General features: G+C 35.3%; 8 protein-coding genes and 1 pseudogene across 11 annotated transcripts; 6 read left to right on the top strand and 3 right to left on the bottom strand.

Annotated features, from left to right (window-relative positions):
• Window positions 1–7,723: 7,723 nt before the first annotated feature.
• On the top strand, window positions 7,724–13,074 carry LOC110789496 (uncharacterized). 2 transcript variants are annotated; one of them, XM_021994176.2, is made up of 6 exons: window positions 7,724–7,945; window positions 8,085–8,217; window positions 10,021–10,114; window positions 10,645–10,844; window positions 12,497–12,623; window positions 12,765–13,074. In XM_021994176.2, exons 1-5 carry the CDS (start codon window positions 7,886–7,888, stop codon window positions 12,610–12,612), a joined length of 603 nt encoding a protein of 200 aa, XP_021849868.1. In that variant the 5' UTR covers window positions 7,724–7,885; the 3' UTR covers window positions 12,613–12,623; window positions 12,765–13,074. The 2 variants fall into 2 exon arrangements, with proteins under 2 accessions (XP_021849868.1, XP_021849866.1); XM_021994174.2 differs by having other exon boundaries at window positions 7,726–7,945; window positions 8,055–8,217.
• Window positions 13,075–24,657: 11,583 nt separating this feature from the next.
• On the top strand, window positions 24,658–48,259 carry LOC110789494 (histone deacetylase 15). Of its 2 annotated transcripts, none has more exons than XM_021994171.2 (18): window positions 24,658–24,848; window positions 26,755–26,949; window positions 27,089–27,265; window positions 27,444–27,558; window positions 33,652–33,728; window positions 36,034–36,109; window positions 36,772–36,836; window positions 38,521–38,576; window positions 39,687–39,810; window positions 39,891–40,016; window positions 40,125–40,175; window positions 40,637–40,705; window positions 42,950–43,058; window positions 44,517–44,596; window positions 44,704–44,786; window positions 44,877–44,922; window positions 47,478–47,649; window positions 47,845–48,259. In XM_021994171.2, exons 2-18 carry the CDS (start codon window positions 26,797–26,799, stop codon window positions 47,958–47,960), a joined length of 1,695 nt encoding a protein of 564 aa, XP_021849863.2. In that variant the 5' UTR covers window positions 24,658–24,848; window positions 26,755–26,796; the 3' UTR covers window positions 47,961–48,259. The 2 variants fall into 2 exon arrangements, with proteins under 2 accessions (XP_021849863.2, XP_021849864.2); XM_021994172.2 differs by having other exon boundaries at window positions 24,674–24,848; window positions 26,741–26,949.
• A 923-nt stretch (window positions 48,260–49,182) lies between these two features.
• Window positions 49,183–58,194, bottom strand: LOC110789493 (uncharacterized). Its single transcript, XM_021994170.2, has 5 exons — window positions 57,830–58,194; window positions 56,003–57,722; window positions 55,718–55,910; window positions 49,544–49,850; window positions 49,183–49,440 (listed from the first exon to the last, which is right to left on the bottom strand). Exons 2-4 carry the CDS (start codon window positions 57,607–57,609, stop codon window positions 49,704–49,706), a joined length of 1,947 nt encoding a protein of 648 aa, XP_021849862.1. The 5' UTR covers window positions 57,610–57,722; window positions 57,830–58,194; the 3' UTR covers window positions 49,183–49,440; window positions 49,544–49,703.
• A 4,175-nt stretch (window positions 58,195–62,369) lies between these two features.
• Window positions 62,370–66,172, top strand: LOC110789492 (leucoanthocyanidin reductase). Its single transcript, XM_021994169.2, has 5 exons — window positions 62,370–62,692; window positions 63,762–63,902; window positions 64,477–64,714; window positions 65,395–65,598; window positions 65,698–66,172. Exons 1-5 carry the CDS (start codon window positions 62,477–62,479, stop codon window positions 65,970–65,972), a joined length of 1,074 nt encoding a protein of 357 aa, XP_021849861.1. The 5' UTR covers window positions 62,370–62,476; the 3' UTR covers window positions 65,973–66,172.
• Window positions 66,143–79,523, bottom strand: LOC110789491 (uncharacterized). 2 transcript variants are annotated; one of them, XM_021994167.2, is made up of 14 exons: window positions 79,119–79,523; window positions 76,467–76,557; window positions 76,265–76,349; window positions 75,571–75,655; window positions 73,854–73,923; window positions 73,266–73,335; window positions 68,956–69,001; window positions 68,330–68,579; window positions 68,013–68,218; window positions 67,841–67,915; window positions 67,064–67,133; window positions 66,875–66,955; window positions 66,525–66,604; window positions 66,143–66,433 (listed from the first exon to the last, which is right to left on the bottom strand). In XM_021994167.2, exons 1-14 carry the CDS (start codon window positions 79,253–79,255, stop codon window positions 66,355–66,357), a joined length of 1,425 nt encoding a protein of 474 aa, XP_021849859.1. In that variant the 5' UTR covers window positions 79,256–79,523; the 3' UTR covers window positions 66,143–66,354. The 2 variants fall into 2 exon arrangements, with proteins under 2 accessions (XP_021849859.1, XP_021849860.1); XM_021994168.2 differs by lacking the exon at window positions 66,143–66,433 and having other exon boundaries at window positions 66,525–66,636; window positions 79,119–79,516.
• Window positions 79,524–87,481: 7,958 nt separating this feature from the next.
• On the top strand, window positions 87,482–94,478 carry LOC130461325 (glycine-rich protein 23-like). Its single transcript, XM_056829377.1, has 3 exons — window positions 87,482–87,542; window positions 87,957–88,120; window positions 93,990–94,478. Exons 1-3 carry the CDS (start codon window positions 87,482–87,484, stop codon window positions 94,476–94,478), a joined length of 714 nt encoding a protein of 237 aa, XP_056685355.1.
• Window positions 94,479–96,361: 1,883 nt separating this feature from the next.
• On the top strand, window positions 96,362–100,830 carry LOC110789490 (disease resistance protein RGA2-like; annotated as a pseudogene).
• Window positions 100,831–102,038: 1,208 nt separating this feature from the next.
• LOC110789489 (DNA mismatch repair protein MSH2) lies at window positions 102,039–111,633 on the bottom strand. Its single transcript, XM_021994165.2, has 13 exons — window positions 111,401–111,633; window positions 111,213–111,262; window positions 111,086–111,118; window positions 108,744–109,817; window positions 107,932–108,486; window positions 107,746–107,856; window positions 107,574–107,663; window positions 107,405–107,476; window positions 106,702–106,812; window positions 105,700–105,826; window positions 103,737–103,939; window positions 103,329–103,481; window positions 102,039–102,606 (listed from the first exon to the last, which is right to left on the bottom strand). Exons 1-13 carry the CDS (start codon window positions 111,453–111,455, stop codon window positions 102,406–102,408), a joined length of 2,835 nt encoding a protein of 944 aa, XP_021849857.2. The 5' UTR covers window positions 111,456–111,633; the 3' UTR covers window positions 102,039–102,405.
• A 15,219-nt stretch (window positions 111,634–126,852) lies between these two features.
• LOC110789474 (transcription factor CYCLOIDEA) lies at window positions 126,853–129,468 on the top strand. The gene is made up of 3 exons (XM_021994141.2): window positions 126,853–127,241; window positions 127,466–128,610; window positions 128,973–129,468. Exon 2 carries the CDS (start codon window positions 127,597–127,599, stop codon window positions 128,572–128,574), a length of 978 nt encoding a protein of 325 aa, XP_021849833.1. The 5' UTR covers window positions 126,853–127,241; window positions 127,466–127,596; the 3' UTR covers window positions 128,575–128,610; window positions 128,973–129,468.
• The last annotated feature ends 14,711 nt before the right edge of the window (window positions 129,469–144,179 follow it).

Raw genomic sequence — 144,179 nt, 5'->3', positions numbered from 1 at the left:
TGGGGAGCCCCTGTATTGTTTGTGAAGAAAAAGGACGGAACTTTGAGGTTATGCATAGACTATAGGGAGTTAAACAAGATTACCATTAAGAATAAGTATCCTTTACCCCGTATTGATGATTTGTTTGACCAACTTCGAGGTGCAAAAGTGTTTTCTAAGATTGATTTGAGGTCAGGTTACCATCAACTTCGAATTAAACCTGAGGATATTCCAAAGACAGCCTTTAGAACTAGATATGGTCACTATGAGTTTGTTGTGATGCCTTTTGGGTTAACCAATGCGCCAGCTGTATTTATGGATTTGATGAACCGTATTTTTAAACCATACCTTGATAAGTTTGTGGTTGTTTTCATTGATGATATTTTGGTATATTCTAAGAGTAATGAGGAACACAAGGAGCATCTGAGAAAAGTGTTAGATATGTTGATCGAAAACCAGTTATATGCGAAATTATCGAAATGTGAATTCTGGCTTAAGGAAATATCATTTTTAGGTCATATTATCTCTGAGAAAGGTGTATCTGTTGATCCCGAGAAAATAAAAGCAATTGTGGAATGGCCTAGACCAACTAATGTACCCGAAGTACGGAGTTTTATGGGTTTAGCTGGATACTATCGAAGATTTGTTCAAGATTTCTCTAAGGTTGCCTTACCCATAACCCGATTAGTTAGAAAGAATACCAAATTCGTGTGGAATGATGATTGTGAATGTGCATTTCAAGAACTTAAGAAACGTCTCACCACTGCCCCTATTCTTACCCTTCCATCTGGAACTGACGGATTTGTGATTTATAGTGATGCTTCTAAGAATGGGTTAGGATGTGTCTTAATGCAAAACGGAAAAGTTATAGCTTATGCTTCACGCCAACTCAAAGTCCATGAACAAAACTACCCTACCCATGACCTCGAACTTGCAGCTGTTGTTTTCGCCCTTAAGATTTGGAGACATTATTTGTATGGAGTTTCGTGTCAAATTTTCACTGACCATAAAAGCCTTAAGTACATTTTCACCCAAAAAGAACTCAACATGAGACAACGTAGGTGGTTAGAACTTCTTAAAGATTACGATCTTGATATTCAATATCATCCCGGAAAGGCTAACGTTGTTGCAGATGCATTAAGTCGAAAGTCTCACTTAAATTCTATCCTAACTTTCTCCCGAGTCAACCAAGATGATCTACGAAAGATGGAAATTGAGTTTACCAAAGGAGATGCTTGCTTGAATGTGTTAGTAATGAAACCAACTTTGATTGATGAGATTAAGGAAGCGCAATGTAAGGACTTGCAATTAGAAAGAATAAGGAGTGAAGTGGAAAACGGGAAGTCACCTGGTTTTGTCATTCAAGAAGATGGCACGTTAAGGTTTCAGGGAAGATTATGTGTGCCTAATGATGAAAAGTTGAAGAAGAGAATTTTAGAAGAAGCTCATAGTTCACCATACTCGATTCACCCTGGAGGAAATAAGATGTATAAGGATTTAAGGCAAGTGTATTGGTGGAGCAACATGAAGCAGGAAGTGGCAGAGTATGTGGCTAAATGTTTGACATGTCAGAGAATCAAGATCGAGCATCAAAGACCAGCAGGTTTGTTGCAACCTCTGGATGTGCCAGAATGGAAATGGGATTCAGTTTCAATGGATTTTATCATAGGATTACCAAGATCAACCAAGGGAATGAATGCTATTTGGGTCATTGTTGATCGATTAACAAAGTCAGCGCATTTCTTAGCCATGAAGAACAATTCGAGTTTAGATCAACTGGCTGAACTATATGTGAATACTATTGTGAGATTGCATGGGGTGCCTAGTTCGATTATTTCTGATCGTGATACGAGATATCAATCCACCTATTGGAAAGAATTGCAGAAAGCTCTTGGAACAAAGCTCAACTTCAGTACTGCATTTCACCCAACGACTGATGGGCAAACAGAACGCACTAACCAAATTGTTGAGGATATGTTGAGAGCATGTGTTTTAGATTTTCAAGGAACTTGGGAAAAGTTCCTACCTATGGTTGAATTTTCGTACAACAACAGTTATCAGGCCACCATTGGTATGGCACCGTATGAAGCTCTTTATGGAAGGAGATGTCGAACACCGTTGTGCTGGAGTGATATTGATGAAGCACGTGTTATAGGACCTGAATTGATTCAAGAAACTACTGACAAGATTCGTTTGATCCAATCAAGAATGAAGGCAGCACAAAGTAGGCAAAAGAGTTATGCAGACCAACGAAGAAGACCATTAGAATTTGAAGTTGGAGATCACGTGTTCTTGAAAATTTCGCCAACGAAAGGAATAATGAGATTTGGTCAAACAGGAAAATTGAGCCCAAGATACATCGGGCCATATGAGATATTAGAAAGAGTAGGAGCAGTAGCATATCGGCTAGCTTTACCAACCGACTTGGAAAAGGTGCATAATGTGTTCCACGTGTCGATGTTAAGAAAATATGTTCCTGATCCTAGTCATGTGATTACGCACGAACCCTTGTTATTGCGTAACGATCTTACATATGAGGAAAAACCAATTGAAATTCTTGAACGAAGAGAAAAGAGACTTAGAAGCAAAGTAATTCCAATGGTTAAAGTCTTGTGGGCCAATCACTTGACATCTGAAGCTACATGGGAAGTCGAAGCACAAATGAGATCGAAATATCCCCAGTTATTCGTTTAGAAACAATAAGATGTATGAATTTTAAATACGTTATTCCGATTATGCTATAATGTTATTCCCGCCATGTTTGTATAACGAATAGAACGATTAAGTATGACATGTATGATTTCTAAGAATGGCAAGTTCAACTGAGCTCCAGTTTCGAGGACGAAACTTTTTCTAAGGGGGTAAGAGTGTAATACCCCGAATTTTTAAAACTCGATTAATTATGCTTAAGTATTTTTATCATTTTAAATCCTAAATTCAAACTTTATTTTAATTAACGAAGTTTTATTTCGCTTGAATTTTTAATTTTTATAATTTAAATTCCATATTCACAAGCTTAATCTTAATATTTTCGAATTCTAAATAATTTCGAAACGTTCTTATCTTTATTCGAAAACTAAACCTATTTTACAAAAGTTTTATTTCACAATTTATTTATTTTTTTTTTTCAGATTATACTAATCTCGTATTTTCGAGAATAATTACGTTTTAAATATTTCGTACGTTTTCGTTAACGACTTATTCGGAAAATAAATTCAATTACTTGCACTTTATAAAATTATTTTCAGAAATTAATTTAGCCAAATCATTATTTTTATTTTAGTTAATAGTAATTAAATTCTGAAAATTAGCTCAAAATTACGAAATTACCCTTATTAACACCTAAATGAAACAAGTCAGTTTCTCTTTTCTCTTCTTCTTCCTCACGCCATTTTGGCCATGGAGTCAAACTACTTTCTACTTGTCATCACCCTAATTCATCTCAATATGACTCATCACCTATATGACACTAATCCAAATTTACAAGCCTTATTCATCAAAGCTACTTGCAAATCTGTAAACCTAAAACTAGAATAGCCAATATGAATCACCAATTTCCTTGCTCAACCTCTTACACTTGGCACTGCAAACAAGCTGATTTGTGGCATCAATGGAGCACTCAAGCAACTATAAATAGATGTTCAATCATCCCCAAATGCAACCCAAATCAGATTAACATTTTCAATTTAAATTTTGATTTTTAAATTTCTAATTTACCCCCTAAAACCACCACCACCACCACTCTTGCCACCGACTGCCACCACCACTTACCGCCACCACCACCGCCTTATTTCTCCGGCGACTGCAAACAGCCCAGAACCACCACATCTCCCTTCGTCGTCCTCCACCTTCGCGCCCAGCCCCTGCCTCCTCCTTCTTTGCGCCCATCTCCCTCTCCTCCACGCGGCCACCACCACCCACCCAGCGTGCCCCGACCACCTCGCCGCCTGCAACCACCATAACTAGCGTGCCGCGCCGACCAGGCCGACACCTCTTCCTCCTTCTTCCGTTTCCTTCGTCGTTCCTCACCCCTGCTTTGCGTGAGTTCCAGGAACCAAGTTCCTGTTTTGGAACTTTGTTTTATTCTACAATTTAAGTAAGCCCAATTCTTTCTTGGCCCAACTCTCTAAGTTGTTTGCCTATTCTAATATTGCTAATATGTTTTATTTAATAGGCTTTACTTACTTATTCAAGTAAAAATTTATATGTTTTACTCATTTATTCTACAATTGTTATTTTATGATAATAAAATTGGTTACAATTCTAGATTTAGAAATTAATAAAAAATATGTGTTCACTTAAAACTTGAATTTAAATATACGATTATTTCATATTTGCAAACTAATAATATTAATTTTATAATATTTATAGTTTGAATATTAATTCGATAAATTAATCTTTTGAAAGAATTCGGACTCGGAGCTCAGAAAGAACGAACCAAGGATAAAGCTTAACGTAGCACGGAATTGAGGTAACGGCTATTGCTAGTACCCGCAATTCCCTTATAAATGCGTTTATGAAAATACAATGTTATGATTTATTTATGAATTGAATGCTTTGACATGTTTTATGAATTGCGGGAAATGAAATGTGATTTGATTGAATTATTTATTATAATATGATTGATTGAAATTCTTATAAAACGATCTTTATAAGAAACCATGAATGAAATGATGTCTCTATGATGCCAGGAAAGAAATGATATTTTATGGATCCCAGGATCTAAATGATGTTTTATCATGATCTCATGATCTAAAGGAATTATGTTACTTCTACTGAAGTAAATAGGCTAAAATGTAAAATTAAACAAAACATGATAAATGAAAGTGAAATTCCTAGTCCGTTTGGCAGTATATGTTCACAGGTTACGATTCTCGGTCATGCATGTACCCATGGGGCATCCGCCCATTGAGCCAAGGCTCTCATGTTTTCGGGCCAAGGCCCCATGTTTATGGACAGCGGTCCATTGTGGAAGACGTTCCACCATGTCATACTTGCCACGACTAGCATGTGCACCCTAAAGTTGAATTAAATAAAGGACTTTATAAAATGTTTTACATTATTCTATTCTCCCTGTGTTATTAAATAAAATGAATTGAAATGAATTTACGTTGCTAGAATAGTTCGTTACTGAGTCTTCGGCTCACCGTTATTTTGTTTTCTGTTTTAGGTACCGCTGGGAACGATGGGAACGAGTAGTGGCGAGGAATTTCACCTGAATAATATTCACTTAGTCTATGCTTAATGTTTTAATAGTTTAATTAAAGACTTGTAGTAAGTTATGCACTTTATTTTGGTAATATTAAAGATTATTATATTAATTTTTGGGATTTAATATCTTATGATTGATGGTTGCCTTGTAATTCCCAAGAGGGAGTTACGGCAGGTGATGCCCTGACCAATTAGGTTAATTCCGCTGCTAATTATGCTGTAATAATGTAATTAGAGGTCGGGGCGTTACATCTTATGTTAGTTAACATATGTTCATTATAAGTCATGTGATCACATGCACCAGAATCCACAATCCACAAGCAATCATCAAGCATTTCATTCACAGAACAGTTGAGGGAATGAGATATTATACCTGCATAGTTTTCATAGGAACAAGCCATTCCATTGCTGGTGTTGTTCTGTGACTGCTTGCCTTTCATGGCCTTCATAACCTCCTGACAAATAGCATTCAGCATTTCATTGCTGACTGTTGCATTTTCAGCTCCAGTATCATCCAGAGGACAGTCTGCAAAGTCAATGTTAGTATGAGCATTTGCAGCAATTCTGCTACCTTGTGAACTGTTTCCCTTGGAAGCTTTGATTGTATTGTACCAATCAGGATATCCAATGATCTTGAAACACTGGTCAACAGTATGACCCTTCCCTTTGCAATGTGTACACTGCCTGTTCATTTTATCTTTCTTCAGATCTTTCCAATCTTTCTTCCCTTGTGTTGATCCAACACTTCTGTAAGCCTGTGCAGCCATTGCACTGCTATTCATAGCATTGATTTCCACTGCAGCATGACACACTTCTTTCTGTTTTTCAATCTGTTGAGTAATAGAAAATACTCTGTTTATGCTAGGTAGTGGATCAATTGACAGAACATTAGTCACAATGTTTTCAAATCCACCATTCAAACCAAGCAGGAATTTCATCATCTTGTCTTCTTCTTCAAATTCAGCTACCTTCTTCATGAAGTTACAGCTGCATTGTAACAAAGCACCACAAGAACAGGTAGGAAACGCCCTCAAATTCTGCATTTCATCCCAAAGTTTCTTCAGTTTTCCATAATAACTGACAATAGTCATGTTTTGCTGAGTCAAATTCTCAATCTCCTTTTTCAGCTGATAGATCAATGGTCCATTGGATTGACCAAATCTTTCAGTCAATCCTCTCCATAATTCCACAGCAGTGTCAATGTATCCAAAATCATCAGCTAAATCATGATTCATTGAGCTTAAAATCCAGCTAATTACCATAAAATCAGCACGCTTCCATTTTAAGTAATCCTTATGATTAATTGCAGGTTTAGATATCTCACCATTGATGAAACCCTCCTTGTTCTTAGCAATTAAGGCTCGTTTAACATTTCTGCTCCAACGCACAAAATTTGTACCAGAAAATACTATAGCAACTAATGCAGAAGTCGGATTATCAGAATTTGCAATGAAGTAAGGATCAAGATTATCACCATTACCTCCTTGATTCATGTTGTTGTTTTGAGTGTGTGATTGATTTCCTTCTGAATTCTCAAACGCCATCACAATCTTAGGTAATCAATCAATCTGATTTTATAAATTTGCGCAAGAAAATTTCGCAATCGAAGAAATTTCCGCAACAAATTTTCAGACAAGATGATCGAAAACAGATCTTAATCTGTTAATAGTATGAGAAAAACTCAAGATCAAACAACCTCAATCTCTTACCAGAGATTAAGCTCTGATACCATATAGAAACTAAGCGTGAGTGTGAAGCTATTTTTGGAGAGAATTATCAGTTTTTATTAACTGAATCTCATGAAATGAAGAAAGAGGAAAGCAGCAGCTTAAATACTACAATACTACAAGCTTAGCCTAACAACTTGCTGACTAGGACTAACTAACTTGTAACAACCTTTGTAGAAAAAAATAAATAAATAATCATAAATAATCAGCTCCTATAGTTAGCAAAGATTTCTGTTTCTTTCTTAAGGAATACATAGTACTTCGTATTACGGTGTACTTCATAACCATATGCCTTTATCAAATATTTTCGAAATGAAAGCATAACTATAGCATGGTTCTAGATCACTGCACAATTTGCTCCCTTCTCTTAAGAAATATGGTTACAAAGATCTTCAAAATAAATAGGAGTACTCCGTAACAAATACTGAACAAAAGGTCTTGCGCGCACAAGGTGTACAATAACTTTATCGTACACCAAAATAACTTTTACTTAGTTTTTTATAACTTTTATTAGGTTTTGGTTAACTTTTATATTATGAAATTTGTTTTGATAGATTAACATTTTAAAAGGTTAAATGATAAATTTTTATACATTATTAATGATTTTGCATAATTTTTTTTATTAAAATGAAAAAAGTTTATCAAGAAAAAATAGATAACTTTTATATATATAAGGGTAATTTTAATATATTTTGAGTCAACTTTTACTTTGGTGTATAATATTTATTGTATACCCCCTTATAAATAAGAATTTGTGAATACTGAATACCCTGTGAAGTGTGAACAAAAGCAAATTATCGTTTTATATTAAGGGACCGAGCACGATAGAAACTCGAGAATGTTTGCGACCTGCTCGTAGTTTAACTGTTTATGGGAGTGAGTATCCAATTCTGCACATTTTCACGGGGTTAGCCGTTAGTCGCCAACATAATTCGCGGGAACTTCGAGAGAGAGAGCAGCGCGCGCAAATGGACGACACAGGGACGATCCTCTTCCAAATTTCGACTCTCAAAGACATGCTTGATAAGGTAATCCAATTCCAATTCCCCTCTTTGATTTCCGCGTCATCTGAATTACTCAATTTCATATACCTAGGGTTTTCATGATCCAAAATTGAGTAGATGACATTTTTTATAGGTTAACGATGAAATCGAAACGAACATTCAGATTACAAGAGAAATCGAATCGGAAATCGTTAAAATTGAGGAGATTGAGACTGCGTTGGATGCTAGAGAATCTGAGCTCATGAAGTTGATTTATTTGTCTCAGTATGAACTAAGTGGTTTCATTGCTGTTACAGGTAATACTTTTGATTTTGAGATTATGTTATTTTCTTTTTTATCATGTTTTCTTTAAATATAGCTGTAATTTTTTCTTTCGTTTTAATACCTTAGAAATGATTTTATATAAAACCGGCGCTAAAGCTCTTCGAGCTTTTGAGCTTAAGCGAAGCTTTTGGAAAACTGTAGAATATAATTCGCTTATTCAACATTATAAGTATATACAATCGACTTCAGTTGAAGAATGCCGGAAATTATACTTTGTAGTAAATATGATTGGTTTTCGTGAAAAAGAAAGATCAGTAAAAGAATGTCTGGATTGGTGGTTCGGAAGTATTATGTAATTACAGAATTGATTAAAAAGGGATTAATTTTGTAATGTGAATTCAACCCGTCTAGAGTCCATTATTGGAAGACACTGGTGTCGCGTTGGTGTGACTTTGAAGTGATAGGGGTTGATAACGAAGGAAGATGGGCTGGGAGGAGATAGAGAGAAGATGTAGAGGTTAAGGGGTTGCACAAGGGGAAGCAAGAGAAGAAAGGAAAACATAGAAGGATCGGAAGAGAAAGGGGGCGTGGAAGTAAAGGCCCAACTTAGCCGCTTACAAGAGTTTGTAATAGAACAGTGAGTGGGTAAGTGGGTGAAGAATGGGTATTTGTGAGTTTTTGTGAGATGAGCAGGAAGTTACTCGCTTAAAAGATTGACACCTTTGTTTTAATGTTGCTAAACTTGATTATTAGTGGAGATTGGTAGTCCCTGCTCAACGGTTAGCCCAAAGAGAGATGTATTGTACGATGGAGGGGTGCCTAACATTGTTCTCCTTCCATTACGCTTGTGTGTTGCCAAAAGTTTAGATCATTCCTTTTGTTATTATGACATGCAAGAGAACTAGTGTCAAGGCTTTTTCCCTTAGACATATTCTGTCAATAATATGAACCTCTTACATATCACCGACTTCATTTATTGAGTGATCGTTTGATTGCACTTGGGAAGTTACGCTTCCCATTATTTTCAATTCCCTTGTACTTTCACTTCTTAGGAATTGAGCATAGGAACTAGGAAGTTAGACTTCCCATGGGAAGTTCGACTTACCTAAGGGGCTAGGTAAGCAACTTCCCCCATTTGTGGGAGGATGTGGTTCCACTTCCAATGCTCATGTTAAACAAACAACCTCCTCAGTTTTTACTTCCTAGGAAATTAGACTTCCCATGAAGTAGAATCTCAACTAACCAACCACTTATTATATCCTTGTTTTTTGTATTAGTTTCACCCGTGCTATGTTTTTTTAATTTTGCAAGCCTTTTGTGGTAGATGGAAAAGCAATTAGGGAAAAGTAGTAAATGAAGTGTTTCTGGTTCTCAGTAGAAAGCACAATGAACTATGAAAGGGACTTAACCAAATTGACTGGTGATTAGTGACATAGGGGAAAGGTCTAGTTTCCTATGATGAGTTGTGTTGGAGATGAGCTTGTATATCTAATAACAAAAATTGCAGGCAATGCGTGTGCTAGATATTCGTCACTAAACGCTATTATCTTTAATATTGTTGTTTCTTTTTATCTACCCAAGAAAAACCTGCAAACAGGGATCTCATTTACCCTAATAAAATTCAATGTGGAGTAACAGAACTTGTGACATGTTGCACACTGTGATTTCTATTTAGGGTTTTCCTCCTGTAAATTCTTTTCCACGGATGATTTATTTTTATTTTTAATGTTAAACATGTTATTTCTCTCATGTTAAATCTGTATTATCAATAGCCGGATACTTCACTCCTGTACACAAGATTTTTCTATCAACATTACGCTTTTGTTTATTCATAGTTAACTCAAGAAAGTCAGTAGCAGCTTTGACAGAAGAGATTAATCATCAAAGGAGGAAAAAAGCTGACCTACTTGAGAGATTGAACAAGAAGCGGTACTCTTCGAAGCTGTTAATATCATTTCAATGTTCCTTTTTAATTGCATACAAGAAAATAATGGTTTTCAGAGAACAATTTAAACAGTTCCAGGGAAACTCCATACAAATTGCTGATGCAGTTTATATATTTTCCCATTCTTCATACACAAGGTCTTAATGCTTGAATATGAGTATCTTATTCAATATTTTGGCCACAACTATGTGCCTGCTGTCTGAGTTTAAACTCTTAAGCTTGAATCACCAGAAATTAGGTAAATAGTTTTTAACTGTAAGTTGGCAGTTAGGTCTACTCTTAACTGTTTAGCTTCAAACTTCAAAGGCACCCTTATAGGAGCAGTACATAGTGATCATAGATTTGGCTTCCATCTTTGTGACAGTGAATGAATAGGAAACAACTTCTTGTCCTTTGTTTTAGATTATAAAGAGGTATATTTGCAACATAATCAAATCCCTCATATAATGTCAAATCCCTAAAATTTGCTTCCAGCCACAGTCTTCATGAGATTAATCCTTGAATTTCTGGATAGGGAAATTTTTTCCACGGCATGCATTGAATTCCAAAAGAATATTGAAAGTGAAGAATGCAACAGAGTCAGGTCAATGTTGTTGGAGAAAGAATCTCTTGAGGATGAGATCCAAAAGCTTGACCGGATAGATACCAAATTCAGAATTCCAATGACAGCAGTTTCGGACGAGATTCTTGAAGATCTTCACAGTTCTAACTCTGGTAATATTATTCCTCTTTATTCGGCATTTAAAATTCTTACAATAATTGTTTGCTTATCTTGTTAGGCTGTTGCTAATAAAAACCTCAAATACTTCAATCTCTTGCCTGTATACTTGATTTCTTGTGACGTTCCATCAATTGATCATTGCTTGGTGATCTATTTTAGCCATTTCATTGAACAACTTCTACTTCTGGTCACGTTTCTCCTAGCGGCAGCAGGATAAGAGGAATCTAATTATTATAAGTTTGTTGCTCAATGTAGGGAGGCTCTTTGTTTTGATTCTCCCTATGCCAAAATTATATCACTCACCACTTTCCAAGTAAATAGAAGCAGTGCAGTTTGTTGAGACATTTAATTTTGAAACTTGAAACTGCATAAATGGATGCTACTGAAATTGCAAAGTGTATTGGAATTTTTATTATCTCTGTTGAAAATGGATGCTACTGAAATTGCAAAGTGTATTGGAAAAATTTCTTTTAGTCATTATACGCAGATCATAGTTGCTGGTCAATACTGAAGTTCACTGAGTTTTGGTCAATTTATTTTGGGCTGACTTTATTCATCTTTGATAACAGCGTGTTAATAGATCTTGTTATGTTGATTTCTCTGTTCATCTAATTTAACTGATGTTTGTACTACCAATTTGTTATATTTCAAATATGCTATAGCCTGTCAAGAATGCATAATATCAAGTTTCCTTTCTTTTTTTCAGTGTGGCAGTTGGTTGTCATTCTTGCTGTCTAGGATAAACTATTTTCAATCGTGTGGGGACATCTTTCTACTTAGCAGCAGCCTAAAGAATCATGCTTATATGCAAACCCGGTCATTAACATGTACCTACACTTGTGACTTGTGAAAGTAGCCTAGGAGTTACATTTAAAGCTGATTAGATGTTGCTGCTTTTGCTGAGGGTTTCACATGCAGTCGCTTGTGAATGATGAAGCTCTCAGTCAGCTTAATCCACCTGACTACTGGTAGTTATTTATAAATTCAAACTCAGAGTCACCAAACTCTTGATTTCTTAGCTGACATTTTCCACGTATTATCTCTTCTGTTTGCGGCTGCCTTGTTTATGTGGGAATTTGGAAGTTTGGAATTAGTTGATCTAGATCATTAAAATAGGAAATGTTATTTAGGTAACAATTTATTAGCAAGCATATACTGCAGCTATAGAGATTTGGACCTAAAGATTGTTTACCTATGTGGCTATGTCAGAGAACCTAGCTGGTTGACTAGAGGTAGGACTGATATATGAACACTTCTTGTTGAGGTTCTTGCATGCTGCTCGATTGAAAAATCGACCTTATATATGCATGGGAAAATCTAAGAGGTAGTTGGATTTATTTTTTCTAACATCAATTTTCTGAAGGATCCTTTATCATAATTGAATTATGAATTTCTACTCATAGGAACAATGAGTTTCTAGTAAACTAGCTTGTGAATTATCTCAATCTCTTCTCTCCTATTTGCACCTTTTTGCCTGCCATCTCCTAGTGAAGGATTTGTAGTCACCATTTTACATGTGCTGGTGTTTGTGTCCAAGATGTCAAGTGTGAGAACTTTGATTCTTACACACTTTCTGTAAACATACTGGATTATTGGCATATTGCTTCCGTTGACATAATGACACTGCAAATTATTCCAATTACAGCCCTAGCAATGGAGATACAGGAAAGACAGGCGGAGCATGAGAGATTGCTGAAAGAAATTGAGCAATTTAAGTCTGTACTGCTTTCCACCATTTCTGACGTTGACGATCCATGGTGATTGTTGTAAAGGTTAGTTACGAGTTTAGTGGCGGCTGTCTCTATTTACAGCAATCCACTTAAGACCCATAGTTTATACTTCTAAAATTGCTGTTGTTAGTATGAAATATGTACAGATGATTTGATGACACTCTACTTGCATGTTCTATACAGGTACTATATTGCAGTAGATGCCAGTTAAAGATGCCTCGAAACAATATCTACAGACAAATCATCCCTTGACTGTTGAAAGTAAATGACCAAATAAAGGCTTATTAGGTTGGCTATATTCCTCTCAAACAACTTGTTAGTTGCTAACATAAGAACAATTTTTCTTAGTATAAGAAGAAAGCAGTTGTTATCTTAGAAAATGCTACTGAATTAGCTGCATTGCTTTTGTAGCGATGATTGTATAAAAATGTTGTTGTACTTGCTACGTTTTCTCAAGTCATTAATACAAAGCAAAATATAACAGTTCTGGTTAGCAAGCTGTGTCATGGGCACTAACTACACAAGCTCCACAAACATGAGCACTAACATCAATGACATATGTCTTATTTCGTGGTGGAACAAACAGGTCTGTAGAGAAGAATGATTAGCTTCTTTGCAGCAGGTTCCTGAAATAAAACACCAGTAATAAGAATAAAAAACTCTCCTCTCACAGTCTCACTCTTAAGAGGTTTGCTTTGGTGGCTGGTGGCAAAACTTTAGTAGATTGGTCCACTTTGCAACCCGTGTCTTCAATAGGCTTATTAAACAACATTAAAGTTATTTTGGGTGCAAGCTACAAAGGACTAGTCTATAAGGTTTCTTGGAAATTATCAGAAACTGTTTTTAGGATAAGGTTATCAAAATCGGGATTCTACTTTGAATTGGAAGGGAGTTTTAAAATCGAATACCCGTTAAATGTAATTAGTAAAACACATTAACTTTATTAATTGTAAATTTTGACTCCTATAAATACTAAAATACATTAACTCGTTAATTGTAAATTTTGACTTTACCCTCGAGTTTATTTTTTTGTAAGACAATTGCAATTGAATTCGAATACCCGTAACCCAAAACCGAACAAAAATTTCCAAGTAATCAGTTAAGCGACTAAATGACTTTATGGATACGCTTTAGGGTCTGGAGATGGTGACCTAAAACTAACGATTAATAGAAATAAATCGTGGTCGGTTAACCAAACCGGATTTTGCACACCCCTAGTTTCAACACTATGCAATGAGTTGGAGAAACCGAAAAATATGGGCATTTTTTTTTTTTACAATGTACTCCGTAATTTTTTTATATATACTTTAATTTTTTATTCAAATTTTTTATTCGGTCAGTTCGGTTACATGTTTTTCGGGACGGTTACTCACATATTTGGTTCGGGGTTTTCGAAAAATGCAAAAAGAAAGACCCTAATCCTAATATTCCGGTTTAGTTATTCAGATGCTTTTGCAGAACCCTACTCATCACCCTCTCTACCACTTTGTTATACCCCCACATCATTTTTTTCCCATGAGGAACTTTAGTGAAAATAATAATCCAATCCAAAATAACCAGGTACTCGTTTTTAGCAGGTCGGGTCATGGACGGACTATCAACTAGCTGTCAAAGCAGCTACTCACCTCTCTCCCTACCCCTTTCTACACCTCTATATCATATCATCTTTTTCATGAGGAACTTTAGTGAGAAAACCCAATCATGCGACACTCTCTCTATCCGCTTTCTTACTCCTCCATGTCATCATCTTATTTTTCATGAGCAACTTTAGTGAAAATAACCCCATTCTAAAATATGCAGGTATTTATTTTTAACGGGTCGGATCATAATCTGATAGTCTAATAGGAACACGCACAAGAGGGGGGGGGGTGAATTGTATTCGGAACTAGAGTGAGTTCCTTTGCTTTTAAGGTAATATAAGGAACTGAAAAAGACAGAAAAGAATGTTGCTCAATTTGAGGAAACTTCTTGACACTAATCAAGAAGAGAAAACCTCAAAACCCTTTTATATTAAAATAATTCCTCGATTACAATAATATAACAACTTGAGTTCCACTCAAACTCAAGTATCTCACAGTAATCTACTCTGATTACTCTCTATTCTTTTTCTCTCTTTCTCGACTTTAACTCAAAAGCCTTTACAAGATTACTCAATCTCTACTCACTCAGATTACAATTTGTTTTGAAAACTCTAGTTAATAATAAAGCTCTTTTGATATTTGTGGAACTTAGGAACTTGAATATTGCTAGGACAAAAATCAACTTAATAAACTCTTTTGAAAGCGTTTTGATAGATAAGAAAGTAGATAGAATATTTGTGTAATTTTACCAGAAGGAAAACGACTCTTTATATAGAGATAATCCTTAGGGTTAGTTCCCTTCAAATCTCAACTGCCCACACTCCTACATACTTGGTCTCCACGATCCATGACTTGTGGATCAAGGGAAGACCACTTCTCTTAAAACGGTTTTTAGAGAAAATCGTGGTTTAGACTTTGTCAACCACTAAAAGATTTGTGAAAATATTTATTGAAATTAAATCAGATATTTAGGAGAAGTTTTAGGGAAAATAAAACTGTTTTAACAAGAGGGATAAAAACAGATTTTATTAAAGAAAATAAAACGACACTTTATTTATGTAATTTTTCCTTAAAACTTGCTGTTAAATAATTTGATAAAATCTTAATAAATATTTAATTAAACATCCTAGTTCCACAATGTATCTTAATAGCTATTATTATTTTACACAGAAATTCTAAGAGTATTTAACTACCTAGGTTCGTGTTTTGCTCTTTTACTGGAGCTACAACTCAGCAGCTGCAATGGTTCCTTCTCTGGAACAGGTGAGTTCCTCTAAAGAAACAGAGGAACTCATCACATGAAAACTTCATCCTTCTTTGCTTTGTTGTTCCTCTGTTGTGTGTTAGCTTGGAGTTCCTAGCTTTGCGCATTCCACCTCAGGAACATCAGCAGCCATCTCAAGTTCCTCTCTGGAACAGAAACACTTTACTTGTAGACACACCAGAAACTTAAATCAGGAAGTTTGCTATTTGTCATCAACCAAAATCAGGGTCAACAATATTCCCCCTTTTTGGTGATGACAACATCCGCAAACTTTTTACCATAAGAGATTAAATCACATAGAGTTGATGAAGTGTGGATAATAACAAAAAGAATAAAAATAAAATAAAATATAATTTTACCCTTACAGTTACCCTTACAGTAGATAGTACATGAAGAATCCGAGTGTCAAACCAAGTTTGATCTCCTTAAGAAGTTTGCTCAGTGATCTTCCCCCTGTTGACATTAACAAAAAGAGCAATTCAGATACATATATTCCAAACACAGTGCCCTACGATCAACGTTTGGCAAGTCAAGCTAGCCTCAAAGTATTGTACCTGCTTACACAACATAATAATCCGAGAAGCAACAACCATATAAACAGCAATATGTAGATTTTCAACCAAGCAAGTTTGAAAAATTTAAGCAAAAAGGGAGGATTCCCATTGTTTAGTTATACAAAACCAAAAAAAAATTGTTCCATAACAGCATTTAATATAAAAGATATGAAGGGTTGTTTAGGCTTGGTTAGGAGAATCTGAGGCAGCTGTTTCTTCCACCACAACTTCCTCAAAGGATTCAAGGTTGTTGATTTTCTGCAGAATCTCAGTGCGAGTAGTGTTGGCTTGATCAGCATATTGTATGAGGTTGGTTTGGAGTGTTTGAACTGAATTTACCAAGGCATTCAATTGAGTCTGCATCTGTTGAACTCGAAGATTAGATCCCTCCTGTAGTGCATTTAAGCGCATCACTGAATCCTGGAGCTCCTGAAATTTTGCAGCAGAGATAGGTGGTGTTCCAAACCCAGAGGAACCAGCAAAACCAGCAAATCCACCTGGAACCTTAGCAGAAACAGCCTGAGGAGCAGGAATGGTTCCAGTTCCTTTGGGGAAAGAAACAGACGCAGGCTTCTTAGGAACTGGTGATTTTGTCATAAGAACCTTTGGTAGTTCCTTTTTCTCCTGTGGAACTGGTGTAGTTCCTGTGTCCTCTTCCTCTTCTTCCTCCTCACAGGTGATATCCATATAGACAAGAGGAGCAGGAACTTTGCGAGGTCTAGTGGCAATTCTCATGCTTTTCATGTGACCTCTCTTAGGAACACTCCTAGTTTTCAAACACACAGTTTCTTCCAAAATAGGAACTTCATACTCATTCTCCTCTTTACCCTGGAAACACAGCACCTTGTCCACCACAACCAACTTCAGATTTTTAAGGAATTTCTCTTGGATAATTTGAGCAGGGGTTAAGGGAAGAGAAGCATAGGAACCTAAATCAACTGCGAAGTTATTGAATATGGCAGTGAGTAAGGAACCATACCCTATTTTGAATTTTCCAGAAATACAATGGGCTAGGTGTTTGATCATGATGGCCGGAAAATTAATTGGGATATCAAATTCGAGATAATATATTAAGCATGCATCATAGAAAGTGACATCATCTCGTTTTTGAGTCCTAGGAACTACCCCTCTCCACACAAGATTGAAAAGTAATTTATGTAGAGGTGAAAGAAGATTGTGGTTTGTGATGGACGATTCTTTGAGATTTCCCCCTATGTTAGCCACAATTTGATTGCTATCAACTTCATTGATTGTTATGGTGGTTTTCTTTTTCACATATTCCTCAAAACCCTCATTGGGCACACCAAACAGATTTGACAGATAATTTGCATCAAAAGAGACTGGAGTTCTATTGACTATACTCGAAACAACCCCATCTTTGCACTCAAAATTTTTACAGAATTCAATAACAGCTAAGGGATAGATTGGTAGTCTTGCATGTGTATCAAATAGACTTACCCATTGTTGGTGATCAAGAATTCCAACTAACTGTTCCAATTTTTCCGATTTGCACCACACATAATTGATCGCAAATCCACCAGTGAGACCCTTTGCCAGTTCCTCTGGCTTCTCTGTTTCCCCCTGAGTTTCAGCCTCCTGTTCCTCAGACTTGTCGATTTTTTGCCTCTTGGTTCTTGAGGAGGATCGACGGCCAGGTGGTGGAGTGGGACTCTGGGTTTCCATTGGTTGGTCGGTCCACTCGCCGTAGGTGAGAGCGAGTACAGGGGGTGGTTGAATTTGGAGTGGTGATGGTGATTTGGTTGGTGATTGAGCGGGTGAGGTTTCCATCGGAATCGGAGAGTTAGGGTTTCTTTTTCTTTTGAGTTGGAGAAGTTTGATGGTGTGATTTGAGGTGCTCATGGTTTTAGGCGTTTTATAGGTGTAGGGAATTTAAGAGGTTAAGTGGGAAAAACCGTGTGGAAGATGAAGGAATTTGAGAAAGGGGAATGGATGGAAGGTGAAGAGTTTCTTTTATATTGCTGATTTGTTTTGGAACGAAAAAATAGGATTTTGTTTATTTAAAAAATTTTAAATCGTAACAACTTTTAATTTAAAAAAAATTAATAAAAATTGCTTGGTTAATTTTCTAATATTTACTGATTTATTAGGGAGTTGCTTACCTGGCTTAAGTGTTGAGTGAGTCGATCTTTTACGATGGTAAGCTTCAACTGTGTTTGCACACGAAAATTGTGTTTGAAATAATCAGTATCATACACCATTGTTGTTGTCTTCGTCTTCAGAGGAACTTCACTTTTGCATTTATCTTATTTTGATCATTCCGAGTTCCATCCTCATTTTCTCATGTTTCTCCCTGTTTAAGGGCTTAGTCAAAATATCAGCAATTTGATAATCAGTTTGACAAAAATCTAATTTAATTAAACCTTTCTCAACATTGTCTTTAAGGAAGTGGTGTCTAATGTGAATGTGTTTGACCCGGGAATGATGAACCGGATCTTTTGAAATACAGATAGCGCTAGTGTTATCACAAAATATAGGAACACAATCATAGATAATACCAAAATCTCTTAACTGTTGTTTTATCCATAGAATTTGTGAGCAACAAGCTGCAGCAGCTACATACTCAGCTTCAGCTGTGGATAGAGCAACAGTGTTCTGTTTCTTGGAACCCCAAGAAACCATGCATGGACCTAGGAACTGTACCATACCTGATGTGCTTTTTCTATTTACTAGGTCACCTGCATAATCAGCATCAGCATATCCTTTTAGCTCGAATGATCCACTTCTTGGATAGAATAGGCACAGATCATCAGTTCCTTTGAGATATCTAAGTATTCTTTTTACAGCAGTTAAGTGAGACTCCTTTGGATTGGATTGGAATCTTGCACATAGTCCTACACTAAAAGAAATGTCAGGTCTACTAGCAGTTAAGTATAAGAGTGATCCAATCATACCTCTATACTTCGTTTGATTTACACTTTTCCCATTAGGATCTGTGTCTAATCTGGTGGCAGTTCCCATGGGAGTGTGATTTACTTTTGCAGAATCTAGCTCATATTTCTTTAGGAGTTCCTTCACATATTTTTGCTGGTGGATCATGATTCCTTCTTCTGTTTGTTTGATTTGTAGACCAAGGAAAAAGTTGAGTTTCCCCATCATGCTCATTTCAAATTCACTGCTCATTAGATTTGCAAATTCCTTGCACAGATTTTCATTAGTTGCCCCAAATAATATATCATCTACATAAATTTTAACAACTAATAAGTCAGTTCCTTTTGATTTTAGAAACAAAGTTTTATCTATTCTACCTCTTTTAAAATTATTTTCTAAAAGGAACTTTGAAAGTCTTTCATACCAAGACCTAGGAGCTTGTTTTAGTCCATAGAGTGCTTTGTCTAATTTGTATATGTGGTTTGGAAATTCAGGATTTTCAAATCCAGGGGGTTGTTCCACATATACATCTTCTTCTAGGAACCCATTTAAAAAGGCACACTTAACATCCATTTGATAAAGTTTAAAACCCATAAATGCAGCAAAGGCAATTAAAATTCTAATGGCTTCTAGTCTAGCAACAGGAGCAAAGGTTTCTTCGAAGTCAATACCTTCTTGTTGATTATAACCTTTAACAACTAACCTTGCCTTGTTCCTTATGATTGTTGCATGTTCATCCTTTTTGTTCCGGAACACCCATTTCAGTCCTATCACCTTTTGATGTTTTGGCTTGGGTTCCATGTGCCATACCTTGTTTCTTTTGAATTCATTCAGCTCTTCTTGCATAGCAATTATCCAGTCAGCATCTTCCAAGGCTTCATTGTGGTTCCTTGGTTCAATCATGGAGAGGAATGCATGAGTTGCACAGAAGTTCCTTAGTTGGGATCTCGTCTGAGTTCCTTTTCTAATATCACTCATAATGAGTTCTATTGGATGGGAACTCTGATGCTTCCAAGGTTTGGGTTGAAATTGTGCAACTGGTGTTGTAGTAGCTCCTTCTGTTCCTTCTGTGATCTCAGTTCCTTGTTGTGAGCCATAGAGTTCCTCGGGTTCAGATGATGTTTCTGGTTCTTCTGGAACTGGACCTTCTGGTTGTTCCTCTTGAATTGGAACTTGTTGATTCTGTTGAATTGTTTCTTTAGCTGTTTGTTTGATTGAGTGAACCTCTTCATCATTATCTGAGATACGGGACAAACCAATTTCGAAACTTTCTTGTTCCTGTGCTGCATCAAATTTGTTAGATTCATCAAAAATTATGTGAACACTTTCTTCTACACACATTGTCCTTTTATTATATACTCTGAGGCTTTGCTATTTAAGGCATAACCTAGGAACACTGCTTCATCACTTCTTTCATCAAACTTTCCCAAGTTTCTTTTGCCATTGTTGTGAACAAAGCATTTACAACCAAAAGCTCTAAAATAAGAGATGTTGGGTTTTGTACCTTTTAGTAGCTCATAGGGAGTTTTGTTTAGGATAGCTCGAATCATAACTCTATTTATAATATAACAAGCTGTGTTAACTGCTTCAGCCCAGAAGTTCCTAGGTAAGGAACTGGCTATTAACATGGTTCTTGCCATGTCTTCTAAGGTTCTATTTTTCCTCTCAACAACTCCATTTTGTTGTGGAGTTCTGGGAGCTGAGAAATTGTGGTCCATACCTTGTTCCTTGCAGTATTCATCGAATTTGTAGTTTTCAAATTCTGTTCCATGATCAGATCTAATGTGGATCAGTTGATGACCTGTAGTTTTCTGGATTTTCTTTGAAAATGCAACAAACTCATCAAACGTTTCGTCTTTGCTTGTTAGAAATATGACCCAAGTAAAATGGGAGTAATCATCAACAATAACCAAAACATATTTCTTCCCACTTCTGCTTTGAATTCTCATTGGGCCACACAAGTCCATATGGATGAGTTCCAAAGGTTTTGTGGTGCTTACCAATTTCTTAGGCTTAAAGGAACTTCGGACATGCTTGCCTTTTGCACATGCATCACACACTTTATCATTTAGAAACTTGATTGAGGGGAGTCCTCGAACTAGTTCCTTTGATCTTAGTTTGTCAAGCAGTGAGAAACTAGCATGTCCAAACCTCCGGTGCCATAGTAGGGAATCTTCTTCAAAGGCACTGAGGCAGGTTAAATTGTTCCTGGGAACTGTACTGAGATCCACAGAATATGTGTTCCCTTTACGAGTTCCTTCCAAGATAACCTTCCCAGTGTGATTATTAATGATTTGACAATTTTCAGAAGTAAACCTTACAGAGTTTCCTTTGTCACAAAATTGTGAAATACTTAGTAGACTGTGCATTAAACCCTCGACTAAAAATACATTTTCAATTGCATAGGAACTTGACCTTCCGACTTTTCCAATTCCGACAATTTCTCCTTTCATGTTGTCTCCAAAGGTCACAGTTCCTCCATTGTAGGCTTCTAGTGAGAGGAATTTTGATTTGTCTCCTGTCATGTGTTTGGAACACCCGCTGTCGAGATACCACGAGCTGTTCCTCTTCACTAGAACCTGTAAAGAAATCAAAGATTAGTTACAGGAACTCGGGTTTCCTCGAGTTCCTTTTCAACTACAATGTCTGACTTCTTAACCCACTTTTTCTTTACATAATCTATGTTTCTTTGATCTAGTTCCTTCATTTTAGAGCATTCAGTGCTTACATGATTTCCACTGCCACACGAGAAACAGACTTTTACACTAGGGAGTTCCACATACTTTTTCTTATGACTGGTTTTGTGATTGTAACCTAGACCTTCTGTTCTCTTGGATTGAGCATTCTCAATCCACTTGGGGGGAACTTTAGGTGGATGTTTCTGTGCCCTAGCCATGGCCAATTCCCTCTCTAGTTTCTCTTTCTGTTCCTTTGTGGTTATCAGATCTTTGTTTAACCTTTCTAAGTCGATGTTGAACACTCCCATGTTAATCTCCAGGGACTTTGTGGGATCTAAACTTAGGTTAAACATCTTATATTGACTGAGTTGCACTTGTAGAAGTATGTTCTCATTTCTAATTTTCTCAAAAGACTCATTAATGGAGGTATTTCTATCTAGCAACTCAAAGAACCTGCCTTGAACATCAGATCTAATGTTGTTCAAGTAATTTATGTGATCTTTACTGAGTTCCAAGGCTCTATCACTTTGTGCTTTTAAAATACTTAGCTTTTTATAATCATCTAGAGTTTCTAGCAATAGTTCAATTAGTTTTGACTTTGAGAGACACTGAAGAGTGGAGGAACTTACTTCTTCTGATGGAACTTGTTCAGTTCCTTCTGTTCTTGCCATAAGGCAAAGATTTGCAGTTTCTTCATTTGGCTGTTCCTCATCATCTTCTGAATCAGTTTCTTCGCCCCATGCAGCTATCATAGCCTTTTTGAAGTTAGGCTTGTTGAAGGTGGATTTATTGTACCGTTCCTTGACCTGTTCCTTTCCTTTTCTTTTGTCGTTTTCCCACTGAGGGCACTCACGAATTTGGTGATCAGTTTCTCCACATTTGAAGCAACCTTGCTCAGTTTTGGAACTGACAGTTTTCCTTGCAAAGTTCCTTCCTTTCTGGTTGCCAGGTTTGAAGTTCCTGTAGAGTTTTCTCATTCTTCTGACCAGCATAGCAGCCTCCTCTTCATCTGGTTCAGAATCATCAAGTTCCTCAGCTTTTAGAGCAAGCCCTCGGTTTCTGGAGCTCTCAGGAACAACAGCTCCAAGGTGCAGTTCATGAGTCATCAAGGAACCCGCAAGTTGTTCAATGTTGAATTTTGTGAAATCCTTGGTCTCAAACAGTGCTGTGACCTTTGTTCTCCAACGATCATCTTGAGGCATGCTCCTTAGGATTTTTCTCACTTGTTCATCTGTGGGAATGATTCTACCAAGGGAAACTAATTCATTTGTTATGTTAGTAAAACGAGTAAACATCTCTCGAATAGTTTCTTTTGGAAGCATTTCAAATCTCTCATATTTACACATTAACAGATCAATTTTGGAACGTTTAACTTCGTTAGTTCCTTCGTGGGTTACTTGTAGTAATTCCCAAATTTGTTTAGCGTTCTTGCACCCCATGACCCTATTGTGTTCATGGGGTCCAAGTCCACAATGCAAGATTTCAACTGCCATAGCATTCATCTCATATTTATCAAAATCTTCTTTAGAGAATTCAGACATTGGTTTAGGAACTACCTCGTTTTCTGCATTGGTTTTTGTTACCTCGAAGTCTCCAACTTCAATCACACGCCATACTTGGTAATTTTCTGCTTTGATGAATATCTCCATTCTGTTCTTCCAGTATGAGTAGAATTTGCCGTTGAACATAGGTGGCCTTTGCGTGGAGTAGCCTTCTTCCAGTTTCTCTTGTGTATTCATACTATCAGGAACTAGACTCAAACAGGGTTTCCTGTGTTTTTATTGAGTACTGGCTCTGATACCAATTGATAGTCTAATAGGAACACGCACAAGAGGGGGGGGGGTGAATTGTATTCAGAACTAGAGTGAGTTCCTTTGCTTTTAAGGTAATATAAGGAACTGAAAAAGACAGAAAAGAATGTTGCTCAATTTGAGGAAACTTCTTAACACTAATCAAGAAGAGAAAACCTCAAAACCCTTTTATATTAAAATAATTCCTCGATTACAATAATATAACAACTTGAGTTCCACTCAAACTCAAGTATCTCACAGTAATCTACTCTGATTACTCTCTATTCTTTTTCTCTCTTTCTCGACTTTAACTCAAAAGCCTTTACAAGATTACTCAATCTCTACTCACTCAGATTACAATTTGTTTTGAAAACTCTAGTTAATAATAAAGCTCTTTTGATATTTGTGGAACTTAGGAACTTGAATATTGCTAGGACACAAATCAACTTAATAAACTCTTTTGAAAGCGTTTTGATAGATAAGAAAGTAGATAGAATATTTGTGTAATTTTACGAGAAGGAAAACGACTCTTTATATAGAGATAATCCTTAGGGTTAGTTCCCTTCAAATCTCAACTGCCCACACTCCTACATACTTGGTCTCCACGATCCATGACTTGTGGATCAAGGGAAGACCACTTCTCTTAAAACGGTTTTTAGAGAAAATCGTGGTTTAGACTTTGTCAACCACTAAAAGATTTGTGAAAATATTTATTGAAATTAAATCAGATATTTAGGAGAAGTTTTAGGGAAAATAAAACTGTTTTAACAAGAGGGATAAAAACAGATTTTATTAAAGAAAATAAAACGACACTTTATTTATGTAATTTTTCCTTAAAACTTGCTGTTAAATAATTTGATAAAATCTTAATAAATATTTAATTAAACATCCTAGTTCCACAATGTATCTTAATAGCTATTATTATTTTACACAGAAATTCTAAGAGTATTTAACTACCTAGGTTCGTGTTTTGCTCTTTTACTGGAGCTACAACTCAGCAGCTGCAATGGTTCCTTCTCTGGAACAGGTGAGTTCCTCTAAAGAAACAGAGGAACTCATCACATGAAAACTTCATCCTTCTTTGCTTTGTTGTTCCTCTGTTGTGTGTTAGCTTGGAGTTCCTAGCTTTGCGCATTCCACCTCAGGAACATCAGCAGCCATCTCAAGTTCCTCTCTGGAACAGAAACACTTTACTTGTAGACACACCAGAAACTTAAATCAGGAAGTTTGCTATTTGTCATCAACCAAAATCAGGGTCAACATAATCTTACTTTCAACTATCAGTCAAAGAATACCCGACATTCAGATACCCGGTTACGAATATCCCTAGTTTGGTCACACAGGCCAGGCCAGGCCACGTCTTAAATCACGGTCGTGTACTAGTGTACTGTGGCGAATACAAGGCTGTATCAGACGCTAAATTTCGGCCGGCGTATCAGACGCTGTGCAAAACTAGATTTTTTTCACCCTTTTCATTTCCCCCCCAAAAGAACCTCCGCTTCAACTTCTCCAGTAAGTCCACTCCCTTTCTTCTCTTTCTCTCTCCTCTTTTGCTTACTTTGGATTATCTGTTCTTGCTTAATCTCGATTTTTTACTGATTTTTGCATGTAATTTTAAACTCCAATAATTTTGTGCCCCAGCAGTACATTAATTGTTTGAAGTTTTTAAATATTGACGATTTGTTTTCATTTTAGTTTCACATTTTTATGAATACTTGATTTCAATTTCTTATCTTATGAATCTAGATTTTTTAGAGATAATATAGTCAAAGTGATTTTGATTTACTTGCTGATTGAAATTCGATTAATTGTTGCTATTTTCAGAATTTCTGCTGAAAATAAGTGGAAAATAAAATCTGAAAGTGATAATCTGTTTTTTTTTTTTTTTTCATTCGATATTTTGCATCTAGAATAAATTTTCCTTGAAAAAATTACTTCTTTATAGTATAAGCAGTGATAAAACCAGAAATTGTACCTTATGTGGCATTTTGTTCATCTGTTTCATGTATTTTGTTTCACTTGGCTATAATGAAAGCAAAATAGCGAGCGTCGGAGCTTGTTGAAATAAGCCAATATTATCATATAATTTATTTTCTTTTGGTGCGAAATATTGTCATATAAATGATCAAGGTTGTGTTGTCATATTGTCCAAACTCCAACTTGTCAAAATCCAATCCGACACGAATTTACAAATAAGTTCTTTGCAAGTAGTACTCGAGCGATTTCCGACAACAATGCTAAAAGATGCAAAAGATACCAAAATATACCCCATATTATGTTCATTCCCATATTACGTCCACGTCAGCAAGACTTAGTAAAAAGGAAATTTTTCCCGGTTCGATGTCGAACCGCCAGGTCTGCCAACTCAAATGGAAGTTCTGTTTTGGAGTAAACCGCCATCTATGTTGGCGGTTATGTTGTGCGGTACACTTCACACCAGCCTGCTTCCAGAAGCGTGTCTTTGAGAACACGAATTGCGAAGATGTTGACGATGAAGAAGGAAGTTTCGGAGGTGGCGCAAAAGATGAACTTGTCGTTCCAAAAAGGGTTTTCGCCAAGACAATCACGCGAGAACAGAGCTTGCGAGTGGGGTCAATGGGCGTAAGTTTAGAGACGGCGGATATTTGCGTAGGGAGGTTTTCGATTTTGGGCGGAGATCAAGTTCATCTCAAGAAGGTGGGTGGTTTCTTGGGAAGGTGTTGATGGTGAAACCGAGAAGAAGGAGAGAAAGTGATGGCTTATGCTTCATATAAGCTATGGGTTTTCTTTTTAAAATAAAAATAAAATTGCTTTTTCTTGTTTGAAATAATTAGGAGTATTGGTTTGCAAATTGCAGGAGAAAGTTTCTGGAAATGCCAACTAAAGTAGCGGTTAAAATTTTTAAACCGCTATTTCACTTGGCGGTTTCCTGCTGACGGATAAAAAAAAAGTTAGATCGGGTTGCTTGCTTATGTGGACGGTAGTATGGGAATAAACATAGCATGGGGCATATTTTGAGAATTTTCGCATCTTCTAACATTATTTCCGGAAATCGCTCGTAGTACTCCGTAATTATGTTATTTGTATAATTTCCCCAACACTTACAAAAGGTAATTGTTTTTTCCGGACATCCTAAAGAAAAATATGACCTTTATTTATGGGCTGAGGTACAATGTAAGGTACTATATAATGAGATAAAGTTGGTGTATTCTATTATAACATTAATATAGACTTGGTATGTACAGATGAGTTGTAAGAATTTTGCAAGTGTGCCTTACAATTGCAGCGAAGTCAAATAGTATATGCTATCTCAAGTAATTTATTATGTATCGTTATCTTGCGCTGGATAAGTTAATGAAGTTTAAGGGTTTCAACTTTTTAAATCTGTAGATTTGCAACACTTCTTCATTTTGGTTGTTAACTAGGTCAAAGTGAGCAGGGTGCTGGTGGCCTGGTGGGGGTGGTAGAATCCGAATGCAAGATGGTCTCGGAGACTGTTGAGTTGGTTCGTTCTGTGAATGGTAAGGCGAAAGCTATAGGTCAAAATGGAGCAGATAGAGTCGCAGATGAAGAACTTAATGGAAGACATAGAAATCTGGAGGTGGCGAGTGTCTGTTCTCGTTCTGATGGAAAGGTCATTTTTCCTATTGAAGGCACTTCTCATATTGAATATTGTTTAACTTTTTAATCTTTGTGGTTTTTGTTTTGCAATAAGTTATAAGTGCAGCTACAGACCTTTGAAAAGCTGTTCCTTGGTTATGTTTTTTTTATAGAAAAAGTCAAATCACCGTAGGGAGTTGACTATGGAAGATATCTGTAACAATCTGGACGACTTGGAAGATGATGAAGATGATCTTGATTGGGAGCCTTTTCTGGAGTGCCTGACATTTGGAAGGTGGTCTTGCACCAACTGCACAATGCTTAACCCTGACAGTATCATCTTTTGCGAGGTATGAATGCTTTTGAAGCTTCTTTGTTGTGGTTATTTTGTTAGTGTAGAAACTTGGATTACCTTGATAGTGAATAAGAAAGGTCTATCTCTTTATTGTTGTTTCCCTTAAATATTTTCCTTTGATAAGTTCAGTTGTTGTACATGCTTACACTTTCCCCTCCCCTTCTATGCTTCAGACATGCAAGGAGCACAAGGAATCTGGAATCCTTAAGCATGGATTTTTCGGTTCACCTGCTTCACAAGGGGCTGCTCTTACTCCAGTTGAGTTAGAAGTAATAGAAAGATACACAGGTGTGAATCTGTTGTTATTTTCTTTTGCTATGGTCTCGAGACATACATCAATAAAGTGGAATTACTGTCGGAAGTGGTATAATTATACTTTTGCTATATTTTTCGTCTTAAACTGTTTAGACATCCTGGAAAGAAAATAAAAGCAAGAGCAACAAAATTGAATATGATATGGATTCTTGAATCTTGTCTACGTCTGATATACTTGACAGCTTTTGATGTACATTTACCAAATAATTTTGCGCATGTTTTAGGTATATTTTTGGTCTTTCGTGAGTGATAAGTATCTGTCAATGTCATCTGAACTTGAGTTGAATATATCAAATTTCATGCATCTCCAACTTGAACTTTTTGAGAAGTAAACGCCAATTTTGTAGGTACCATCTACAATATTGATTCTGATAGGGAATGGGAAATTATCATATTAACTGGACTTACGTTGATTCATAAAACTCGAGTGTTTAGAGAGTTGTCTTGGAAACATGAAGTACTTTGGAAACAAAATAGAAATATTAGGATGAAGAATAAAAATCTATATGTTGATGCCTTCTGAAGGAAGAATAGGTGAAGAAACACTTCATTTGGTCCACAACCTAGGATTTTGTACTTGGAAGTAGGCTTCTTAGATTGGAGTATAATTTACATCATTCCTTCTTGAAAACAGGGGTTTTTCCTTAGCAGCCAGAGAAGAAAAACCCACTACTTTAACTTAGCAGAGGAGAACAAGAAACTCAAAATCACGCTCCTTGGCTTCAAAGGAATAGCAAAAGGGGCTTGCCTGTGCTTCATTTAGGATAGAGTTTATTTTGGGCTACTAAAGAACTTCATGGGTATACTCCCACGGCGTATATAAGTCTCTGAGAAAATTCATGGATATCCAACTTTCTCTTATCTTGTAAAGCATATATCAACGTGAAGGTACCACGTTCCACTAGGATCAATCATGATTTGCACAACTTGGTTCTACCTGATTAAGTTAAGAAATAGGGGTAGAAACTGGAAAAATTAGATACGTACCTTGCTCATTTCCTCTATTTGCACGGTCAGCGATTTTACGGAACTACTAACTTCGTAAATATCGTAAATTCTTAATCGTCTAGGAGCATATACTGAGCTCTGTCTTATGGTCCTCTTTTCACCATGGTTAGGAGTTATGGCAATGAAAGGGGAAATCGCTTGAGTGTGTCTTCTTGTTTCAGAACGTGTGAGGATGGTGCACAAGATTTAAGTGGAATGGTTATGAGTTATGACAATCAGAGGGAAATGGTTTGGGTGTCTCCTTTGTTCGTTATTTAAAAAGTTGGTTTTTCCTGTGTGCTTTTAGCAAAAGATATTGCATGATAAACTGGATTTAAACTATGCTACTCAAGTTTGTGGTCAGCTAAGGTGATGATAAGCCTCTGTTCCTGGGCTCATCTGATTGAATCCTCTTTTGTAACTTATGAAATTCCTGAAGCTAGACAAAAATAGTCATATTGCTTTTTGGGGAAAGACTGGGTTGAGCTTTCTCTCTGCATGATATTTGGTGAGATGAACGACCCTTGAACGCTAATTGCCTACCTTTGTTTAGGGTGGCACCCCTCAAAGGGCTATAGTTTGGGACTTATCCTTCAATCGTTGAATGATTGAGTAGGAAGCAATTAGGTATTTATCTTAATTTTCTTTCTAAGGTTATTATTGAACCTGATGACTGATGAGTGCAGTTCTATGGTTTGGCTGCAAGGTGCAAGATGTGCTTGTATTTCAAAATGCTTGAAGGTGCTCTTAACTTTAACTACTCATCTGAAATTATTTAGTGGTCTTAGGCTCCTCCAGTCATCCTAAGAGTTTTTCTTTGAGTGGGAAGCTAGAAGTAGAAGCTTTATGCATCAAATGAAGGATTTCAGCCTTGCTAGTAGTTGTAGTCTTTCCGCCCTTTCCAAAACTTTGCTTTATTCAGTCGTTTGCAAACTTTGATGAATTGCACCTTTTTCAGCTTTTCCTTTGGTTGTAGAGCCTGAGTTTTTGATGGGTAAAGTGGAAGTTTTTCTTATAGCTTGGAAAAGGAGATCAAAGAATGAGGTGATAGACTTGTGGAAAGCTAATTGTGTGGGCTATATGATGGTACACTGTGCACTTGGAAGTAGAAAAGACGACAGATTTTTGAAGGTAGAGTCTTCACCCCCTCCCCCCAACGTCTACACTATACATTTTGAGGATCTTGTACAATTGTAATTAAGTCATTGATTTTCAAAAGGCCATTTTGTAACGACTTTTTATGGTTTCCAAAAAAAAAACGAACGGGGCCTTGCTGTTTTGTTTATTTTGAAATTGACAAGGGAAGCGAGTAGACATGAAGTGAAGTCACCATCAAACCACTCAAACATGTAAATAACCAAAGGTGTGCTCTACAGCCTCTACTTGATGACTAAAGAACAGGTTTATGCCGTAGGGATTGATCTTGTGCATGGTTTAAGAAGAGGATGGAAGACTAAGTTTGTTTCTTAGATATTTTTGTTGGAGTGCGATCAGCATAGCTAACTTTGTAGAATTGTCTGATGACTCTGATGTCATCAATTACTTCAAGCCGTAATCCTGAAAGGATGTGGTTGGCTATTGTTTTCAATCCTGTACTAAAAAAGAACTGACCGAATCGGCTAATTTTTTCAGATTTACAATTTAGAGATCCAATATCCAATATCCTTAGAGATCTACAAACTGAGCTGTAAGGGGTTCTCTTCATCTTAAAGGGTCGAAGACACGTTTTTTAGGATCGCGAAGTTTTGTTTACACGCTTAGTGCGAAGTTTTTGATAAGGTACAAGAACCTTTAGAATCTCTCACGCAGAACTTGTTAAGTGGGCCTCACTTTAATGAGGCGCACTGAGGTGCACCCAAGATGCGCCTAGGAGTAGCAGGACTCTTATCACCTTAGTGCGACTTGATCTTTTTATTAATTGATATTAACCACTTCGTTATTTCTGAAAGGTGGAACTCATCTAACAAAGGGGTTTCATCTTATTTGTTTCCTATGAATTTTTATTTCATAAAAATATGCATATGATTCTTTTATTTGTCTTTTTTGCGAACACCTACATTTCTTTCTTTCAATATGTTCATTTACTTGTGAAATGACAAGTAAGAGATTTAATTGAGAATATTCACGCTATAAATACTAATTTGAATATTTAGGATATAGTCTTCATATCATCATCCTAGTTTTAAAAGGCACGCGGTGCACCAAGGTGCTTCAGAGTCTAGGCGCAAGGTGAAGGCGGCGCTTTTCGTACGCAAGGCGCACAATTGTTTTAATTTTTTGTGGTACTTATATTTTGAAAAAATATATCAAATAGTATTACTCGTTGTCACAACGAGGTAAAATACTAAAATAGTACAACAACAACAACAAAGCCTTAGTCCCAAAATGATTTGGGGTCGGCTAACATGAATCGTCGTAGGAGATCGTCATTGTCACCAATCAAACAGAAAGGAGCAGGAAGTAAAAAGAAAAAAGCAAGAAAGAGAAGGTGGAATTAATGAAAGTAAGATAAAAGAAAAATGTATATATATTATAGAAGAAATATTGTAAGAGATAATAAAAAATAAGTAAAGTAGTAAAATAAGTAAGTAAAGTAATAAAATACTAAAATAGTAATTACAGGAAAATTAAAAGCCTTTTGAGAAAAAAACCAAACAAAAAGGGGACTAAGGAAGATTCGAATAACTCTCTAGTCATTGGCTCTTCATTTAGATTCTCAAAAGAAGTGCGACATACCTTACATAAAACAGTTACTTTAAAACAGAGAAAAGAGGAGTTTACATGACCTGCCGCTGAAAAAGACAAGGAAAAAATGAAAACATTTGGGGGTTTCTCTCTCCTCTTTTCAATATAGTAAATTCTAACTTTTAGGAAGCCATTAAAATCACGTGGTTTTAGCTTTCTTTTTAAAAAAAAAAAACATATTACTTGTGAACAATTGGAGTCTTATACCATAAGGCGATGTGCCTTGAGCCTGGGAAAAGACGCAAAGGCGCGCGCCGTTTAGAGGGTTTCTAAGCCTGTCATGGCGCATCTCATGGCTATAATGATGATGTTGGTGTGATAGGCGCGCTTTTTAAAACTAAGATCATGATGGTCGTTATTTTTTTTTAATTCTACTTCTGATCATTTATGTTTCTTTATGTTATCCGATTTCTGTGCTATAAATGTAATAGAACTTGCACTTTGTCCAAAGCTTGGTATCATTTTGTTCAACAAGTATCATCATATGTATGTGAGCTGATAATTTAAGCTATGAACTGAATAATGCCTATTAAAAATCTAAGGAGTCGTTCGATATTGTTGCATGATTCCTGTTATCCGTTTTTTTCTTCTTAAAAATGAAAACAAAACGTGTCAGGAAAAGTCGTAAGAACCAATTTTTGTTCTGTTTTGACAAACTCAAGCGGAATAGAGGAAACCACTTTCAGTTATTTTCTGATTGTCATTTTGGTTTCTTACATCTGAATGTCGAATGACCATTCTTCTCGCCCAAATTTTGATCTTCTCTCTGCCAACTGAATTCAATGACCACTATCACCTTCCTCTACTATGTTACCGGTGTTGCCACTTCAAGACCAAACTCTCCTACCTTATTTTTCTTTTGTTTCTACCTCCCATGGAAGATGAGCATAAATTGCACCCAAAATACAGTAAAATTCAAGGATTGTCCTGGTATTGAGACAACGGAGAATGTGTATGAAGTAGCAGATTTGGATCCACTGGTAAATTTTATTTTGTAAATTTACGGGAGGATGCACAAGCTCTTGCAAAGTACAATGTCAATATAGCTTTTTAAGGGTAAATGAGAGATTAAAAATTGTTTGGGTTATTATATGGTGTTGCCTTGGTGGGTTATTTGTTCATTGGAGTTATGGAGAACACAACGAATTAAAAGATAAGAAAAGGTTGAAGTCGGATATGAAGAAAAGTAATTGGGAAGAGAATTCGAAAATGTATATGAAGAAAATTTTACATGGCGGAATATTTAAAGATAGATGATTCATCAGAGAATGGAAGGCAGAAATTAGGTGAAAGAAGGGAAATGGTAGATGTTGATTGTGGTTGAATGATACATGTTTCCCAAGTTGTAGAGACAAATGGCAAGTGGGTTTAATTTTTCAACATGTAAAGCTACAGATATTAGTATTTAGTGCTGTAGTTTTTTCTACTATGTATTACTTCCTTCAACCCTTAAAGTTTGCCCTATTGTTACCTGATTTGCTAGTATGAGACTAGGTATGAGTATGCCATTCGCTACCTAATTTGCTAAATTAGATCAAAATTGTACCATTTTCATGTTATAATTCGCTTTTTCGGTTTGCGGTTCGTAGGGTGATTAGAGAATTAGGTAACACTGGTTTGCCCCAGTTTCCTTTTTGGTTGTCCCTTTAAGTACGAGCCATACCATAAATGGCCATAGGGGACCACTACTTTACTCTTACATACACTACTTTGGTCCCACCAATTTTCTCTCATCAACCCAACCTAACTAAAACTAAATGAAGTGATCTTACTTTTATGGGGATTGGGGAAAACAAAAGGGCATGGAGGGAGTCTGAAAATTCCTCAAAACGAAGCTGAAATCAGTTTCCTGTTCGAAATAATTAAAAACTGAAAACATAATGATACCGTACAAGCCCTAAGAAGAGCAACCTTGACAAGTAAATTTATTCAATATTCTTCCCTTAGATCTTTCTACAAACGAGAAGTTCAGAAATTATCTCCAATGTGTTAAATGTGGTGCTAATCACAGCTTGCATCTTTATTGTATTGGTAGGAGTTTTATCTCAAAAATTACTTGTTGCTAAAAAAAAATATGTTTGGACTAGGATTTATGTTCCTAGCTCTGCACCAAATTGACGGTCTTGCGAGGCCCTTTTTTGGGTACATGTCGAAGAACTATTACTGCTTTTCTATATTGCTCAAAATGGCTCGTACTCTTGTTTTCTTGTACGCTGTAGCTGAATCCTTTTGTTACATTAATTGGTTGGTTAATCGGCTTGAGCATCATGTATTTTAGGATGTAGTTTTACTGTTCTTCGAAATCATGATAATATTTGTGTTTGAATTCCTCAGAATCAGTCCCTGATGTTGCAGCTGCTAGGTGCTCCACTGCAATAGGTTTTGATGAGAGAATGTTATTGCACTCAGAAGTATGGTTTTTCCCCTGATTATCACACTCTTTCTATCTTTTGATTACTAGTTCTGTATTATTTAATACATTTAGAGCATGGTAACTGATATGTGTAGTTCAGACTTTATGTTTGGACGTGCAAGTTCAATAGCTGGCTCAGCGAGTGAATGATGACATTGCAGTACTTGGGCTGTCTAGGCCTGGGTATTGCCATATGCTTGTTGCCATTGTCATAGCTTTGTGCGTTTTTTTAGTGTTATGTGGTGAAATATACTGCCTGTAGTTTTCTTTGAAATTCATTATCAACTCACTGAAAATAAAATTATAATACCTGCTATAGTTATCTAACTCCTACCTTTTTTATATTAGAAAATCAAAATAGATAACTAGTGTATGTTAACATTGTTAAGGAAAGGCTATGGTATTCTGTGTATGGCCATCTTGTGGATGTTCTCGTTAGGGTAATTATGTAGTCTTTCACAACAAAGATTTCTCGCAAAGTTTATTTCCAGAACAGAGTAGTTTTCTTGAGATCAGTTGGATTCATGCCTTTGTGGCTATTGGGGAATGTCTTTTTTCTGATATTGAATGTTGAGCACTTGAGCGTGGATTGTGGTATTTGTTACTGGTTTTCTCTTTGATGTAAATTTCTTTTCTTATAATTGAATATTTTTTTTCCCTCCATACAGAAATAGTATCGGGTGTTTCTCAAATTTATATTCTCCAATTTTTTTCAAGATTGATACTTTCTCTTTTTCAATATTATCCGGTGTCTGCAGAGGTTCTAGAGAAAAATTATACACATTAGATTCTGACGGGAAGTAGTTTGTCGGTTTCTAAGAGGTTGGTGTTTGGAAGAGAGTCTTCCTGGGTGGCGGGATTGCATTGTATATTTTTATATTCTTGTGTAACATTGTGCTATATTAACTCTCTTTTTTATCTGTCATGAATAAGGAAGAGTGATGAGAAACTTTTGTGTTTTGGTCTGGTGAGTGGATCATCTGCTGAAGTGAGATCTGATTTGGCAGCCCAAAGTAGAGGGAGGCTTTGTTATTGGGAGGATGGTCATTTGTGTTCAACTGTACTTCCTTTGTTGGACAATGCTTGTGGTGTAATCCTTAGCAACTAAAGCCCTTTTAGTATCACAATGTCAGGAGTAAATATGGATTTAAAGATGGACTGTGTCAAATGTTTGGGATGCCCTTAAGGCTACAGCTGCAATACTTACATGTCTGTAGAAATTGATGTCTTACATGTCCTCTGCTTTATTCCCCCTGGTCTAGTTTTGAGATAGTATAGGATTTGCTGGTATATCAAACTTCAGGAAGATGTTTGGAGAGAGGACCAGTTTATCTGCTACCATTTTCATCGTCTTTTCTTCGATTTTCGTCCTTGATGCTTCTGTAGCTGCATCATTTATTTCTTTATTTGCTTTTTGGTGTTTAGCCTTGCCACCAGGATACCCCCGTTTTCTAGCTGCCAATTTCAAGTTTTCAACTGGAAGACTTTAATGGATGTTAGCTTGAATAGGATTAGTGCTATGCTCTGAAAGCAGAGGCTTAAGTTGGCCATCTCGCTGGGTACATATATTTGCTTTGCTGTGCCAACAGAGAACCTTGCTTGCATATCTTCCTTCATTTTCAGGTGGCTAAATTGTTTTCCATTTTTGGTGAGTTACGGGTCCCCCCACCCCCTTTTCCTCTTTGTATAGGGAGTTGTTTAAAATGAGTGGGGGGAATGACAGAAATTAAGTGTGCGCATCAATTAGAACGGAATTCATGTTTCTTCTCAGGGGCCATTCTTTCATGCGTTGACTTTTGGGATAGAGTTACTTATTCAGCTTCTTGAGCTAGAGTGAGTGAGTGACGGTGCATTTGAGAGTTGTTCGATTTTGGAGACAGAGGAAATGGGATTATCTGTAATTTTTGTTTTGATTAAGGACCCTTGTCATCCCGCATTGTAGACTAATTTTACATCATACATATATTTTTTAAATTATTTCTTTATGAATGAAACAAAAGTTTCATCATCGTTCTTTTCCATACCACAAGTGCATATGTGGCCTTTTGAGGGTGAACCCAACTCAACCCCACCATTAAGGATAAATACCTCACAAGGATTGCCAAAGCCGACATGGAAGGAGGTGGTCAGGGACTCAGGAAACCCTTCCTCTAAGAAAAAGCTACAGCTTGCTTGCTTTACTTGTTTTAAAGAAAGCAAACTGTGTTTTAAAGGATGCATAATAGTAATTCTTTGAATTTCTTATATTTTTTTTGGGTTTTTCCTTGACAATTGATCTTAATTGGTGGTTTATATGGGAATAGGTTGAAAAGAAGATGTATAGTCATCCAGAAAGACCTGATCGTCTACGAGCAATTGCTGCTAGCCTGTCTACAGCAGGTATGACCAAATTGCTCTCATCTCTCAATTATTTTTGGTTTTGATATGTATTGTGGTGAAATAAAAATCAAGAAGATATTTTTTCTGTAAGTTCCACTAGTTAAAGCGACAGCTGTAATGAAAGTCCGCTGGTAATCAATGAAAGGGTTGTTCAGTCAAGAACACTTGAAAGTAAATCAAGCAAAAGCTTAACTCAATGACAACCTTAGGCCTATATTTTTATGTATTTTACCTAAAGTTCTCTTGTTCAGTTGATCCCTACTCTTACATAAAAGAGAGAACTAAATAAGAAAATAAATTGAGAATAACGAAAGGATTTATTTATTAACTAAAATAACCTTATACGGAGTAATAAACATAGAATCTATTTAAAGGTCCAAGCGCCCAACTTTAAGAGTCCAACTTCAAAACAAGTCCAATAATAAATTAATAAATAAAGATAATAATAATAATAATAAAAGCTTCACTATAAAACCCCTATTTTAAGAGCAAGGTAAAACCAAGTTCCTAAATTCGTAAATAAGGCCGTAAATATAGTCATTAGGAGTCTAGATCTGCATCAGGTTATGTCTTCTTTTCTCAGCTTTTACTTTTGATGAATGTTAGTACCTGTTACACTGTTACTTACAGTCCACGATATTGGATAATTTTGGTTTCCGTAGGAATCTTTCCTGGAAAATGTCGTCCTATCACTGCAAGAGAAATAACTAAAGAAGAACTGTTGAAGGTAATGATCTACTTATGATTTATTGTTGATTTGTTGTAGTTCTGTAATTGCTTTAATTAGTGCATGCTTCATTTACTGGTCAACGTTTTTGTTCCAGAATTTGTGCCAGTAATGGTATACTAATATCATGTGCACTGTGGAAGTGTGCACATGTTTAAATCACTGGTTTTATCGAGATCTTCTTTGAGTGGTCTTGGAAAGATAAAGTTGTTCCGTACAACATTTGGGATAGGGTATTGAAAGGACTATCTTCCTTGAAATTGTGAGAAAAATAGGGAATCAAAGGGCATCCTGAAAGAACACGTCTATATGAAAGTATGAATAGAATAAATTTCCCAAGCAAAAGGCAGGCCTGGTATAATATTCGTACTTTGCCTTTATTTTCAGTCTGGTTATTCTTCGGGAGTTGGTTGAGGGCTAATACCTGTACTAGCATGTTTTTAACTTCTTCACATGATTTATTTATGTCAGTGGCAACTAATAATCATCCGAATATGTTTGAGCTATTCAGAGCCAAAAAACAGGTCGATCTTAATTGCTCTCATGAGAATTTTGATTACAGTTAAAAACAACTTTATTTTATCTGATTAACTTGCCATGTAAACTGATTTAGGGTAAAAGATGGATCATATCCCCAAAGCTCCTTTTTTCTAGTTGGGAACTATTATACTTGAATTTGGAAAGGGTGACATTATTATTTGATCGCTCATTTGGGTTACTTGGGGTTCCAAAAATTGGTCTCTGAGTAGTGTATTGACCTGAAATGATGTGAATAGTCTGAAAGATGGATGACGCTATGTCGCTATGACAGTGGATTAAATTACTGTGAGTCAACACTTTGATGCAAAGAGTTCTATTAATGTTTAGCTATAGATTGATGGGGCAGGCTCTCTTTTGTGTGTTAAAGTGCTTTCTTTTTCGGGGGTGAGGGTAAGGTGATTTTTTTCCATTCTGAAGTACGTGTTTCTTTTTAATACCCCCTCTGTCCTCAAATAAACCTTTTGTATATTATTTTGGTCAATCCACAAATAAATGTTCTGTTACCTTAATCAGAAAATTTTACCCACCTAATTCATGTGATGTGGCTTCCGCTAACTCTCTTCATATCCCAGGTGATGTGCCTCTCACTAACTCTCTCCCTCTCCATTGATTTTTTACCTTAATTTTTTCTCTATACATCATAAAAGCCTATACAGCCCTACTATTTACATTAAATATGCGTGCCCAAACCTAACAGAAAGTTGATTTTGGGATGGAGGGAGTAATAATCAATCCGTTTCCTTTTTTAGTTGACAAAAGTGGTCCATTTTCTTCTATAGTTGATTGAATATGTTGACTAGTTTTGGTGTCAGTTTACTGATTAGGCGACTCCTGATAGTCCAAAATCCTTTTGAGTGGTATGTGGCCTTGTGGGAACAAAATAACCAAATGGCCTTGTAGATGCATGCCGTGTATACTGTATAGTTGTATCCATACCCATGTTTGATTCTTTTTCCTAAATCCGATGTAAGATAGTGAGAGGCACATCACATGAATTAGGTGCTTCTAAATTTGGGTTCTTACATATTTTTCCTTTCAAGGGTGCATAACCGTTGGTTACGATTAGCCAAAACAAATTGCATTCTTAGAGGGCCATCTTTTCTTTCCTATCATTGAAGTGTTGCTGCATGATGTGCATCACCAGGTACATTCTATGGAGCATGTTGAAGCTGTTGAACTCACTGAAAAAATGCTTTCTAGGTCTACTTCTGTCCCTTGCATCTTTTCTTTTTTTGTATTGTTATTTTCCCCTTGCATACATGCACAGTGGCTGACTTGTCACTGGACAAGGATTTCCATTTTCTAAGTTCGCATGACACCTGCTGTGTCCTTTTCTATTGTTGGAGATTGTTAGAAAGGATTCTTATCTTCATTATTTTAATATTTCCCTATTTAGCTGGAATTTATCTTCAAGGAAATCTCTACATTTTTGCTGCTGCTGAAATGTAATTTATTCATGGAAAGTATAAAACCTTCTTGATGAGCTAACCGAAGAAAAGTAGATCTCCCTGTATGGATTATTACATAGGTTGGATCTGGGAGGTATAAATGGATGCAGTCTTTCTCTTAGCTAGTCGAGTTGGATATTAATATATTCTCATCTATTGGTACTAGTCTTCATTTTATAGAGGACCCTTGGCCCCTGAGATTTGTGTCAATGCTTTTTTATTTATTTTTATTTTTATGTTGCCTTGTCTGAAATAAAAAAAAGCTAACAAAAGATTTGCCGATCTGTGTAAGTTCTAGTGGTCTGAATAATTAGACTTCATATGCATTATGGTTTATCTTTTCCACTTGGTTCATTTCAGTATAAGATCAGGGGTTTAAATAAGTAGACTTCTTATTCATAATGATTGAGACTTTCTACATAGGGTTTTTGGGTCCTGTTCTATATTCATGCCATGTGTTATTGATTATTTGGGTTATTTTTTTGGAAACTGGAATTGAGTATTAGATTTAGTTAACAAACTGTTGTCTCAGCTCTATAGCCGCTGCTTGATGGTGTATGGGTTGCAAGGACTGCTGATTAGGCGTTACTTGTTTTTCTTTGGGGTTTAAGCTCAGCCATGCAGGTTCCAACTTTTCACTTCTGGGTTTTCCAGCTTTTTGTTCATGAGTATCATGACAATCCTCTGTACATTATCAATCTCAAAGGTCTAAATAGTTATCTTTTGTTGCCGGTCTAGATGATAAATTCATGAGTTAGTTGATTAGTTTCTGAAGTGAAGATAGCAGACGTAGCTGCTAAAAAATAATAGTACATGAAGAAGGGTGTTTTGCACTGATCAGTTTGTCATTATCAATTTGCAGCTATTTTACTCCTGATACATATGCAAATGAGCATTCAGCGGAAGCTGCGAGGCTTGCAGCTGGTCTATGTGCGGATCTTGCTACCGAAATTTATTCTGGTTGTGCCAAAAATGGATTTGCCCTGGTAGGAGTCTTTTTCTTCTGAGTGCTTAGAACTTTGATATCTGAAATCTACGACTAAAATTGTAATAATTAATGTTTCAGATTCGGCCTCCTGGTCATCATGCTGGTGTACATGAGTCCATGGGTTTCTGCCTTCACAATAATGCAGCAGTTGCTGCACTAGCTGCTCAAGTTGCTGGAGCCAAAAAGGTCTTGATTGTAGATTGGGTAATTGAACAAACTCTTGTTTCTTCCTGTGTTTTAAGTTTACGGTTTGCTAAACTTATGTCCAAGGATCTTAAGGTGGTGATCAATTTTTTTCTGGGGTGTCCACAGGACGTACACCATGGAAATGGTACACAAGAAATATTTGACAAGAACAAGTCGGTGAGCCCTTAGATTTTTATTTTGACTTCTGTGCTTCTCTTGTGCGATGTCTCTGAGTGAGCATGTTCTTGCATGCACATCCATAAGCACAAGCACATCTTACATGCAGCATGGAATGTTTGTTCAGGCCCTCCTTGACTGTGCAGATCTTGCTTTGCTCTAGTTAGTTGACTCATATAGTAAAATGAATTTCATCACTGGATTATAAAATACAAAGATTATGGAAGGGTAATCATATTTGCTGTTTGTGCTCCTTGGTTAACCCAGAGAAAATAGATTCATGCAATTGAGCATTTCAAAAGTTAAGTAAATGTTATTGAGCTTGATGCAGTTTGACAAAGACTGACACAAGCTTAGTGTTGAGTCTCGAGTGTCTTTTTCATTGGCTTTGCGGCTCCTTTTGTTCTTGTTGTAGTGGCTATGCTTACATAATTCTTGTATGAAACATTCTACTTTTGTAGGTTTTGTATATTTCATTGCATAGACATGAGGGAGGCAACTTTTATCCTGGAACTGGGGCAGCTCATGAGGTACTTTTCTTTTTATCTCCATGATGCAGTTGGTATTTCTTTTTGCAACTTCCTTTTGTTGTTTACTTGCTCTCTTTAGTCTTCAGTTATATTTTGTATAACAAAGAAATGCAAAAAATTAGGGACATGATGCAGAAATAGGGTAATTTTAGATAGAATACAGAATTGTATTTGTGAGGGAGAGAAATAAAAAGTCAATTGAGTGACAAGGATCTCTTTTGCAAAACATCGTATAGAATAGTTGAGCCTTCCAACCAGTTGTAAACTTGTATGTCAGTCAAAGAGCCACAAGATCGGGGAGAAAGGGTTGTCAGACTGAATTTTGTTTGGTTCCCTCAACCTCTTAGCTGTCAAGAGTTCACAATAGCAGCTTTTATGTGGGCACAGGATGAAAAATTATGTATCCACTGTGAGAAATAAATGCATGGGTAGTCATGTGCTGACAACATTATAAAACTAACCCAGGTAGGTGGACCTGTATAGTCATTGCGTCGCTGATGTTGCGGGGCTAGGGTAGTCTTGTGTTGGGGTTGAAAATGTGGGTAGCTCTACGCCTGTATTTGTGCATATGTTTAGGTGGATGGTTTCAGGTTTGACGTTTGCATTCTTGTATCCTAAATTCCTAAGCAAACACATCTTTTCGTTATTGGGTTTCTGGATATGTAATTTATTACGGGCATTTGTTGGTGGTGTTTCCTTCTTTAAGTAAGGTTTGTGAAAGATTTCATTTACCTTTTTGGTTCAAGAGAAGAGTTAACCTTGTAATTAAAGGTGGGGATACTTTTACAGAAAGTTACAAATAAGCACTCCACAAGGTTTGTAAAGATTTCTATTTATCCCTTTTTCTTGTTCAATATGAGAGGTGCGAGTGTGCAACGGGCACTAAAAGGCCACTTATCTCTTGAAGCAAATCTTGAATTTGTTTTGCAGAGAAGCTGAAGAGCAATATTATATGACTCACATTGTCTATTAAATGGCTATCCAGATGAAGAATAATTTACCTTGACATAGAAAAGAAGGAGTGGAAAGTAAGTTGGAGTTATGGAGACAAACTTTGGTATCTCGGGGTTTTAGGCTGAGTAGAAACAAGACGGAATATATGGAGTGTAAGTTTAGTGGAGTCCAAGATAGAGAGACAGGGGCGATTACCTTAGATGGGAAAATTGTCCAAGGCTCTGAAATGTTCCGTTATTTAGGATCTATTATCCAAAAGGATGGAGAATTGGATGGCGATGTGGCCCATAGAATCAAAGCAGGTTGGTTGAAGTGGAAAGGTGCCACGGGGTTCCTATGTGACTCAGGCATGCCCCAAAGATTGAAGGGAAAATTTTACCGCACGGCAATTCGACCGGCTTTGTTATACGGCACGGAATGCTGGGCAGTGAAACATTGTCACATGCACAAGATGAATGTGGCGGAGATGCGCATGTTACGTTGGATGTGTGGGCATACAAGAAAGGATCGTTTGGGGAATGAGATTATTAGGAAGAAAGTAGGGGTTGCACCGATTGAGTTTAAGATGATGGAAAATCGTTTAAGATGGTTTGGACATGTAAGCAGAAGATCAAATGATGCCTCGGTTAGGAGGATAGAAGGGTGGCAAAGGGATAGAATTGCAAGGGGTAGGGGAAGACCTAAGAAAACTTGGAGGAAGGTGATTGAGCACGATATGAACTTTCTTGGGATTGAGGAAAATATGGCGTTGGATAGGACAGAGTGGAGGGAGAGAATATACATTGATGACTTCATTTGACTTACACAACTTCAATGTTTCTGATTCTCTTTATTTGTATTTTTATTTTTATTTTACTTTTATTTTATTTTTAAAATTCTTTCAATTTTTTTAATTTCACATGCTATTTTGAAATGCACTTATTTTACTTATTCATTTATTTTAAATTTTACTTATTTTTATTATCTCTTACAATATTTCTTCTATTATATATATATACATTTTCTCATATCCTACTTTCATTAATTTCACTTTCTCTTCTTTGTTTTTTTTTTTTTACTTCCTGCTCTTTTCTGGTTTGATTGGTGACAATGACGATCTCCTACGACGATTCATGTTAGCCGACCCCAAATCATTTTGGGACTAAGGCTTTGTTGTTGTTGTTGTTGTTGTTGTTTTGTAATAAAAATATTATGTGGGGAAACACTAACCTGAAGTGCTGATATTCTAAGCTATAATTCTTATTAGAGTTTATTACTGTGCAATTTTCAAGAAATGTAAATTTTCTGCAGGTTGGTACCATGGGTGCTGAAGGTTACTGTGTGAATGTTCCTTGGAGCTGTGGAGGAGTTGGTGACAACGATTACATTTTTGCATTTGAACATGTTGTGCTTCCAATAGGTGACTACCAAACACCGCTGGATTAGTTTTAAAACTTTCACCATTTGTAGTTGACGAAACATGAAGATTGGTGAAGACTATAAAAAGGATAAAAACAAAATACAATGACTGAATAGTTTAGTACTATAATTTGTGAAGCACACAATTGACTCTAAAAATTTTGCTTGTGTCCTTGGTTTATCTTTTTAGGATAACGAGTTTTGAAGGGATCAAAATAGAAAACTAGACTGTTGAGTCCAGGATTTAATTTGGGAAAATGGTGGTGATTGATGCAGACTTTGGACATTGCCCATTGGTACAGTGACTTGGTTTTCTAGTGCTGATTTGTCATTTTTCTTCAATAAAATATTCTTTCATTACCCTAAAATAGCATGAATGAAATCCTATGCCTAGCTAAAAGAAGATACTGTTTGACTGATAGTGGTAGACGCTTAAATATCTTGAAGTTACTTGTTCCTTTAACTTATTACATTGGCCGAGTCCTTGGAGTTTCATCTACAGTGAAATACATGGAGATATGCTACAGAACCCCATTTTAATATTCCGGATAATTTTTAATTTGAAAAGGCGGAAAAGTTTTGCCATTTTGTGCAACAGCTGTCTAGTTTATAGATTTGATGTTGATTGCCCTTTTTTCATGTGAACTCCTCCCCTTTCAAAGAAGTGTTGATCCTTGGGGAGGAGTTGCTTGAGATTAGACAAATGCTCGAACAAGTGACCACAATTACTTTTATGTCAACAGTGGTGCAGGGATTCCAGAACAAGGTTTGAAAGGTACATGACCCATTTGGCATGACCCAGAAATTTGTGACATAGGGACTCTGTTTTGAATTTTGGAATTGGTACTAGGACAACATATACACTCCCTCCGTTATTTTTAGTGCACCTGTTTAATGTAGATATCTGTTTCTATGAGTTGAGTGGATGTAAGAAAAGGTGGATAAATTAAGAGAGATATAGTAAAATGGTGGTTGGTGTAAGAAAAAAGGGGATAAAGTAAGATAGAGTGAGTGAAAAGGTGTAAATATTGTGGGGAAAAGGGGTAAGATGGTAAAATGTATTTTCCGAAAATAAATTAATCTAGAAAAGTGGGTACTTAGAAAAAAGAGTATGATACTTGGTATATTTTATATTTTCAAAGATATCCTCGGTTTACCCTTTTTACTATGTTAAATGTTAGCTTGCAAGTTTAAAAGAACAATGATTATGTTGTACAACGTCCTCCACTCCTAAGTAACCAGGTATTACAAAACACTATATGACTTTATAAAGAATATATCTTCAGGAGTGCAGTGCACTTGCAATAGCTGTTAAGAGGGATGAACCCACTGGCCTTCTGTTAATAGTTCTATCTTAAAATAGAGCCCGGACGAGGCTAAAGCTATTTGACAGTTCCAATTAACATTTTTCCTAGCAGTGCCAACATTTCTAATCGATCTTGTAACATTTTATTTGCAGCCCAGGAGTTCGTCCCTGATTTTATTATTATATCAGCTGGATTTGATGCAGCAAGAGGAGATCCACTTGGTGGTTGTGATGTGAGGACTATTGCTATGCTAGTCAAATCATCACTCATGAAACTTGTAGAATATAATATATCCCCTCTTGTGTTCTTATATTAGCTTTGCTTGAAAATTGCTTGTAGGTCACACCTGCTGGTTATGCTTGTATGACTAACATGTTGAATACCCTTGCTGGAGGAAAGACGCTTGTAATACTGGAAGGCGGGTGAGTGGTTCAATTATTTTTTTTTAGCCTTTTTTGCTTGATTTTAATAATGGTACTTGCATGTTTACGCTTCATTTGTTTTAATTTCAGCTATAATCTGCGATCAATATCATCATCTGCCACTGCTGTAATAAAGGTACTTGTATCATTGTAAAGGAAATAGAGCTATTTATGTGTGAACTGTCATTGTTTTGAATGCATGCCCTCAGCGTATATAATTGGTAACGATACTATTGATTCTCATCTATGCTCAGCGGCCTAAGATGCTGAAAGAACCTTTTTTGCATCTGTTACCAATCAGGAAATGGTTGTCTGAGAGCCCCAGGATTAAACGAATAATCGTTTGCAATCTTGAGGAGGGAGAAGTGCCTTCTAAAGGTTTTGATGTATTAGGAGACGCCCCTGTATGGAATATCTATGATGGACATTCTGTTGATGGTATGACATGGTACAGTAAGATATTGATATCTATGTCACTTGCATTTCCAGAAAGCACCTAAATACCTCCACCCTTACCCCCTGCCTTTATTTTTGTCCCTGTTCTCTCTAGCAATGTCAAGCATCAAGTTCCTCCTCCTCTCCACCCACACAAATGAAACAGTCTCTAGTGCCCTCCGACTATGCAGCAATCATACAGCGGACAAACTAGCTTAGAAGTGCACGATCAGACTCCCAACGTTTTGTTTGGCTGATGCTGACTGAGACTAACACCACGTTCAGTCTGATTATACTCTAGTATTTTAATTATGTACCAAAAACATAAGATGACATTAGTTTAAAGAGTAAAGCAGTTTCTGCAAACTTCTTCCCTCCACCCTGACCATTGATATTGTCGTCCCTAGTTCCCTATCCCCCACCCTGTTTCGGATGAGTCCTGGTATGTAGGTTTATCTAAGCTTTGCTCCTTTCCTCTGTTTAGGTAGTCTGAATTTCGACTGCTTCAGATGATATCGTGATTTCTTCCATTGATGTTTTTTATCTAAGCTTTGCACCTTTCCTCTGTTTTCATTTTCTGTCTCTTGGTAGTGCACCACCGTGGTCAGCAAGCCAAGCGCCTACGCCTGCTACCACTACTAGCTTCTCACTTGTCATGGCCCCCCGTCTTTTTTTTGCTTGTGTCTGAGACTAAAGCAAGATCTCTTTTGCTCAATCTCACATGTCTACTAATTCAAAATCAAAAGACTCGTTTTAATATAAAATCAAAATGAGGTGGGCGTTCATGAGTGAAGACTAAAAATAATTTGGGACGAGGTATGTTTTGTAATTTGGGGTTGTGTTTTGCAGTTCCTTAACTCTTCTTGATGAACTTTAAGCTGTCCGCACGAAGTACTAGCCATCTTGTTTATTTACAAATGAAATTGTCAGAACCCTAGAGGGAGGGAAAATGAGAAAAGAAAAAAATCTTAGGGTGAACTGGATGAAGGAAAATAAGGGAGGGGGGGGGGGGGGGGGGGGGGAGAGGGGGGAATGTGCAGAAGTTATTGTTCATGATAGATCACACTTTCATTCAAAAGGGGAAGTGGAGACAAAAAGAAGAATGAACATTGTTTGAACTGTTCACATTTGTCATTGCCAACAGTAAATCATGTCCACAACTATGTTCTTTACTGCCACATACTCAAATGTTTCAATGTTTACTTTTCTCTTGAATCTTCAATTACCAATTTCAAGACCTTTCCTCTTGAATCTTTAATTACCAATTTCAAGACCTTTTCTAGTTTTTTGTGGGCCTCCCTAGCCCTAGTCAACTCCCATATGTCAAGTTGACACCTAACATTAACCCTCCTGCTCATCAAAGATTTCTTGGTTGGTTTAAGAAATTTAGAATAAGGAAAGTAGTTAGTGTATATTATTTAAGGAGCAATTTGTGCACAATTGAATTATGATAAAGTAGAGAAAGAGTGCCTGATGAGGATATGAATTCATAGTCACATCAATAGTTTAAGGAGTATTTATTTTGTTATCAGAATATGTTAATGCTTTATAATGATTATCCTAAATGTCAGGTTTTCTCGTTGTGCATTTTCCTTATTGTCTGGTAAGTATGGCTAATTATTGTTACATGCACTTGTTAATTGGATTGGGTCAATTGGAAACAACCTCTCTGCAATTGAAGGGGTAAGGTTGCGTACACCCAACCCCCCCCCCCCCCCCCCCCCCTACCCCGCTTCTTGCGGGAGCCTCTTTGAGGCAATGGGGTTAATGATAAAGAAGAAAAGCACTTGTAAATTGGAGTGAAAAAGTAAGTAAACAAATTCAGGCTACAGATCATTAGTTTACAAGTGCCAACTTTTCTGAAGACTTCAATATTCTCAATGCTAAATGTCTTATTATCAACTGCTCTCCTTTTCCCTATATTCTGGTGCTAGTTTTGGACTGCACTGGTTTCCTAAAATTGTTGCATTAACTTATCATTTTTTATCCGAGGCTGGCAATGCTCAAAATTATTTTTATTCTAATCCAAAAGTAAGATATTATTTGTTCGGCCTAATTACTTTAAAGCTGTATTCAGTGAGACTGTGTTGGCTAAAGTTTGAATTGCATGCCTCTAGATACTATTAACATTCACTTTGTAATCTTTTAGTAATAGAATTACACATGTTTTGCATATAATTATAATTTTCTTTGTCCGTGCACTACTTCAAGTTTAATGAATCTGCTTTTTTTTTTTTTTTTTTTTTTTTTTTTAAGGTTTTGCTTGGTGAAAGCCCTGAGAACCAGTTTAGCGGTGTCGCACCTTCAGCAGCGTGCATGCAAGCTGTATTGGATGTTTTAAAAATTCAGACAAACTTTTGGTCAAGTCTTAATTCCAATTTCATGAAATTGCAGTCATGCTGGGAGTCATACTTGGTTGAAAAAAGAAGTGAGTACCAAATTCATGGATCCAATATATTCCTTGTAGTTGATAAGTCTTTTTCCAAACATTTCCTTACTACTCTCACTGGATTGAATAAAAAACCATTTAATAGGAACTTGAAACCTTCTCTGCCTCCAAGCTAAGGGATATTAGATAGGCATTTCTAGTGACCATTCTCAAATTTCTATGTTTGTTTTGCAGGGAAGAAAATGAAAAAAAGAAAACTTAAAGTTGCGGAACCACCCATTTTCTGGAAATGGGGAAGAAAGAGGTTTCTGTATTATCTCCATTTACAGCGATTCCGTGTAAAGCCCTAGTCATTTAATGAGTAACCTAATGTAGTGTTAACCCTAACCACAGTTGCTGGGCTCTGTTAAATTATCTCCTCTTATGGGGGTATATATGCTGCTAGAAGACCCTTTAAGCTTAGTTTACATGGTTTTTGGATAGGACTTATCCCATGTAAATATATTTAGGCTTAGTTAAGTTGATTTTGTACCATGATTTTGCTCATTGTAGAACAAGGCGGCTACAAGAGACGGGAACTATTACTGGAATTATTTTGCACTGAGTTAAACTCAAGTCTAGAAAAGATTATTCAGTTTATTTGTTTTCATGATTTGCATATGCTGATTTTATTTACAGCTAAAGAAATGAAGTACGTACTTGTTTGTTTACACCATGAACCTAAAATACAAGCTACGAGCTATGGAGTAATATTCATTATTCACACTCGTGCCAAGAAGCCAAAGATATTCCCTCTGGGTAGGCCGATAAGGGGATTGCTATATTGTGGGGATCATATCATTGCGTGGTATACACTGATTGAATGCTACGGTTGGTGGGCTAGAAATCCACAGAGCATAGTATGTTGAATTGAAGAAATGATGCTACTCTAAATATGGTATTGAATGTGTATATATTATGGAGTTATTGAATGCGTATCAGAATATGACCAATAACCGAAGTAAACCGGTCAAAATTGTACCCGAACCGTCATACACCCGAACCAAAATCAATTTGAACCAATCCAAACTGATACAAAACCATTTTAAACTCTAATCAATTCCAACAGAACCTGAACCAAAATTATCCGAACCAAAACCGAGTTCCATCCAAACAATTTATAACCTGACTTCATCCGAACTAATGTTATCCGAACCGATTTGAATCGACCCAATTAGAAACATCCGACCTGGCATTAACCGAATTCGACATGACACAAACAATTTATAACCACTCCGATGACCAGCTTTACAGCCTTATCTATTTGTAAGGAATAAATGGTGCTATATTGCCCGAGTTCATCACACGAACTAGGATAGTAGGATTGAGCAAATTTGTGGTGCATCTTAACGGAATTCTTAATTTACTCCACAAGCAGTTCATTCTTAATTGAAATCATTTTGAAATGGGATTGAGCACAGGTATTTCTGTACTCTGACATTTAAATTTCTATTTTTCCCCCTTAATGGCATCCTAGGATGTTTGGCCCTCCATATTTAATGAATTATGAAGTGGGACAGTAAAATACTCCGATCAGATGAATCATGCTTGTATGAAACAAAAATATATTTCGTATAACTAAAGGGGGTAATAAAACAAGAGAATGATGTATACACATTGATTACAAGTATGGGCTGTTGCTCATTAAATCTGCGACGAAAATGGCCAAAAATCTTCCTTAAATAAGTCATATAACCCTCCTGCCACCATTTACAGGTGTGGTAAGTTCGTGCTTCTTGAACCCTTAATCATCATCCAAACATCAATCTTCTCAGTCAAGATACATGCAAGCTGGAGAAACAGAAATTCATCAGCACAGAGTAACTTCTTTCTGATGATCAATTAATTATTCAGTACAGAGTAACTTCTTTCTGATAATCTAATCAAGCCTCACCTTGAACACCAGCCATAAGTCTACTTGTTCTGTGACGGATGAATAAAAAAATAAACATGTATCTGCACAAGAGAACTTCTCCAACATAATTCAATAGATAATAGTGCACCGCCCATTCTAGCTCAAGAACATCTTCCAAAATTGTAAGGAGAAAACATTCCTAAGTTCCCTGTACAAGAGCTGCTCGCTCGGGATTCATAAGTAGCAGCTGTTGCATGTCCTTTGGCAGAACATTAAATACTGCCTGCAGATCTTCCTGCAGCTTCTGGCAACTTTTCATAGAGTCCTGTCGACTTGTTCCATATTTCTGCAGCCGAATTCAAAAGTTTGATTATGAAGTTTACACCATACAGAAATATAAGGTCTATGTTGATTTACCATGTGTTGAATCCATCAACGCAATAATGGTACATAAATTCATAATAAACAACAAAACGCATAGGTTTCACCAACTCACTGCCAGACTAATTACCAGAGGTCACAATGATTGAATGCAAATAATTACTGAAAACTACTCCCTCCGTCTCTTTTTGTTTTTTACGTATTCCATTTTGGGTGTTTCATTTTGTTCTTTACATTTCTTTTTATATTGTCACATAATGCATTAATATTCTAACAAAATTTGTGCCCAAATATTATGTTAACCAATTAAATCCATTGGACATTAAATATTTCTCATTTTCCCAATGTCAGATTTTTGATAAGAGTGAAAACATTATAAATAAACGTAATTTTTCTTGTTTAAATAAAAAAAAAATAGAGGAATCTCAATGCACATTAAATAGTCGTTTAATCGCGTGAAAAACATCAAACGTAAAAAACAAAAAGAGACGGAGGGAGTAATTATTAGACACCAAATTGATAACCGAGGAGGGAGTAAAAGTAATAAAGTGGTAATTCACAACTTTATGGGTTTGGTAAGGGGAAAAGGAATTTTACACGTTTAGATTCCTACATTTTTAAGCCAAAGGGAAGATGGGGTTTTAAAATGTGGGATAAGGCAGGGTCGTTTCATTCCCCCTTATGATAACATGTCAAACAAAGCGAATAAACCAAATCAAAATCCGATTTCCCACAGCAAAATTACTTCTAGCTACTTCCTGCTTCAGGCTCCCATTACTTCATTAACACATAATAAAGAGCCTTCAGAGCATATATAATGCATGGTACCAACTCTAGTGTTATATAATCTCTTTCCAATTTATTACTGGTCCCATATTTATTCCCATTTCTTATTCTTCCCCAAACATGTGCCTGCACAATTTGCAGAACTCTCCACAAACTACAACCCGAAACATGTGAATTGGTATGCCAGTGGTCCACTTTTGGACTAATTAAAAATTGTTGGTATCGAATTGCATCCACATACCATTCTCCCAAAATTATGTCTCAGCCAGTAGATTGGCAATAGTTGTTGCTCCCATATTCATAATGTCCTACTTTAAATTCAGACACTTAATAATAGCGCCCACATTTCTTCAAGTTCATTACTTTCTGATCCATGATGGAGACCCTCGCATACTAATCAGATCTTAAAGCCAGTTCAGATTTGAACATTCAACCACAAACATTAAAGTTTCAGAGGAAAGGGGTAATCTGAAACCAAAATCTCACACACAGTAATCTCATTTAAGATCAAAGAGGAAAATTTTAACAAAGTAAAGTTTTACAAAAATCCTAAGAGAGAAAATTTATAAGCTTCCTTCATCCCCAAATAAATCATACAACTCATACGACCTAGCCGCCCTCTCCTCTCCTCTCTCCAAAATTCTCTTTCTAGGTTTTCTTTTTCCTTGGTTGTTTACGCCGAATATAGTTTAATTTCTTTGGAAATATACTGTTTCCGACCGTTTTCCTTAGTTTTAGGGTTATTTGTTTCATTTCAATGGTTTTCTTCGTCTTGTTCTCTCCATCTGTGAGTTTTTTACCCATTTTTGTGGGTTCGTAATTCTAATATTTGGTATGAGTGTTCTATTAGCAGGTTGATAATATTGGGAGAGAGATGGGTATTCAAATGGGTTTAGTCTTTGATTCAAACAATTACAACGCAAAATCAGATTTGGAAGACCTCCACTTGGAAGGATGTGAAAACATTGAAGAACACTGCTCGTAGCAAGCTTGAAGCAGTGGAATTGAAGTTCGATGGAATTGGAGTTATCCTCTAGGCGAAGTGAAAAGTAAGGCTAGGGAAGATGGTTTCAATTCTCATTTGTGTTACGCAATAATATAGTGTAAAGCAATTTAGTTGCTTATTAGACAAAATAAAGTAAGCCTATCCAGATACTCCAAACTAATGCTCGGTTAGCCGTAAACAGTTGGCAACATGATGGAAGTATATGCAATGATTGCATCAAATTGAGATCCCTCACATTTAAGGTGGACAAGTCAGATTTGATGATAGAAGAAATTAAAATTCTGAGAATGACAGTTTTTCCCTGTTGTTTCCACTATCAGAATCTACTCTCACCGTGCTTGTTCCTGGATGCTCTATCAAAATCCATCGCTATTCTGTTCCACAATACTCGCAACAGTTGACCGGGTAGTTTTAGGAGGAGAGTTGAATGTTCAAGGAAATGAATAACTAAGTTGCAAGTGGATGAGTGGGGGTTCTTTTATTGTTTCACAAGGACATTGGGTCATTTACTTTTGTTGGTTTGAAGGGGGTGTTTGAGGGATATTTTAATCTTTTTTTTTTATTATTGTTGCACAACTTACTAAATATTTGTGGGGACCATTGGAGAGGGAGAAATAATAAAATAAGTGTGGTCCCTTACCAAAAATAAAAGTGTTGCAAGTATTCAGGAACGGCTGAAAAAGGCAAGTGTTGCGAGTATTCTGGAACGGCTGAAAAACTAAACTTGTAACACAACCAAAAGATGCTGAAATAACGTTTTAATAGACAGTGAAAGTTGTTTCACCAGAATATGTTTAAATAACAAATCAGTGTGTCTGCCCCAAAGAACCATACATCAAGGAAAATCTTTCTTCTTTTCCAATCTACATAAGCATTTTTTTGGCAGAACAAGGTCGCACTCACAAGATTAATGACAAATGTCAAAGACAACTGAAATGCCGAAGAGTACAAAATGATAAACAAGTCCTCCCTACGACATAAAGTATGAAAGCTTGCGTGGGTAAAAAATCCTTTTCTAATTAACATCCTCTGCTGCCAATGTATGATGACTTGCCTTCAAGTTTTCATTAGCAGGGAAGATCACAGGGAAATTTTGTAATAGATTGCATAAACAGAAGAAAAAAGTTAAGGAAGAAGTAGATAATTTTGGGGGGAAACTTGATAGTTGATTGTAATTTGATCCCATTAAATCACCAAATGATCGCTACAATCCCAGACCTTTGCGTAGCAGGACACTCCCTAAACAAAGCAAAATAGAACTCTCACCTATATTTATCATACCCCTCTCTAATTGAACTCATCTGTATACAACTCCCTAGTTGCCTTCCTACCCCAAGCTAAGAATGACTTGCTTATTTGTATCACCTAAAATGACCTTTCCAGCTTCCCCTATACTTGATCCATTACAAATTTATAGATACAAATATGTATCACGCATTCACACTAAGGCACAACTAAAGAAAGTCTATTCTTCAACTTTGTAGTAAAGGAGCCTCCAGACAATTATCAAGCCTACTCGTCGTACTGACCAGATTAAAAGGGGGGGAAATTCTTAATTTAGGCCCATTGAGAAAATAGAAATCATATTAGGAAAGCATATTTAAGAAAACCATTTTAAATATCAAGCCCTCTGAATTAGTTTGGCCCTATATTTTGGTGTCTATTAGTGGATTAATACAGTTATATCCCTACTAATTTAGCGCTTGATCTAGCACAAAACTGAAAGAATAGGAACGCACGGTCTCTTAGAGTCCTTTTAGAGTTTCTCCTCCTCTTTACCATCACAAAATATTTAGACTAGCATCCTTGCCTAATCCCTAATCCATAACATATATTCTAAAATGATGTATACATATATAACTAAACTTTGTAACACAGTTTACAAAAAATATCTTAAATTTAACAGTATCTACACACATGCCACGACAAAGCTAAAATGGAAGAAATAAGATTCTCGGGCAATAAAACAAAAAAAAAAACAAAAAACAGCACATCAAAAAAGTAAGAAGTCAATATTGGCTGATTGGATCCAATACCTGGCTGCAGAAGCAAAGCTATCTTATTAATTTGGGAACTTAAACACCAACTATTATACTTCGTATAATGTATTTCAATGAAAGAAGAAGAATTTCCTAAACCGCACAAAATGAAGATAGTGTCATTGGCATAATGAGGATCAGATACATAAAGTAATTCATTTTCTAGGGTCCCAGTTGAGACAATAATGTTAGCCAGAGCTAACAAAATGAGGACAGATGATTTATAGCCTCATTCTCCTAGATCAGAACACCAATCTCTTGAAGATCCATCAATAAGAACAGAAAGAGAAGCAGCAGAAAAACCTCTAATCAGTCTTCTCAATTATGCCAAAACCCTTTCCCTTAAAAACCTAAGCACACGACTGCTGGTGAAGCAGAGAATCAGGTGAAGAAGCAAAAATCTAACATTAACAACATAACCTCTGTTGGGAGTTTGGGACACTGGTCACGATGACAAAATTCATGCTCCTCCAGGTCATTCCAATCCATAAAAGCTCGGTAAGGGGAAATAAAAAGAGTTGAAAAAACGAAAAGATAAAACTAAAAGTCACAAGATCTTCTCTAATATGCTCCCATTATTCCTATAAGAATATCATAGTGAAACACCTTTGACAAAACCTCTTTTCAAATGGTCTCCTTATAGTTCAAACACTCTTGATGCTGAATAGTTATAGGACCTAATCACCTCTATCCAAAATCTCAGACTCCAATCTTTCAAAGAGGAAAATAACATAGTCCACCGAAGGAGCACTTATATAGATTGGTGTAATCTCCTGAACATTTCATCCTCGTCAATAATTTTACATGACTATTCTAATATAGGCAAAGATTGACGTTAGGTGTTTAAAGCATGGACCTCTGAGGGAAGCAACATCCTCGGGCAATCATCTCAATATACGAAATTTTCTAGGGGCCGAGAGCCTGGGAGTAGAGTGGCTACCTCAAAGCTTTGCTGCTGGATAATAAATTCTCCATCAAGAAAAATATACTCCCTCCGTCCCGGAATACTTGACCTGTTTTCCTTATCGGGTCGTCCCTTAATACTTGACCTGTTTCTAAAAATGGAAATATTCTAACAATATTATATTATTTCTCACCCCACCCCTATTAACCCACCTACCCTATACTCCATACAAAAAATAATTAAAAATTCAACCCCTACTCTACCCCAACCCCACCTCTTAACCCACCTCTCACTAACTACATTAAAATAATACCCCACTATCAACTACTACCTATTAAATTAAATAAGTCAATTCAAGTCCCTTAAACTCTGTGCCGGTCAAACCGGGTCGAGTATTCTGGGACGGAGGGAGTAGATGCTAGAGGCAAAGGGAAAGAGACAAAACACAGAGACTTGATTTGAAAGAATTTTTGGAGTTCCAATTTACATATTGACGCTCGGGATAGCCGACCTCTCCATGTCTTGGCCTTATCAATACTGTTATTTTCAAACAGGAGCCTTCATTGTAGAGCAGGAGCCTCTACACTACATGTCAAACTATCAAGCAATATTTAACTTTTAACTTTTACCTCAAAATGATCAGCTTGTGATTAATCTGACAATTAAATTCATACCCAAGATCCATCCAATTTTTCATTTTGAAGGCTGAGTAAAAATAATGTCTAATCTATATTAAAATCGTACTAGAATAATAAATTTCTAATTTTTTGAAAATAGACATTTTCATATCATCTTTTCTCTCCTAATGAACCCAAATCGAGTATAATTATTGAGCAAATAAAATTGTAGGAAAATTATAGGATGCAAACTGCAAAGGCACACATAATACAAAATATCAACCTGTAAACATACGCTCTGATATTTGCATATGGAAAAAATTCTAACAAAAGGGTTTAGTGAATCTCTATCGTATTAGCACTTTCATAGTTCATAAATTAACTAATTTAACTTTACCTAACCATCAACTTCAAAAAAGTTCTTGATTAGTAACAAGAGTTTAATTTTAGTCAGATTTTAAGAAGGATTTATGAAGTCACCTGCAGCTCCCCAAGAAGATGCCTTTCAATAGCATTGAAGGAGTCCACAACTTCTAATTCAGCCATCTTAGATAAGAACTGTTGGATGTCAGTCTTCAGTCTTGCTTGTTTCCATAACCTGTGCTGCTCTTGTTCAGCAACTGCACGTCTTCTAGTAAACCATGGCATAAAATTCTCCCCCTTGAGAAAACGCCTATTTGTATAACCACAAAGTCAGTGTCAACAAGTGTTGTAATAAAACGGCCAAGTCAAAAGTTAACTTTAACATACACTTGCACTTCTCACCTGTATAAATCAAGCCAGTTTGATCTCATCCTCTTTGATAAAAATTTCCCTGGACCTCTTGCTGCTAAAGTATAAAGGAATTCTTCTGCATTAAATGGAGGAAGAGGTGGTGGATCAACAAATGGTGAAGTCCCTTCAGACGGGGTATTGATCTTGAAATAAGGGCCAAAAGGAGACAAAAAGTTGGTGGTCAGCTCCAAAAAATGGCGACGTAGAATCTCGTTGTTCACAACAGACATAGATTCCTCAACCCTTGTTAACGCCCCTGCATCAACCAGCCTGTTCAAGATAGATGTATCAGGCTTGGTAGTTGCTCCATAACTGGTCCAAACAGCTTCTTTGTGATCTGTCATCAGACAAAGAGGACCCTCCCTCCTTAACTTGACTGCATTTAACAAGCTTGAGGGAGAAAATTTCCTCAAGGAGAGCTGTTGAACACCCAATCCTTCTAAGCGACCAGTTGGTCTACCAGAAGAGGACCCAGAAGCAATGTTAGCACGGCTTGAATTAGCAACAGGACTTCCAACAGACACAATGTGAGGAAATTTGCGCAACGCTTTCAAGAAAAAGAGGTTTGTTACACCAAGTATCATTGGAGGAAAAGAACCACCATCTTGAAGTGAGTTCAACTGCGCAAATTCTGGATCGTGAATGGTGAAATAAGGCCTGAAGTCAATACTACAAAGTAGTGGAGCAACTAAACTCACAAGGCCTGCAACAGCCTCACAACACTGAGGAGGAGTTGGGGCAATGATAAGGATGGGCTCGCCAACAAGTACTAACTCCCACAGAATCCAAAGCTGCAAGAGAATTCCACGAAAAATTCCAAAAAGGTCTGCTTCATGGAATAGACCTAACGGGATTGACTGATTTGTTGCAAGCAAAGGAACCATAAGAGTGGCAGACTCTTCAAGCATCATTCTCTCATCCAAAGGCAAACTTTGAACAGGAGGCAGGTTCACCTTCAGGGTAGCATTACCAATGGGAAGTTCCATTAGCTTCCCTGGAACAGGAGGCGGCCATAATGACACATAAGCAGCAACATGTTCAAGGGCTTTCTTTCCTATGTCAAAGAACAATGGACCCATAATTTGTAACAAAGGCCTGAACACACTAGAAAATGGACTATGAGACAAGATAACCACCGACTTTTGTTCCCCACCTCGCTTAAGCCTCTCATCATGCCTTTGCCTATTGAAGACAAAGCCGTACAAGAACCGTGAACCTTCATCACTAGATTGTTTGCTCAAAACCTGCCAATTTGTGGCAGACTTCTGAGGAGTATCTCTCTCTATCTCAACTATCTCAGAAGTAAGTACATTGGCTGCATCAACAAATCCACGCCTTCGGATCCTAAAGAAGAATATGCAATCATGGATACTGGAACGATTATGGTTCTGGGATACAGAATCTGGGAACGAACTAAAAGCTGTCCCAAGTTCCTCATCTTCTGATAAACAACCTGGCGGGAAACATTCCTCTACCACCTGACCTTGCTCAAGATCAAACCTAATAACATAAAAGGCCACAATCCATCGGTGCAACGAATCATTATCGACCTCCGGACTCGGTTCCGACTTTAATGAAAATGATGGGGAACGGCTCATTTCCCACAAACTTGAGACAAATTATCATCCAACAAAACATCATAATGGCAACATTTCACCCAAAAAAATGCTACTTGATTACACTCAATAGTTCAGTGGTTCTCAAAATTGATCTACAGCAGAGAAACACACAGCAAATCAACATTTTTGTTCAGCTAAAACCTATTTCATATGGAATTAATTCTCACATTATTCAAATTTAATATAATTTAGAGCTTACCTCAACTTCAATTAATTGGAACACCGAGAAAAAAATTGAGTCGTCTTCCTCTGAATTCAGCCGAAAACCAGACGAGAATTTCACTTTATTGTGGAGTAATTTAGAGATTTCTTTTATCAGATCTAGCAAGGGGATCAATCGAAAACCCCTAAATTGAAATTTTGAGGGATCAAATACTGAGAAGATAAAGGGAAGTTAGGGTTACTAATTGCCGAAGAGAGTTGATTGAAACAATGGATTATTTGTGGCGGTGCCGGTGGCCGGAGAGCTAGTAGAGCAGAGGCTTGTGCTAGACTGCTGGTGGTATGTGGATTTAATTGAATAGAATGCACAGTATATGCTTCGTAATTTCGTACTCCGGTGTTTTTCCAAATTTATTTTCGCCTCATTTTTCCGTATTTTAAATTAATAACATACGAGTACGACTGTACGAGTAACCGATAACAAATGTGTATCGTTATTCGATGTACGTTCGCATACGCTAAAATCGCTCGTAAAGTTTAATGTGAAAGTATGATGTTACCCTTATAAAAGAGAACTCCACTTCTTTCACTTTTTACCTTAAGTTTTCAATCTCAATTTTTCGGCAACCTCCACACAAATTCCGGCAACCCCACTCCAATTTTCCGGCGAGTATCTTGGGCACTACGTAGGAGCTCCTTGCTGACCACCACCACCCGCACCCTGCTGACCACCACTTAGCTCGAGCTCCCTGTTGTCCACCACCACCTCACCGGCTTGAGATGACCACCACCACCTCACCGGCTTGAGATGACCACCACCACGGCACCACCTCACCTGCATCATGGACGACTTCACTCCTTCAACTTCATAGTCGTCGGCCATGATGGACGCAACGTCGCTGGAGGTTTGAATTTCTTTTTTTAAATTTTTTGGGCCGCCCAGAGATGACGGCCCGAATCATGTACGGGCCACCCAAAGATGGCGGCCGGAACCATGTCACGGCCGCCATCTCTGCGCGGCACATACATGGTTCGGGCCGCTCAGAGATGGCGGCCCAAACCATGTATGGGTCGCCCAGAGATGCCGGCCGTGACATTATTCCGACCGCCATCTTTGGGCGGCCCATACATGATTTGGGCCGCCATCTCTGAGCGACCCAAAAAATTTGAATTTTTTTTTGTATTTTGTTTCTAATTTCAGACTTTTAAGATAATTAAAAAATAAAATTGTTATAATTTTTTTGTTATTTATTAATGTCGATTAAAAAAAATGCCTTTATAATTTTTTTTATATAATGCCTTTATGAAATATTTTTAATTTTTAAGCATATATTTGTTTATTTAATGTTATCAAATGATATAGAGTAAATAAGTTCAAAACACATATTTGTTCTTATCGTCGAGTTAAAAAATAAGTTATGAACTACGTTGTAATAAGTTTGAAACACAATTTTTAATAAAGATGACTTATCCACATTCTAAGTCTACATGAATTTTTAAGTAACGATTCATACCTTCACTTCTCTGCATAGATGACATTCCAGCCCAAAATGTGCCTCTGTTGTAAGCTGGTTCCCACTGCCGACGGTTATCGTATGCATCCTGCATCCAAACCTTACATCGTTGATTATATTTGTCCATCGCAAGACACCAAGCCTCATCAAACTCATCGGGATCGAGCATATCATGGACGACTGTTCTAATGAGTGTATCAATGCTTTTCCAATCAGCAAGCTTGTCGAGGTTCTAGGAGGCATTCTGGAGCATGTACCGCAAACAAAGCCTGTGTGGAACACGGGGGAAAACTTTGCTTATAACTTTACATATTGCCTTGTCTTGGTCGGTTAGAATGCCTGAGGGAGGCTTGCCCATGCACTTCAGTCATTCCTCAAACACCCAACCATCAATGCTTCTGTAATTAACCATCATTCTACTGCATTCGGGACTAAGAGGGTGATCATGCTTCAAATCACAACTAATTACTATAAACTCTCCATTTTTCAATGAACCATGCATAAACAAGCATTTTGCAACCAGTAACATTATACCCGACACTTGATTTAACACCTCCCTTCTTACATTTTAATCTTATTCGTTCAATCATATGCGGTCTAGCCTCAAGTCCTCCAACACCTATTTTACTAATACCCTTATCCTTGTACTTCTTCTTTAATGTATTACTACTCACAAACATCTCAAAACCTTCCTTATAAGCATAACGATGACAAAATTCACAAAATTCGAGACCGAAATCAAAAGACATTCCTTCAGTAGGAGGGTTTGGCGTAGTAATATTCACAATAGTTCCTTCTTCGACATCAGGTTCACCATTAAGGTCTGTACTAACAATTTCCCTGTTGAATACATAATTAAATAATAAAAATAGATTAGTTATATAATGATTCATACATAATATATTAATTCATGGGCATTTTAAAATATTATTGCACTCTATATGTAAATTTGAGTATTAATTTTACATACAAATGTAATTTAATTTAATTGGATAACATACATTATTTAACCACATAATTAAATGTTGCACATACAAAAACGTACATTGTTTTCTCCGCCATTAAAAACTACACACATTGGTTTCTCCAAAATCCAAATTGATAAAAAAAAAAATTATAAGAAACTGATAAAATCACGAGAATATAATTGGGACTACATTATATCATAAACTTAATAAATCCGAAATATATGGTTTGCTAAGTAGGTTACACGACAGTTAGAAAATGCAATGCATTACAAGTAGAAATTGAGTTCAAGAAAATTCACCTTCTTACAAGAGGCCTGATAACCTTATGTGGAAAAAGCTCGAATTGTTTAAAAAAAAAAAATTTAACTGTTGAAATTTTGGCGGGCAAAATTTTATGAGAGATTTAGGCGGTGAAAGTCACGCTCTTGAAGAGGACAATGACGGACATAGTGAAAATGTTTCCCCCCTAAATCAGAACATTTACCCCCTAAACTAAATTTTCACTTGTTGACTTGTCCTTCCCTTATTGCAGGGTAAGTACAGTCAGCTTACCCCCAGGGTAGGTGTATGAATTCCCTAAAAACACATACATAATGTTCTAACTTGTATAAGAAAAATCTGTTTATTTACACTTTGTCATTTATGAACGCGGCTACTCACGTGGTTAGATCCCTTCTAATCAAATAGCCTAGATTCATTCTTATAAATAGTGTATTCACGTAGGATGGTGTTTTTACCGGATTCCTCCCCTATATATTAAAAAAAATCATGAAACAGTTGGACTACAGGGGATATAAATTAAAGAAAGACATAAAATAACCTACAATATATGAATCTCCTCCTTGTATAGTTGGAAATACCTAAATTAGAGACCGTTGTAATTAATTTGGGTCTTAACTTGTTTGATACGTAATTCGATTAATAGGTGTATTATTATTAGTGGACACAAAATTTAACACACGCATCCAAGGTGTAAGTAATTATCTAGCTAGCTAGGGCCATCTTCCTATGACTTTACCCCCCATGTAATGTGCGTATCTACCCTTCCATGCATGCTTCTATAAGTTCTATTACTCCCCAACCTACCTCTCTTTCTTCTCTAAGCAATAATTTAGCTAACTTTTTAACCGAAAACATCATCCTTAACACCAACATTACTGTTTTTTTTGGTCCGGATGAGTAACGAAGGTTCGTACGCAATACACATGTCATAAGTATTTTCTACCACTACACTAAGATGTAAAGATGGTATTGGATCAGACCAGTCCAAAAAAGGCATGACATGGGTTGTGCTTGAACCATTTAAAAAATAAAAACACGATACAACACAATCCGACAAACATGTTAAATTGAGTGAAATTAGGCTTAAACATGTAAACATGACATGAAAGCACATAGATCAGTTGGACCGTACGTCACGACAACAAACTAGTACGTACGCTTGACGTACTTGCGGGGCCTAATCAAGTTTAAGGCACGTTGACTTAGCAAAATCTATTGGTAACAATGTTGCTTTATAAATTTGAATATATTTGTTGATTAACCTATGATCGATAACACAAGTGGAGAAAGAACTACGTATACTCCCTTTAATTGTTCTTGAATGTTGGTGTCCTCTTTCATATTGAATTATTCATTTTGTTAGCCCCTTTAGAATCTTGTCCAACGTTTATCCTCATTTTACTCTTATAAATAACCAAATGTCCACTTGTTTACTCTCAACTAAATCTTTATCATCCCATCATGAACTTTTATCCTATTAAATCCCTTCAGTACATGTTAGTGTCTTCTTCATTGATATTCATGTGACAAACGTACTTATGTTGACTTGTCTTATATCCAAAAAGGATTAACTTAACCTTAAAAAACGAAAAGAGTAATAATCATAATTAAAACTTTTAATTTTTTTTTTGAGACTAATCATATGACTAGTTGTTGGAAATGTAATGAATGCAACACATGCATTATTGGACCCATAGACTAAAGTAAATTATTACACACAAAATAAATGAGTAATAACATTATTATTTTGGACTAACAGAAAACTTTCAACATCCTCTGATTTAATTAGTTAGATATATAGCTGACTAGCTGCATGCTCAAAGTGTTATCTCCAGTTCTCTATATATTATCATCCCAACCCTTGAACAACATTACATACTACCTCCCAACACCTCCCCCCTCTCTCAAAAACACCCTTAGATGACGGCTTTCACAGGCCCGGTTCTGGCCGACGGTGCAATGGGGGGTCGAACCCTCATAATTGGTTCAACCGGGTTCATAGGCCGGTTCATTGCCGAAGCTTGCCTAGACTCTGGCTGCCCTACTTATCTACTCGTCCGGTCCGGTTCATCTGCCTTCACAACCAAGGCTCAAACCATCCATTCCCTTCAAAACAAGGGTGCCACCATCATTATCGTACGCATGCACTCACTCTTATATATGCTCTCTATAATATCACCCTAATTATGTTTAAACAAAAATGTTACTTACCTTAACTAATTAATTAAAATCAAATATAATTAAAGCTAACAAAAAATATTCAACCAAGCTAAATTTATTTTATTAGTGTTTGATAAACAATTTTGTTAGTGTTAAAATTTAAATAATTTTACTTTAGAAATTTATTAGTGAAATAATAATTAATACTCCGTATTGCTCGAGTCCAAATTCTTTTACTACGTATATTGCTAGTGCCTAGTTTGCTACTCCGGTAAATATATTGCATATATTTAGCAGAATATGATTGAAAGTTGGTACGGAGTATTATATCTAAAGCATGTGTTTGAGGTCGTACTACCTCCGTTTTGTTAAGTTCTTTATGCTTTGAAAATTGTGTTAAATAATCAAAACTTTGATCATTAATTCTTACTATTATATCTATTAAAAATTATCATGAGATATCTTGTTAGATTCGTCTCGAACTGTATTTTATATATCAACTTTTTATAATTTTTTATCATACAAAATTGGATATATTAACAGTTAAACATTATACCGGAGTCCGTGCAAATAGTAAGTGTAAAGATCTTTTTGAAACGGAGATAGTATTATTTACTAGCTACCCATGCACTATCAATAATATGATAACGGCGTGTTTTTATACTCAAATTACGTATATATATTATCACGCGAACTTATTTTATACGTAGTACTTCGTACAACCTTATAAATTCGGATGTAAAAGCTAAACTGCAGTGATACATGCATACCAAACATGCATGTTCTTAACACAATAAGTATGGAAATTGAAAATGAAATATTAAACCCATTATTTAAGAAGAAAACACTTAAAAGCAAATAAAATAACTTAACTAATTAATAATTATTTTGGACACACACGAGTTATTTATTCGCGCCATACAAATATCTTGAATTTTTGATAAAAATGATCCACGAAAACAATTAATATAAATTACAGATATTATGTTTATGCATTTTTTATTTGTTTTTAATGAGTTGTATAAATAGTAAATTAAATATGCAGGGAACGATAACAGACGAGAAGTTGATGGAGAAGATATTGGAAGAACATAAGATAGAAGTTGTGATTTCAGCGGTTGGTGGTAAAAGCATTTTAGACCAGCTTCAACTCATTACTGCAATCAAATCTGTTGGAACTGTCAAGGTTATTAATTCCTTTTGTGCTCTGATTTTTTTTTTTCCTAAAAAAAGTTGTGTTTTAAAGAAATTCACTCTGTCATCCAAAAAAGTAAGCACAAATTCTTATTTACATGGGGTGTACGATAAATATTGTACACCGAAGTTAAAGTTGACGTAAGATGCTTAAAAGTTACCCTTGCATGTATATGTAAAAGTTATCTACTTTTTAGTAATAAAATTTTCCATTTTAATAAAAAATATTTCTTCAAAATCACTAATAATGTATAAAATTAATCATTTAATACTTTAAAATGTTTATCTATTAACTTTTTTTAATACTATAAAAGTTAGAGAAAACCGAGTAAAGGTTAGAGAAAACTGGATAAAAGTTATATTGGTGCACAATAAATTTATTGTACACCTTGTGCATGCAAGACCTTTTGACTAATAAGTTAAGTTGGTCTTATGTTAGCGACTAAGCTGTATTTTGTAAAACAAAAACAAAAAAAAAAATTAACATGTGGCATATCTTTTATTTATTTATTTATAGAACAAAAAAATGATAAAATAATATGTGGAAAAATGATGTATGGTTGTAGAGATTCTTGCCTTCGGAATTTGGGCATGACATAGAAAGGGCATATCCAGTAGAACCAGGACTACGAATGTACAATGAAAAAAGACAAGTAAGAAGAGCAATAGAAGAGGTTGGGATTCCATACACCTACATTTGTTGCAACTCCATTGCAGCTTGGCCTTATCATGACAATACTCATCCTGCTGATGTTCTCCCTCCTTTGGATCTTTTCCATATTTATGGTGATGGCAATGTCAAAGGTAAATAAAATTAATACACCCACATCCTAGTTTTTTTTTTTTTTTTTTTTTTTACTGGGAAAAAATACGTGTTCTTTCGTAAATTTTGAATTTTTATTAGGATTTTTTCGGCAATTACCATCTTAAAATGTTCCAACTATGAAAAATACCACCTTATATACTTCGCATATTTTTTTAAAAAATTACCACCTTGATTTTATAAACTTTTTTAGAATCACCATATTTTAATGATGAAAGGAACTTTTACCAAATGTGTACCAATATTAGAATGAATTCAATAAGAGTAACAACATTGTGCAAAATGTCAACTTCAAATTGCATTTTTATGGGGTAGACAATAATAATTTGGTTCCTAAGAATCAATGTCTTCTAGGAAGTTAAAGTTTTCTAGGAAGATATTGTTGGGGGGGGGGGGGGGGGGTATGGGGTAGTTAGCAAAAAAACATGTGACAATGCAAATTACTCCACCTAACTCTTTGACTCGTATCGACCGAACCCCACAAGGACTCTAGGAGGCACTTTGAGAAGGAAATTCCTTTACCCTCCCCCCTTTCTCAAAGGGTCTTGCCTGCTAACTTGATCAGGGTAAACTAGGTGAATAGAACAACGCCGTTTTAGGTCTTGCATAGCATTTGATTTCAATTTTTACTTGAATTGATAATGCTAGTCACATTGTGCAGCATATTTTGTGGCGGGTACTGATATAGGAAGACTAACAATGAAGGTGATAAACGATAACCGGACGATCAACAAAGCAGTTCATTTCCGACCACCCAACAACCTCTTGAGCATAAATGAACTCGCTTCCTTGTGGGAGAAGAAAATTAATCGCAACCTTCCTCGAGTTACCATCACAGAAGATGATCTACTCAATGCTGCTAATGGTAAGATCTCGCTACATTACCAGTACTCAATATGCAGATTATGACTATGAATAAGAATTATAAAGCAAACTAAACTTCTGTATGGAATAATAATGTCAGAAATGCGAATCCCTGAGAGTATAGTTGCAGCATTTACCCATGACATTTTCATCCAAGGCTGCCAGATAAACTTTGCGTTGGACAGACCTACTGATGTGGAAGCAACGTCTCTTTACCCTGATACGCCATTTCGATCCATTGATGACTGTTTCGATGATTTTGTATCGGGCATACTTGATGGCCGTGTAATGTCCGAAAAACCAGCAACTGGAAGTGCAGATGGCATAAAACTGCCTGTATCTGAGGCGTACGCTATCACCCTGTCTGTTGCATAATCAGTTAGCAGGATTATTTTCTGTGATGAGGATAATCAGGGGTTATTATATATGATAGTATTGATTCTTCAGAAGAATGTAGTGGAATAAATGGAGACCAAATTTATTGGACATTTGGTTGTATTTCTGTAATGTTATATGTATGGTAAACACTAAACAGTGTACTACTATTAATTCTAAAGCCATGAATTTATCATTAACTTTAAAAGAGCTTTAATTAAGATCACTCAAGAACAATGTGATCCAAGCTACTGTCATATTTACATCAATGAAAGATTAAAAAAGAAAAACACCGAGCTGCTCTAATTGAACCTAACCAGTATGGAAGTTTTTCTTTTTTCGGACATTACATGGCCATCAAGTATAATAGTATCACCTATAACTATACATCATATACGGCTAATCTGTCGTCAGCAGAGACCCGGCAAACTGGACATTTATTGCACTTTGGGCTGCAGACACTGCACCAGTCAAGAAAAGGAAGGAATGAATAAGAGTATAGAAAGGCACAGCAATATAGAACTAGCTTGAGTGTAAGAAAAGAATAAGAACCTGCACAGGATCCGATGCCTACAGGGAAGCAGCACAATGCTAATATCTCTCTCAAAGCATATTTGACATAGAACTTTGTCCTGGTTCAAATTAAAAACCTATAGTGTCATTGCTGTGAACACAATCAATGTAATTCACCAAATAAGTTCTCAGAAATGGCTCAACTTGTTTGTATTACATGCAAAATCAACGACAGCATGAGTAAATAGGACAGAGAACACAATCTCAAATTAAAGGTGGTAAATGGGGCGTTTGGATCCGATTCAGTTCGGCAAAATTCTGGTCACGTAATATTCAGGCCTATTGTCAACTACTCGGTAATTAATTTATGATAAGCTTGAGAATCTTACATGTCGTAATCTATCGTACTCTTGTTGGCTATATTTGGTTATTTCAGTCTGCTCGCCGAGAGCTGCCTGCAGTCTCCAAACCTGAATAATACAGATAACACAATTCCAGGAGAGGACTGGTTGAATCAGGGAAAAAAAAATCATAACTCCAGAACTGTATTAAAGTTGGCTACTGAGACGGCTATTCACCTCCTCAGCCAGATCCTTCTTTGGCATTTTCTTCACAATCTCAGGTGGATAACTGCTGAAGGTGTTGTACCTGAATTAAACAAAAGATCAGCTGAAGAGCTAATAACTACCTATATTTGATTAAAGTCTCAACATTAAAAGTATTTTCATCTTTATTTTTGTTGAAAACAGCCTTATGACTTTATGTTTTAGCTGGCATTGTTTGCAATGAACCCCCCCGCCCTCAGTGAGATATATAAAAGGCAACTAGAAAACAACCTGCTCATAGAAGACTACACTATCCGGAAACAATAGTCACGTTGTATCTTCCAGCTACAATAAAGGATTGGTTTTAATTTACCAGAATACCTTCAAACTGCCCATTTCCCTTAGTTCATCATACAAAACAGCCTAGCATGTATACCACTCACTCAACTCTAAGCCTTCAACTCGGTTACATGACTCAAGCAGCCAACTAAGTCACTAACCCCATATATTGGAATTTCCTAGCAGTATGCCACATGGCCACCTTCCAATCAATAAATGATATGTGCCACATCCAACACACTCAAGTTGGTAAGGGAAAGCGAGAACCACTAACTGGCGACTCGGCGTACTCCTGAAATTACAAGCATAATGTACTGGCCTTACAAAAATGAAACCTTTTTCGAGATATCCTCAAGTAGTAGGACCAAGTGACTGACTATAATATAAGGAAGGATAAAGGGTGCATCACATACAAACAAAAAGAGACTAAAACCACAAATTGCATCAATATATTGGAGGAAAGGTACTGACCCAGATGCCCCTTCATGCAAAAGTTTTGCTTGTTCCTCCCGACTTCCCTCGTCAATAGACCACCAGCCAAGTAGCCTATTTCACAATAAACAAAACGGAAAAAAGAGATTGTCATTCTTTTTTCAGGTTTAATAACCAGATGCAATGAGAACTATATTAGAGTTATCATCACCTTGAACCATGGTGCATAAATGCAAGGCAGTCATAAAGTTTTGCAGAAAAGGTAAAATACCACCCTTGTCCAGCATCACTACGCAGTAAGAGAAAGATTTTTTCTACCAATCTTGAAATAGAAAATAAAACTCCAACACCTTGCAAAAGGAACAAAGGTGAAAAAAGAACTGGAACAGAGATATTTTTAGCACCAGTAGGAGTTCCCTGAAATATGAAACAAACAAAAAATGGGGAGTATATAAGTAAAACAGATACTAGGGTTGTTCATTTATTTTCACAAGCAAGCAAGACAACAATCCAATAAAGGATATGTACCTCTAAGTGCATGCAAAGGAGGACTTGGAAAGCAATGATTGGAATTTTCATAATATGGCCACCAATGTCAGGCAAACCACACAGGCTCTCCTGGTTTTGATCCTCTTCATGGCATACAACTAACCCACCAGTCCAATCAAGATAGCCAACAGTGCTTGAAGATGCAGTATTCTCCATGGTTCTTGAATTCCTGTGTATCATTGGATTGGACCATTTTGTACAAACAAGAAAGGCAAAACACTCTGCAATACTGCGCAAAAGAAAGTGAAAACATAAATAACAAAAATGATGAACAACATTCACTGTAAAGCAAATGTTTCATAAAAAGGGCCAGGAATAGCTAGAGTAGACTAGTAAAGGTTATTAAATAGTTAGGCCCAGGGCTGGGCCAAAATTCTCATAAACAGCCTGATGCATCAGGATTCAGGATGGACCAAGATTTGAGAACCTGGTAAGATCATGCCCCATTGGGTATAAGACTAGCAAGCCCAACAATAACATCATCAGGTCAGGCAGGGAACCCCTAGGCCTGCCCAACATTGACAACCTCTAGCTAGAGGTTTTGGTGAGAGAGGGGAGGGGTTTGACTAATTCACAAAGTTACAGTGAGAGCACAAAAACATTACCCAAAATTGATAAATAAGTCCCACCATCCTAGAGCACCTAAGTCACCTGCAAGAATATAATTTGATAAGGTTTAAAAAATCTTAAGGCATAAAGATACGAAATTGGTAATTCTTACTGCATGCAGAAATCAAATATTGACGGAAAGTAAATCATGTTAACAACTCCATGCAGAGCAACATTTAAATTGATATTGTTGTCTTGTCATACATAAATGTCCCATGATATTCAATGACCTAAGTAAGTGGTACACCAAAGGAAACAAGCAAAATTTATTATAACATGGAAGAAACTATTCTTAACAATCTTATGTATAAATAGGGTGAGAAAGTCATGCCATTATGCAGATCAATAACTTTATATTAAAACAGACACCAGGAATGACACATGTCAATTCCTGGTGCAAAATTTTCCGCGAAAAAAACATTTTTCCTAAAAAGGATCTCTACTGGAAATAATAGATACCATATAATAATAATTTGCTAAAAATAAACTTTTGGTTATTTTAGTCCAAATCGGTATATTTAATAATGGGAAATTTATTTACTCAAAATTTTTTTGGTCAAATTAGCATATTATTAAATATTAAGCATAAAAAATACTTCCTCCGTTCATAAATACGTTTGTCACTTTCACAGATCCCAATGCACAATTTAGATCGTCAATATCTTAAATTCTCTCCAAGCAAAAATTATAAAAAGTTGATATTTTGAAAATAAGTATTGAGATGAATCTAAAAGATCCCACATGACTATGTTTTATTTGACATATAAATCACCAACAATAGTCAAAGTGGAATATGTGAATAGTGTAAAAATATCAAACGTTGCGGGTATTTATACAGAGGAAGTATGTAATACGTATGAAGTATGACGAAAATTGCATATTATATGATTAAATTAGTTGTTCAAGATTATTAATTAGAGTGTATGTAATAACTTTAGGGGAAGAAATGTTTCACTAAATACTTTATGAAAAAAATTTATCAAAATAATAATTTTATAATATTTGTGCGTGCACGGGACCTAATCTAATATGGAATCTGTAAGACAGTTACTCCTAACTATCTTGTCAACAAAGATAGTTCAACTTCAACACCAAACTAGACAGAGAATCTTTTTTTTTATAGTAAAATAAGATTTACCAAGGAAAAGCTAAATGCATTTTGTGCACTTGATCATCGTTTATTCCAACGGTCCAACCCTTAAGTCAGATCTCTTACCATAATAATTGATAAAGCACAACCTAAAAGTAAAATCTGCCAAGCAACACAAACTGACCTGCCGTGGGTTACCTCTTTAGATATGAATAATGATTAATTTGGATGAATACATCATATCAGCCCAATATTTTAATATTATTACCTCTTTAGATATGAATAATGATTAATTTGGATGAATACATCACATCAGCCGAGGGTCACTTACAGCTTTTTAGTTTTCTAAGATGATTGAAAAAAAAGGATAAAAGAGAGAATGGGAGGAAAGAGAGGCGAAGAAAAGAAACAAAAAGAAGAGAAATTGGCACTATTAAGTAGAAATCGAGAGACATTATTTGCATTACAAGCTAATTAAAAAGGAATATAGTTAACTTTCTCTTCATCAAAATATGTTGATTTGGAAGGCAAGCAATGTAAGACTTTGTTAAGAAACATTTCTCATCAATTTCCTTAATTCTTAAAATTTATGCATAGATTAAAACCAAACCTGGGAAAGTGATCTATTTAGCTTTTACTTGATTTCCCTTTTCACCAATTCCTGTCAACCAGACCAGTTGTATAAAACAAAAATTGCTGAATGTCTTATCTTGATGAAAAACAATTTACTTCGTAGCAGGGAAATGATGGATGAGAGACCTTTAGCCATTTCCGAAATTTGATCACTATCTAGATGGTAAGTGCGGTTCAACCACCAGAAAAATTACTAAGAAATGGGTTGTTCCAACTTACCAATTAGCCACTCCCTTTAATCTCAATTTTAAGAATCTTGCAATACATCCTAATTACTCCCTCCATCCTAAAATGAACTTCACACTAGCCATTTTAGTTTGTCCCAAATTACATCTTTTTTGCACCTACTTACCTTTTCTCCTTTTCCTAACACTTTATCTAACTTCAACTCACTTTTTCTTTTTTATTCTACATTTAATAACTATTCTTAATATCGTTACAACACCAAACTGTGAACTTCAGTTTGAGAGGAAGGGAGCCAGAAGAATTTAGAATCTGCGGTGTTTTTCTTGTAGCTTTTGGCAGATCATGGTGGCTGGAGAAAGAGAGGGAAGAACAAGTCTCAAGGTCATATGATAAATAAACAAAAAAGAAGAACAGTCAATGAAAGGGGAGAAGTAATGTTGACAAGTAAAAAGGCTACAGCTGTACAGGAGATAACATAAAGGAAGGGCTAATATTAAGCTAATTATGAGACTGGGTACGGGTACGCAATTCGCTACCTAATTTGCTAAATTAGACCAAAATTGTACCATTTTCAGGTCATAATTCGTTTATTTGGTTCGCGGTTCGTGGGGTGATTAGAGAATTAGGTAACACTGAGCTAATACATCATTTTCTTAATTTCTTTAGTCCTATTATAGACACACTTAAGGAAACTATGGGTTTAATGGAACAAGGTCATAAATAAAATTTGAAAAACGAGAATATCATTTTCTTGTACTCCTATTTCACATGGATTCTAATGTGAATGGAGGTGATAATGCATCTCCACCAGCACTTGTATGTTTTTCTTCATTGAATCTCATCTTCATGTACAACACCTAGAGGTGTAGGGATGAGTGATACTAAAAAACATTAAAATAAAATCAATGAAGACAGAAAATATGTATTCCGTAGTCTGTACTAGCCTACTAGGTAGCAGAATTATATTATTACAGTCTTGCAAAAAATCTCATGTAAAATTGCATAAGAACTAATTGCTATTCATAAACGTATATGTCAAGCAAGTTGTAAGAATTTATTTTAAAAACAATCCATACTGAAAAGAATTGCTTCGTAGTAAAGAAAAAAAAAACACCTCTCTGTTCAGTTTTAAGTTGTTCATCTACAAGTAATTCAAAAACTCTGATCCCTATTTCCATTTTCGTGTCCATTTCTATCCAAGCTAAGTAATTACTCATTTACTTCAAGTCCAGTAACCTAACTTTTGGAATTGCATCACAACTCCAGAAGCTTAAGCTGTACAGCTGATTGCGAACTTGCATCAGCCCTATCACTGATTCAGGAATGTATAGGATCTAGTACATTGAAACTTCTGCTTCAAAGATCTAGTAAAAAGTATCAAAAAAGGTGCTTAAATTGCACGCTACATCAACTGATTCTAAAAAGACTTGGCTTTGACCAAAACCAAGTATGCTACATTGATAAACTTGAACAGCATCAGAGGCAGAATATAGTACATCAACTTGACTCTTTCCTTATTCTACCCCAGCTTTACATTCATTTAGGATTTAAGGGTATGCTTGGAATGGGGAAATTAATAAAGGGGGCAACAGAAATCAAAGAAATAGGTTGTGGATGAGTGGAGGAGGTGATGGTTGCAAGTATTTGGTGGAAGAGAGGGGATTAGAAGGGAGACAAGGTAATAGAATTACACCCAAATGAGGGAAATAATAACCAACCCCTGCCCTATGGTAATTGGATTACCCCCATCACTGCCTCTTTTTTCAAGTACCACCACCTCCAACTTAAAACCCTATTTCACTATTTGTCTATTATCCCTTCAATGATTCCCTTCATTCAAAGCATGACTCCATAGACACTTCCAGCAACCTTTATCTCACTCAATTAGGTACTTTTATTAAAATGCATTTGCAGTCTGATAGTTTTTTTTTCATTTCTCGCATAGTCGCATCAATCACCAATTTTATTCCCAACACCAGAATGGTTTTTCATTTCTTATTTATTACTTGTTGAAAACTACACAACTTTCTAACCCGATCTGTTGCATTTGCTCAATGTCATAATGGAAGTTATTTAGATACCCTCCAGTCCATCCCTCAGCGAGCAGGTGATCTTTTCACCATTGGAAATTTATTACTCGGTATGTAGATTAAGTCATCAAGCTACACTACTAAAAACTTAAAAAGTAATACAAAGTACCTAACAAAAATAAGAAATGCTGGGTATATATTTCTAAAATAAATTCTACTGGATTGAGATTTATAATTCTTTTATCCTTTTCAACAATTAAGACTTTCAGAGCAATATAAAATGCACTTCCAACTAGGCAAAGTAATTTCTAAATGAATATCGGTTTAGAAAGAACCATATTAGAAGGGGTAAGGAGAAAGATTGTACCAGATAGTTTTAAGACGGTGAACAGTGTTGCAGCAAGAAAAAAAACCATGGAGATAGCAACCCAGAAATGCTGCAGTAAAAAAATATCAAGGTTGAGAAACTAACAAATGAGGAAGGGTCTACTAAAATTTCAACAATCAATTTCAATTAAAGAATCACCGGAAAGATGGAAGTTTGATACACATTAAAGCTATCTACACTACAGTACATCTATCTCATGGCTAACATAGGTAAATCAGCTGTAAGACCATCAATTCAGCGTAGATCACTCAAAATTGGGTTATGATCACAGTATAGTAGTGTACTAGTGTTTACTACGCCCTTTCTTCCATATCTTCAACTACTAGCTTAGTTGGGATTCCTTCAAAGAATTTCCCAAAATTTTGCTCCCTAACGCTCTAGTAACTGTTATGATTGTAAATTTTTTCAGATCTTGTTCAGATACTTTGTTCAAGATGTCCCATTATTATTTTCCTCGGCAATAAAGAGCAAGTTAGATAGCGCGTCGAATGTGACCAGATAATTACATTAAAAAGTTATATGCCCATGAAGATGTTAAACATTTGCTACACAGATAAGAAAACTTACTGGAAGTGTCTCCCATATTGCTTCGTCACTCAAACTTTCTTCATCTCCGGGCATTAAAGCTCTGCACATTCTGTAAGAACATTCACACCTCAGATAATGCAATAGGTGGAAATGGGCATAGTCAAGAAGGATAAAAACATAAGCCTAAGGAGCAAGCAGACTGTCCAACAGCTCACATTAGTCACACGCATATCAAGTGAAATTAACTGAATCTTATTCATGACGTAGGTCATACAAAAAACTCGAAGGGCCGATAGTGCTTTCAAAAGGGATCATAAGAACAGAAATAAATCAATTAGCTGTATCTTATTAGACCAACTTCTCCACAAAAACCAATGAAAGGAAAAGTCGGCTCCAGGACAACTGAATCATAAAGGCATCATAATCATAATGTTCCAGGAAAGTGATACTTCTCTCCTTGTATTTTATTCTGTGACAAGAGCCAAACGGTCAAAAGTTAATATAACATCACAATTAGGTGGGAAGCACTATAATTCGCTTCAAGTGCATCAGTGTTTTATTTGAAGACAGCTGGCAGAAAACATTGTTGAAGGCAACAAACATATTTGGCTATTTGCTACTACGTTCATTGGCATCTCAGGCAACAAAAGATATCCCGATGGAATAGTGGGGCAGACACTTCAGAATCTTAAGCCAACCAAGGGTCTAAGGAAAATATCTCTGCAATATTAAATGTGAGAACATCTAACGCCCTCCCCCCCCCCCCCCCCCTCTCTCCCGCCCGGCCAACACAGACCGGTTAGAGAAATTTGGTTGATTTGGTATGGCGTAATTTTACACCAAGGTTTATTATGGAAACCATGTTATTTGAGATGGGGGGGGGGGGGGGACGAAACCCTGTCTGCCAGTTATAAATGATAGTAATGATTATGAGTCTCCATGTAAGTTTGCAAGGAAAACCTCATTGCAAGGTCCATGTTAATGTAATTCCGTCTCAAGTATGCATTTTTCTCACAACCACATTTGAGAGCGGTGACTGTGTTCCATTACCATGACACATTGACATGAGATTTTTCTCACAAAATTTCACACAAATCCATCACTATTACTGCAATTTATTACCTCCTACTGAACGACCCTTAAATGGACAAGAGAAAAGCCACATCGACTGGCCTTCAAGTAACTTCAGCATGCATTTTTCTTCTTAGTCAGTTAATATTTCACAACAAGCATCCTCCCATTAAGCATCTAACAAAGCGTACAATTTCTACCCCTAAGATACTTCCATAGTCATCAACCCCATGTCCCCATCTACTTGAATCCTGATACAATATTCTACGTCTCAAATCCCCTTCTCCAAAATGCATCAGAGCCACATTTAAAAATTAACAATTTGTGAGTTCCATAAAGAATTCTTCCAACTCAATCATTAAAACTACTACACAAACCGTGACTAGCCTACAACAATTTGTATTCTATGGTCAACCACCCCTGTCCCTTGAAGTATTTGTACGGAAATTTGCTTGTCGCAATTGAAAAGTCTCTCAAAACAGAACCCTTATAGACAGGTAAACAAGCTAACAATTACTCGAAGGCAGGTGAACGAACTAACAATTCCGCCATGTTACATAAATTTCTCTTACATTGGCTTGACGTTAATGAAAAACGCGTGAGCTAGACTTTTTGTAACATAGAAAAATCACACTTTAATTGTCACTTCTAATATTAAGACACTTTGGGTAATTAGAGTTAGTACCTGAAATTGTCAATCAAAATTACTGTTTCAAAAGCCAACAAAGGAAAGAAAACAATCTTCAGGCTCACAGCGGCAACACTATTAACTGTCACAGAATCAATAAGCAGAGTTACTAGCAAAATCCCTCAAAATTAGATAAGGTACTTAATACTCATTACCACCAATAGGAAATTAACTGCAATGTAAAGGTTTTTTTGTCATTTAACACCTTAAGAAAACCAGTTTTTGAAATTTAACACCTTAATGTTTATTATATTTAAACACCTTAAAAAAACAAAAAATTTAGAAATCGACACCATTTAACGATTTCAGTTAGAAAAAGCGTTGGTTTTTAACTATGTTATAGTTTTCAAGGTATGATTTGATGGTAGACAACTCCTTCTTATTGCTTGGAAGTATAGCATAGACTTAAAAACCAAGGTTTTTCCTAACGAAGATCGTTAAGTGGTGTCCATTTCTAAATTTTTTTGTTTTTTTAGGTGTTTAAATATAATAAAAATTAAGGTGTTAAATTACAAAAACTGATTTTTTCAAGGTGTTAAATGACAAAAAATCCCAATGTAAATGATAAAAAAAAAAGTCAAACTAACTGCATCGCACCTACTTTTGACATGTCATGCAATAACCTTCTTCCTTTGTACGAAAACAAAGAGAAAAATAAGAGGCACAACAAGATGAAAGATTCAAGACATACCAGAAAGGCTCTCGAGATATACACATAGGAGCAATTCAAATGCAATGATTAATGGTGCGGCAACAACAGCATGACAAGGTGCCCACTGTTATTGGAGGACATACTTTAGTTATATGTTAACATAAGCATTAATTTATTAACAAACGATACCGCCAGGCTTCTCAAAGTAGCTAAATCTAGAAAACTGGAGGAAGTTGTATACATGACGATCATTTGGAACAGAAGGGGCAGGTAAGGAGAACCTTCCACGAGCAACAACAGCATGAAACAGCCATATGGGAAAAAAGACAGTCCTGCAACATAACGCACACATGTAACTAGAATTCACACAAGAATTCAGAGCCTACATATATAAGCTAAGACTGCAAGATGAAACAACTTAAAAAGATCATAGTTTAAAACTGATTCCGCTTTCCTCTCCTAGTATAGTCACCCACAAAAGAGCAAGGTTTAAAGAAAATCACAACTCTATCAAACAGCTCACGCGACCAAGTTTTCGCCAAAATGCAAAGATTAGCAATGGTAATATTAATCACAAAGAAAATTGTCAAATCAAGAAACAAATAGGTTATCCTAAATATTCGAATGATCACATTACAGCATCATGACATGGAAACAATTAGATGAGATCCAACAGTTTTTTGTACATGCTAATATGTCCGTCATCACAACTACAACAACAGCAACACAATGGTGCAGCCTACCTCTAACTAGGTGTGAACGTTATTTCCAATATGCACGTCTATTAGGATTAGTACACAGGTAAATGAACACAGTAACACACATAATTTTTACTCAGCTAAATTGCCAACTCCAAGAATGCAATATAGAAAATTATAGGCATAGTACATTACAAAGTGCAAACATTGATCGAATTTCTACTTGTAGGAAGTCCCAAAATTCGCTAATCGCTGAATTTTAACTTATTCAACTCGTCAAGCTTTTCTTTCATTGTTATGCGCGCAACATAAATTTAACAAAAAGAAAGTATCCATTGAGGAATGGTAGGGAAAAGTTTGTCAATGTTGACCATGACCAAAAGCCTTCAAAACAAGAGACAGCTGAAGAAAACTAGCATGCCAAATTCATCTATCCTGCCTTTGAAGTCAAACACAAGAACTCAAAATGCAAATTTGAAGAATCCTTCACTGGTTGACTTGTAAGAATAGAACAATATATCTGAGGACATTGAGCCATTGTTTTGTGGCCTCTACAGAATTTTGTACCTTTTATACTCCCTTGTTTCAATTACTAGAAGACTTTTTTGGAAAAGTTAAGTCCTTCGTAGTGATACAGAGCCATGGGCAGCCACTCCTAATAATTTTAGCACCAAATGGTTTAAGAATGCTAATATACATTTCCAGTTTTTGAGCGACATGATCATATTGATGGAAAGGCAATGAAACTCGGCTAATAAAAGACTCTTCTATCCCGATGATGGACTACATGACAAGAGGCCTTTTCCGAGAAATGCTCATAAGGGTCAAAGAAGCCGCTTTTAATTCAGGTTTAGCATACGAACTAAAGTTGGAAGTTCTATATAATTTGAGAAGGCACAAGGAGAGAATAACATCCAAGATAAGAAGTATTAAACTGTTAATTTACACCTGTATGGAGCTGTTCTTTCCTGAAGTCCTACTATCATTCTGGTCACAGTGTTCAGAAACTCAGAAAGTGCTTCTTCTTCCTGACAAGGCCTCGAACCCCCCCACCCTCCCAACCTCTCCCAGTATGTCAAGGTCAATCTTTTTCCACAAGACCATAACTCATCATAGAAATTAGATCAAGTCAAAACAAAAAAAAAGAATCTGTAAAATATCTTTACTTCATAAATCAATTAAAGTATACAGGAACTTCTACAACAACCTAGGGGAAGAAAACTTTAACATAATACGACGAGCAGAATAGCACCCGGAAAATTGAAGGACTGAAAAGCAACGGTAAGCTTTATCTCAACACTACTACTAGATACTCTATACAAACCATCCTAAGAGGCAACTTCAAAGAATTATGGAATTCAACCTAAAATGAGAATAACAAGTCTCTTGTAAGCAATAAACCAAGGAATTTACCTAAGTACATATGTTTCACTCATACAGCAGAAAATTTATAGACACCCATTTGATCCATAAGGGCAATGATTTCAAACAGGTAAACAAAATAAAATTCATTCCTCAAATGGTTTCTTCGTCTCAAACTTGAGAATGTAACCCATATTATGTGTTCATTTACACAAAACAAGCAATGCAAAGAAAGAATTTTATCAGAAACTAAGAAAAACTGAGCCACAGGCGCCAACCCTTTTTTCGCTCAAAGTTTGGTTTTATTTAAGTAAAAGGAAATGAAATCCACAATCAAACAAATGTAGAAACTAGTGGTCAACTCTAATTATCTAATACTATGTCCATAACAAAATAATAGATTCCTTGTCCCAATATAGAGAGATTATGCCAATTTCAAACACCATTTGATTTCCAGTTTCTAACTTTTAGAGACCCACCAAATTCTTTGACCACTTGACAAGTATGTTAAAAAGCTAGCTAAATAGAACTATCACCCAATAAACCATTTGGATTTATCACACTATAAAGCAATCTAAACAACAAAAAGAGCCCCATTAAGAAGAAGAAGAAAGTGCAGAATCAACCATATACCCATAATAAACAAACAGTCAAATTTAGAAAGTTTAACATGATAAATTACAAAGAATCAAAGCATGGTTAATTGAATAGAGGTGTAATATTTCGCAATTATTATATCATGGACCTCCGAGTCCGGCCCTGGATATTCAAAGATCACGAACATATAATAATTAAAAAGAAAAACAAGAAGAAGCAGAAGGGTGAAAACGAACCACCAAGAGCAGGAGGTGATGTGATCAAGCTTAAGAACAAGCAAAAGGGTGAAAGTGAATAGCAAACCATGCGCTGCTAACCCTTGTGCAGACTGCGCCACTTTTCTCCAGCTCATCGCATGTCTTCTTCCTCTCATTTTACACACTTTTTTAATCCAGGATAACCAAAATTCAGGGTTCTTAATTGTAACGAAATTCACTTCGAATGAGATTCTTTTTAATGGGAATTTATTGGATTTGTGGTTTAAAAAGAGAAAACACGAATTTTTAGAGAGGGGGAGTGGTGGGGTTCAGGAGACGCCATTGATGAGGAATGGGAAGATTGTTGAGAAAATAGAAATTGAAAACAAACACAAAATAATTTTATGATTTCTTGGAAAAGTTTGTTTTAAAACTGATAATAAAATGCAAATTAAGATTGAGGAAAATATACTATACTAGTATACTAGCAATGTTCCACTAAACATTTCCTATCGGCTATCGTAAAAAAAAAAAATTGTTTCTGTAATTCTGTGGGTAAGAAAAGTAATAAGTTGGTATGTAAGCACGTATATTGGTTGGCTCTTTAAAAGAGCTCTTGGAGGGATCTCCACTCTCTCTCTACCATTATCTCTCTACGAGATACACTCAAGAATTCATTCATAAAAACCCCCAACATTGGTTGGTTCTTCAAATGAGCTCTCCAATATTTTTTTACCATTTGCAGAAAAAGTAACCATTATTGTAGATTTTCTGTAAAAAAAATTAAACATATTAGTTTTTCATTTTATTGAATCATAAATATAAAATGTAAAAAAGTTACTACTTAATTGTATTTTTACCCAAAGTTACTATCTACTTTAAAAAAGTTACTCCTCGTTTTTCAACAAGAACCAACTCTTGGAAGGCTCTTGGGCAAGAGCTATCTTGAAGTAGCTCTCCATGAAGAGCTACTCAAGAGCTCCTCAAGAACCACTCAAGAGCCCCAATGTTGGCCAAGAGCTAGTTCTTGTTGGAGAGCTACTTAGAGAGCTACTTGGACAGCCACTCCAATAGCCCCAATGTACATGCTGAGAGAATGAGAAAAAGTAAAGGATTGTTATTGAAAATTTAAAAATTTAAAAATTAAATAAAGGTGTATGGTGGATGAATGGATGATTGTAATAAATTTGGGTAAGAAAAAATAATCTTGCTTTATTTTCTTTTTTATTGTTCTTTTAATATAATTTTCTTGAAAAGTGGAAAGTGTATAACTAGTAGAAAACGGTTTTAAAAACCCCAAAACGTAAAATAGAAAATATTTTGTGGCCGGATAGAGTACTCCATATTTGTAAAAAAAATATTATAAATGGGTGATTGAGTGTAACTATCAAGTGCAATTTACACCAAAAAAAATATCAAGTGCATTTCTCTCATAAAGATATTTTATTATTATGACATCAATTCCACCTTGACTGAGTACAATGACTACAATCAAAGCCATGAAGCATACAGATACATCGCCCCTATTTCCTTTTCTATTTTAAAGGGGGGTCATCGTAGGAGAAAGTTATCATTTAGGTTTGATAATCATAGGATAAAATTAAATTAGATAATATAATTAAATAACTTTTTTTTTTTTTGGTAATTTATAAATAAATATTTTCATCCATATAATATTTTTTTTCAGTAAGTCATTTCTATTCGAAAGTAATCTACGGTAACTAATTTACTTACTCGTGTATGCTATATTTTGGGCTAGGGCGATGACACATGTTACTACATATTATCTATTAATTGTTTCGTTATATGTGACAGTTTTTTTTATTTATTAGTATTAAATTGCCCCTACTTCTTATATATGTATTTTGGTTTGAAAAAGATGAGAGGGAGTGAAATTTTATTTGAATTAGTGACGGTATCATATAGACTTGTTTATGAACACTTTTAATATATTACAGTATAGTCTAAAAAATATTCTATTTTCTCCCGTCAAAAAGAAAATATTCTACTTTCTGAAACATCAGTCCTTCCAAGAATAATTTTTTAAAAAAAAAAATCCATATAACTTTTGTGATTTATGTAAATTATTCCTTATTTTTCTAAAAAACACTTTGTGTAAATTACTCCTAATAAATTTGTTATCGGTGATACTCATATCATTTTTTTTAAGGGAATACTAATATCATTTTGGGATACATTTGACATCATTTTGCACAAGGTCATTTTAAATACAAGTGATATCATTTTGCACTAATAGACCAATAAGGAGATAGTTAGTATTGTAACGTAGAACCCATGTTAATATGAGTAGCATAGTACTCCCTCCGTTCTATAGTGTTCCTCATTTTTCCATTATGTGCGGTCTCTAATGTACTACTTTGACCGTTCATATTTTAATTTTGCATTAGTAAAATTTATAAAAAATGATATTTAGAAAATTTAAATTGAAACGAATCCAATGATATCCCACAAGCTAGTTACTATTTTTACTTTTAATTATACTATTAATTACGGTCTAATTTTTTAAACTTTGACTATATGAATGTAAACATGAGGAAAAGTATGGAACAGAAGGAGTAGTACATAAATTATTAGATTTCACTTTCTGCAACTTATCAATTTTTTCTTATAAGAAAAAAAGCTTCTTTAATAATTGTTTAGCCCACTAGAGAATCTTATACTAAGTATATAGGAATCTCATAAAAAATTATTTGATAGAACATTGTTATTCGATTTTGCAAGAGTGTAATGTTGGTGTATGTTGATGTAGTGCTTGATATACGAAATTGACTTAAATATACGTTATCTTTATGTTTTTTTTTGAATAGTGACTTTGTCTTGTACTCATATTTGGTAGGAGTATTATACTTGTATTCAAATCTTTTGCAAGGAATCAAATCTTATAGAATCTTGTTGCACACAATTTCCATTAATTAACCATAGACCTAACCAATTCAAAGCCTTTAATTCATTCACAAACCAAATTAAAATTAGAAGGGGAGAGGAGAGAAGATGCTTGCCGTGGAATACAACACCGCCATAAGCTTACAGCTTTTACTCCGTAATTGATATGTTTCATCGAAACTTGATCCAACATGTAAGTCGATTTTGATCCAAAAGAAAATCTAGGGACTTAGTAAAAGAGACTCACATCAGATCCACCCATTGTGAATGTTGTGATAGTGGTTTTATTAATAAAAACGTTAATCTTATTAGCGCTTTTTACTAACGCCTAAAGGTGATAGCGGTTCTACTATTAAAACCGCTAATGGTGGTAATAACGGTTCTACTATTCATTTCTTTTTAAAGAGCTAGTACCCAAGCCCATTTCTGAGATTTTGAATAAGGTTTTCTTGGATTTCTTAATATGATTGTTTGACATTTCAGAGAATAAAGTTGATTATGACCATTCCCTTATTGAATAAAGAATATTCAATAAGGGAATTGATTTTAACTCAAATTTAACTCAAGGTGTATGTATGGTTCGACACAAATTATTCCTCACGTCTCCCGCAAAATTGATTTTCCTTCTGAGCATTATTTTGATTTTTGAGTGTAGCTCTGTCAACTCATTTTCCTCACAATTTTTGCTCGTAACTAATTTTAACTTTTTGTTGGGACAACTCTTACTAAAAATCACTTTTTTAGAAATATTTTTTCCTCAACGTTGTACTCCGTATATTGTTGTATGGAGTATTAGTTAATAATGGGTTCCCCTTCATTTGAAATCATGGGTCTGTCACTAGGGGGTTGTTTCTGACATTACCATCATCGGAATTTCGTACTCTTCCGTTTTTTTATTAATTGCACCATTTGTGTTATTTGAAAGTCGCATATTAGTTGCACCATTTTCTTTTATGACATGATGTCATATTCTTTTTGGTGTGCTCAGATCACAACACACTAAATACTCATTTTATCCTTATACACATTTTATATTTAGGTTGTGTTCTCTTCACCTTATTATTACTAGTCTTATATGCACGCGATGCGTGCGTGGTATTAAAAAAAACTAAAAATTGTGCTATATCAGTATATAGTATACCAAGAAATATTTTGCGATCTAAGGACCTTTTTTTGATCTTATAAAGTAAAATGAAAACTCAGTAAACTGATAAGAACTGTGTTCTAAAACAAAAGCTGAGGAATACAGACTAATTATTTAAGTCTACCTCAAAGTAATGGTCTAAATTCTAAAATGAAATCAGGGTGGCTGCTTTCTTAACATTTGAGAACTCAGAGCTTAACCCCCTTCAACAGGTAATCCTAGCTGTAAGGACTCTTTTTCTTGTTACTCTTTTGACTTGGATTCCTCCGGGTTTGGGTTTTGGTTTGAGGTTGAGTTTCTGTGACTGTTGTTATGTTAGTTCTGGCTAAGATGTTGTTGCGGTTCATAACACACCGTCTCCCCTTCCTGACAACCTCATGAACCACAAAGTGAAGTAGAGTTGTCTTCCCATCACTGATTTTGCAATGAGAGAGCTTCCTCTAGGAGCACCAAGTGCTTTCAAACATTTCCCAAGCGCTTTCTCCGACATTTTTGCACCATAGTACCTAAACAAAATCCACAAAATAGATTCATCATCTAAATAATCAATTGATCCAATCAAATGAAAAAGGCGGCATCTTTACAGTATATAATGTTAACTTTATAAAATAGGCTTGGCCGGAATCCAAGTCAGAACACTTGTAGCCCTGTTCATCCCATAACCAATTGGCTATAGGAGTAATTTTGCGATCACTCTATTAGTCTCCAACCCGAGACAACTCACTCTAATAGATTTCAGTGTGACAAATACTGATCTAACCCCAAAATGGGTCACAAAAAAATCAATTTTCGTACAGCAACAATTAAAATAACATACAACAAATCCAGAAATTCCAGAAAATACACATCTAAATACTAATAAAATTGGGGAGAAATATAGAAATGGGTAATCAAATTTGAGGAAGATGATGAACTTACGGAGAAGTGTCAAATAAGTTGATACCCTGATTAAAAGCTTCAATAACAGTCGCAATTGATAGTTCCTCAGAAACATCACCGAAAACCTTGCCAAGGGGAGAGGCACTGAAACACCGTTACCAATTTTGAACTCAAGGTTAATAATACTCCGCCTATTCCTGAATCAACCGAGTCATCAACTATATGGTCAAAGCACAATTATGAGCAGTCAAAGGCATTTAGATTTTACCAAAAATATCTAGCATTTTTTAAGTACAACCAATCAATCCACAACTTATAACCACAACTTTTTAGTAGAAAAGAGACACCAGGTTGCTCCCTAGCATAGACCCGACCTAACTGAACCTAACGGACTACGGAAGACAAAAGATAAACACTCGTTGCTATAACTAAAACAACAAATAAGGGATGGGGGCACTACACCAGTACGTCAGTAACTATACATTTCACAGTATGCAAGGGAACTATGAGTTTTCTACTATTGGAGTAGGTTTTGGATCATGTTACAGTTAAATAGTCCTATGAGCAAACTAAAGTTTAGTCGATCATATAAATTGCTGTCAATTTCAAACAGCAGTAATCTAACAAATTTGGTAGGATTAAATAACCTGTAAGCACATCAATTCACAGAATTAGAACGTCATAATAATACCGGGAGAAACGAATATCCGAAAAAACCGTATGCGACCATTAGATTTCTAATATGAACAGTACACAGTGCACAGAGACAAACAAATATGAACAAATACAAATATTATTAAATTTCTAGGGGTAAAATGAATGAGAATATATAAATCATGGAAGTCGGTTAGTTAATGAGAATATATCAATCATGGAAAGTCGCTTAATTCTATTCACAAATGATATAGGGGTAAAATGAATATGCTTTTCTCATGCTTGAACAAACTTAACTCCTAACATTTTAAGCACTATTTCGAATCACCTCAAAAACAAACTTTAAAAGGTCTTTTTCTAATTGAAAACCATTTGAAAATTTTGAATTATAAGAATTGTATTCATGTTTAATTAAAAATATGTTAATTACAATTCCAATTTCCTCAGAACAAAAGGAGACTAACTTATCAAAGTTCCCCAACAATTATACAAAATCAACATATAAAAGATAAAAACAGAATTGTACAAAATCAAAATTCTAAAAGTTCAAAAAGAAAATGAATTCAGTACCTGGTGAGTGGTTGGTATTAATTATCAAGATGCCACTCACCAGTTGCATATTTTTTCTCAAAATTAAAGTGCCGGTGAGTGGCATTTCGTTCAAATCAAGTACGGGTGACTGATGAGTGGCATTATGTTCTAGTCTTCCTGGTGAATAGTGGCATTTTGTTCTAGTTATACAAATATTGTTTAGCCAGTGCAAATAAAGGATTTACTCACCAGGCAACACAGACAGTACACAGTACACGGAGATGAACAGATATGAACAAATAAAGGATGAGAAAAAGATTGAAGGGAAAATCGAAAAGAGCCGAACACATCAGAGAAAGAAATAGAAGGAAAAATGTGTCGATACCATCTCTAATCATCACAATTACTACTCCGGAAAAATAAAAGAAAATTAAATCAACACCTCTATTGTGCCGATTCCATCTTCTGCGCTTTATCAATAGAAGAAACAAAATGCCACTCACCAGTCCTAGCAGCAGTGACAGCCTGCCTACACTTCTTATCCTGAACATCACCAGCAGCAAAAACACCTTTAACATTGGTCTTCGTCGTCCCCGGTGTAGTCACCACATACCACATGTACATAGCAGCAACATTCACTCATAAGACATACTTTCAATCAAGTAAATCAAGAACAATGAAAGGCTACACTTAACTTAATCCACACAATAGCAGCAAAAGGAAAAGGATTTTACCAGAGGATCAGGTTCATCCAACAGCTCCAAACATTTTCGGGCAAACCTAGCACACCTGAACCTACTTTCGGGAGCCTACAAAGAGAATCATCAGTGACAACTCAACCAAATTTACATAGGAGAAAAGAAAAGTGCAAGGGTTACAGTTAAGAAAAGCAAAAGAGTTATGTGGAGGTACCATGGAAAGTGAGAGCCTATGAGAAATACGGTAAAGGAGAGTTCTAAGTGACAATAAAAGAGTCAGATCTTCCTCCGTGGATCAACGATGGCAAAGAGCTTAAGCAACAATCATCGCTCTCAAGTGGATGGCTGTGAGGGATGACAGAAAGATCAAAAAGTTGAATCACATCTTCTCCAGTGTTTTTATATAGCTGAGAGAAAAACCAAGTCATAATGAAGGAAATGAAAAATGACACACTATGACTTATTATTTTTCTTAAAAAAGCATACCAAAGAGGAAGTAAAAAGGCAGTCAAGAGAAAGTGGCTGAATACCCAGTAAGCACCAGGATCTTCCTTGCAATTCGCCTGGAGAAACCTCAAAACTGAAAGTCCATTTTGCTGAACAACATAAGGATGAAATGTTGGTGTACCATCTTCAGAGACACCCTTCAAAAGATGCATGTCATCTGTTTTCAATGATATCTCATTAATCTATTTACGACAAATGCAGGGGATTTTTAATGCTCCAAGCAACGAACTTTTGCAACAATTTCATAAAAGAGTACATATTATATGATTAAATATAATAATGAGGATTTAACCCAAATCAAAAACAACAATCTTAGATGATTAAATATGTAATATGAACCCAAATAAAAAACATGCAGTTAACCTCAATTACACGAATCACTGGTGTATAAAACTCCCAACTTCGATTTAATCAATAAATGTCAAGCAAATGGGGAAAAACCCCACAAAATCAAAGCAACCTAATTTGATTCTTTTGACAAATTCAAATGAAAAAGAACCTAGAATTTTAAATCAATCAATGTGCGTATAAAACCCAACAAAATTAACAAAATACGAATAAATAATCCAAATCAAACCAAACAAATTAGATCAAAGAAAACCCATAAAGATAAGCAAGATTATGGAATGATGAGAAACCTTCAGGTCGACGAAAAAACATGGTTGAATTAATCTGAATCACCCTTTTTTGAATTAATCAATCAGAAAATTGAAATCAAATTAAATATTAAATTAATAATGGAAGGGTAATAAAGGTAGGTGAAGTTTACAAATGAAATCAGGAAACCCTAATCGAAGCGATGGGGAAATAACCCGACTCGGAAACCTAGCTGAGTCGCCGTTAATTATGCCGCCGAACACAAAACCACCCCAAAATCTCTTTATCTTGTAATTGATCATTCATCCCTTTTCTAAATCCCTAATTTAGATTTCCCCTAAAAAATTAAAACCCTAATTTCGAAATATATTTAATCTCCAATTTCAGAATTTATTTCACCAAAACAAACCAATTCATTAACAAAAACAAAACCAAGAAAAGTGATCTCACCAGCAGTAGGCACATGACGTTCGACGTGCCGGACGGACATGACGGCGGAGAGATCCGAAGCGGCGATAGCCAAAATATCATTGAAAAGCAGAAGAATTGGTTCTGATTTTGGAGTGAGAGAGATTCGAAGGTTTCAATGAAGGAGAAAGATTCGGAAGCATTTGGCCGTTTCTTTATTTTTCTTTATTTTTGGAGAGGGAGAGGAATAACCGTAAAATGTAAAGAAGAAAGAGCAGAGGGTATTTTTGTAAATTACTTAGTGGACACGAAAAGTTACATTACGAAAAAGCCCTCAGCTCTTGCCTTATATAATAGAGATTTTATTAATTATTACACCAATCTAATATATATATATATATATATATATATAGAGAGAGAGAGAGAGAGAGAGAGGAAGGCTCTCGTGAGAACACTTCCTTACGGTGAGAACACTTTCTATAATGGCATTTTCGTAATTATATTTAACAAATACCCCCAATTTTTTTTTCCACGACATTTTGTTTTTCATTTCAGGATCAGATTCCTCTCTCTCTCTCTCCACCTCCCTCTCTCTCTCCACCTCCCTCGCCACCAACGCTCGCCGGACGCTTCTCTCCGGTCAATTCTCGCCTCTCGCCACCGATAATCGCCTCTCTCCGCCGCCGCCGGTCGCAGGATTTCAATCGCAATTTCAATCGGTAAATTCGAACCAAAAATCTATCAATTTCACCGAACAAATTCTCCTTCTCGCGGTAGTTCCTTGTCGTTGCTCGCCGCTCGCGGCCGCTCAAACAAATTCGCCGACGTTCGAACAAAATCGCCGGTCGCCGAACTTGAACTTGAATAAAAAAATGCTGGTGGCTGTGGTTGTGTTTCGCGAATGAGGTAAACACAATTCCAATTCTGCAATTCTCATTCGATTCTACGTTAAAATCGATTTCAAAAATCAGTTTCATTCAATTTCTCAATTTCAAAATTAAAATCGATTTCAATCGGTTCTTCTCATACGAAATCGGATTTTCATAATTGCATGTTATTTGGTTTTTGATGGAGTAATTTCTTATTTGGACTATTATTTTCTCCGATAAGGATGAGTTATTATGCAGATAATTTATTTTCTGCATTTTAAGGTTGATTGATAATTTAGTTTCTGCATTTCTTTTTTCTAATTTTGAAGGTTGATACGGAAAAAAATTCGACTTCTCGATATACGAGCATCGAGTTTTGAATTGAAATCGATTTCTCAATGCACAAAATTAAAATCGATTTCTCATTTCAAAACTCGAACAAAATCGAACCGAAGTTTGGATGAAATTGCCGATTGTTGTGGTGGTGGCTGAACTAGTCTGTGGTGGTGGTGGTGGATGAACTGGTCTGCGGTGGTGATGGTGACATTCTCAATTGATTGTTCAAAATGTACTCGAATTTTGAAAAATGCAAAAATTAGAATATACTTTAATAAAATTAGAACATGCTTGCATATATTTTAGAACATGCTTGTATAACATTTGAATACTGCTTGAATAAATTTAGAACATGCTTGAATAAATTTAGAACATGGTTGAACAAATTTAGAACATCGTTGAATAAATTTAGAACATGCTTGAATAAATTTAGAACATGCTTGAATAAATTTAGAACATGAGCTTAAAAATTTAGAACATGATTGAATAATTTTAGAACATGAGCTTACAAATTTAGAACATGGTTGAACAAATTTAGAACATGGTTGAACAAATTTAGAACATCGTTGAATAAATTTAGAACATGCTTGAATAAATTTAGAACATGCTTGAATAAATTTAGAACATGGTTGAATAAAATTAAAACATGCTTGAATAAATTTAGAACATGGCTGAACCAATTTAGAATATGGTTAAATAAGTTTAGAACATGGTTGAATAAATTTAGAACATGAGTTTGAAAATTTAGAACATCGTTGAATAAATTTAGAACATGTTTGTATAAATTTAGAACATGCTTGAATAAATTTAGAACATGAGCTTACAAATTTAGAACATGGTTGAATAATTTTAGAACATGCTTGAATTAATCTAGAACATGAGGTTAAAAATTTAGAACATGGTTGAATAATTTTAGAACATGCTTGAATTAATCTAGAACATGAGGTTAAAAATTTAGAACATGGTTGAATAAAATTAAAACATGCTTGAATAAATTTAGAACATGGCTGAACCAATTTAGAATATGGTTAAATAAGTTTAGAACATGGTTGAATAAATTTAGAACATGAGTTTGAAAATTTAGAACATTGTTGAACAAATATAGAACATAGAGAGTGTAAAAGTGTTCTCACCATAAGAAGTGTTCTTACATAAGGAGGTGTTCTCACCGTATATATATATATATATATATATATATATATATATATATATATATATATATATATATATATATATATATATATATATATTTATATATATGTATATAAAGGAGGCATATTTGCTAAAATATTAGAGCGCCACTTAGCATTACTATTGGTTTCAGCCAATGAAAAATAAGATTTCTAATTATTTTCGAATTAAAAAAATCAAGTGCCACGTAGATAATTAATTAGGTGCCACGTAGATATTTTAATTAATTAATTAATAATATGTGAAACTCCATCCAAAATCAAATACTCTAATAATTAAAAATAAATCTAAACAAAATTTAATCCAAAGTCAAACACTAATCTAAAATAAAATTTTGGCCAAAGTCAAACACTAATCCAATAATAGAGCGTCCCATAGGAAATCTAATGGATTTCGGCTAATGAAAAATAAGATTTCTATTTTTGTATTAAAAAAACCGAGTGCCACGCAGATAATTAATTAGGTGCCACATAGATATTTTAATTAATTAATTACTAATATATACAACCCCACCGAAAATCAAACACTCTAATAATTAAAAAATAAATCTAAAATAAAATTTATCCAAAGTCAAACACTAATCTAAAATAAAATTCAATCTCAAATCAAACACTATTCCAATAATAGAGCGCCACGTAGGAAATCTAACGGTTTCGGCCATTGAAAAATAAGATTTTGAAATTATTTTTGAATAAAAATAATCGGGTGCCACGTAGATATTTTTTAATTAATTCCTAATGTTACGCATATAAAACTTCAACCAAAAATAAATACTCCGTACTCTAATAATTAAAAAATAAATCTAAAATGAAATTCAATCCAAAAAAAAAAAAACTAATCTAATATAATATATAAAATATAGCAGTTGGTATATATAGGAGTTTTATTTTAACTTAACAATTAATAGAATCCGTGCATCGCACGGGTTAAAATCTAGTATATATATAAATAGACATATTTGCTGAACTATTAGAGCGCCACCTAGGATTACTAATGGTTTCGGCCAATGAAAAATAAGATTTCTAATTTATTTTTGAATTAAAAAAATCGAGTGCCACGTAGGTAATTAATTATGTGCCACGTAGCTATTTAAATTAATTAATTAATTACTAATATATACAATTCCATCCAAAATCAAACGCTCTAATAATTAAAAAATAAATCTAAAATAAAATTCATCCAAAATCAAACACTAATCTAATTCAATCCAAAATAAAACATTAATCCAATATTAGAGCGCCACGTAGGAAATCTAATGGTTTCGTCCAATGAAAAATAAGACTTCAAAATTATTTTTGAATTAAAAAGTCGAATGCCACGTAGATAAATAATTAGGTGCCACATAAATATTTTTATTAAATAATTATTAATATTGCTTATATACAATTTCATCCAAAATCAAACACTATAATAATTAAAAAAATAAATCTAAAATGAAATTCAATCCAAAATAAAAATATCAATTTAATCTAATATATAAAATAGGAGTTGATATATATAGGGGTTTTATTTTAACGTAACAATTTAATAGAAACCGTGCATCGCACGGGCTAAAATCTACTCCCTCCGTTTCTTTTTGTTGTATCCGTTTCCTTTTTAGTCGTTTCATAATGTTGTATCCACTTAGAATCTTTTCTATTTTTGGACATATATTTTTTCTTAAAATACCCTTACATTTCAATCTAATTACCATAATACCTAAAGATTCTACCCATATTCCCACCTAATTTTCCCCACCCATAATATTTAATTAATTTACTTTCCCAACCAAAATTATTTAATTACTTTCCACTTCCCCAAAACCCCCCATCTCTCTCCTCTCACTCCTCTCGTCCCTCACACGTCTCTCACTCTTTCTTTTTCCGAGATTCATTTTTTCTCTCTCCTCCAAAACTCCATTTCACTCCTCCTCCAAAAACTCCAAAAACTCCATTACTCCTCCAAGATTCAAAGACTCACACTTCTCTCTCCTCCAAAAACTCCATTACTCCTCCAAGATTGAACCCAAATTCAAAGAAATTTTCTAAGATTGAATTATCAGATTTTTTCTCTCTCCTCCAAAAACCTCCGCAACCACCACCACTACCACACCTCCGCCGCCTTTGCCGCCTCCACCACCATTCTCTGAAAAAAAAAAACTCTATATCAAGGCTTTAGATGGTGAAATTCGACCATAAAAATTCTAGATCTAGAGTTTTCATGGTCGAATTTGACCTCTAAATCTTCAAAATCTTTGAATTTGTGTTCGTTTTTTCTGGGTTCGTTGAATTTTTGTTGAATTTTTCTTCGATTTTTTTTGGTAAAACTCTTTTTTTTTTGGGTAATTATTCTTCGATTTTTCTGGGATTTTTCTGGGTAATTCTTCGATTTTTCTAGGGTAATTTTTCTTCGATTTTTGTGGTGAAATTCGTTGAATTTTTGTTCGATTTTTCTTGGTAATTTCGGTGATTTTTTGTTCGATTTTTGTGGGTAATTTCGGTGAATTTTTATTCGATTTTTCTGGGTAATTTCGGTGATTTCTGGGTAATTTCGATTTTTCTGGGGTTGTAGAATTTTTGTTCGATTTTTCTGGGTAATTTCTGGATTTTTCTGGGTAATTTCGATTTTTCTGGGGTTGTTGAATTTTTGTTCGATTTTTTTTTTAATTTTCGGTGAATTGTATGTTCGACTTTATGGGTTCGTTAAATTTGTTCGATTAAGGTGAAATTTTGTTGGTGATTTTTGTTCTTGAATAATGGTAATTTTTGTTGGTAATGTTCTTGAATTTTTGTTGGTAATGTTAGTTGAATTTTGTTTGGTAATGTTAGCCCATTGAGGGAGAAGAGAACCTATAATCTGATTTATTATTATTATTAATAAAATATATACCTTTTCTCTTATTTCTTTATTATTTTCTCTCTCTTTCATTTATTCCAATCTCTTACACACAATCATTTCTCTTACACCCAATCATTACACTTATACCCATACAAATCAAGATTCTATTTTTCTTAAAAACCCCCCAAGATTCCAAATGGATACAACATTTAGAAATGGAGGGAGTAGTTCATACTAAACTAGATCAGGACTTTGTTACTTCACATTATTCTTATTACATTTTATCTTATTCTTAGTAACAATAATAATAGTAATAATATTAATTATAGTTATAATTATAAATAATAATTATAGTTATAATAATAATAATAATAATAATAATAGTAATAATAATAATAATAATAATGATGATGATGATGATGATAAGAGGGATGATACATCACTCGACATTAGCGGACAAAATGCTCTTACCCAGAGGTAAAATGATATTTTCGCGTAATATGTTGAAAAATCAAATAAAGTATTAAAGTATCAGCAACAATGACAACATTTTAATACAACAATGTCATTATTTATACAATAATGACAATATATATATACAAATGATGACAATATATATGGCCACACTTTTACACATTCATTTAGATTGTCCCCTTACCTTTTCTATTTCATTTCATTTCCTTTTTTTTGAGTGGGTATGACAGATTATAATCCAACAATGACAAAATTTATACAACAATGACCGTATTTAATACAAATGTTGACAATATATAGCAGTTAGATTTTTTTTTGAATGTATATATAGCAGTTAGATAAAAATACTTTTACCCATTCCTTTAAGGATGGCCCCACGTATCCTTTTCCTATTTCTTTTCATTTACTTTTTTTTAAAAATTTTGGGTGGATATGGACATGTTTTTCCACTAGTGCTTAGGGGGCGTTTGGTTCACACGAGGTAAACGGAATGGAATCAAGAAAGGGATAGAAGGGGAATGAGAATGAAACCCTTTGATTTAAAAAGTTGTTTGGGATGTTTTATTTCATTTTCTATTCATCTTCCCCCTCAATGACTCTCTTGCTCCCTCCTTTCGCCGCCCACTCGACCGCCGCCCACCCGACCGCCGCCCACCCAACCACCTTTCTTGTTCCCTCCGTCGCCATGCCTCCCCCCGTCGCCCTCCTTCCGTCGCCCTCCCTCTACCTTTTATTTTCTCACAAATTATATGGATGAATTTGATGTTTAAATGTTCTAATTCGACTATGAAATCCTCAGATCTGAAGATTTCATAGCCGAATTTGACCATTTCAAGACATGATTTGCACAAAAAAAAGGTAATTATTATTCTAATTCTTGTTTTTTCTTCAAATTTTTAAGGTTGTGGTGGATTTCGGGGGTGGTGGTGGTGGGATTGGGGGTGGTGGTGGGATTGGGGGTGGTGGTGACGGGTCAGAGGGTGGTTTTCGGGTGGTGGGGGCGGGTCAGAGGGTGGTTTCGGGTGGTGGGGTGGGTCAGAGGGTTGTTTCGGGTGGTGGGGTGGGTCAGAGGGTTGTTTCGCGTGGTGGGGGTACGTTAGGGGGGTGGTTTCGGGTGGTGGGGGTGGGTCAGAGGGGTGGTTTTCGGGTGGTGGGAGTAGGTCAGAGGGTGGTTTCGAGTGGTGGGGGTGGGTTAGGGGGGTGGTTTTGGGTGGTGGGGGTGGGTCAGGGGGGGTGGGTCAGGGGGGTGGTCTCGGGTGGTGGGGGTGGGTCAGACGGTGGTCTTGGGTGGTGGTTGGGTCATGGGGTGGTATCGGGTGGTGGTGGTGGTTTCGGGTGGTGGTGGTGCAAGTGGCTATGTGGTGGTTCAGGTGACCTTTGGGTGTTATAAGGTGGTCAAGGTTAGTTGAATGGTGGTCAACGTTTTTTTATAGAAGTGTTGGGGAATGGGAATGGAAAAGTCTAGGGGGGGTGGGGAATCAGGGTAGAAGGTTTTTGGGGTAACCCAAAAATGAAATTGGGTAAAGGGAATGGTGAAACATGTCAAATAAACAATAACAAAGGGAATGATATCAGTCCATTCCCTTTCCCTTTCCTGAAAACCCCCAACCAAACGCCTTAATGATTAATCATCCCTCGTGACAATAATGACAATGACAAAATCAATGACAATAGCAACAGTTAGAAAAGTTCATATTAGACTAGAATGTACCATATCAAAAAAGTTAGATTAGATCAAATCAAATCATACTAGATTAAAAATTCGAACAATCAGAACAGACCAAACCAGACAAAAGAACAAAGCGTTACTTTTATTACCAAACATTTCCTTATTTTTCTCCCTTTTTCGTTGAGTTAAGCTAATAAATGGGGTTTAACCTTTTGGACTTTTCACCGTTTAGGACCTATACCTTTTTTTTTCACCGTTTGGGACCTCATTTCCCTTTTCCGGCCAAATTTAACTAGAGTACATTAAAAGGTTAGGTCCTTGGGTTAAAAGGTTAAAGTAAATCAAAAGTTTGAGGACTAACCTTTTCGTTTTTTCACCTTTCAGGACCTGAACTTTTTTTTTTCACCTTTTGAGACCTCATACAAGTTTTCATGTAATTCCAATTCAATTATTAAAGTTTCTAACCATTAACATATAATAAGCTCAAATTAAAATAATATGTAACGTAATTCATAAACTTAGCCCATATATAAATTGATTTGGGTATCAAATAATCTAATGAATAAAGAAGCAAATAATTATTTACAAGCTGATCATATTTTATATATTCGGTTATGGTGTCCAATGACAATAGAAGAATTAAGCAATTTATATAGTAGAGTACGATTTTCATACAATTATACTCAAAGGTTTACGAGGATGGTGGAACTAAAAATACACTACGGAATTTTCCGCCCGGGACCCAAGTTGTTAGGAAGATTTGTCATTGATGGTATATCCTCACAATTGTTTGTGGTTTGTTTGAAGAATATTAATAATGTCCACACAAAAACGTAAAATTAATAAAAATAGGTTAATTTTAAACGAATTTTGATTTTGATCACAAGTTAATATATCATATATACTAGTTCTTGATTGTTTTATGAGAGTAAAGACAATTGGTTTATTGATGCTCATATTTGATGAGGTACTTAAATGATTTATGCTTAACTCGATCAAAATTAATCAGCAATATATCTCCGAATTAAAATTTACGACCTCAAATTTTCTATAAACATATTCAAATAAGTTGTTATTGGATTACGTAAATTAAGTTTCAACTATTAAAGGTCTTATGAATGAGTAAAGATTATCTATGATGTTTGGAGAAGAGTAATATGTAGTTTTAATTGTATGATGAGGTTTGGGAAAGATGAATTATTATTATTATTGTTAAATATATTAATAACAATTATTACATAATAATTAATAAAAATATTAATAACTATTATTATAATTATTAATTTGAGCGCTAATTTTTTTTTTTTGCATTTTCTGATTTTTTTTATAGTAAATAACGTTGGTATACAAAAAATGGATATGAGGTCCCAAAAGGTGAAAAAAATATTCGGGTCCTAAACGGTGAAAAAATCAAAAAGTTTGACCTTAACCTTTGTCTTAATTTATTATTTGAGTGATAGTATAGTTAACGGTGAGTTAAACTATGATTAGCTGACCGGAAAATGAAAATGAGTCACGAAAAGATGAAAAAAAAAAAAATTGGGGTCCTAAAAAGTGAAAAAACCAAAAGGTTGAAGTGTTGAACCCCAACCTTTAACTTAGCTCCTTTTTCGTTTGCCCAAAGGGTGCAATTTCACACAAAATAAAAAGGTATGCCTGAAGCCTGAAGGCTTGCAGTTGCAACCAGATGCTCGTCACTCCTACAGTCCTACCAACGGCAACTTCGATTACTCCTCCGCTAAAGTCACCGGCCCAACACTTCCACCACTTATAAACGAATTTCAGTTGAATTTGTCGTCTGTTCAAACACCGAAGCTTTCGCGTGGCGTCGTCTTCTTTAGGTTTACTCTCTGCTATATTTTTTTTGCTTGCATTTTGAATTTCGATCAGTTTTTCTTTGTTGTTAGTTTTCTTTGTGATAATACAATGAAAATGACGTTAATTTTATTGATCCATTATCTAGGTGTAACACCTGGTTCGATTTCCTGCTTGATTTTGATTCTTAATTTATTCGGAACTTTAATTTTGAAAATTGTAGTTCAACAGAAATTTAGTTTATGCTTGCTCTTCGATTTTTGGTGATAATCGAATTAATATCATTTTCTGCTTGTTTTTTATTTTTTATTCGGGTATCATTTATGCTTTGGGTCATTTTTGCTTGATTTGATTGTGTGACTCTTAAATATTTGATTGTCATGGTTGCGATTATTCTTGTTAATTAATTTTATTTGCGAAACCGTGTCTAGATTTTCGCGCAACGTCTATCTGCGAGATTAACTGGACAATCCTCAAGTAATAACCATGAAAAGCACACACGAGTATGGAGACAACCGGGAAAAAAGGATGTTAAATTGAAAAAGACAAAGCAACTTCATGAAAACACTAAATATTGGCATGCTAAATCTAACCGTATTTTGTTGGTATGATTACTATATACTGGAGTAGTACGGTACTACGGTGTAAAAATTTTATATTACCTTATTCATTGCAAGTTGCAACAAAAACAAAATAAATGATAGTATTACGTTAAAGTTATTTGGTTTAACTAGACAAATTGATAGTTTTGAGAAAAAAAAACAGACAAGTTGAATTAAGTAAGTAATACTGTATCGATTTTAGCATTAAGCATCTTTCACCATATACATTGTGATATTTGATAAAGCAGTAGTACTATTGCTGAACCATTTGTGAAAGTTGAGCAAAAACCAAAATCAGAAAACCAAGCAAAAAATGGACATAGGAACAGTGCTATCTGTTGCACAAACTCTGTTAGCAGCCCTGCAATGTTTGGAGCTGAAAGAGATCCTCTCATTATTTGACTACAAATCCCAACTTGATGACCTCCAACGCACCGTCTCCAAAATCAATGCAGTGTTCCGTGATGCAGAGACTAAGGAGGAGCTCTCCTATGAAGCACAACATTGGCTAGATGAGCTCAAGGATGCCGTCTTTGAAGCCGATGATCTGTTTGGCGAATTTGTCACTCTGGCCGAGCAGAAGCAACGGCTGATGGTACTCTCTCAGAAAAAGTGAGTGACTTCTTCTCTCGTTCCAAAAATCCACTTAGCGTTGCGTATAGAATGTCTCGGGGGGTTAAGGAAATCAAGAAGAAGTTGGATTTAATTGCTACCAATAGTCAGCAGTTTTGCTTTAAGCTTGATTCTGAGCCTATCAGGAATAGAAGGCCAGAGACCTGCTCTTATGTGAATGAAGTTGATATCATTGGAAGAGAGGATGACTTGAACAACATTGTTAATAAGCTTCTTGATTCTGATGTTCAATGTGATGTGTCTTTCCTTTCAATTGTGGGAATCGGAGGTTTGGGAAAAACTTCTCTCGCCCAACTTGTGTACAACGATCCAAGGGTCACAAATGACGCATTTCCATTAAGGATATGGACTTGTGTCTCTGATGAAGATCAGAAAGAACTGGATGTAAAATTAGTTATTTGCAAGATTCTGGGTCAGAATTATGATAGCGGGTCTACCATGGAAGAAGTGCAAAACCAGCTTCGTGAAAAGCTACAAGGCAAGAAATACTTGCTTGTCTTAGATGATGTTTGGACTGAGAAGCATATTCAATGGCGCGATTTGGTTAAGTACTTGATTGGAGGTCAAAGGGGGAGTTGGATTATTGTGACTACACGTTCACAAGAGACTGCAACAATTGTAGGAGGTCTACACCATGAGCTGCAAGGTTTGTCAACGGAAAATGCATGGCGCTTGTTTGAAACAACGGCGTTTGCATCAAATCAGTCTAATCCTGATGACTTGGTGAAGATTGGACGACGTATTGTTGAGGGATGTGCTCAGGTCCCTCTCGCCATAAAGGTGGCAGGAAGTCTTTTATTTGGTCAAGATAAGAGTAAGTGGCAATCATTTCAGAAGATTGGATTAGCCAACCATTAGGGAGAGTGAAAACACCATTATGTCCATATTGAAGCTAAGTTTCCATCATCTTGAATCTCCATTGAAGAGTTGTTTCAGTTATTGTGCACTATTTCCAAAGGATTCCGTGATAGCGAAAGATTTATTGATAAGCCTTTGGATAGCTCAAGGCTTTATTGTTCCATTGGATAAAGGTCAAAGTATTGAAGATGCTGGTGAGGAGTATTTCTCGATTTTGTTGAAAAGATGTTTCTTCCAAGACGTGAAGACAAATGAATTTGGTGAGATTGACACATGTAAGATGCACGATCTAATGCATGATATCGCTCCAAGTGTCTCAGGGAAGGAAATCTCTGCAAAAGATGCCATAAATGGCATTCTAGATAAAAAAAATTCTTCATCTGTCAATTGTCAGCAGCCACGACTATGACAAATACTCTTTGGGTAAGAACCACATCCGTTCGCATCTTCTGATTGACTTTAGTACTTGTTGGAGAATCACCGAGCTTCCGGTGGAGGCATTAGTGGCAAATTGTAGGTGTCTAAGGGCATTGGACCTGAGAGGGTTAGAGGTGAAAAGTTTGCCAGACTCTATAGGTGAATTGTTGCACTTAAGGTATTTAGATCTCTCATCTAGCAAAAGTTTGGTATTGCTTCCCAAGTCAATCACAAAATTATATAATCTACAAACCTTGAATTTAGTTCATTGCTGCAGTTTGAAAGAGTTGCCAAAATATATGAGTAGACTGGTTAAGCTGAGGTTCTTGAATATATATGATTGTAATAAGTTAGTTCATATGCCTAGGGGCATGGGTAAGCTGAGTTGCCTTCAGAAGCTAGAAGATTATTTTATAGTGGGCGGTGGGAGTTGTTCGAGTTGGAATCAGTGGTTTTATGGGTTGAAAGACCTAAAGCTTCTTAACAACCTCAAAAGTCGTCTTAGTATCAGATTCAGGTGGCCAGAGAATGTTGTCAAGGAAGATAGAAGGAGGGAAGGATTATACTTGAGGAGTATGGAACATCTGAATTCCATTCAGTTAACTTTTGGAGAGGGGAGAGATAATGAAAGAAGAATGGATAAAGAGGGAACATTCAATTTGATGGAAGATCTACAGCCTCATTCTAATCTAAAGTTGTTACATGTGTACGGATATAGAGGTTTGAAAATGCCTAGTTGGATGACGCTTCTCCCGAATCTTGCAAAGCTTCATCTATGGGATTGTTCCATTGAGTACCTGCCATGCCTAGGGAACTTGCGTCATCTGAAATCTTTCAGACTTGAAAGATTGGAAAATTTGGAGTACATAAAAGAAGATAGTTCTTCATTGGCTAATTCCAGTTCCACCTTGCTCATGTCGTCCGCAGAAGAAATGGTTTCTTTCTTTCCCTCCCTGGAAGAACTTGAGTTAAAAAGACTGCCGAAGTTCAAAGGATGGAGGAGAGTCAACAGCAGTAAGCCACAGCTGCTACCGTGTCTGTCTCAGTTGAAGTCATTGATAATATTCAGTTGTCCCGAACTGACATGTATTCCTCTGTGTCCCGCTGTGGAAATACTCAGACTTTATAGTTTTAATAAAGGACTACAAAGAATAATAAAAATTAGGGAAATGGATGAGAAATTAGGAGATGTTGTTCCCAAGTTAAAGATGGTGGAAATAGACAATGTGGGATGGCTAAATTTACTCCCCATTGAGGCTTTTCGGTGTCTTAAAAGCCTTAAAATAGACGGGGACATGGAGTTGGTGGATCTGCCCAGTTGGATGCAGTTCTTGACTAACCTCCATGACCTTGCAATTATCCATTGCAGACAACTGAAAGAAATGCCGAATTGGTTGCCCGAACTCAACTCTCTGTGCCATCTTAGTGATGCTCATTGTTCGCCAAGCCTGACCAAAAGATGCAAAAAAGATCCACCAGGGGAGGACTGGCCCTTCCTTCATCACATCCGCCACATTCACATTAGTGGTGCGTCTTTCTTTCCCTTGGATTTATTTGATTAATCATGTTTTCAAATGAAGAATTGCAGACTTTGCTACATTGTATTGATATGTATCATATGATATTTCTATGAAGGTCAAGGCAGATGCTGCCCTTATCACGGCTGAATGCCAGGATATTCAGCTGCTTTGTGGAGATCCATCATTCATGAGCACTGCTGGAGATACTGCTACTGATTTACTAATGTAGGTCACTGACTATTAAATTTTATGATTTTTGGTGCATTATACTGATATGATTATAGATTTATAGGTCACTAACTATTGTTTTTGTTAAGGATTGACATTTGCAGAGACAAAAAACACCGATTGTAGTTGCAAGCTTGTGGATAAGACTGAAGGAATCATGTTCTAGGTTGATGCTGGTAATTCGATACTTTCTCTTAAATCCTTGAAATTGTTTCACTCCGAAAATTTTGAACATTAACTATATACAGTTTTGTTGCTGATACTGCAGATCATTTCCCTGACGCTAAATGTCAAGATGTTGACATCATTATTCGTGAATGGATCATGACGATTGAGGGAAGAATTCAAACTATAATACAAATGTGTCGTCTTCGCGTGCAGTAAGCTTGGAATGATCTTGTTCTTGTGAAATTGCTCGATTGTATAACAGTCATCTGACAAACAACTTTTTACCTAATTTCCCAATTCCCATGTATGAATTTCCTTAAAGACACTTGATATTGCATCAGTCTTTAGAGTAAGTGATGAATATCTCAATTATCTCTGGTATTATTTGTAATTGTATCTAAATACCCAGCAACGTAATGTAAGACATTTTCAATTTTCTTGAAGCAATCTGTTGAATCAAGTACACATTTGTTGTATCAGATACCCATTGCAGAACAGAAGTAAGAGATATTCTACAGTATGCCACCATATATTGTATACTACGGTTTGCTCAAAGCAACCTTGTGCATTTCTGTCCAGTACGGAATAACTTGTTAGTTAGTTCCAATTTTTCCGCCCAGTCCACCACACCACCTACCACTAAAACCTTATCAACACTATACTTGGTCCTGCTTTGTCTACCAGAATTCGGTGAAACCTAAAATGACGTGCCATTGATCACACACACCCAACTGTATAGTTCGTGCCTCTATATTCATAAAGTCTAGGTTTTCTTTGATCACAATTTGCAACAATGTTTAATGACAGAAAATATCGGTCTTTGACCTAAATCCCTAGACGTTTAGGTCTACCAACCAATTCATCTTTGGAGTACATTGTTTGAGCTTTTTTTGGAGAAAATTTGTGATGTTATTTATATTCTTATTTGTAAAGTTGGCATCTTATGTTTTGTATAGGGGACTTTGAACCAGTTTATGCAAGACCGTTGGTTTCGATTTTGTAAGTACTCTTTTCATGAACAAAACAAGGAAACTGAAAACTAAGATCAATGAACACCATTTTCTTACAACATAAAGAGCAGTTGCATCATTTACATCTTAGGAGCTTCAAGATTCATTATGCCATTCCATCATCTACAAAGGCAAATTATCATGAAACATACATGAATGTCAATAAAACCTCATTACATTCTCATATTCCCACCTGCATTGTCGGCAAAAAATAGGAGCATCTCGAAAAACAAACATTTTTCTGGCCTGACTGGACTGTATCTGATGCTCCAAAGGTGGGAAGAGCGTGTAAGGTTACCCTATCCATCCTATATTAAGATCAGCTGCTAATTCTAATCTACAGCTACCCAGATATGAACAAAATTCTGGAGATGCTGAGAACACTTGTAGCAGGGAACTAAAGAAACTGCTTCAACCACTGACAGTTTTCTGAATCCTTCTCCAAGTCACTCTTCATTTTATTCACATGCTCCAATGCTTTCTCCAAATCCATTGTCTCTAATGGAATCTCAGCAAACTCTTTCAAGAATTGGTGAGCCCTTGCTGCACCCTCAGAGACAGCATCGGGATCAAACTCCCTTTTCCGCTTCTGTCCCACCTTAAAATTGCGAGAAAAAGGTTAAAACATAGAGCTTTTAAACAGCTACTTATAGACTGCAAACACCATCACACAGAGACTTGAAGCAACAGTTTTCTGTTGTCTTTTTTACAGAATTTCTCATAAGATGGGGGAGTGAGGTGTTAACAACTAAAGTATATTCCACAGCCATTAACTTTTCCATATGAGAACAGCTCTATGATTTCAAGACACATGGTAAACTATTGTTATAAGGTAGTTTTTTCGAAAATGTGTATCATATTAGGTATTTTCCACACTACCTTCAATAACACAAGTAGAAACAATAATTAGCAAACACATGGGAAAATCATCTGCAAATTTCATCTCGTCTTCAACCTTGCAGACAAGCTAGGCTGGAAAAAGAACACAAAGTTGCTCAGTTCTACACCCAACATCACAAAGTTATCCTTTTAATTCCACCCCTAACAGCATGACTATCATCAGACAATTGTGCTGTCATTATCATACAAGTTAGTGCCAATAGTTTAGGTCATGACATGTGATGTTCCACACATACAAGACATTAACTAAATGCTTAGTCTAAAAGTACAAAGGTCAGTTAAATTAAATGTCTTTTTCTTGGTGGTGGGGGTGAGGATCTCAAAGATGACTGAATGCGTGCATGAAGAAACAAACAAATTTCATGCAAGGCAAAACACAGGTAACTACTACTGAGAAAGAAAGAAAATGTTATACTGTACCTCTTTTGAAAGATCATCAGCATTTTTTGTGGCAGGAGAGAAATCTTCCAACTCAGCAGCTTTTTCTCTTGCAAGAGATACTACTGTTTCTGGAAAATTGGCAAATTCTGCAACATGAATGCCAAAACTTTGATCACAAGCCCCCTCTTCAACCTGAAAAACATGAAACATAAGATATCCATCTGAGTTTAATAGGAGTTTTAGATATTTATATCTGAAATGAAATACCACAAATAGGTGCATGAAATGATTTTAACCTTCTTACACCAATTTAAAAATAGGATGAGTTCATAACTTCATAAAGTTGCAGATAGATAAAGAAAATATAACTTTTTTAACAGGATATCAGACATTTAGAATAGAGAAGTAAAAATAACACATAAAACAGGCAAAATGATAGAGCAAGACCTTGTAGAGCATAGTCAACTTGCGGCTTGATGAATCTATGTGTGCACTGACGTGGTAATTTGCTATACCAGCACTCTTTTTATTGGAAGGTCCAGCCCCTCTGTTATCATGGGCTAATGTCGTGAGTTCATGAAAGTGGGTAGCAAATAAAGTAGGTGCCTTGATGACATCAACAATGTGCTCACAAATTGCCCAAGCTAGGCCTGCACAAGTAGAGAAACTTCCGTTCAAGTAAAACAACATTTACCTATTGGCTGCTTAACATTATTTGGTTCTCAAAGCAAGACAAGAGTAAAGATTGGAGACTAAAATAACATTGGGACTCAAGATGCAACAAATAAGAAAACATCCACGAGTTACTTCAGCCTCAGTTCAAAAGATAAATGCCTGATTTCTGTTTAACATTATAAATAGTATTTACATCACGCAAGTCTTTCCTGAAATGTGTTTAGAAGAAAAAGAAGGAAAAAAATATATACAAACAGTAAATTTCTCAAAAGCAAAGCAGTAAAGTATAACTACATAATTAGGCTTTATTAAAAACATAAATCAAGAGTTAAATTTCTTCACTGTTTCCCTCTATGCCCGTCAGAAAAAAATTGATTTTCTAACGAAAAATGAAGAACCAAATACGCGCAGAGCCCAGTCTAGATATACAACTAGGAGAAGGAGACTGGACACACGATAGTAATCCCAGGTCTCAGGAAAGGAGTTTCATCAATGGCCCAGGGAAAACTAGAGACAACAAGAGACAGCTCCACATGGGTTTTGTTTTTGAGGCATCGATATGACTAGTTTCTACTGATATAGTTCCAAGGAAAAGCAGCGATATTAGGTATATACGGAGTATATTTCAGCTAAATCAACATAAACATAGTAGTAACATACGCCCCTTTTATATAACCTGTGACATACATATCTCCTTGGGGTTAATATCACTCCAAAAGTCTAAACCAGTCTCGCATCTCAAGCATTTATCTGAATTTCTGTTCCTACCTAAGTTTCCCATAAGTTTAGCTGAGTGATTGGAGAGAATTATGCGGAATGTCCTCTGGTTGGGGAATGGGGGTGTTCAGAAGAACTAGAGATCATTCAGTGTGTTGGAAGTCTTGAAACAGTTATTCCAGATCCCAAAAAGAAGGAAACCAGGGGTGTAGAAAGTTGGTGTACAAAAGCTTCTCCGAAGTATGTAAATGGCTTGGGAAAAAGCCATTTGAAGCTAACTCCCACTGTCACAGAGTGGTTAACAGAAGAAACCGTCTCCATGTGAATAGTTAAGACACGCTGGCAGCGGCTCATGCTTCCTGAGCAAGCCCTTTTATATGGTCTTCCTAACACCTATGTGCTCATTAGAAGAGTAATAAGAAAATTTTGAAGTACTGAGAAAATTTTCTTCCTATTCTCTGAAGGATGCTGGCCGTCTCTCTTTGAAAAACTTCGAATTGGGAGGGTGATCCTCCTGGCGAGGGCCTACCCATCCCAACCAGGGTAAACTGTACTCTTCTTTTTCAAGCAAAACTTTTCTTTGTCTAAAGAAAAGGCAAAAGATGATATAAAAGCAAACTGATTAAGAGGGAAAGATCATCGTGCATGTATTATGTTTCTCCACCATAACAAGTCATCCATGCAAATTCATAACATCAAAGAGAACTCCCAGTCCTCAACCATGATATGATGCAGAAATTTGAACAGATCTAGAACCACAACAGTTCATGGAATAAACTTCTGCAAAACAAAAAACCATGAAAAAGTTCCAACCCATACCGTGACAATTAATAGTCTATAGAGATGTAAGAACGCTGTGAGAAAAGCATGCCACAGGTTTCTCATCAAGTTACTCACAAGGGCTTGGTGATAAAGTTCAGTTGGTGAGAATAATATGCAACAACTCTAATGCAGAACAGGAGGTGAACCAAATCTATTAAAGGTAAGCAGTAACTCAAATGCAGAGGATAAGACTAACCAAATCCATCATAAGTAGATGTCCCTCGGCCCAACTCATCAATAATTATCAGTGACTTATCAGTGGCTCCCTTCAAAATTGATGCAGTCTCAAGCATTTCTTGCATAAAAGTGGACACTCCTCGCAACTAGAAGAAAGAAAGGAATATGATTACAAAATTCAGCACAATGTTTCAAAACTTTATTTTTTGTCTATAACATCCACGATTTATGGTTTTACTTCTCATCTTTCTGTGCAATGCATAATGTTCCTCTTTACAAACTCAAGAATGTTCCAGATCCACTTTCACTCAAAACAACCAAAAAAAAAAATAACTCTAGTTTTAGATCCAGCTCTTCCATAAAATTGACTGTGTCTGCTCCACAGTGTAATCCACGTTATCTTGTTGAGATGAGATGTTCATGACACAACAAAAGTAGTTGAAGGTTTATAATTTCCCATTCCAAATGCAGTTATCTTTTAAGGTTATGCCAGGAATTCAGCAAGTTCTAGTTCATGAAACATGCTTAGGACACAACTAGTTTTGTTATACTAGCCCACGAACGTACCAAAGTACAATATACCACATTACCAATTCACAAGTTCCGAATGGTGGTTTGGAGGGGGTAGGGTGGGGGATGAGCTTATTAGCTAACATTGTTCAGGTACTCATATTAAGCCAATTAAGGTGTTGTTAGTTGTTGCATTTGTATTTGAAACAAACAATTCTTACTACGCTGTATTTTAACTTTTAAGTGATTTCAAAATACTTGTATGATATAAGAGAAATTAGTTAAGTGGATAGATGATTCGGAATCAAGGAAGTGAAAAACTTGTGGCTTCAGAACATGAAGTCATTAAAAGGTGTTCAGCCTACATTCTTGTTGTCAAGTGAGCAAGAACTTTAAGTGATATCCTTTATTTTTATCTTATTATTGAAACAAAAGAAAATGAACTAATAATTAGGATAAACTAATGCAAGCATATACTTTATAAAGCACTTCAAAAAGCATAAGAACTCACTTGGCAGTCACCAGCACCTACACGGGCAAATATGCAATCACGAACAGAAATTATGGCGTTGTCACAAGGAACATATGATCCAACTTGTGCCATTAAAATATTTACACCAACCTGAAGCAGTGTTAAAAAAAAGGTTAATGAAAATCAGAGACACAATCACAATCAAGGAACCGTCCAGATGGCCTATGTTTAGTTGCTTAAGGCAATTAAGGGTATTGAAAAAGAAAATTACATTTTATTGAAGTTATAAGTATTCCATAGCTTCATTTTCTCTGGTTGGTTTTTTATTCTTTTATTATATTTATTGTGGAGAGGGGGGCCCTACCCCAAAAGTTTCAAATTCCAAGAGAAACCAAGTGACATACATTATGCAATAATGGAGAGAATAAAAAGAAGGTTCTCAAATATAATGAAATGCAATGAGATCTTGTGAGCTTCAGGGAACTTATTATACAGGCAATATGTACCAAGCTTATGTTTTATTAGCTATAGAAATCTAGTATAACCACCTAATCTTTCAACAACATAACAGTATCCTGCATAATACTACTTTCATAATCTGAAAATCATAACTAAGTGAACATTTCCATGTAGAAGTTATGTATTGATGTGTTGGGATGACATTGAAAAGAAAGACATGAACATAATAAAGTAACAGGAAACAATTCATCATTAGTATGTGATTATGCGGAAGTATGTTCACCTGTCTGATGAAAGTGGATTTTCCACCCATGTTGGGCCCAGTGATAATTTGGAACCAGCTTTGTCCTCGGACCTGTTATACAAGGAACAACATTACTTTTAACAGAACAATTAAGTTACACAGCTTATTCTACCAGAAGGTTAATTTCATTGCCTAGAATATCACTCACAAGCTTACAGTCATTCGGTATGAAATTCACCCAGTCCTGTGCCTCAACACAGGGATGTCTACTGCCTTCTAATATGATATCTCCAACATCCTGCGGTTTCCAACATGGTAAGAGAATAAAGACCTGGTTTTCACCTCATATACTTCACGTAAAAATAATTAAATAGGCTTACAGATGGAGTTATATCTGGTCTTGTATAGGGAGTAGGACAACTTGCTGCCAAATCAGCAAAACCAAGCAACACATCCAGTTCAGCTAGTAATGAAGCTAAAGACTCGAATACCTGCAAATCAAAAACTTCTTTATGCATAAATCAATATTGATAAAGAAGAAAATAAAAAACTTAATAATAACATACCTCAGAAAATGTAGCAGCAGTCTGAACCACTCGCTGTACTAATTCCTTTTGGCAGTTTTTATATTCCTCGAGAACCCTTTGATACTGATCCCCTAAATTTTTGAGTTTTGAATTTGTAAATTTGACACCATCCTTCCGTGTTTCAAGAACAACAAACTGTGTAGTAAGCTTTTTCCTGATTTTTGGTTCTTCCTTCTTTGTTATTCTAAAAACATGTCCAAATTGTGTACCCTTCTCTAGCTTTAGAACCTTGTCAGCACTGAGATCAAGATCATTGGCAGTTTTTATATGAAGACTATCTATTTGGGAATCAAGCGACTCTTGTTCCTCTTTCAGTTCAAGGAGCCTTGAATCATAACCAGAGGATATCATGTATTCACCATTCTCAAGTTGGTCAAGGTCAACAGAAGTCTCAACAAGGGCCACAAATTTGTTTAAATGATCATCATCACTACAGATTCCAAGGGGATCCGAGAATCTTTCCTTCATTAATGCTGAGAACTGTCCTTCATACCTTCCCAGTGCACTTAAAATGTATGGAAGTCTAATGCTTGACTGGAAAGCACAAACACAAAAAAATACATGAATACAAATCTACACGAAAGAAAGCAGTCATGAATGACACGAATTGAGATAAGGAAAGCAAAAGGCCATCATGAATTACAAATAGCAGTTCTTCAATCTAAAGATATGCGAGGGTCCGTACCATACAAGGATGTCTGGTTCAACGACATACAAGCACAAAAGATTACAGAGATAAAAATGTTCAAAGTAAAATGTGCCACCAAACATAAGAATAATAGATTGCCTACCTGATAAAGCTTTACAACATTTTGCAAACCAGCTCTTTTCTTCTGAAGATTACGTGTTAGTCGTTCAATATCAGATATTCTTTTCAAATGTTGTCTAAGATCCTGACGAAGTTCTATATCCTCAACAAAAGCTTGTACCAAATCCAGCCGAGCATTTATTTCATTCACATCTAATAAAGGTTGCTTCAGCCACATATGAAGCAACCGTTTCCCCATTCCAGCAGTACAAGTTCTATTCATCAGACCAAACAAGCTAAAATTTTTGTTAGCATCGTTTCTGCTCTCCATAACATTTAATGCTCTCATAGCAGCAGAGTCTAGCCTCATGCAACTGTCAAGATTATAAGGCTTAATAGCAAAATTTCCATAATTGCTTTCATCTGAAAGCAATTCTGCATAAGATAATAAAGCGCCCAAAGCAGCAGGGGCTATTTCAAGTCCTAAAACAAGATCACGAACTGGCTCAATCGAACCTTTGACGAGCCTTCCAAGATCTGGCACCAGATCTCTTGCCTTAAAATCAGATTTTTTCCTCTCAGTTACCATCACACCACATCTTGATAATGCATCAACCAACCCTTTTCCTTCAGTAGACCTGACAACATCCACTGGGAGAAGGCATTCCCTGCAACCAAGCCCAATCAAAGTTGATTCCACATTTGTGAAGTGGCTATCATCTAGAAACTCAGCCAACCCAAACACTCTCTTAGTAAGGTCAATGTAACCCAATCCAACAGTGCAACCATTTTCCCTGAAGTTTGGTAACAATGCAACCGTTGCAGGAGAATCTTGCATTTCATTATTTGCAAATAAAATATCTTCAAAAATTCCTAAGTTTCCAGGACTTCCGCTCTTCACAAGTTTCCAATTAGAACCACTACCCTCGTATAGCTCAATTGTGTGGTCTGTCCTTTCTAAAAGTAAATCACGAGCAATTGTTTCGAACATGCTTTTACTTATAGTTACACTGGATAGGCCATCAGAACCACTCCCTAATTGTCTTAGGGCTGTGGTAGTGTGGTAATAAGTTTTTGCGACAAAAGATGCATTTTCTCCATGGGCAGTAAAATAATCCTGTTTCAAGTGCAGAACTTCTTTGTCAGAAATTGATAACAGAACAACATCACTGTTGTTTACAATGTACAAGAAAAGAAAAGGACTTAACAGATGAGAGGCAGCTTCAGGGAAAGGACGCGAATAACAAATCTAACATGCATATCATTTTAACACTATATTGCCTTTACTAGCAAAATAAAGCATCTTAAACTTCCTGCTTCCACGTCAATACATAATCTAAAACAATGTTAAAATTTAAAGATGAGAACACTTCAGAAACCATATTTGGCATAGATTTGTTTCTAATTCTTTAACCACTACCTTTGGCATAGATTTGTACTTCCTCCGTCTTTTATTAATCGCAACGTTTGTTAGTTTCACGCATGCCGATGCACAACTTTGATCATTTATATCTTAAATTCTCTTTATGCAAAAATTATAAAAAGTTGATATTTTGAAAATACACATTGAGACGAATCTAACAAGATCCCACATGACTATGTTTTATCTTATATAAAAAACACTACGAATAGTCAAAGTAGATTATATGAATAGTGGCAAAAGTCCAAACGTTGCGAGTATTAAAAGACGGAGGAAGTATATATACAAGGCTTCAATCCTGGATTTTGCAAGTGTGTACGACACTACGACTTGTGCATTTTCTACTCCTTTACAGTTCAAATAGAAGCTAAAAGGTAGCTCACTTGGGAAAAATTAGCACTTGAAATAGGATTAATCTAAAGCTTTGTAGGGCCCAAAAAACATTGATTAAATTTGTTATTTATACAACTCACTCCTTCGCCTTTTCACATCTGAGAGTAGACATTACCCATTGATAACTTACCAAGAGTAGAGAATTGACATACTGATTCACCCATTACTACTAAAATTGGTACCATGAAATGCAGGTTATTTTAGGCTTTTCTCACCACCACCTTTCCCCTCTTATCCCCATCTATATGACATTTCACATTCTCATCATTCATACAATCATTTTACACTACATTACTACTACAGAATACTCAAAAATGTAGTTAGAGAACTAAATTACCAAAAATCGACCTAAAAAAAAAAGATAACTCATTTGACTTGTTGAATTGTTCAAATGTCAACAGGGTATGATCTTACTATAAATAAAACACAAACAGTAAATAATAGAAATGATTAAAAATATATAATCCTTCATTATTTACCGAAAACCCCAAATCAGCATAAACACTGGCATTCTTTGCAAAACCCTAATACGTTGGAGATAAAAGAACTAAAGAAAAACCACAAAAACTAACCCGACGATCGAAAAACCGCACGGCCCGAGAATCCTGAAACCATAACAGACAAACCCACATAAGTAAATAACAAAATCACACAATTTTTTATCAAATAGTTGAAATATTTAGACAAATTAAGGCTCACCTGAGGCAGGGTTTTGAAGAATGAAAGAAACCCTTGAGCCTGCTTTGCATCTAATACAAAAATTAAACAAAATCATTCAACTACAAATTGAAAACCGGCATATATTAAACATTACATAACTCATTAAAATTAAGATGTTTTTTAAACAAATTAAAAAGGGAAGAACAAAAATCGAACTAGGGTTTTACCGAGCTTGAGTTCTGGGAGTTTATTCTGATCGAGGAAATGCAAATCGTCGTCCATTGATAATTAGTGGTTGATTAATTTAACAGTGAAGAGAAGAATGGCGAAATGGGTGTGTAATTGGAAAATGAATTTAGTGGAAGAAGCATAGCTTTTATATTATTGGGGAAAATGGGTCGGTTTTTGGTATTGGCGGGAAAGAAACGGCAGGTTTTCGCGGGGGCGGGAGCGCATATATCCTACTTTTACTTCTTTTTTTTTGATAATCAGAGCATATATCCTACTTCCTCGATCTGTTCTTATTTACATGACACAGTGGAATTTTAGACACTATTTACCCAAACACCTTTGACTTCCTTTGTGGTTTATACATGAGAAAAAACATAGTCGTGTGGGTCTTATTAGATTTGTATCAGTAAATGTTATTTAAATATCAACTTTTTATAATTTTTTCCAATACACAATTAGAGATATTAATATTTGAAATCGTGCATTGGCAAACGTGCCTAAATAATTGTGTCATTTAAAAAAGAACGGAGGAAGTATATCCTATTCTACATTTTAGTGTGTGCCCGTATTAATACACGGGAATATGAAATATTATGAGTTTGTCAACATGTTTAACCTACGAAGTACATTTTTGCTTGTGTATTGATGTTCAATTTGTTTTTTTAACTTACTAACTAACTCTTCATATTACAAAAAAATATTTCTTTTTTATAGGAGAATGGTGTTTAGAATTCCCATATTAGGTGTAATGAATCCTCTATAAATTTATCATTGTTTTTGACAAATATGTCTTGTTGGAATCTACAATTTGTTAGAAATGAGAAAAGGTTGCAAAGATGAATGTAGATCGATGAGAGCGTAGCGCGTCATGTCATTAATAATCATATCCGAATTGTTAATAAAGCTTATACTCCATACTTCTTATGAATCATTAGATTAATTGAATTATCATGCTATTAAATATATTATTATCAAAAAATAATTGGCCAAAACTTTAATATTGAGTACTATGAGAATAGTAGCATATTCAATTAATATGCATGCAGGTTGATATCAACAATAATAATATCGTGCGTATAGGTTAGAAGTAAAAAGAGAATCATACAGATAGCAAGATAGACATAAGAAAACCGATAATGTATCCATAAGTTGATAACAATATGAAATTGAGATGGTCTAATTAATTATCTAAATTTGATCAACAATTGCAATCAACGACTCATTAGATGTATCCGCATACGGAAACACCCGTTCATGAAATTTGACATCACGAGAAACAAAAAATTCACCCGTCTCTACATTTCAAAGCCGCCACCCCTTTTGCCCAAAAGGGTAACCTAGAAACACACATTTCCGACTTCGCGACTCAAACTTATCACCCTTACTTCGTTGATTATACACATGACACAAACAACCAAAACCACGAATTGAAACATACGAATGTGGTTTCCCAAATAGCATTTCATACGGAGTTTTGTTCGGATGAAGCGAGTAGGAGTACGATTAATTAAATAACAGGCAGCCATTACGCATTCCCCCCCATAACCTCTTAGGCAAATTTCCTTAAAACTGTAACGCTCTCCTGACATTTAAATGTGTCGATGTTTACGCTCAACTCTCCCATTTTGTTGAGGGGTGCCAACACACGAAGACTCAAACAACGTGCCATGTTTTAAAAAATATTCTTGCAAACAATTAAACTCCGTACCATTGTCACTCCGAACAACTTGAATTGAATAACTTGATTAAATTGACGTTTAATCATAGAAACAAAATTAAGAAACATCAACTCAAATTCGGTAATATTGCTAAGTAAATAAATCCAAACACCTCTTGAAAAATCTTCAACAATCGTTAAAAATACTTGGCTCCACAAGACGATGGCGTCTTGTATGGACCCCACAAATCAATATGAATTAATTCAAACATTCTACTAGCATGCGTCTCACTAACTGGGAAACTTTCTCTACATTGTTTTGCACGCGGACATACATCACAAATGGTATTATTCTTCCTAGTAGTATGACTCACAGAAGGTATCAACTGCAATACTTTCTTCGACGGATGTCCCATACGCTATTGCCACAAATCAACCCTACACTCGACCGCAAGCACACGTACCCTCGAAACCCCACGGAAAAAAATATAATCCTTCATGTCGATCACCCACGTCAATCACCGTCCTCGTCGAATGGTCCTGTAACACACATATTTTGTTAGTGAATTGAGCTGAACAATTTAATTCGTCACTTAACTGAGTTACAGAAATTAAATTGCAGTTTAATTTAGGCTCAAATGAAACATTATTAAGCACCAAACCACCCTCCAATGTTACGGAACCATATTGGTTCGAATTGGCCATTTGACCGTCCGACAACACAATTGACGAATTTGCGTACGTTTTGATATTTCTCAAACGCAACAGATTTCCCGTCACATGGTTAGACGCTCCTGTATCAATAATCCATCGTAAATCCACGTTACCTTGCAATTTTGGTTGTGGCTTATTAAGGATTTCGATTATCTGATGCGCTTGATTCTCGGACACCCCCGCAATGCCCTGCGTGACTGCTCCTGTTGCTGTATGCGTCGCAACACTCTGCTGTTGTAGTCACAACATTTGCGCGTGCAATGCTAGTCACACCACGTCTGCCTCTCCCTCCTCGTGCACCACTGCTTTTGCCTCCCCTACCCGGTCCTCTGCCTCCACGTTTCTTCTCATCCCACCAGTCAGGGAAGCCAATCAATTGATAGCAACTCTCTTCATTGTGTCCCTCCCGGTTGCAATGAGTGCAAAATTTCTCACCCACATCTCCATTCTTTGTTCCAGACTTGACTTAGCTTCCACCTTGAAGGCCATAACATTCTCCTTATTCTTACCACCCTTAGCTCGCATATTTTCAGTATTCACTACCGTTTGATATACGCCTCATCCACAGACGGTAAAGGAGATTGTGCCAACAATTGAGCCTGTATTGCTTCGTAATGACTCTCCAAGCCAATCAAGAAGTAATGTAGGTGTTCTTCCTCCCTTATTTATCCAACCTGTCGTGCGCGCAATATTACAAGAGCAACCCGCACAGATACAACGTGGTACTCTAGCGTATTGAACGTATGCCTTCCATACCGTCGACAATCGACCAAAGTAATATGTGACATATTCGGTTTGTCCCTACTTGCACAGTTGCACTCACTCAATGCCAATTTAATGTGGCACACTCTTGTACCACTCACCACGCAATATCGCTTCCTCAAACGCTCCCACAATTCACCAGCAATATCGAAGTCTTCCACCGTAGATCGTAGGTTCTCATCGATCGTATTGGTTATCCACGAGACCGACATGAAGTTCACTGCAATCCAATGTTTCATCTTGGTTTTATCCTGCGTAGGCTCCTTAATCGAACCATCAAGGAAGCCAAATTTTAACTTCGAGATCATACTACGTCGCACAGCCTTCGCCCATTCAACGTAGTTTGCAGTGCCGTGTAGTCTCACTAGTGTGATAAACACGCCTGGGCTGTCGCTCGAACCCAGATAATAATCGAGATCAACCTCCACATTCTCTCCATCCTTGCCCATGGCTGACTGCGCAAGGAATACTCACGTTTCTCTGTTCTCAGTTTGTGGAAAAAAGAAAAAATTAGGTTAATTAATCTATGCTCATGATACCATGACAAATGCGGCTCAAAGTTGTGTATTCTCATTCATTCTATATATATATATATATATATATATATATATATATATATATATATATATATATATATATATATATATATATATATATATATATATATATATATATATATATTGTAATTAACCTAGAGAGGCTAAAATAGATAACTCAACATAATTAGAACTCTACAAAATATGAACAATAATATACTCCTATATTCCGTATCTATATTATTGTAACAGATATCATTATAATTAGCATAATCTCACTTTAAAATCTAGTTTAAGCCGACAATAAGTCTAAATCAAAACTACAGATAGACGACCCACGTGAGCATTAATTAGCTCATCTTTAGTCTTCATATACAATTCGTATATCGAATTGTTGGAGAATATATCGATCATAAGTAAAGGCAAAATAATAATTAGAACCATGCATGATTACAAATGTTCTAGATGATCTGAATGTAAGAAAGTCATAAATGGACGGCTAAAAAAGCTGGTAGAACTGAAACTAAACTGGCGTGCATGACCTTAACAAAGTGGATAATTACTGCATGCATTTGCAAAACAAAGAGTGGTGCTTCACTCATGCACTATAAATGGTAAAGCTTTTGTGTCTTTTTTCGCAACTAAGGAAAGTTGTTTCTTCATCATATAATTAGTTTTTATTTTCTACAAGTACCTACGTTAATTTAATAATTATATAATAATATAAAATTTTAAAGTCATTTGGATAAGGTTCATAAAGTTAATGACTCTAAAGTCAAGCCACTTTGATCACATCCCATTGCATAGATATAGGGTACGTTTATCCTTTGTGTTGACTAGCTATTTATTGCTTCTTACTTCATCAACTCCTTGCAATGGAATGAAGTTTTATGGAGCTAAAACAAACTTAGCTACATCATATCAGGAAAAAATTGTACTACAGCGTTAGGACTTAGGACTTACTCTCTCTGTCCCTTAATACTCGACCTATTTTGACCGGACACATTTGCCAATGCACAACTTTGACCACCAATTACTTTAACCACATCAGGAAAAAAAGTTTAGTACAACGTTAGGACTTAGGAGGTATTAATTAAGGATACTTGTGGTGTATATCATCCATCTGAATGTATACGGTTTTACATGTGTCGTGTGTGATATGCATGTGCTACATTTTTTGTACATATGATATAATTGGTTGAAAAATAGTACTTCAATTCATACTACGTCTTAATTAGCAGCTTAGGATCGATGTATACATACTGATTGAGAATATATTGTTGTGTCGTCTGTCATCCATCCAAGCGTATATACTTGCGTCTCTTTCACTAGCTAGCTTGTGTCATGCATCAATGCATAATGTTAGCAACTTAGCATATGTGATGCGCTTATTACAATGTAGAAGCTTATGATATGTATAGGGGTGTCAATTCTCAATCCGACCCAGTGAACCCGATGGTTTTGTCCGACCGTTTAGAATCCGAACCGTTTAGAACCCGCGAGTTAAAATCCGAAATCCGATCCGATCCGATTATATTCAACCCGAATCCGACCCAAATCGTTAGTATTGATCCGATTAAGATCCGAATCCGTTAACAGACTGATCCGTGACAATCCGAATCCATTTAATCCGATCCGAGGCGATCCGAAACCCGTTTATGATCCGATCCGTTTCAATCCGAATCCGTTCCAACCCGAGGAATATCCGTTTAATCCGATCCGTTTTTAATCCGTGACCCGTTTAATCCGACCCGTTTCAACCCGTGACCCGTTTAATCCGATCCATTTTTAATCCGATCCGTTTTTAATCCGATCTGTTTTTAATCCGTGATCCGTTTAATTCGAACCAATTCCAACCCATGACACGTTTAATCCAAACTAGTTTCCGTTGCTAGAATTTTGTTAGTCTAGACTTTGAAGCTGTTTTAAAATAAGTATGCAATAAGTTTAATATCTAAATTGTATTTTAAATCATGGTTTCATAAAAATTAGTACTGAGCATTGATAATTATGGTGTATAATAATCATATCAGCAATAGTTTAGATGACACTATGTGTCATTATGAGAAAATGCCAGCATTTCTAGCCCTTGGATGTTGCCAACCTATCTTCTCCCTTGGATTAATTCTTAAGCTTAATAACTCAAAAAAATAAGGAGGAAGTTCCTTCTGTTCTATTTCGGTGGGTTTGAGCCACCACCGCCTTTCTTTTCCCTAGGAAACACCACTAAAATTGCTACTCTTCCTCATCAAATTCATCAAAAGAATACTTGATTTAATCTCTTACGAATTGAAAGTAGAGGAAGCCCAAAAATCCGGGTAACCCACCCGATTTTCTCCTCTGCTTGGCGTCACGCTGCTTCGTCGCCGACCCATCTCCGATTGTGGGTGGGTTGTTGTTGTTGGTGCGGTAATTAGAGGAAGCCCAAAATTCTGAGTCACCCACCCGGTTCTTGGTGCGGCAATTCCAGATTTGGTTACCGGTTTGATTTTGTCTCTCCTCTCTTTTCTATATTTCGAAATGAGAGGATGGATACAATGATGGATGCTATGTGTTTCTGTTAGTGATGGTAGAAAAGAATTTCAGAAATCTCGTGATAGTGTTCTAATTTACAGAAAAAGTGCTCCATATGAGGTGAAAATAAGGGAAGATAGCTTGAAGAGAATGGGGTTTTTGTAAGGGGAAGGGACTAGGGAGACTTTGTGGGCTGTTGATTGTAGTATTATTGGATGGTTGAGATGGTGATCCGTGTGTGGTGTTTACGCGATGATTAAGACGTAGATCTTTTTTAATCGATGGCTATGATTGACTGATGTTTTATATATGGATTCTTATATATATATATATATATATATATATATATATATATATATATATATATATATATATATATATATATATATATATATATATAATTGTCGAGTTCGAATTCAATTGCTTTAGTATGATATCTTGTGATCTTGTCGCTTATAAAGCCCTGTTCTTCTGGACTTTATTTGGCTGAACTGAACTGCATAGAATGGAGCTGAATTGAACTGAACTGAACTGAACTTAATGGAGCTGAAATGAACTGAACTGAATTGAACTGAATGAATAGTAAATAATAAATAATTAATCATAAATCACAAGGGTTTATGGTGTATTTGACTCTTAAGTCGCACATTTTTTAACCAAGTATCTAAACATTACTTTGTTTAAACTAATTATCTATCTTGTATGTTTGTCTTCAATAAGTTATATATAATAGGCTTTATTGCTTAATAGCTTGTTTGAGCTAATAAAGTATTGATAAATTGGTACAATAAGTTATTGTTGGCTTTATACTTATATACACCTGATACTTGTGAAGTCTCGTATTGTCCTTATTTTATAATGTACTTATATAACGGAGATACACCTAATAGAATATTTTGATGGAGTAACACTAGAGATATTGTCAGGTCATGTTTGGTTACATATATGTTGACTAAAAAAAATACAGTATCGTAGTTTTATCGTTCATACCTTAATGTCTATGTTGTCTCAATAAAACATTATCAGTTCTAATTAGCTACTTATGTTAAGTACTTGTATGCGGAGTACTAGTAATAATCAATATGTCTAATGATATAATCCAATTCATGATATGTTATTATGGTTATGGTTTAATTTGTGATTCATATTCACTTAATTTTATTTATAACCCAAATAAGTAATTGATCGTGTTGTCATTTAAACTTATTTTATTGTTATTAAAAGTTATATTTTCAATAGAGGTGTATTATTGAATAGTTTAGACTTATAAACATAGACACATAGTCTTATAGAACTAGATATTTATAAACTTATAACGGCATAAAGTTACATAATTATATAGTGATAGACTGATAGCCTTACATAGTAGTCATATAGTGTTGTACAATTACTCGTTCCTTAAACGATTACAGATGTATATCCTTATAGTTACATTCTTGTGTTGTTTTAGTTAAAAGTTTAAAACTATATATGATCATCACTATCAGTTATTAGTTTTGTTAGAGTAATCATTACTAATCGTTATAAATTATAATCGTTAATTCGTTACAGTGTTATAGAGGTTATGTTACGGACTTACAGTATTATAGAATTAATATTGTTAAACTTGTAAACATTATAAACTTACTTGACTCTATATTTATAATGTGATAGAAATATAGAATTATATATTTGTAAACTTATAATCTTATAAAAAAAGTATAGCTTATACAGTTATTTACTTTGTAATTATCGTTTGATAACCATATAGTTATATAATTATGTAGTTATAGTCTTACAAAGTTTATTGTATGGTTATAGTCGTACAGTCATCAATCCATAAGATATCCAATTTCGTATATGAAAAATTTATAAAAACTTGATATTCTGAAAATGTATATCGAGACCAATATAACAAGATCTTACATGATAACATTTTGATGTATAAAAATTATAATATTGAGAATTTACGGTCAAAGTTTTCATACTTTGGACACATATTCTAAGACTTAAAGAACTTTCAGGAATGGAGGTAGTATTAAACCAAGTTATACAATATACTCAATAACTTATATTACTGATCTTAAATTCTTATTACTTTTAAAAGTTAGTTATCGTTTTCGTCCCTAAGTAAGCCACCAATAATTCAATATTATATATAATTTGGAACCGAACTGACCCAAATTCCAACTCGATACCAAATAACCCGATCTGATAATTACCCGAACCAATATAAAATTGAATCCAACGTAACCAGGCTAAATTTGTTTCAATCCGACCCGTTTTAGTCTGTTACCGATTAATCCGATCCGATATGAATCCGATCCGATACGAATCCGATCCGAAATGAATCCGATCCGAAATGAATCCGACCCGATATGAATCCGATCCGATATGAATCCGCCTGACATGAACCCGAACCCGTTATAGTCCGACTAAACCCGTTAACAATCCGTCATATTCCAATCCGATCCGACCCGGCCTAAACCGACTACAATCCGACCCGTTTACAACCCGATCCGATATGAATCCGTGAATAAAAAATCCGATCCGATCCGGTCCGTTAATTTTTCAATCCGATCCGATCCGACCCGTTAGCCAAATTAATCCGTTCCAATCCGATCCGTTTAAACCCGAATCCGATGAGTCCGACCCAAACCCGATCCGTTGATCCGATTTGACACCCCTAGATATGTACAATTTTACACGTGTATGTGTGTGACATACATGCGTCTTATAGTTTACTTTCTTTTTAGTGTACTTACTTAGGTATATGATGTAATTGGTTGAAAGTAGTACGTTTTAGCAAAATGATGTACGTTAAGTGATTTGTTGAAGCTTTCATCACATTCTACCGTCCAATAAGAGAAAACGTCAATTGATAACATGCGATTTCAGGTGAGATAGCTACTCCGTAGTATTCTTCTACATTGTACTAAAAAGTAAAAAAATAAGTTGGAATTACTGGATATTTTTTATATGGTTCTTCACAAACTTTTCACAAAGGCCGATCTACGATAATATATTGTATGGCGGCCTAAAAGAGGAAGGTTATCCGCACCTGTTATGTTCTTTTAGTTACCCTTATTGATGTTATAAGTTTTCTTTATTGTAGTTATAAGTTACCTTATTTTCAAGGCTATTAACTCAAATGGAAGAGCAATGTACAATATCGTACATGGTGTGGGGTGAAGCTCCACGTAGCCTAATACCTTATTACATTTGTGTATTAATGTATATTTTCATTTGTGGTGTTGTATTAGTCATAGTTATAACTTGTACAAGCATATCACTTTTGATTAGGGTCACTTTATTGTTTATTGTTAGGGTTGCGTTTTTCAATGGTTAGGGTCACATTTATCCTAGAGTAAGGTAACTTTAGTCCTCGACTAAGGTCACTTATATATTTTATCTGGTTCACTTTTATATTTGGATGTACAGTAAAATACCGTAGATCGAGGGCACACAAAAGTTTTTGATGATTCTTTGTGATAGATATTTGATACCCTTGAATGGTCCTATTCTGAAACGTGTAAGGATCCTCTCATTGTCTCCATTTTCTAAAGGAAATAGATGGTCCATTTCTAAACTATTGATTGAAATAATGCATGAAGTTAGTTGTCATCATCCTAAGAAAGAACGTGGATAAAAGCGATGGAGAGGATCCTAACACTTCGAAAAAACACAAAAACTAATTAGCTTAATAGGAAAATGTTATTTGAAGTTGGTGCTCGATACACGGGATCAAATACCCACTACAAGAAATTGTACTATTAACGACGGGAAATCCCGTCGCGAAAGGCCAATAATCGTTGATTAACGACGGGATTTTCTGTCGCGAACCCGTCATAAAAGGGGGCCGTCGTTAATAGAAATCCCGTCGTAAATCCATCGTAAACCCGTCGTAAAAGACATTTGCGACGGTTATTCCCGTCATTGTTTGGTTGTTAGCCCCGTCGCAAAAGGCTTTTGCGACGGGATTTTTGACCCGTCGTAATTAGGTTGTCGTTAAAGATACAAATTCTTGTAGTGACCATTGCATATGATGCATCATTGACTCCATCTTTGAAGCGTTAAAGAAACATATATACGAAGTAAAAACTTACTCCCTCCGTCCCAGAATACTTGACCTGTTTTCCTTATCGGGCCGTCCCTTAATACTTGAACTGTTTCTAAAAATGGAAATATTCTAACAATATTATATTATTTCTCACTCCACCCCTATTAACCCACCTACCCCCTACTCCATACAAAAAATAATTAAAATTCAACCTCTATTCTCCCCCAACCCTACCCCTTTACACATTTCTCACTAACTACATTAAAATAATACTCCACTATCAACTACTACCTATTAAATTAAATAAGTCAATTCAAGTCTCTTAAACTCTGTGCCAGTCAAACCGGGTCGAGTATTCCAGAACGAGGGAGTAGTAGAACTAAAACCAAAAGAATCTCAAATTATGTCCAACTTTATTGGAAATTAATTATATTGATCACAATAATAATCTAGAGAGAGAAATAGATTATTCTAATTTCAGATTGGAATTTATCTGTTTTTCTCTATTCATTACTTTTGGTCCCTTCACCAAACAAGAAAAGAAATGACAGCAAAAGAAAGGATAAATGGGCCGGGGTTATCTTTGTATAAAATCAAATAGTAGTACCACAAACCGGGCTTCAACACTTGGCATATATCCCTCCTAATTATTAACCCAACTACCAAGTGTTTATGTCTTTTTAAAACTATATTTCATTTGTTGTCTAAATATCGCGCCATTTGGATTATATATATATATTTATAAGTATATAGTGTCCGTAGAATTGGAAATAAGGTAAAACACTATCAGAATTCAGAATAATGTTACATGCTACCATTAATTAGGAAACTATCTTAATATCAAACAATTGCCTAAATATTATCTTATCATGATACACTAATGACATTGTAAAGCACTAAGGGTAAATATTGGTAATACACCTCAATTAACTCAAATAACAAAAAAAACATAAATTTTGATTACCATATGTTACCACTTGAGGGTTATATTAGTATTTTTTTTTTTTGGGTGTTAGCACCGGTCCATCCTTAGGGCTAATCCGGATTCGGAGCGAGTTGTGGGAGGATAGGTTCCAGCCCCCTCCCAATTGTTGTTGCGGGGGATCGAACACGTACGAGTTCTCCCTACCAAGTTCAGCCTCAATCACCACTAAACCAACAGACAATTGGTAGGGTTATATTAATTAGTATTTAGTGGAATCAAAAGTTTGGGATGAGATTAATTGCATTACACTAGACAATAAGTTGTTATATACTTTTCTATTCAAATTACACTACATTTCATTCTTAATTCCGTCATTTATTATTGGGATGAATGGTAAAAATGATTTGTTTAACGCTAAAACACCAAATTTTATCTGATCCCCCACGAATCAAGTCGGTCTGATTTTCGAAAGTGGAAGAGAATTAAACTCATCTACAAAGGCATATGCTAGCTAGTGACCATGTGGTAGCACAACCAATGTAATAATGGTAGCCTATAATCTACAACAAATGATAAAGACCTTTGAGAGAGATAGAGAAAACAACGGCATGCATAAATAGTAAATTTTGTAAAAGGAGTAGGGAGGGGTAGAAATAGAGGCATATGTTCATGTTCTTGGAATATATAGCTAGGACCATTGCCATAAACTACGTATTTAATAAAATCTAGATAAATAATTAAAACATATACAAATAGTAAAATAGAGATAGATGAGACATAACATATATAGAAGTGGAAAGCACTAGCTTTGTAGGGTTTGAATATTGTGGTGTAGAGAACTACAAGTACAAGCAACATAACAACCAAACATAACTCCTTTTTTATTCCTTGACAAGATATAATAATGGATGTTTTGAATGAGACTCATTAACCCTAATTTTTTTAATCAAATTCTTCTATCAGACGGTCATATTAGATGTAATTCCTAACAGATCGATACAAAAAAATCTAATAAATTACGAGAAATGAAGAGGAAGAGTAGCTTTTTTTTACTTATGTATTTGATGTACATACTATTTTTTACCTTTTTGTATAATTTAAATAATTAATACTTTGATTATTAGATCAAACCAGACCGATCATGCATGATGTCTTTATAATATGTGAAACACGACCTAATTAACTTTATATATGGGTCTTTCTCTTAGATTGTGGGAAGGAAAAAAAGATATGAATAAGCAGATAAGCACGGGGCATAGTAGGGAACACAACATACATTCCATTACAAAGGGTTGCTTTGAGGGAAGTGGAAAAAGATAGATAGATACCCTCACATCACATATATAGCTGTAACTGGACTAGTTTGAGAGTGTGTGTTTGTGTTTGTGTTTGTGTTTGTGTTGAGGGCTGTTCACTTCTTTTTAATGAAAATGACCTTCTCAAAGAATATGAGAGGCCCTCCTCCAGTCAAAAGAAGGTTTTCTTTTCATGCTAGGCCTCTTTTTTTGTCTTGACATTATTGCCCTTCACTAGGGCTAGATGGCATAGTCATATACTCATATGATGATACATGCCATTGTTCAACTTTTGTTTAAAGCCAAGGAAGATTAATTACAAATATGGAACTTAATTATAGATTTTCAATACTATACTTTTGTGGTAAAGAAAACGACTCTAATTAAGGATCCTTATCAGGTAAACATACGCGGCTACAGAATAAGATAGACTCTTGGGAAAAGGGGGAAGGGAGTCCGGATCCTCTAGAGTTTTAATAAAACTCTACAAGGTAGGATAAGGAAATCCCCGGCTCACCCCGAGAACTGCAAGAGGTGGGGATCAACTCATAGTCAAATCCCTACCAATAACTACACACCAAAATACCAAATAGGCAAATACTATACTAACTATACTAATACAAATAAGAAGCAAAAGGTTTTACAAACCCTACTAATTAATAATAAGACGAAGGAAGTAACATGCAAGTTCATCTTATACTTTATTATCTTTTGCTTCATTTTAATTTCACCTTATTTTAAAAGATTTTTCAAGATACACAAAAGGTTGTTTGATTAGAGGGGTGTATTTGTATTTAATGGCTGAAACAATTAAAGAAATTCTTTAGGGTTAGTTAATTAATAAAGTTAGCTATAAAATCAACAATTCCGTACAATTTTGCTATCTCAAAGACTCAAACTAAGCATCCATGCATGACATCTCAGCAACAATTATAAAAAGAGGTTTAGAAAGTACTTTATATATTTACAAGCTAACATGTAAAGCAGAAAAGAAGTTAACGTACGACATGATATATCAAAGTATCCTACTAGTTACAATGAATCAGTCATGACCACATTACTGATACTAGTAGTATTTGGGATGACTAGGCCGGTTGTGATATACAATTAATACCTATTGTTTTGGCACGTTCGTGTGAAGCTTTCACACTCGCGGCTGGTTTAGCTGAAGTACTTCACTATAAAAAATATATTAAAATAAAAGGGGTGATGATAAAGGTCGCAAGTTGCGACAATATTTAGTTGTCGCAATCTTACGTGTCGCCGTTTAATTGGTACATATAGGCGCCACGTAGGCTATGCATCATCAGAATATTTTTACTATCAATTCAATATTTTTACTATAAAAATACATAAACAAGGTAATCAATGTAAAGAAGAAAACAAATTAGAATATTAAGATTTTCCTACCTTTTTTTGAAACATATATGATAGATTATATAAGTTAAATATTTTAGTTTCCAATTTAAATCATGACACATAAGCATGTCATGTCATCATTGTGACACGGCTTAAAGGTTGCATGTTGCGACCTTTATCATTTTCGAAATAAAAGAAGCCAATTTTCAATAATGAGATTAATAATAAGTCACAATTAAGGTAATGAAGAGATCGATATAGGTAGATAGGTCCAAATTATTGGCAATTGTGATTGATCGATTACTAGATAGGTCCTAATTATTGGCAATTATGAGAGATAAGTAGTAGTCACAACTCACAAGCTGATGGAAGGAAAACTTTGAACACCAATTCCAAACAACTTAACCAATGAAATTGTAACAACTTATTATTAACAACCGCAAGATTTATCTAGCTTACAGATGGATAAGGGAAGTACATAAGTTATAATCAGAGAGACAAGTAGGACTGTACGTGAAATTTGAGTCAGTGTTGAAGGGTATGTCTATTTGTATATGGTGATCGATTACAAAATAGATGAGTTAGACACTTAAACACGAGCCACATACATGTATTAAGGTATATAATTCTCAATCAATTAATCGTGTTTGTAACAAGTATATGTATGTTTCTCGTATATAGTACGTGATTCTTTATTATACACCGGGTGCGTGCTAGATGTACTTGATTTAAATTGGAAACAATGGTTCAACAGATAATGTTGACCTCATTGTATGTTGTTGCAAATATCTCAGAAAAAAAATAAAAATCCATGAGCAAAAATGTGTAGGTTCGTAGTCTTTAAAGGTGACTCAAGGGCCCAACTGCAGCATATGGCTTCAGAGTTTTTATCAGTGGAAGTTTAGAATGGTCAATTAAGTAGTGTACTTGTGTTGTGTGCTGAACAAAGCTGATGAAGACGCTTCACCTAATTTTTTTTAACATAATAATGTTTATGCTTAGTCGATCTTTAATTAGCTAATTAGCAATCGTACGCACTACATAGCATCTCTTTGTCTGGAATTAACAGTGACATTTATAGCCGTAAATTAATTTGATTGAGCATAATAGTGGGTATATATCTTTCCTGTTTAGTCTGAATTAGAGGTTTTAGGTGCTCCTAGGGTATCAAGATATATGCCTATAATCAAATTGATGAGTGGACCCTGATCATACTTTAGCAAATCAAGAATCAATATATATAGTAGTTGGTGTTAGGGCTCAGGACATTTCCTAATGTAGTAGTATTTAATTTGCTTAAGATTAGATTAATCGATTACATTGAACTTAATTAATTCCACTGACCAAGAATATATGTACCACCACAAGTCCACAACCATATCTATAATTAAGGTCAAGGTACGTACTAACAAAAGTGTGTCGTAGTCAGTACATGTATCACATATTGTGAGTACGTACTAACAAAATTGTGTTGTACGTATATCACATATTGTGAGTACGTACTTGACACATCCAACAGATTGAAAAAACCTCCCGGCGTCAACAAAGGGATCACATATATTATACTATATGATCCACATTGACAATATATAGGGCACACATGCACTCTATATCTATATATCTGTATATCTATAAGTTTGAATTGATAGTTGATAGGGGTGGTAAGAAAAGTTGTGGGGGAGAAATGTTGTTCATAAGTCATAAGTCATTTTGACTCCCACTCCCACGTGAAGAGGCCCTTTGAAGACCTTCACTTCCACTCACTTAGTCACTTCAATTTCCATTCGTACACATAATACCAATTCTTTTTTTATTTGCCCTTTGAACTTATTATTGTCTTCTGATTTCTGCCCTTAAGTTATTATCTGTGTTCTCCCCCACAAGTAACCCCCTCCTCTTCTTTTCCTGCAACATTATATTCATTCATTCATTCATTCATTCAATCTCCATTCCTAAACTCTTTCCTTTTCCTTTCCAAAGTGCGCGCTTCATTAACGGTGCCGTCTTTCTCAAGCTCCTCCTCCACTTAAAATAAGGTATGTAGAAGGTCAATTCATTAGCAAAGTTTTATCTCTTTCACATCATTACATAACTTGATTATTGTAACAACTAAACATACTTGTCTTTGTCATTGAATATTACATGATATATATAGCTAGTACACTAATATACGTACATGTGTTTGTATATGTGTATGTGTGTGTACTTATCATCAACTCCATTATCTAAAGAAGCCTTGTTATTGTTTCTTTCTTTGCAGAAAACAAGATTGAAAACGACGGAACAAACTTGATTGAAAAAGAAGCTAAGAAGCAATAAATTTTTATTGAGAGCTCCCTTTCAAATATACAAATAGCTAGCTTATTGTGTGATAATAACACATAAAATAGTATGGATCACCCAATCATGTTTAACCCCTCTTCTACTACTACTACTACTACTACTACTACTACTCCAAGTCCCATTCTTTATGTGGACAATATATTGAACTACCTCTTAGACGATTTAAACCCCAATTATTCCAATAAGCAAGAAGATCATTACTTGACATCTTACTATCAATTGCCTTCTCCTTTGATTTACAACGAAATCGAGGGTTTTGTTACCAACCATGACCTTCAGTTCCTCCAACAACCATCCTTGTTAGGTAACAATCTCACCGAAGATGGAGAACATTCCTCCATCTTCGAAGTTGAACATCAAAACAAGGTCGAGGGTGATGAGAATGAGAATGAGAATGAGAATGAGAATGAGATCAATGGAATAGTAGAAGACTGTGAAGTAATGAATCAAACTAAGGATGTTGTTAGTCATGGAGGGTTGTCAACGAAAAGGAAGAGAAGTTCTAATAAAGATAGGCATAGTAAGATTAGGACAGCTCAAGGGTTAAGAGATCGGAGAATGAGGCTATCTCTTGAAGTTGCACGCCCGTTCTTTAAGTTACAAGATATGTTGGGATTTGATAAGGCTAGTAGAACAGTTGAGTGGTTATTGTTGCAGTCTAAGTCGGCAACCGAGGAGGCGGTACAAAGCAAGAATGGAAGCGCTAGTGATGTCACAAAGTGCACCACCATGTCCTCCACCGCCTCTGATGATTGCGAAGTTGATTCGACAATAGTTGTGGAAGGAAGGAAGGGGGGTACGAGTACTCCTAAGGTGACGAAGAAAGGCCCAAAATGTGTCAAAAAAGATGAGCATAAGATGAAGAAGAAGAGGACTAAAGAGGAAAGGAAAGTGGCAATTGAGAGGGCAAAGAAAAGAACACTAGAAAGGATGATACAAAATCAAGGAGGTCAAGTTAAGGAAATTAACCATGAGTTTGTTGATGATGCTGATTTGAAATGGATCGGAGCCCTTTATCAAGTTTAAGTTATCAGCAAGGCTTTGAAGTTTATCAGCAAACTGGTAATTTGATTTCCATACTATATTTGTAAACATGATTAACCTAATTATAGACAATTCTTGATGCTTGTATCATCACTACAAATTAAAATAATCATTTTACGAATTTCGTCGTCCAAGTCCGTCTCAAAATGACGATTTGAGACAAAAAAAAAAGGGTTTTCTTGTAGAGGGTGTCTCAAATTATTTAAGACGGATTTTTGGAATTCCAAATACAATTCCACATCAATTTTTATTTACTGACAAAGTTTGAATAATCCGTCTCTAATTTGAGCTGCTTATAGTGTCTATCTCAAAAAAACTTCTCTAATAATGCCTAATTTTGTAGTGGATTAATTTTGTGTAATTACTTATGATCATTGCAGGTCTAAGCTACACGAATTCGACACAACAGAACATGGAAGGAGCCCCACAGCCGCAGTAACAAGCATATCAAGCGCGTGCGCGTGCGCTGGCCTAGGTCGTGGTCATGGTCATGGTCATGGTCATGGTCGTGGTGGTGGCTAAGATGGTGTCTCTATCGATGTCTTCCTCGTTTTCAACAAGGTTTATAGTACATTACTGTCATGATTTACTTCAATTTGTTTTGCTGGGGAGTACTGAGAAAACCTTTATGCTGTCAAGAGTACGTACTTGTGATTTCCTCTAGTTAATCATTAGGTTTTAAAGTAATATAATTAATTTAATGTTCTCTAATTCTACCTTTCCTTAATTAAATAATGAATGTTGTTGTAACTTGTAAGATGTAAATAGTGGTAACAAATGAGCTAATTTTCCTTTCAGTTTGAACTGGTTTTATTTCTGTGTAAATCAAAGTTGAATTGTAAAATAGTACGTGTTAAAGAAATTATTGGTAATTAATTAAGTTGCTTACTAGTACAATTATTAGATGTATATTTTAACCTGTATTAATATATTAAAATATATATTTATAAGCAAGTAAAATTCCTGTCATACTCTAGAAACATGTCACGTCTTACATAAAACCAAGCATATGTACTATCAGTGACAACAGAAAGGGTTAATAACAAAATTCAAACATGGGACCAACAAGTACTACATTCACTGGCTGTTTTTTCTTTCTTTTTCTTTTTTTTGACGAAGCATTTTTACCATCTTAGCAACCTACCCATTCAAGTAAGATTAGGGTGTTATTTGTACTTATTTTGATTGTTTTTTGGATTTTTTACCACCGTAGTCATTGCAAAATAATTTAAATTCTATTGTAAATTAGCTTCGACAACCTTATAGTTTCAAACAATTACATATAACTTCAGTTCAATTATCGATCTATAGTTGTGGAATACGAAGTATTTGGATAACATGCAAAACAATGGATATACGACCCAAAAAGGATTGCAAAATATATTTGTACGTAGTACAACTTAACATACAACTCAAAGCAACAATAAAATACTTTGGAGTAAGTAAAAGCTTTCAAGTTAATTGTTGAATAATAAGTACAAAATAATGTAACAATCTGAGGCATCACTATGTCGCACACTAGATAGTGATTTATTGGTTATACCCTTATCTTGGTTACTCCCTATAATTTATTATGTCGGGCTTATAATTGGTGCACAATAGAAGTTCCTATCCAATCTTCTTTTAATTGCATTTTGCTTATCAATCTAGTGCTGTGTAAGACTTTTTTTTAATGGATTTTTAGACTTTAGATAGAATTATTCTGTTTTTGTTAATCCGTTGTTCACTTGTAGTTTTTAGTTTATTCAGAATAAATTAAAGCTGTACGAGGGGTAATGAATGAATGAAATTCCTACTTCTCGCCAATTGTTATATTTTTTTATTGTTTGTGTTTTGTTGTAGGGCTTTATACATAGATATTGGGCCACTCTATAGCATCCAAAATCTATGAAAGTCCCGCAAAACATATACATTTTGGTCGTTAACTTCACTTGTGCCTATGGTGTGCACATAAACTTCCCGATCGACCCTCGCTCTTGTCAGAAATATACAAGAGTGCCCTCAATTACAGCTACTCAAAGCTCCAAACACCAATCCCTAGCTAGCTTCAACAAAAACGTCTACTCTCCCAAAAAAGGCAACCTAATAAAAATCATAAAAGAAAAAACGTAATCCTTAAAGATAAAGGTAACTTCAATAGCTAAAAGAAAACTAAGGCTTCGTTTGGTATTGTTTTTTACAAAACTAAAAATCAAAATATGAAAATTACACAAAATAGTTTCCATTTTTTTGTTGTCGGTTTGTAAAATTAACATGATCACTATAAGTATGATTATTTTTTAGTTCATGACTCCACCTAAATCATATAACTTTCAAAACCAAAAAACCTAAAACTGGAAAATGACAGTGATACCGAACGAGCCCCAAGCTAAGTGTTTTTCGTTGACATCATTGAACAACAATACTCTTTAATTAATTAGTCTTATATGATCATGATGTGTGTTTAAAATAAATTAGTATATTGGCAATTGTATTAATAATTTAATTGTGAAATTAAACAGGGACATTATACACAATTCATAAGGGAAATACCAAAAGATCAACGATCTCAAGAGTTCCCTTATAATTAAAATAAATTCTCTAACAAATTAAACAAACTTAAATTACAAAATATTCAGCATTGGCTAGTTTTTTTCTTATGGGAAATAATCTAATAAACTTCACTCAAACACCATTGGAATCTAGTTTTTTTTCTTATGGCTCACCCATTGGTTATCCGGCCGTTTCACTAAGAGAAATATAATATTCGCTAAAAAAAACAATCTCATTAACGTCGGACTACTTATCACGGGCTCAAAACCAGTTTTTTATGTGAAAAATTCTAAGGCAGTATATTTAGATCGGTCATAACCTAGCCCAAAAAATCTAATAAAGAAAATGACCGACTTGATATTTGCGACTGGGTACTCAATTATGACGCCCCCGCTTTCACAATGGACGTACGACGGATAATCCCGTCATAATTGTTCTTTTACGAAGGGAAATCTTGTAATTAAAACTTTTTCTTGTAGTGATTCTTATATCCTTGTTCTATTAATTAATACTCTAAGCTAGTAGGGTTTTATTAAGCAAAGCTCAACTAGCTAACTGCTACAAGAAACAAGCAGCCTAAACAAGCTATGGGTATCAAAAAACAAAGACCCTAGGAAGGGCTTACGTAGTTATTACCTTCTTGTAAGGGTCTCTGCAAACCAATGGACCAAAGCAAAAGGAGTAAGGAACACTCACAAGTCATAACCTAGATCTTTAAAAAACGAAGAAACTATGAGTCAATAGGCGTACAAGAAAAATTGCTATAACATAATGTTAAACACATACTATATGGAGTCGAACCATGTTTTGTCCATGCTAGCAACGTCCTAGGGGGAAATTTGATGTTTTATAAAGTTTGAAATAAATAGGTATGACTTATTATAAGGACACACTTCATATAAGCATTTAACTGGATTATATATCATCTTAAGTATTGGAATTCGCAACGACAAAAGGTTTTGCATGCACAAGGTGTACAATAAATTTATTGTACACCAACATAACTTTTACCCATTTTTCTCTAACTTTTACCAGTTTTCTCTAACTTTTAAATTAATAACAAAACAGTTGATAGATAAACATTTTAAAGGGTTAAATGATTAATTTTATACATTATTAGTAATTTTGAAAAAAATATTTTTTATTAAATTGAAATATTTTATGACTAAAAAATTGATAACTTTTACATATATAAGGATAACTTTTAAGCATCTTACGTTAACTTTAATATTATTGGAGGAAAGCTAAATATTATTTTTTCCTTTATGATATAATTTTATTTATGTATTATTATAACTTTTTAATCTGATAAGAATTATAAATGATAAATGAACTTCTAATGTTAGTCTACTATTAATAATATAATACATGGTAACTGGTAAGTAAAAATGTTAATTAAAATAATAATACGTGGTAAGTAGACTAACATATAAGTTTATTTATCAAGATTTTACTCAATTCAAAATATGTTTTATTTGACTAACTCGGTTATGCTCCGGTCTTTTCGAAAATTAGTCTTGTGTCATTCGGGTTTGGTTAACGTTGTTAGATCATTCTACATACAAGTAAACGACTATAATTTTTTAACTTTGTATAGTAATATGCAAATTTAGTTCATTTGAATATTTTTTTTTACACAACTTTGAATTTATACTTTTTCATATATCTTTTTTACTTTCATATTTTCCTAATATCACACGTCTTTTAGTTACTATTAAAATAATAAATTATTTTAGTAGTAGCCGTGCGTTGCACGGGCCCTAAACTAGTTATATATATACCAGTAACTTTCAAAAAAATTAAGTTGACTTTACCTCCGCCTTACAATATTATTGTACACCGGCCTTAAATAAGAATCCGTGTTTTGAGCCTTCCAACAAATTTCCTGGTTGAGACTCATATAGGCCTTGTTTGGCAAATGGCTTTTTGGTGGCTTTTTTGTTGGCTTTTGGCTGTTGGCTTTTTAATCTGGTCAAACAGCCAAAAAATATGTTTGGTAACTAGCTTTTTAGCTTGCTGAAAAACCAGCTTTTCCGCCAAAAATGAAAAGCTAGTAACACTAGCTTTTTGGAGTTGGCTTTTGGCTTTTCACTATCTAAATTACTTTTTTGTCCTTGTTTTTTACTAATAATTAATAATTAATAATTAATAATTAATAATTAATAATTAATAATAAATAACAACTAAAAGTTAATAATTATGGAGTATTAATTAATGACTAATAACTAAAAGTGATTAATTAATAATTAATTATTTATGATTAATTATTAATTATTATTAATTTAATTATTATAAATTTAATTATTATTAATTATTAATTATTAATCATTGATTATTAATTATTAGCTATTAATTATTACTCCGTAATTATTAATTAAAATAATAATTTATAAATACTATTGCATAAAGTAATTTATTTTTAATTTATATTTTATTTATTTGTAATTACGTTTTACTCCGTACATAATACAAAGTATGTATTGAAAAATGAATAAAAGACATCAAATGTCCTTAAATGTCATTTTACATAGCTACAGCCAACAGCCAACAACTGATTTTACCAAACATATTTGTAACCAATCCATAGTCAAACAGCCAACAAAAGCAGCCAACTTGAACAGCCAGTCAAACCAGCCAAGTAAAACAGCCGACAGCCGACAGCCAACAGCCAACAGCCAATTGCCAAACAGGACCATAATCATATAGGAACCTTCTTACTTACTCCGTATATTATTAGGAGCACAGTGTATATATTGTGTATTGTCTTATTTGGTATTGGAAAAAAAACTAATAAACCTCATAACCTCAAGGTTATGGGATCAAACCTCACTAGGGGCTCTTTGGAGATGAGGATTTCTCATATAATCCACCCTCACTTTCAATGAATCTGACCTATAAAACTGGCTGAAAATACCTATGCGAGGTACCAATGCAGTAAAGTCCTTCATCTTACCTTAAAAAATAAAAAATAAAATCATATTTTGTACGTAAAACTGGTTAAATCTTGTAAGTTACTCTCAAGATAAGCAGTTAAACACTATTGGTTTTTTTTTTTATGTAAAACTATATTTTAGGAAACTCAATTGAAAAAAATGGTAAATTGGCATACCAAAATGATAAAAGTATAAATGTATAATACTTCACTAAAAACTTTCACTTGTAATTTTGATAGTACGTAGACAAATTAAAATTTTCAAGATATATTGGGTGGGAGGATTACTTTTATGGAATATATTATGAGCTCCCACAAGACCACAAATACATTCTTAGTTTAGGAGTATAGCTTTTATCTAAGGGGCTTTTTAAAAAATGAGAATAAGAGAAATATGCTAGTATGGAGTAACTAAGCTAAACATATGTATTCTTTGGATTAAACCAAAGAAATCCACAAATCTTCAATAGGCTAAGAAATTCACGATTGTTGTTTGTTGGATTAAAAAACTATGTTTCAATTGCCAAGTATACATGAAGTTCAACACCTTATCCTTCGCATCACAATCAAGAAAACTACAAAAAAGGAAAATGAACTAAGGATTAAGAGTTTTTTATCAAGCTAACCAGACGTGATATGTCAAAATTCTAGAAAATATCAAAGACTAAACCATTTTTTTAAAACTCGAAATTATGCTTACATAGTTAGGGGTGTGGTAGTAGTAGATGTCATACAGATTTCAAAATAAAAATGCATTCATGTTGTCGGTTTTTTAAGTCGTTTGTAAAAAAACTTGAAATATGATGATGATTGAGGCAAGTCAGGCAACGAGATGCAAAGAATATGCACCGTTAATTTAAATGGGCTAAAAAATTAATATAATGATAACATTAATTAATACCAACCTCATTAGAAGAAATATTTTTTTCAGAAAACAATGGGGTGTGCATGAATTAGAAGTTCATAACATAATTTTAACTTCCACCGTACCCACCTATAGGAAAATAGTAAAATTCTTTAGAATGAAGAAATTTACCAAAATAAGCTAGGTAGGAATATCGGTCTACAAAAAATTGTAAACATATAGGTTTAATAAATAGTCAAATTCATTAACCCGAGAATTATAACCATAACCGCCAATGTATTAATCAATGTCTCTAATTAAATTGTTCTAAATGGTTAAACTAAAGTTGGAGAGGGAAAGATGAAAGGTTGAGGTAACTTATTATGTATTAAATGAAGAATTGATTATGTATTCTTGGCCACGTGTCTTCTAAGTAGTGATTATTATGTGTCCGTCACGTGTCTTCAAAAAGGTGTTGCTTAGGTGTCCGTCACGTGTTTTCAAAATGGAATTGGTTTCTTTTTTAAATACTAGGTATTGATTGATTGATGATAAAAATTATCTACTACGTAGAAATTTAAGGGGGTTGGAAAATGGTAAAGGTGCACTAAATACCACCTCACAAGAGTGACGTATAGGTACAAAAAATACTACATCACTGGAGTGACGTATGGTATGATATCAAATACTCCGTAGTTTTTTTTTTGGTAGAGAAATGATATCAAGTTTTGTACTCCGTATTAGTAGAAGTAAAAATATTTAAAAAGATCGAAAGTAGATTTTGAGACTATGATACTCCGATCCCTCTGTTCTTATTTGTTTGCATTACTTTTTATTTTGCATGGCATGTCCCTACGAAAAATTGTCCCTAGGAAAAATCTGTCACTTAATACTCGACCTATTTTGATCAGACACGTTTGTCAATGGACAACTTTGACCACCAATTTCTTTAACTACATATTATAAAAACTTATAAAAATATTAATATTTTGAAAATATATATTAAGCTGAAGCCAACAATATATTGTATACTAACATTTGTTTTCATATACTAGAAATAAAATAGGGTCAAAGTGAATTATGTGAATAGTGCAAAAAGTGAAACTGGATCGAGTATTAAGGGACGGAGGGAGTATTAAAACTAATTATAGGGGTCGTAAATTTACTCTCACATAAAATTCGTATTTTGCCTCCTATTTTTGTCTTTTTTAATTTCACTCAACTCAATTCTTAATAAATTATATTTTACCTATATATAGAATAAACAATAAGGGAAAAAGAGAGTATAAGGTTTTGATTGTGACTTTATTCTAACCAAAAATAATAATATATACTACCTCCGTTTCATTAAGTTCTTTACGCTTTAAAATGTGTCAAATAATTAAAATTTTGACCATAAATGCTCATTATTATATCTATCAAAAATTATCAAGAGATATCTTATTAGATTTGTCTCAAAATGTATTTTATAAATATCAATTTTTTATAATTTTTTATCGTGCAAAATTCGATATATTAACGGTCAAATATTACATCGGAGTCTGTGCAAATAATAAGTGTAAATATTTTTTGAAACAGAGGTAATATAATATTACATTTTTTCTAAAAATTCTTAACATATACGGTTTGTACGGACTCTAATATAATTTTTAGATATTAGAGCTATCAAGTTTTTAGACATTTATAACAAGTTTTAGACACATTACATTTGGTTCTAAAACTTCGTTAGTACTACTAGTCTACTACTATAACTCTATAAGCTTACAGAACTTCAATACCCCTTCTAAGACTTCGATAGTACTACTACTTTAAGCTTACAGAACTTCATGCCCCCTTTGTCCCTAAAATATATATTGTCACAATTGACTTTTGGTTCGTCTTTTGTGTGACCAGTCACACCATCTATTTGATGGTGTGACGCATTTGCGTAACTTATTCGCGTCCAATTATTACGGAGAAACTGGTTATTGACTGGTGATACTTGACTTTCTATGCTAGTGTTATTTACACATTGAATTCGTTGTTACTTTTCTTGTTTTATTGCAGTTTCTTGAATTTAATGTTATAGGTACGTTCTTTGTATAAAAGTATCTTGACTAAAACTATAAAAGTATATCCTCTTAAACTATAACAGTATCTTCCATGTATAAAACTATAGAAGTATTTGGCATAAAAACTATAAAACTTTCTATAAAAGTAACTGCCCTAAACAAAAATATCATTAACCTCCGTTAATAGGCTTTAAATGCGCTTGGCTTATTTACAAGAATGAACATGCCACACCATCAAGATGATGTCGCGACTGGTCCCATATTAGACTTTAGGATTGATTTTTCACATTTTAAGGACACGACTTAAAATGTAAATATAAAAAGTGATATTTCAAAAATATATATTAAAACGAATCTAACAAGACTTATACCTCACATGACTATATTGTATATCCTAATGAGAATTCATGATCAAAATTTTTAATTTTGACCCAAAAATTACAATGGGGTAATTTTTTAGGAAACGTGGAAATATTAAATTGAACTCAAATACTTAGAGCACAATCATTAACTCTTTGTTTTTTTTGCTCAGCAAGTGAGAGATATATTAATGTCAAACAAGAATACAACCTAAGCTAACTCCAAGCATTACGAACCAACTAGGTTGGACCCTAATCACAAGGAGTCAGCAACAACCAGCTATACAAAGCTGCAAAAAACAACAAGCTACAACATTACAAGCTCATGAACCACTCACTGTCTCTTTTGCTAACACTCTTAGGCATGACAGCATGTATTCTACCTCTCACCACTTGCTTCACCTTGTTCACAGTATGATTCACAGTAGGAACATAGTTTTCCCAGAAACTAGTATTCCTACAATGCCAAATCAGATACACTGCAGCCATCAAAACTGCATAATAAACCTGCTTCTTAAATTTAGACCACCTGCTATGACCAATTTGACTAATCAAACTGGTGAGGCTGTTACTATTAATGGACATACCCAACCAGGATTTAACAGCTCTGATGCAGTCACAGCTATAAACACATTGAAAAAACAGATGCTGATGAGTTTCATCTCCTTGCCCACAGATCAAACACATAGCTGACTGACTAACTCCAATTCTGGCCAGCTTTGAGGTGGTCTGGAGTCTTGACTGCATAGCTAGCCAGCCAATAAATCTATGTTTGGGGTTATTCAATCTATTCCAAACTACTTTGTCCCAATGTACTCTAGGTTTATTGCCAATTATTGTTTCATATACCTGCTTCACAGAATAAGTTGTCATACCTCTGAAGGCAGACTGAGTGATGAACTGCTTCAGATGTTCTTTTGTTTTACAGATTTGCTTCCAATACCAACTTGCAACAACTGGAGGTTTATACTCCCACCAATCCCATCTTTGAGATACACTAAAGAGATCCACTTGATCCACACATTATCCTGCTTAATAGTCAGAGCCCAAACATATTTGCCCATTGCTGCTGTATTCCAAAGAATTATATCCCTAAAACCCAAACCACCAAATTGCTTGCCACAACAAGTATTATCCCAAGCAACATTGCTAGGTTTCTGACTGTATGCTTGTCCACTCCACAAGAAGGCCCTACAGATCCTCCCAATGTCATGCAACACACTCTTTGGCAACACATAAATTTGAGCCCAGTAGATATGCAGACTCAACAAAACAGAATTGATCAACTGCACTCTTGCAGAATAAGACAGATTTTTGGAGCTCCAAATTTTGATTCTAGCTACAATTTTATCCACCAAATGACTACATTGAGCCACAAAGATCTTTTTAGAGCAAATTGGAACCCCCAAATATTTGAAAGGAAGATTGCTTCTGGTAAAACCAGAAACATCTACCACCCTCTGAACTTCAGTATCTGACATGCCATGACAGTAAATGGATGACTTCTGTTGATTAGCTTTGAGGCCAGAAGAAACAGAAAAGAGTTTAAAAGTCTTGAGCAACAAAAGAATAGAAGGATACTCACCCTTACAACATAAGATCAAATCATCAGCAAAGCACAGATGGGTGAGTTTGATCTCTCTACACCTTGGATGAAATCCAAACAAAGGCATATCACTCATCTTATGTAAGAGTCTTGACAGATACTCCATGCATATGACAAATAAGAGTGGTGAAATGGGATCACCCTGCCTCAAACCCCTCTTGGATTTAAAAAACCCATGCATGAAACCATTGAACATCAGAGAGAACATGGGAGTGGAAACACATTGCATCACCAAGTTTACAAAATGCTGTGGAAACTCTAACCGCTCTAACATTTCCTGAAGAAATTGCCAATCCACAGTATCATAAGCTTTTGTAAATCTATCTTCATGAGACAACTAGGCTTCACACCCTTCCTTCCATACTGTCTCACCAAATCCTGAACAACCATTATATTATGAACAATGAACCTACCATGCACAAAGCCCCCTTGGTTTTCTAAGATAAGATCTAGCAGAATCTGTCTAAGCCTTCCACACAGCACCTTAGTAAGACACTTGTAAAGTGTGTTACAACAAGATATTGGTCTAAATTCAGTCACATCTTTAGGGCAATTGGTTTTTGGAATCAAGGTAATCACTGTATGATTCAACTCTTTCAAAATTTTGCCATGCTGCAGCATATCAAGAACAGCAGCAACCACTTCATCACCAACAATATGCCAAGAATCTCTATAAAAATGAGAGCCAAAACCATCTGGACCAGGTGCCTTGGCTCCTAGAATAGAAAAATGGGCAGCCCTAACTTCATCTGCAGTGTAACTTGCATTTAAAATTGCTTTATGATGAGCTTGACACACAGGGCCTAACTGCACCACCTCCTTCAATACAGGGGTTCTATTCTCATGTTTACTCCCCAACAGCTGCTTGTAATAATCTAGAAAGGCATCAGCAACCTCAATAGGATTATCTTTCCATACACCACCCATATCATGGGTGCTGTAAATTTGATTCTTCAAATTTCTGCTTCTGATACTCTGATGAAACAAAGCAGTGTTTTCATCTCCATCTTTTAGCCAGGCTACTTTAGCTTTTTGGCTCAAAAACTCTAAATAAATCTTATGCTTCTCTTTGTACTCCTGAATAGCTCTCAACTCAGCATCAGCTAGCTCCATATTAGTGGGATCTTTATGCATAGCTTCTTGAGCTGCAATGAGCTCATTGTGAGCTCTCAAGTCAGAAGCATGCACATCAGTAAAACCACTCTTGTTCAATTCCTTGAGAGCAATCTTCACTTTTTTCAACTTGCTGACAACTATAAACATTTTACTCCCCCCAATCTGAGTGTTCCAGGCTGTCTTAATAGTATCAGCAAAAACTGGAGATGATTTCCACATAGTAAAGTATTTAAAAGGTTTTTTCCTCCATTTACTCTAGGATAAACAGTAAGTAACCCTGGGGAATGATCAAACTGACCTTCAGGTAGGTAACAAACTTCTGCATCAGGATAAACATCTAGCCATGCTTGATTTGATAACATTCTATCAATCTTTGAAAAGACTCTCTTACTCCCTTGTTGTATCCAAGTAAACAAATTCCCTACACTCTTCAAATCCTCCATACCACAATTATGCATACACCCACACATTTCCACTATATCACATTGCTTAACAGGAGCACCTATCCTTTCCTCAGGGGCCATAACACAATTAAAATCTCCACATAAAATCCAAGGGGCAGCAGTATGGATTAGATTTAAATCTCTCCATAGATCCTGTCTCAACCCAGCTTCATTATGTGCATATATAAAAGTACAGAAAAAAGCAGGCATACCACTAGCAGGAGTAATATGACAATGCAAAAACTGACTAGATGCAGCAACTATATTGACATTAAAGCTACCAGCCTTCCAAGCCACAACTATTCTACCACCAGGATGATAACTAGAATTACTAGTAAAACACCACTTTGCAAAAACTTTCTGATAAAGCTTACCCAGGTTAGGCAGCTTCACCTTATGCTCCAGAAGCCCCACCAATCCCACTTCATATTTCTGAATGAAGTGTTTAACTTCATTCTGCTTCTGAAGTGAGTTAAGGCCTCTGACATTCCAAGCAGCTATTCTATCCATGAGGGTGGGAAGGGCCCCCCTTCCAGGAGTAGTAACTCTATGTTCCTCACCAATGTTGACATCATCACACACACCTGCATCTCCATTCAATCTAGTATCAAGAATCTGAAACACATTGGAGGTTCTAACTGGTTCCCTTGGAGATGTTCTAACTCTAATAGGTCTTAGAGATCTTTGGAACCCATCTGGATCAACCACTGGACTTGTAGCAGTATGCAGTGTTGCATCTGGCTGCACTTGCTTAGCCTTCTGCACCCATACTCTTTTAGCTTTGCCCTGTCTACACTCCTCCTGCAAATGTCCTATCATCTTGTATTTAGAACACAAAGTAGGCCTCCATTCATAATACAATCCTACTTTCACCATCAAACCATTCTCATCTCTAAAGGAAATACAATCAGGGAGCTCCTTAGATAATGGAACATCCACTATCACTCGAGCAAATTGCAACTTGTCCCTATTTATTGTAGCTTGATCTCTCTTAATAGGTTTCCCTATTTGGCTAATGATCTTGAACAGAGCTCTCTCACCCCAGTATTTGAAACCAAGCTTCAATTGCACCCAAATAGGCACAGATTTCACCTCCTCTCTATCCATGTCCATATCAGAATCCCATGGCTTCATTATTAAGGGTTTGCTATCAAAAAAGTAATGGCCATTTAAAACCTTATCCCTCGAGTCCATGGTTAGAAATCTAACAATGAATACTCCCCTCTTCACCATAATCACTTTATCAACATTCAAATGTTTCCAGGTGCGCCTAATGAATCCCTCCATAACATTAATTGGAGGATTAGCACCCACAACATAACAAACTACAGCTGACATCCAAAACTCAACCTCTTCCTGAATATCTTCCAACTCAATTTCTACAGGATTATTGGGTTCAGTCTCATTAGAATCATCACCATTCACATCCAGAGGTTCAACTTTATTCCCAACCTCATTATCAATCACAATATTATTCGATTCATCATCAGTATTATCATCAACAGTTTCATCAAGTAGGATAGGGATTGTACCTACGTCCAAATTGTTTCTGGATTGAGTGCGACTCGCAATACCATTGGAATTGTGTATTGCTTGCAAGTAATCATTGAAAGAATGTCGCAATTCAGAGCGAATTTGAAGTTGGTGCAAACTCGATTTAGGCGTCAGCACTTCATTCTCAATGCCAAAATCAATTGCTTCCACCCCAAGAACTTCCTCCAATGAGCGAGTTTTCAGAGCTTGAGAATCAGATGATGGACCTCGAGGTTTCGACTTACCATTTCCATGCTTGTTCCCCTGATTTTTCGATCCAGATTTTCTTGCCATGGCAGGGGTGCACTCATGCACCAGAGAGAAACTTGGAGAGAAAGTACAATCATTAACTTTTAAGAGTAACTAGGGTATGTTTTCAAAAACAAATAGTAGCGAGGGTATCATTTTTGCCTCTAACAAATTCCCTCTGTCGCATGTTTTCTCTGTTTATAAATGATATTCCTATTTGGTAAAAAAAATAAGGATATTAAAAAATTGTATGTATGTCTAATTGTCTATGAAAAATAAAAATAATCATTTTTGTCTAATTTTTATGGCGAAGGGGATAACGCAAAGGATTGTTTAATGAAAAAGTACAAAAATTAATATATGGATGTGGGATGTGTGGGTGGAAAAAAGTATGCAAGAAAATTCAACCATGTTTATGGAAAAGTGAAAAAAGTTTATAGCTTAATATAAAAACATAAAACGTTTTATGGGATTCCCAATTAAGAAAACAGGAGCATCATGTAAAAATGGAGGGAGTAAAACATACGTAATAGTACATAAATGTTAGCATTAAGATATTGTTGAATCAGTGTTAGTGTTCCAAGTATATTATCAAAGCATGTATATAAGAGCATGAGCAATGGCCATGGTATAACTCTTGTAGTTTTATTTGCCACGTCAGAATTTCAGGCTACTACTTTCTAATGTATAACTTCTCCCTATGGAAAACTACAACCTCTTGTAGCTTGGTCATGGTCACATGTGAATCATTTCAATATTTTTCTCATAAAGAGAGTATTTGGCCCCACTTGAATATACTAAGATTGTAGCTCCACAAATCTATAAGGTTTTGCGAAACTACAACCTTTCTTTTTCCACAATGTTTGAACTTGTAGCTCCAACTATTTAATATTTGCAAGCAAGGACTTCACTCCCACCACTGTCGTTGACAAACATGACGACTAACCTTTTAGAGTGTTAGGAATTAAACCAACTTAGTTTAAGTTGACAAGAATACGAAACAGAATTGTTTGGTTTAATATTTTGTTTCCTAGTTTAATTAGAATTGTAATTAGGAAACTAAATATGTTTTGGTATGTAACAATCTCTAGAATTATTTAGACTTGGGGAGCAAGTATAATTCTAGTAGATGTGGGTTTTTAGTTTAGCCTATAAAAGGGGTTTAGGCCTGACTAGAAAATAAGAGGGAAAATACATTGGTGAGAGGAATCATCAATTGAGGGGGTTATTGTATTATTTTGCAGTAACTTAATAATACGATAATATTTGAGGGGAGGAAATCTAAATTTCCTCACAAACACTTGTGTCTTTTATTATTGTTTTTGCTATATGTTCTACATTGTATTTGTAGGGTTTTCCCAATCGTTCATGACACGCGTTTGGTTATAACATAGATCAATTCTGATGGTACATTGTAGGATCTACTTATAATAATAAAAAAAATGTACTTCGTATAATTACAAGCTCACCAGTGTAGTGGGTGTCAACTAGTTTAATTGGTAAAGTCTTGAAAGGTACGTGGTACTCAAGGCCTAAGACTGAATCTTGTCTACTCCATTTGTCGTTTTTCCCTTTGTAGCTCTCTCTAAAAAAATATATAATAATAGTAATAATAAGTTTTCCATTTGAGATTAAAAACAAATTGAGTAGCCTGCAACCTATTGTAGCTCAAACAAGTTACAGGCTAATTGATTGAAACAAAAGTCCAGACTACTCAGAATGTGACATGTACATGTATATATTTTGAATTATTGCCAAGTTTGAGGGCTGAGCAAAACTATATGAAAATTCAAAAATCCGAATATCTGATCCGCATCTGATCCGATTGTTTTGGATATAAGAGCTGAAATCAATTTGGAACCGAATATCCGATCCGAAATAACCGGATATCGGATATCCATACGGATATTGATTTTTCTAAC

This window comes from Spinacia oleracea, chromosome 5, assembly GCF_020520425.1.
Source record: "Spinacia oleracea cultivar Varoflay chromosome 5, BTI_SOV_V1, whole genome shotgun sequence".
Taxonomy (NCBI): Eukaryota; Viridiplantae; Streptophyta; class Magnoliopsida; order Caryophyllales; family Amaranthaceae; genus Spinacia; species Spinacia oleracea.
This window is presented reverse-complemented; position numbering and strand designations above follow the sequence as displayed.

Coding starts and splice junctions, on each gene's coding strand:
- LOC110789496 (XM_021994174.2), top strand. CDS start 7,886: ATGGACGACACAGGGACGATCCTCTTCCAAATTTCGACTCTCAAAGAC. Junction 8,218..10,020: donor TGGTTTCATTGCTGTTACAG/GTAATACTTTTG, acceptor GTTTATTCATAG/TTAACTCAAGAAAGTCAGTA. Junction 10,115..10,644: donor GAGAGATTGAACAAGAAGCG/GTACTCTTCGAA, acceptor ATTTCTGGATAG/GGAAATTTTTTCCACGGCAT.
- LOC110789494 (XM_021994171.2), top strand. CDS start 26,797: ATGGTCTCGGAGACTGTTGAGTTGGTTCGTTCTGTGAATGGTAAGGCG. Junction 33,729..36,033: donor GAATGTTATTGCACTCAGAA/GTATGGTTTTTC, acceptor ATATGGGAATAG/GTTGAAAAGAAGATGTATAG. Junction 38,577..39,686: donor ACTGAAAAAATGCTTTCTAG/GTCTACTTCTGT, acceptor ATCAATTTGCAG/CTATTTTACTCCTGATACAT.
- LOC110789493 (XM_021994170.2), bottom strand. CDS start 57,609: ATGAGCCGTTCCCCATCATTTTCATTAAAGTCGGAACCGAGTCCGGAG. Junction 55,911..56,002: donor AACTGGCTTGATTTATACAG/GTGAGAAGTGCA, acceptor TTATACAAATAG/GCGTTTTCTCAAGGGGGAGA. Junction 49,851..55,717: donor ATCTTCTTGGGGAGCTGCAG/GTGACTTCATAA, acceptor ATTCGGCTGCAG/AAATATGGAACAAGTCGACA.
- LOC110789492 (XM_021994169.2), top strand. CDS start 62,477: ATGACGGCTTTCACAGGCCCGGTTCTGGCCGACGGTGCAATGGGGGGT. Junction 62,693..63,761: donor AGGGTGCCACCATCATTATC/GTACGCATGCAC, acceptor TTAAATATGCAG/GGAACGATAACAGACGAGAA. Junction 64,715..65,394: donor TGGTGATGGCAATGTCAAAG/GTAAATAAAATT, acceptor CACATTGTGCAG/CATATTTTGTGGCGGGTACT.
- LOC110789491 (XM_021994167.2), bottom strand. CDS start 79,255: ATGAGAGGAAGAAGACATGCGATGAGCTGGAGAAAAGTGGCGCAGTCT. Junction 67,916..68,012: donor TTTATGCACCATGGTTCAAG/GTGATGATAACT, acceptor ATTGTGAAATAG/GCTACTTGGCTGGTGGTCTA. Junction 66,956..67,063: donor AGAAGGATCTGGCTGAGGAG/GTGAATAGCCGT, acceptor TGTATTATTCAG/GTTTGGAGACTGCAGGCAGC.
- LOC130461325 (XM_056829377.1), top strand. CDS start 87,482: ATGACGGCGGAGAGATCCGAAGCGGCGATAGCCAAAATATCATTGAAA. Junction 87,543..87,956: donor ATTGAAAAGCAGAAGAATTG/GTTCTGATTTTG, acceptor TTTTCATTTCAG/GATCAGATTCCTCTCTCTCT. Junction 88,121..93,989: donor TTCAATCGCAATTTCAATCG/GTAAATTCGAAC, acceptor CAAATTTTTAAG/GTTGTGGTGGATTTCGGGGG.
- LOC110789489 (XM_021994165.2), bottom strand. CDS start 111,455: ATGGACGACGATTTGCATTTCCTCGATCAGAATAAACTCCCAGAACTC. Junction 111,263..111,400: donor ACTCCCAGAACTCAAGCTCG/GTAAAACCCTAG, acceptor TTTTTGTATTAG/ATGCAAAGCAGGCTCAAGGG. Junction 102,607..103,328: donor CTGATGATCTTTCAAAAGAG/GTACAGTATAAC, acceptor CGCAATTTTAAG/GTGGGACAGAAGCGGAAAAG.
- LOC110789474 (XM_021994141.2), top strand. CDS start 127,597: ATGGATCACCCAATCATGTTTAACCCCTCTTCTACTACTACTACTACT.